Source organism: Ahaetulla prasina, chromosome 6, assembly GCF_028640845.1.
Source record: "Ahaetulla prasina isolate Xishuangbanna chromosome 6, ASM2864084v1, whole genome shotgun sequence".
In the NCBI taxonomy this organism is placed as follows: Eukaryota; Metazoa; Chordata; class Lepidosauria; order Squamata; family Colubridae; genus Ahaetulla; species Ahaetulla prasina.
Window position 1 is genome coordinate 49,665,673 of NC_080544.1, and position 141,368 is coordinate 49,807,040.

Here is a 141,368-nt window from a genome sequence, read left to right on the forward strand (position 1 = left end):
AAATGCATCATGAGTCCGGAGTCCCTACACCTCCGAAAAAGACCTTAAGTCCAGTCCTCTCCATTGACTCTGATCAATTTGCCTTGGCTGTTAGTAGATCAGATTCTTGTGTATAGGTTGCATGGGATAAACTCACAATCTTGAACTCTATTCTGGCTTCTGGTTTCTTGCACCTGACAATAAATGCTGCAAAAAAGATAATAACATTGGGTCAGTTACAGGACCAAAACAGTTTTATGACTGTCACGATTTACAATCACAATGAGCAGGCTCCATTACAGTCATAAGCCAAGTCAAGGACTACCTATATCGAATACCACAGGATCTTTGAAGTCAACCTCTTTCTCAGTGCTGTTCAGCCTCTATTTGAACACAACCAAATTTGTGAAGCTTTACACCATTTGGATAATTGGTCCTATTGCTGAAGTGCTCTAATTATCAGGATGTTTTTGCTAACATTCAATTGCAGTCTGTCATCCAATAACTTAAATCCATTATTTGGTATCCTGCACTGCTTAACAAGAGAAAATAAATCTTGATGATCTTTTTGATTGGTATCCTTTCAGATTTTCAGGAGGGCTGCCACTGAAAAGTGTTATTTAACCCTCCCTCCCTTTCCTACCAATCTTTTCTTCTGAAGACTAAAATTTTACATGTCTTTCAATCTCGTTTTGTAGGAATTTGTTTTTAGTTCCTAAACATCCTCTTTGGCTTTCTCTGAATCTGTTCTTGTTTCTCTGAATCCTCTTTAAAATGAAGTAAGCAGAACTCAGCATACAGTATTTCAAGTATTTTCTAAACCAGGCAGAACAAAGTGGTGCAATAACTTCCCTCAATCTGAACGCTCTGTACTTGTTGATGCATTTGTCTTTTTCTTATCACATTGCTCACTCATACTTATTTTGTGATAAATATCTGTTCCAAGAACTTTTTCACAAGTGCCATTTCAAGCCAGGTATTCCTCACTCCCCACCCCACACCACCTCATTTTAATGCCAAAGTTTATATTTGTCTCTCTTAAATTTTGATTAGCTACCTTCAATATATTTCTCTGACTTACAGAAATCATTCTGAATTCTATTTAAACCTTCTAAAATATTAACTATCCCATTTAATTCAAAAAAGATCCTGAGACTCTAGAAAGAGTGCAGAGAAGAGCAATAAAGATAAAAGGTCTGGAGATTAAACCTTATGATGAACTGTTAAGAGAACTAGGTATGTTTCGCCTAATGAAGAGAAGGATTAGGAGTGACATGATAGCTGTCTTCCAGTACTGGAGGGGCAGTCACGGGGAGTAGCAGTTGACAAAACATCTGAGGGCAAGACAAGAAGCAATAGGTGAAAGCTTGTTAAAGAGAAATCCTACCTGGAACTAAGGAGAAATTTTCTTTTTTTAAAAAAAAAAAGGTTTTTGTTTTTTATTTTTCAAAATATAAACATTCCATCTTTCCTGTATCATCTGGGTACAAATATCTCTGTACATATCTGTAAATATCTGTAATCTCTGTAAATATCTGGGTACAAATATCTCATATCTTGACTGGCAAAATCTATTCTCAACCTGTATCACTGCTGAAGACCACTACAGAGTTTTCCTACTTGAAATCAATAGAATTATCAAACAATACGTACCACAAATCACCACCAAAATAAAAAAAAACCAAATTACCCATATCAATAAAGAAGCTTCAATCCAAAAAAAAATCCCTCGGGAGAAGAAACAAAAAGGGCCATGTAGCAAACTTCAAAAACCGCTACAGAAATATATGCAACCAAATAAAAACTGAATGCACCATTTACCACACAAAGCAAGAAGAAGATCTTCTGCGCACAAATTCCAATCGTGCTTTCTATAATTTTGTGAACAATAAACTTAAAGAATCAAGATCCATTCCATCACTAAGAGAATCTAACGGCAAGGAATATAATGATGAAACAGTTAAAGCAAACCTCTTTAACACATTCTTTGGCTCAGTCTTTGTTAACAGTGATGGCTCATATCCGACATTCCCCAATCGTACTAACAATGATTACAACGACTTAACTCATATAGACTTCACAGAAGATTATGTTGAAAAAGCTCTTCGCAAACTGAAACCATCTTTATCTATTGGGCCTGATGGACTATGTGCATACTTCTTAAAAAAACTTTCCACTAATATAGCAGAACCCCTAAGCATAATCTTTGATAAAGCTTTCACGACTGGTTCCCTTCCCAAACTTTGGTCTCTAGCCACAGTCATCCCTATCTTCAAAAAAGGAGATCCCAGCCTAGTTGAAAATTACAGACCAATCTCTCTATGCTGCGTCACCTGCAAAGTAATGGAATCTATCATCAACCAATCCATTACCCTCCACCTAGAAACAAACAACCTACTCTCTAATAAACAATTTGGTTTCAGAAAAAAATTATCATGTAACTTACAACTTCTCCACTGCAAAAACATATGGACTACTAATCTTGATCAAGGCAAAGCAATAGATGCAATCTACATAGACTTCTGCAAAGCTTTTGACTCAGTAGTACACGATAAACTTCTCCTAAAACTAAAATCCTACGGCATTTCAGGACCTCTTCACAATTGGATAACTGCTTTCCTGTCAAACAGACAACAAGTGGTCAAAATTGGCAATGCTCTATCAAATCCTGTCCCTGTCAAAAGTGGCGTTCCTCAAGGTAGCGTTCTTGGACCAACGCTCTTCATACTATACATAAATGATCTCTGTGACCATATCTCAAGTTATTGTGTTCTCTTTGCTGACGATGTCAATCTATTTAACACCACCAACAATACTACTACCCTTCAAAATGACCTTGATTTTGTATCCGATTGGTCTAAAACTTGGCAACTCCAAATCTCAACCAGCAAATGCTCAGTCTTACATATTGGAAAAAAGAACCCAAACACGTACAAGCTTAATGGACATTATCTTACAGATGACCCCCACCCTGTTAAGGACCTTGGAGTTTTCATATCAAATGATCTAAGTGCCAAAGCCCACTGCAACTATATAGCAAAAAAGGCTCTAAGAGTTGTAAACCTAATTCTGCGTAGCTTCTTTTCCAAAAACTCTACACTACTAACCAGAGCATTCAAAACATTTGCCAGACCCATTCTTGAATACAGCTCATCTGTCTGGAACCCATACCACATCTCTGACATTAATACAATTGAACGAGTCCAAAAATATTTTACAAGAAGAGTTCTCCACTCCTCTGCAAACAACAAAATACTTTATTCCACCAGACTTGAAATCCTGGGATTAGAAAACTTAGAACTCCACCGACTCAGACATGACCTGTGTTTAACACACAGAATCATCTATTTCAATGTCCTTCCTGTTAAAGACTTCTTCAGCTTCAATAGCAATAATACAAGAGCAAACAACAGATTCAAACTTAATGTCAACCACTTCAATCTTGATTGCAGAAAATATGACTTCAGTAACAGAGTTGTTAATGCTTAGAATACACTACCTGACTCTCTGGTCTCCTCTCCAACTCCTAAATGCTTTAACCAAAAACTGTCTATCATTGACCTCACCCCATTCTTAAGAGGACTATAAGGGGCGTGCATAAGTGCACAAAAGTGCCTACCGTTCCTGTCCTATTGTTTCCTTTCAATATATGTTGAAATATATTATGACAAACTAAAAAAATAGAAAAAAATAAAAAAACAGGAGTGAAATGTAAAATTTGTTACTACCGGTTCTGTGGGCATGGCTTGGTGGGGGGTAATGTGACTGGGTGGGCGTGGCCAACTTTTTTTTTTACTTTTAAAAGCATTTTTTCTACAACCTCTTTGGCCGAAAAGGTTGTAAAAAAATGCTTTTAAAAGCCTGTGATGATCAGGCAATTCAGCTGGGATCGCCAGAGGAAAAAAGTTTTTAAAGGGTTCTGATGATCCCAGCTGAGTTGCCTGACGCCGGAACCCTTTAAAAGCATTTCTTTTACAACCTCTTTGGCCGAAGAGCTTGTAGAAAAAATGCTTTTAAAGGATTCTGACGATCCCAGCTGAGCCGCGCAGTCAGAGGCTTTTTTTTTTTTACTTTTAAAAGCATTTTTTCGGTCGAAGAAAAAATGCTTTTAAAAGTAAAAAAAAAACCCTCTGATGATCACGCAGCTCAGCTGGGTGGGTGGGGCAGGGATTTTTGCTACTGGTTCTCTGAACCACCCGCCGCCATCACTACCAGATCAGGTGATCCAGTCCGAACCGGGAGCATTTCACCCCTGCTGTGCAACATCTTCAACATTTACAACCTCATTCTCTAATCTTAAAGTTATAATATATTAAACAGTTAAATATTCTAAGCCTATTCATTTTCCTCTTAACATGTCTCCTAGTAAAAATATAATAATAGCATTAAACATAATTATCCTCATCATCAAAATACTAACAATTTTCATCTTATTTATACCTCTATCTTAACATATTTTCTATTCTTCTTTAGTCTTCTCCTTTTATTTCCAGTTTCCCTTTTTATCCTCTAACCATTGATAAAATATATCCCATATCATATAATATTAAGTTTGTTCTTTCTCCTTAATTGCTAATGTTAATCTATTCATTTCTGCACATTCTAATATTTTCCTAATCACCTTCTCCTCAATAGGAATCTCTTCACTTTTCCAGTGTTGTGCAAATACAATTCTAGCTGTAGCTAGAATATGGATAATTAAATAAGTATTCTCTTTATTATAACTTTCAGGTAAGATCCGCAGCAAAAATATTTCTGGTTTTAATTCAATACGTTGTTTTATCATCTTTTCCAACCATGTCTTTATTTTTATCCATTTTTTTTTTGTTTCTACACATGTCCAACACATGTGATAGTAAGATCCAGGTATCTGATGGCAGTTCCAACATTTAGCTGACTTATCTTTAAACATCTTTGCCAACCTCGTCGGAGCAAGGTGCCATTTATAAAACATCTTATACAAGTTCTCTTTATATGCAGTCGACATTGTTAATTTATAATTCCTATCCCACAATTTCTGCCACTTATTTAATTCTGTATCTAATTGACAGATACTCGAGGGGCAGTCATGGGGAGTAGGAGTTAACAAAACATCTGAGGGCAGGATGAGAAGCAACAGGTGAAAGCTTGTTAAAGAGAAATCCTACCTGGAACTAAGGAGAAATTTTCTGACAGACACAGCAATTAGCCAATGGAACAGCTTGCCTCCTGGAGTTGTCAGTGCTCCATCACTAGTGGTTTTCAAGAAAGACAGCCATTTCTCTGGGTTGGTATAAAGACTCCAGCCTTAGGAAGTGTTGTGACCTAGGCCCAAGTAGTTATTACCAGACATAATCAGTTGTTAGCAAATATATTTTATTAGAACAGCTGAGAATTACTTCATTTTCAGCTTAGTCCAAATTAAGTCCCAAACAAAGTCCTTCAGAAAAAGTCCTTCGGCCTTATCACAAACCTTTGTCTTCTTTGGCACCCTGCCAAAGGCTTTTCTTGGCAAGAACCCCACGAAGTTCAGAAACAGGAGACAAGAAACAAGTGTAGCAACGTTGCTTTCCTACAAAGAACCCAAGAGCCGTTGCTGTTCTTTTAAGCCTTATGGGAGGGGCCAATCATCTCCTGGCCTTACTCCCATGTCGGCCTTTTTTGCTTTAGCTGCTCTTGCCTTCTGGACCAAGTGCCCAAAGTGCACATAAATGCGTGTGAATGTGTGCACATGTGCCAGAACCCCCAAAATGCAATGCATGTGTGCATGTGCCCCATCCCCCATGCATGCAGCCTCCGCACGTGCCTGCCACCCACATGCACCCTCCCCCTACATATGTGCATGCCCCATGTACGCCCCCCATCCCCTGCGCATGCGTGGCAGAGACCCAAAGACCAGTTGGCCAGTGGGAGGCGTGTGTGCATGAGCGGTGGAGCTAAACTGGGGTGACGGCTCGTGTGTCCACAGAGAGGGCACTGTATGCCACCTCTGGCACATGTGCCATAGGTTCGCCATCATGGATCTATAGTATTCAGAACAAAGCAGCTTCATTATAGTAGAAGCCAAATAGACAATGAGAACCAATCATTCCCTATTTCTGCATCATAATCTATCTGCATGATTAATCTGTGAAATTTAAAGATCATTTATAATATAGTATAGTATCAAGTTTGTCCATTTTACCAGAATCACTTATGTACCTTCTTATATAAAGGTATTCCTATACTGTCATTGAGTGTCAGAGGATCAAAAAGAATTATCTTTTTGTATTTTTATTGGCATTGTTAGCTTGTGGTTGTTAATGTTATTGACATCGTAAGAGCAGGAAATTGTGTACTGGACCGATATCATCCTGTGGTTAAATTTGGAGGCACTTCGTAATGTCTTGGAGTATTTTTCCAGGATTACATGAAATCTGAAGACAAATTGTATCATAAAAATCAATGAAATATTTATTTTAAGAGTGGAGGAAATACTCCCTCAACCAGTCCTGGCGTAAAATGCATCTTTTATTATTCATCCATATATCTTTGTTTTCCTGGTAATCAATTCAGTATGTGTGAATACATTTTACAGTATATTTATTTTAGAACAATCTCTTTCCCACTCTTGTGTTAGCATGTGATGCCATTAATATACTTTCCCTCAATTTGTTGCCAAGTGAAGAAAAGAGCTTTTTGGCTTGATGCTTCTAAACCAGAGAAATGTGCTATAATATTTTACTTTATTATTAACTGCTTTTGGGCAGTTGACAATAATGTAAACAAATCCCAAATGTTATATTGAAAAATTAATGTTGGGTTATTTCTATACCTCAGTGAGGCCCATGAGTCATTTTCACTGCACAAATTGCTTTGCAGAGATAAATCAAAACTGCTTAATGTACACTGATGGCAATACAATTGTGAAAGAATAGATTGACATTTGATGTCCAGAAATATACTGTTGCTTTGTCCCAGAGGTGCTTTTCCAAAAGGCAACTGGACTTTCTTTGTTTTTCCTTGAAGATGTTTTGATTCTCATCCAAGAAGTTTCCTCCGTTCTGTTGTTCTGTTCAGTTGCTCTGTGTTGTTTATCAATCTGAGTTTGTACAACCACAAAATAGTATGAGAGCCTTAAGCAAAATGTGAATGAAATATATAAGACGAGAAAGAAGCTACAAATACTGTACCCGCTATATCTGGAAAATATCTGTATTATAACTATAAACTGTATTATAATTGTAAATATCTCTATTATAATAACAAGAGAATTTCCAGAGGATTCCACAGTCTGGTTCTTCAAGTGTGGCAATTGGAATTAATTCCAAGAATGTAAGTTATTCAACTGATAGCTTATTTTCAATCTCACTTTATGTTTAACAGAATCTATTCTGCCTGTATGCCTGTTCTGTTTAATGTTTATTAATGAATATGTTTTGATTGAAATGATTTAAATAGAGAAATAAGACTACTCAGCTCTGAGATCTTTCTGCATTTATTTTTGGACGCAATATAACAGTCAGTTACACCATTGTTACACTGGAGATAGGGGTGGGTTCTACTTACCTTTACTACCAGTTCACAATGGGATCGCCTATGATGACATCTGAGTCGGTGGGTGGAGCTTTTACTGGAGTTTTACTACCGGTTCTATAGAACCGGTCCGAACCAGGGGCAACCCACCACTGACTGGAAAGCTTATACACTTTATCTTAATTCCAAATGCTCTGAGGAAGAGTTCAGTTGAACTGTTGTTTCCCTGCTATCTACTAAGTGATGTGGAGAAAAGATGTCAGAAAGTAAAATAGAAAAAAGAGGATTTTCAGAAAAATAACACTGTGCAATCCCATGGGATTCCTAAGAGGAAAACTGCCTACTTCTCCATTAAAGATAACTTCTAATAGTGGCTCCACCATTCTAAAAATATCTGTGTTTTTAATCTTAAACAAGATTGACCTTATAGTCTGTTTGACACATTCAGAAAAGCTTATAAGCTAGAAGATTATGCTTCTAAGGGTTAGAAAGGGAAGGCAAGTTCAACTTATTCTTTCTTGGTGACCTAAATCTACTTCTTATTAATTGGACCCTAAACGAATGTACAACCGAACCCATACATGCAAACCTGTACAATTTGCTGTAACTAATCTGGGACTAGATCAACTAGTAACTAATAACACTAGACTCAACAATGCCTTGATCTCATCTTCTGCAACAATTTAAATTCAATATATGGACTACAAATAAAAGAACCCTTTTCCAACAGCCTATTCCATGGAATAGCATGGTAGACTTTTATCTCAATTTACGTCTTCACATAGGCAATCATAATGACGGAATCCCAAAGTATAACTTTAGAAAAGTCAACTATGATCTCATAACCAATGACCTTTCATCTCTTGATTGGCAAACTCTATTCACTGGCAGCATCTCTGCCGAAGACCATTATAACCTTTTTTTTTGCAAGAAGTCAAAAGAATCATCAAACTATACATACCACTAATAACTCCCAAAACCAGGAAAAATAAATTACCCATAAGAATAAGGAAGCTTCAGATCAAAAAAACCCTTCTTTGGTGCAAAACTAAAACTGGCTACATAGCTAACTTCAAAAGTCGCTACAAAACTGTATGCTGACAGATAAAGGCAGAAGGCATCAGTTATCACAGCAAACAAGAGGAAAACCTAAATCCATCCTTACCTAACTTATGGTCACTAGCCACAGTCATCCCTATCTTCAGAAAGAGTGACCCCAGCCTAGTTGATAATTATAGACCAAACTGATTATATTGTGTCACCTGCAAAGTCATGGAATCAATCATAAACCAATCCATTACCCTCTACTTAGAGACTAACAACCTACTCTCTAACAAGCAATTTGGTTTTAGAAAAAAATTGTCCTGCAATCTGCAACTAATTACATTGCAAAAACATATGGACTTCAAAACTCGACCAGGGTAAATCAATAGATGCAATTTATATAGACTTCTGTAAAGCCTTTGATTCAGTGGTACATGACAAGCTACTTCTAAAACTAAAATCTTATGGCATTTCTGGATTCCTCCATAAGTGGATAGCTGTGTTCCTATCAAACAGGCAGCAAGTAGTCAAAATAGGGAACACCTTATATAATCCTGCACCTGTTAACAGCAGTCTCCCCTAAGGCAGCGTTTTAGGACCCACACTCTTTATATTTTATATAAATGACCTTTGTGATATTATAAGCAACTGCGTTCTCTTTGAAGATGATATAAAACTGTTCAACACTACTGACAATGCTGCTACTCTACAAAAAAAACCTTGACTATGTGTCAGAATGGTCAAACAATTGACAACTCCAAATCTCAACCAACAAATGCTCTGTCTTATAATCAGCTTTCCCTTTCTTTTACTTCCCTTTCTTCCTTCCTTCCTTCCTTCCTCTCTCTCCCTCCCTCTCTCTCTCTCTCTCTCTCTCCCTCTCTCTCTCCCTCTCTTTCCTCTGTCAATCTTTTTCTCAATTCCCCTCTGATAGAAGTAAAGCGATCAGGAGATGATTGTGACATTAACGTTCAATTTTATACAAAACCGTTTCTCCTGCCATTCTCAGAGTTGTATTTGGAGAGCAGATGTGACTGCAGCTGTTGAGGGAACTACATCCCAGCATTACAACAGGAAATGCTCTACATACTGGGATGGTGAACATGGGATAAACAGACTAAATGTAGACTTCTCTGCCCCACTTTTGATTTCCTGAAAACACTCCAAGATTATCCTGCCAAAATTCATCCACAACAACAAATCCAGCCAAGTGTGGGCATTCTGGTTGATTCTTCTTAAAGAAAATGTTAAGGACAAAATGCTTAAATACACATATTAAGAAATTATATATAAACTATATATATATTTATATATATATAAGCTATATATATATTTCTACTTATTTATATTTATAGAAATTATATATATAAACTGAAAAAGGTAAAAAGAAAAAAAATACCATTTGAAGTGGATTTCTAATGGAATCTGTGCAAGTATTTTTTAAAAAGTGCCTACCCAATGTATCATTGGTTATTCAACTTACAGGTAGTCCTCAACTTATTTAACAACCATTCAAAGTTATGACAGTGGTGAAAAAGAGACTTATGATAAGTCCTTGCACTTAATTGTTGAATTAATTAATTAATTAATTAATTGAATTAATAAACAATTGTTGAATCATCCCTGTCACTCATCAAAATTCAGGCGCTTGGCAACCGGCGTGTACTTACAACAGTTGGGGGTACTCCAGGATCATGAGATCCCCATTTGCAACCTTCCCAGGGGTCTTCTGACAAGCAAAGTCAATGGGAGGAGCTGGATTCACTTAACAACCACATGATTTATTTCATGACCATGGTGATTTGCTTAATGATGATGGTAAAAAAGATCGTAAAATTGGGAGCAACTCACATAATGACTGCACTGCTTAGCAGCAGATGTCTCAGTCCCAAATGTGGTTGTAAATTGAGACTATCTGTATTCTGGGTTCTCACTTCATTTTAAAATATGTACTGTACTTACATTGCTTCCCTCTCCCAATATGAATATTTTTTTAAAAGGTTATGAAGAAATATAGAAATTGAGAAATAAGACCACAAAAGAAGAAAACATGCAGATGAGCATAATTTTCCCTTGCTCTATGTAAGGAGGTAGGTCTATATTTGCATTCTCATGGAATTTGAATGGTTTACAAATTACAAACACAAGAATATCTAACTAATTAAAATATCATGAATGAGCGGTGGCTCAGTGGCTAAGACACTGAGTTTGTCGACCAAAAGGTCGGCAGTTCAGTGGTTTGAATCCCTAGTGCCGCATAATGGGGTGAGCTCCCGTTGCTTGTCCCTGCTTCTGCCAACCTAGCAGTTCGAAAGAATGTAAAAAATGCAAGTAGAAAAAATAGGGACCACCTTTGGTGGGAAGGTAACAGTGTTCCATGCACCTATGGTGTTTAGTCATGCCGGCCACATGACCACGGAGATGTCTTCGAACAGCGCTGGCTCTTCGGCTTTGAAACGGAGATGAGCACAGCCCCCTAGAGTCGGGAATGACTAGCACATATGTGTAAGGGGAATCTTTACCTTTACTATCACCCTTGGGAGAATAGGGGGAGGGAATAGGCTAATCCTTCACATCCTTAAATGCTTCCTAAACAGCCAAACTTTACAAGCCTTTAGAAGGCCAATAAGGTGGAGGAGAGGACATCTGGGCATCAGGTAGAAGAAGACTGATATAATAGTATAAGACAATAGAATAAAATCTTGGTGGCCGCTGGTTTCCACTTCCACCTCCATAATGTTGCCTCTGGTTGGGTCTTAATATTTTACCTGTTCCAGCAATTCCCTAAACTGCAGTATGGAGGTTAATATCTTCTTTTTGGATGATATACGAGACTAGCTAAAGTTTTGGCATGCAATAGATAAAGAAATGATTTGAAAGACTGACAAGGAAAAACAGTTTATTGTTTGTTTTGTTTATTTTAAAATACATAATTGTCACTGGACTTGTGGAGCAGTAGAAATTTCTGGGATTATACATATTTTTAAATTTGAATCCCAAACATTGCTCCCTGTTGCTTTGGATCAGCAAATAAAATGAAAGGAAGTATTCCAGAAATATTTCTGCTTCTGACACATAATCCTTCTCTTTCACGATCTGTATCTAGCTTCACTGACTGTCGTTTAGTATACAGTAACTATACAATTTTATTCCACCTTTCTGCTAAAAACCCAAGAAAGTGAAGATCCCCATTTATTTAATCCTCCCAATAACTGGGTTGAGGAAGCAAATTTTGCTAGGTGAACTTCAGTTTGAATCTGAACGTCAACCTCACCAGTCCTGGCACAAAACGTTAAGCTTTACATCCTGTGGAATCTTAAGCAAGTTCCTCTTGAGTTAGTTTTGTACTGAGGTTTATGTGTGGAAATTTGCACAAAATTATTCAGCTACTTCTTGAAACAGCAGAAGGAACCTGCATAAGGAGTTTACTGGATTCTCTTGACATAGGTGCCTTAATGAAAAAGAAAGATTTTATTTATTATTTTATTTATTATTCGAATTTATATACCGCCCTATCTCCCAAAGGACTCAGGGCGGTTCACAGGCATATAAAACATCAATATCAATATACAAATTAAAATAATCCTTAAAAAACTTATTCTAGCGCCCGAATTATTAAAAATAGAAATATAAAATATAAATATTTAAAATCAATTTAAAACCCCTCTAAATTTAAAAATCTAAGCCAGTCCTGCACAGATGAATAAATGTGTCTTGAGCTCGCGACGGAAGGTTCGAAGGTCAGGAAGTTGACGGAGTCCTGGGGGGAGTTCGTTCCAGAGGGTGGGAGCCCCCACAGAGAAGGCCCTTCCCCTGGGCGTCGCCAAACGACACTGCCTAGCTGACGGCACCCTGAGGAGTCCCTCTCTGTGAGAGCGCACGGGTCGGTGAGAGGTATCTGGTCGCAGTAGGCGGTCCCGTAGATAACCCGGCCCTATGCCATGGAGCGCTTTAAAGGTGGTCACCAAAACCTTGAAGCGCACCCGGAAGGCCACAGGTAGCCAGTGCAGCCTGCGCAGGATGGGTGTTATCACGGGAGCCACGAGGCTCCTCTATCACCCGCGCAGCCGCATTCTGAACTAACTGCAGCCTCCGGATGCCCTTCAAGGAAGCCCCATGTAGAGGCGTTGCAGTAATCCAGGCGAGGCGTCACAAGGCGTGGTGACCGTGCATAGGGCCTCGCGGTCCAGAAAGGGGCGCACCTGGCGCACCAGGCGAACCTGGTAGAACGCTCTCCTGGAGACGGCCGACAAATGATCTTCTAGAGACAGCCGTTCATCCAGGAGGACGCCTAAGTTGCGCACCCTCTCCATCGGGGCCAATGACTCGCCACCGATGGTCAGCCGCGGATTTAGCTGACTGTACCGGGATGCCGGCATCCACAGCCACTCTGTCTTGGTGGATTGAGCTTGAGCCTGTTTCTCCCCATCCAGACCCGTCGGCCTCCAGGCACCGGGACAGCACTTGATAACCGTTGGGGTGGTCCGGTGTGGAAAAGTACAGCTGGGTGTCATCCGCGTACAGCTGGTACCTCACACCGAACCCACTGATGATCTCACCCAGCGGCTTCATGTAGATGTTGAACAGAAGGGGCGAGAGGATCGATCCCTGCGGTACCCCACAAGTGAGGCGCCTCGGGGCCGACCTCTGCCCCCCTGTCAACACCGACTGCGACCGGTCGGAGAGATAGGAGGAGAACCACCGATAAACGGTGCCTCCCACTCCCAATCCCTCCAACCGGCGCAGCAGGATACCATGGTCGATGGTATCGAAAGCCGCTGAGAGGTCTAATAGGACCAGGGCAGAGGAACAACCCCTATCCCTGGCCCTCCAGAGATCATCCACCAACGCGATCAAAGCCGTCTCCGTGCTGTAACCGGGCCGGAAACCGGACTGGAACGGGTCTAGATAGATGTTGCCCATTTCCGTGATGATATTTTAAATGCAGCTTTCCCATATAAAATATGAAAGGTGTTTAACAAAACAGATGAGCCCCCCTTTGTTCATTTAGTACTTTGTACTATTTGCTTATATAGAACTACCTTAACCACTTATAGAAATTTGATACAGAAAATACTTACGTGCATTAAAAAGCAATACTAAAGCTTGCACATTGATCCTTTATATGATATTATTCCATCAGTATAATGTCTAATCATTTGATCATCTGTTTACTAAAAATTCTTGTGGCAAGAATCAAGATGGGAGATGAGTTGTATCTATCGGAAAATAAGGCTTGGAGGTGATGATGACGATGGGGTAGCTATTGGCTAAAATTGCCACAATATTTATTGGTTAATCCTTGTGTTGGAAATTATACGGTGCCAAGATTTCATTCATTGGAAACCTAACCACATGTTCTTAGTAACGAAAATATAAATAGAGTTTGGCTTCTAGAAATCTGTGAAGTTTGCCTACTTAAAACCATGTTGTATTTCTTCAAAGGAAACTAGACTGGCTGCTTATGTGCTTTGAAGTCTAAGAACTTGAGCTTAAAGTAAGCAATCTAAGTTTAAACCACTCGTTTCTAAAGGAGTATCTCTTTGCCTAAGTTGTCATAGTGAGGAGCATCAATTATTCCTCTGTACCTTTAGGCAAAATCCTTGTTAGGCCTTAGAACTAGTTTATAGCAATCATATATTCTCTATTTTCTTGTTCGCTATCTGTGTAGTTACTTTCTATTTCCCATGCATGTTTTAAGACATAGTACAAGGCTATAGAGAAAAGAGGGATAGTGTGAGTGTGTATGGGGCTCGCACCAGATAAATACCTAGTATGACTCCTGACTGATAAACAAATGTAATTTGCAATTTGCAACTAGTACCACATGAGACAAATAAACTGCTGGTAGGACAACCATAATTAAGGAATTACAAAACAACAGAGCTGGAAGGGACCTTGGAGATCTTCTAGTGCAAACTCCTGCTTAAGCAAGAGACCCTGTATAATGGCTGTCCAATCTCTTCTTAAAAACCTCCAGTGATGGAACACTCACAATTTCTGGAGGCAAGCCGTTCCACTGTTGTGACTAACAGGAAATTTATCCTTAATTCTGAATTGAATCTCCTTTGATAACCTTCTATATATTACTTCTTGTCCTGCCCTCAGGAGCTTGGGAGAAAAGATGGATCTCTTCCTCAGTCCCTCAAATACTAGAAGACTGCTAACATATCATTTCTAGTTTTACTCATCATTATGCTACATACCCAGTTCTGCAAGCATTCATTGTACGCTTTAGCCTCCAGCCTCCTAATCATCTTTGTTGCTCTTCTCTGCACTTTCTAGAACATTCAGAATTGGTTCTGACTATATTAGCATATAAACCTTGTAAAAGATAGTTTCCATATCAGCAAACAATCCTTGCTAGTATAGAGTAACACCAATTTTAAAGTCACTGCCTTAATTGCCATTAGACTTCCAGGCCAAATTCAAATTGTTGGTAACTATTTTGCTGCCTTGGAGTACATGGAGCAATGCCTGCCAGAATTAAATCTGTTGTTCCAGTCATCTAGGGCAGGGGTCCCCAACCCCTGGTCCATGGACCAGCAATGGCCCGCAGCATGCCAGAAATCAGGCTGCACAAACAAGCATCATGCAGGCAGCACACAAAACCACCACCACCCCAATCTACAGAAAAACCTTCTCCATTGGGGGCTGCTGATCTAGGGAGACCCTCTTGAGAATCCTCCTTTTGTAAGAAGTGCATGTCTAGAGTAGACGAGATAACAACTTCTCGGCAGTAATTCCCACTCCCCCCAGAGGAATGTGTCCCATATCCCATTATCCTGTTCTGCAAACACGTAACATTTCAACAAGCTTTCATCTCCATTTTATGTGATTGAGTATGACTAGCATAAGTATTTTGACTGCTGGATTTTGTTATCATTCCTTAATTTTGTTCCTGCTGTTGTATGCTGCCTAGAATCATTTGGGGCTCATTTATTTGTTCAAGTGGGACTGGACTGATTTTTAAATTTTTAAATTTTAAATTTTAAATTTTAAATTTTTTAATCTTTTGTAATTTTATATGGGGTATTTTAGGTTGGTCAATCTGACGGTTTTAATTCGGCCACTATTGAATAGGTATTTTAAATTGATATTTTTAACTTTGTATATTTACTGTTTTTTATCCTGGCTGTACACCGCCCTGAGTCCTTCGGGAGAAGGGCGGTATAAAAATTTAAATAAATAAATAAATAAATAAATAAATAAATATTAGAAATACAGTTAAATAAATAACAACAAAGAAAAAAGCAACATCTACCTAGATTCTGGTAGATAAGTTTTCATTGATTGGAAAAGAGTTGGGAGTGATCATAAAAGGCAAAGAAAATACCAGCATGAGGAGATAGGAAATACCTATAAAACATATAAAATAGATGTAAAGCTCTTTGAAATGCACATTGGCCTTTAGCCTAGGTTTTACTAAGGTTGTAAATCTTTAAATGGCTTGTTTCACTTCTTTTAATAATGGGTGGAGAGTGTTACTCTCCTCATGATAAATAAAATGTCAAAATTAGATGCCATCCTGATTGTTCATTCCAATGTTTCTTAGCCTTTTTTGGACCATACATAACTGAGCAATATTTTTTACGCAACCTATTGTTGGATTCGGGCAATAACGAGGCAGGAGACCAGGATAGTGACAACAGCTCTTTACTATATGGTGAACCCAGCAACCAGTGCTGGGAAAAACCTCTTTATATACAGTTTAGCCGGAGGCTTCAACCAATCAGCAACGTGCTATTTTCCCGCCAAAACTTTTAAAGATACATTACACTCCTTCCCTCCCAGAAAACACTTTACCAATATTTACATGAAATTAACATCTTATTTGTCAACGTAATCACGCAAGTAGACTGGGCGTCTCCTGACTCTTTCGGACCTGCGCAATGCATTTTCTGGGAGTGAGTCGAGCTGACCGGAGGGACTGTTTGTTCCTCTCAGCTCCTCCTCTAGGCCATCCGGCCCTGGATTATTTGCAGAGTCGTCCCTGCTGTTTTCAGGAGGAACCGGTTGGCGTCGCTGGACCTCCTGGAACTCAGATAAGTCCCGCGTTTGCCCCGGGTTTGAGTCAGCTGTGGATTCAAACATTGGATAGTCAGGGCCTGTTTCGTCTGATTCTGATTTACCGGTTATGCGTTTCCTTATTTGGTCTATGTGGCGTTTCCATACCCGGCCATCCTCTATCTCTACTAGATATGATTTTGGTCCTGTTATTTCTAGGATTTTTCCTGCTAACCAGGTCGGGCCCTCGCTGTAGTTGTGTGCCCACACTAGGTCGCCTACTGCCATCTCTCTTGTTTTACCGTGTGCCCCTTTGTAACCGTCTGGTGTGTAGTTTGGGTTTAAACGGTCTAGTGGGCACCTAAGCTTCCGACCCATTAATAGCTCGGCCGGGCTGCGGCCAGTTGTACACAGGGGTTCTGTGTTGGACTGCTAGAATGTATCAATTTTGTTTGCCAATCGCCTGGCCTGATTCTGGACAATGCTTCCTTTGCGCTCGAACGAAACGTTCTGCAAGGCCGTTCGTCGCAGGGTGGAAAGGCGCCGAGAGGACATGTCGGATGCCCTCCTCTGCCAAGTACCCCTCAAACTGGGTTGCCGTGAATTGCGGGCCGTTATCGGAGACTAAAGTGTCGGGCAACCCGTGGGTTACAAATAGGTGCCGTAGGACTGAAATCACGGCATCGGCTGTCATGGATCTCATGAGAATGATTTCCAGCCATTTGGAGTAGGCATCGACTACTACCAGAAAGGTTTGGCCGTGGAAGGGGCCGGCAAAATCGATATGGATCCTAGACCAGGGGCCCTGGGGTCTCTCCCATTCCCGAATCGGGGCCGTTGGGGGTAGCGGTCTGGACTCCTGGCAGGCCTGGCATTTCCCTACCCTTTCAGCAATTTCCGAGTCCATTAAGGGCCACCACACATAGCTTCTCGCTAGACCCTTCATTCTCACGATCCCTGGGTGACCTTCGTGAAGGAGATCCAATACCTTTTTCCTCAATTTCTCCGGGATCACCACTCGATCCCCCCATAGCAGGCACCCCCCTTGAGCCGAGAGTTCCCCACGTTTTTTTACAAACTCTTTAAAACGCTCGCCCGGCGCAGCGGGCCAACCTCTTTGTACCCAACCAATTACAGTTCTTATTGTAATGTCCTTATACGAAGCCTGAGCCACCTCTTTGGATGTGACTGGGCCAGAGTCCAAAGAGTCAATTAGCAGAACTGGTATCCACGGAGTGGGGTCTTCGATAGTCTCTGGTAACGGGCATCTGCTCAGGCGTCTGCATGCCTAATTCCTTTCCTGGCCGGTGTAGTAATTTGTAAGAATACCCTGCCAGGAAGATAGTCCATCGGGTCAGTCATGGCGAAAGAGCCACGGGCGTTGGGCGGTGGCCTGCCAACAGACCTAGCAAGGTCTATGGTCCGTGATGATTTCAAAATCACGACCAAATACATATTCATGGAATTTCTTTACTCCGGAGACTATAGCCAAGGCTTCCTTATCAAGTTGGCTATAATTCCTTTCAGTTGGTGACATGGTTCGGGTGTAGTATGCAATAGGGGCTTGTGTGCCATTTGGTAACCTGTGGCTGAGCACAGCCCCACCCCATAGGGAGATGCATCGCAGCTTAACACTAATGGCAGCGTGCCATTGTATTGGATAAGGAGGCTATCACTCGATAGGAGATTCTTTACCTTGAATGCCCTAGCTTCCGCCTTTCCCCAAGACCATGCAGCCGTCTTTGCTAGTAATTTATGCAGCGGCTCGGCTACTGTTGCCTTATTCCTTAAGAATACCACGTAGAAGTTGACCAGACCTAAGAATGCCTGTAACTCCGTTTTGTTCTTTGGAACCGGGGCCTTCCTGATGGCCCGTACCTTGCTCTCAGTGGGGTGAATCCCTTCCTGTCTATCCAGTAGCCCAGGAATTCCACAGACTCAACCCCGATCTGGCATTTGTTCAGTTTAACCGTGAGACCGGCAGACCGGAAAATGCCCAAAACTTTTCGCAGCCTTACCCCTAATTCCTCTAGATTCTCAGCGGATACCAGTACATCGTCAAAGTATGGTACCACCCCTGGTAGGCCCTGCAATAGCCGCTCCATTAGGTTCTGAAATAACCCTGGAGCCACACTAACCCCAAACTGTAACCGGGTACACTTAAAAGCCCCTCTGTGAGTCACAATTGTCTGCGCTTCGGCTGTGCTGCTATCTACGGGCAGCTGTTGATAGGCTTGGGCCAAGTCTAGCTTGGCAAAAACTTGCCCTTGCCCCATTGAGTGCAGTAAGTGCTGTACCACCGGGACGGGGTAAGCACTCTTTTGCAACGCTTTGTTAAGCGTTGCCTTGTAGTCAGCGCAAATCCGGACCGACCCGTCCGGTTTGACTGGGGTGACTATAGGGGTCTCCCACTTAGCATGGTCAACTGGCACTAGAATTCCCTGGTTTACTAGCTTGTCCAGTTCCCGGTCAATCCTGGGCTTTAGGGCGAACGGGACCCTCCTAGCCTTTAGACGGATAGGGGCAACTTGGGGGTCTAAGTTAAAAGAGATAGGAGTCCCCGTGTACTTGCCCAGGCAGTCTCTGAAAACGTCCCCAAATTCCTTCACGAGTGCGTCTTTGAGGTCGACTTCGTTTCTGAAGATTCCAGTCACTCCCATGCCCAATGCTCGGAACCAGTCCAGTCCCAACAAGCTTGGCAGGGTCCCATCGACGATGGTGATGGGCAGAGTTTTCTTGTACTGTCCATACTCGACGTGGACGGACGTTACCCCTCGAACAGGGATGCGATTCCCTTGGTAGTCTTGTACCCTTAATTTCTGTGGTTGCAGCTTGCGCTTTGCGATGGCGGGTAAGGCTCTCACGAGATTGTCCCAGGACATGATCGTGATCGATGAGCCGGTGTCCACCTCCAATCGGCACGGCACCCCCTCAATCTTTGCCTTTGTAAAGATTTTTTTCTCTAGGCGTGTTGATGCGTGACCCACTCTCACGACAGTCTGATTCAACTTCGCGCCTTTTTTGAATTGACCAATCACGGGCCGCTTCGCCGTTCCCGCGCTCTGATTGGTCGGTTTGAATTTTTGGCGGGAAGGTTGGGGTGCTCGACAGACCTGTGCTAGGTGCCCCTTCCTTTCGCACCGCCGACACGTTGCATCCTTAAATCTGCATTGTTGTCGTTGGTGTTGCCCTCCGCAACTCGCGCAGTCACCCCGGTTTTCTTTCTCCGGCCTTCCGGTGTGGAAGACTCCTTCTTCCTCCTCGCCGTCCGATTCGGCCTGGACCTCTTCATTGTGGACTGGGGTTGATTTCGCACCAGCCGTTGGTGCGAGCGGCTTTTGTAGGGTTTCCGCCGCTTGGGTAGACATCTCGTGAGCCCTGGCTTCGTCCAAGGCGTTTGCCAGCGTTAGGTTGCTTTTAGACAGCAGCCGCCTCCGCAAACGGATGTCCCTGACCCCGCGGATGAGTTGCTCCAGCAATGCCTCATCCAAGTCTCGGTACTCGCAATGTTTTGAGGCTTTCCTCAGGGCGGCCATGTATGCGCTGATGGACTCGCCCTCTTGCTGTCTGCGCTCCCCGAATTCGAACCGTTGCACATACTTGGACGGCGTTGGTGCATAATGGGCTTTCAATAAAGTCTGCAGAGTTTGCCACGGTACCGACTGTACCGGCGTTGGCTCCGCCAGGGATTCTGCGGTGTCGAAGACTTCTGGACCGCAGTGGCTCAGGAAATATGCTCGTTTCCTGTTGTCTGAAACTCCTTGAAGTTCGTTCGCCTCGAGGAAACACTCGAAACGAGCCATGTATGACCCCCATTTTTCCTTAGCTGGGTCGAATGGCGCTGGCGGTGTGTAGCCGGACATCGCTGCTTTCCGCCCCTTGTTTGCTGGGTTCGCGTCTTCCTGGTGAGTTCAGCTCTTTTCCTGGCGCTCTTAGCCTCGAGATCCCACCTTCGTCGCCAGTGTTGTATTCGGGCAATAACGAGGCAGGAGACCAGGATAGTGACAACAGCTCTTTACTATATGGTGAACCCAGCAACCAGTGCTGGGAAAAACCTCTCTTTATATACAGTTTAGCCGGAGGCTTCAACCAATCAGCAACGTGCTATTTTCCCGCCAAAACTTTTAAAGATACATTACACCTATTACTGTTCATTTAAAAACATTTTAAAAATAAAAATATTGAAATGAAATATGCACTAATAAACATCTTTATTTTCCTTAATTAATGTTAATGTTAATGCATCAATTACAAATCTCAGTAGCATGTAGGATGGTATATTTCTTCAATGTATGGCATGCCTTTTCTTTTTTAAATGATTCTTGAAATGGCATAACATTTAACCTATTTCAATGTACCATCTTGGATGACAAAGGGAAGTTTACCTTGAAGGTGATATTCCCTCTGAACCTTCATCCGAAAGTCATCTAGTGATTTGCTTTTTTCCAACCAATTCAATGTGATGACTACAGAGAAATCTTGTCAACACCTTTCCTTTACTTACAGACAAGGTACTCATTTAGCAAGTACATTTGAATAGATCAAAAATCCACCTGAACTCTAATTTTCTTCTTGGGCCCAAGAAGCTGAGAGACACTGTTTTATTCCATCAACGTTTGCAATCAATGTTTGTGTGTGTGTGTTGTTTTTTTCTTAATGGAAGAACATAATACATAAGTATCCCATCATCCCCTCCTTCTTTCTGAAAAACAAAAAATAGTCTAGATGTCAATTTACCACAGCAATGAGAACTGGGCACAGTAAAACCTTTACAAGGCCTCCATAGCTCGTGACCATTGACGGTATCATTGACGGCTTATTCTTGATTTATATACATTATACCACAGCAAAAGACACTGTATAGTTTTAGGCACCGGTTCTTAATGTATTTTTGTCCCTGCTCTTTCGTATCCTTCCCCATTAGTCCCAGCCTTTTATTAAGCATGTTTATCTGCAAATCTCTCTTCCTTTGCCTTTAATCATCAGGCTTTCTCAAACTCTCCAGAGAACAACAGAGGGGTGTGTTTATTTATAAACTGAATAATAGATGAACACCATGATGCATTTATTCTGCTGCGTTCCCTACTAAAGTACATTATTTTTACATAGCACAATATCTCAACACCTATGTTTAAAGCCAATAAGCCATAAATTAACATCTCAGAAAGCTGATTAAGAGAATGTTCCCCTCTCTCATTAACTCGTATTTATATATTAATGGAGAGAAAAACATGGGTTCCTTCTGTAGTACACATATCAGCTGTGCTGCCGGGCAGTGTACAAACATAATTCATTTAAATGATTGTAAATATTAATATTGGTAAGTGTGGCAACTCTGAAACAAAAAAAAATGTAGATAAGTTCAAAACAACTTTATTCCACATGCTACCTTTCTGCTGATCACATATACTGAGGAATAAGAGTAATTTGTCGTGTATTTTGAGTTTAGTTCACAATATAACAATGCTGTGTAGAATTAAAGTTGCTAGTAGCCAAGTATATCCTATTAAAAGCAGAGAGAACAATAGCACACTAAAGATCATCAAATCTCCCTCCTTCTCTCCCTCTCCTTGCAGGATTATCTGACTGAATGGATCTATTCATATCCCTGAAGGTCAGTTTTGGTGCCATGTTCCATGAGGGCAATTGCATCCAGGTATGCCATACGACTTTGGAGGAATAACAGCTGCACCTGTCAGCACCATTAGATTTGCTCCCATGAAGTAATTAGGGAAAAAGAAGCACTGTCACAATCAGCTTCAGAAATAAAACACATAAAAGAATATACCTTATCAGATGCACAAGGTTGGATACTCTCTAGTGACACTTGCTAAAATAAAAAAGAATATGATTGCAGCAGTAACATATTATCATTTTATTTCAAACAACTTTCAGTTTTTCTATGAGATAAAAAGCAGGAAGACATCTCTATATAGAATGATACTATTAAAGAGTCTAACAGACTAATTTAGAAGGTAAGGAATCCTTTTGTCGTTATTGCCATATTAAATAATAAATCCAGAACCCTTTGATCATTTATTGCGAGTGATCAATCAGTAGAGCCTCCTTTACCTTTTATCATCAGGCTTTCTCAAACTCTCCAGAGAACAACAGAGGGGTGTGTTTATTTATAAACTGAATAATAGATGAACACCATGATGCATTTATTCTGCTGCGTTCTACTAAAGTACATTATTTTTACATAGCACAATATCTCAACACCTATGTTTAAAGCCAATAAGCCATAAATTAACATCTCAGAAAGCTGATTAAGAGAATGTTCCCCTCTCTCATTAACTCGTATTTATATATTAATGGAGAGAAAAACATGGGTTCCTTCTGTAGTACACATATCAGCTGTGCTGCCGGGCAGTGTACAAACATAATTCATTTAAATGATTGTAAATATTAATATTGTTAAGTGTGGCAACTCTGAAACAAAAAAAAATGTAGATAAGTTCAACCAACTTTATTCCACATGCTACCTTTCTGCTGATCACATATACTGAGGAATAAGAGTAATTTGTCGTGTATTTTGAGTTTAGTTCACAATATAACAATGCTGTGTAGAATTAAAGTTGCTAGTAGCCAAGTATATCCTATTAAAAGCAGAGAGAACAATAGCACACTAAAGATCATCAAATCTCCCTACTTCTCTCCCTCTCCTTGCAGGATTATCTGACTGAATGGATCTATTCATATCCCTGAAGGTCAGTTTTGGTGCCATGTTCCATGAGGGCAATTGCATCCAGGTATGCCATACGACTTTGGAGGAATAACAGCTGCACCTGTCAGCACCATTAGATTTGCTCTCATGAAGTAATTAGGGAAAAAGAAGCACTGTCACAATCAGCTTCAGAAATAAAACACATAAAAGAATATACCTTATCAGATGCACAAGGTTGGATACTCTCTAGTGACACTTGCTAAAATAAAAAAGAATATGATTGCAGCAGTAACATATTATCATTTTATTTCAAACAACTTTCAGTTTTTCTATGAGATAAAAAGCAGGAAGACATCTCTATATAGAATGATACTATTAAAGAGTCTAACAGACTAATTTAGAAGGTAAGGAATCCTTTTGTCGTTATTGCCATATTAAATAATAAATCCAGAACCCTTTGATCATTTATTGCGAGTGATCAATCAGTAGAGCCTCCTTTACCTTTTATTCACATCCAGCATGGCTTTGAAGTATTTTTAATTGGGGAAAAATATCTTCATGGGTAAACAAACAGCAAGCTCCTTGGGTTTTTTTTATAACACTACTGCACTTTTTAATTTTTTTCCCCAAGTGGATTACATAGGACTGGATTAAGCAATATCACTCAATCTTCTTTGCTGAAATCAGTTATTGGTATTACAAGCATTTTAAAGCATGGTCTATGTAACCTACCAAAATAATGTGTGATTAAGAATAGAATAGAATAGAATAGAATAGAATAGAATAGAATAGAATAGAATAGAATAGAATAGAATTTATTGGCCAAGTGTGATTGGACACACAAGGAATTTGTTTTGGTGCATATGTTCTCAGTGTACATAAAAGAAAAAGAAAAAAAATACCTTCATCAAGGTACAACATTTACAACACAAATGATGGTTATAGGGTACAATTTAACCCTTAATGATAGCAACAAAAAGTTACAGTCATACAGTCATAAGTGGAAAGAGATTGGTGATTGAAACGATGAGAAGATTAATAGTAGTGTAGTTTTAGTAAATAGTTTGACAGTGTTGAGGGAATTATTTGTTTAGCAGAGTGATGGCCTTCGGGAAAAAACTGTTCTTGTGTCTAGTTGTTCTGATGCGCAGTGCTCTATAGCATCGTTTTGATGGTAGGAGTTGAAACAGTTTATGTCCAGGATGTGAGGGATCTGCAAATATTTTCACGGCCCTCTTCTTGATTCGTGCAGTATACAGGTCCTCAATGGAAGACAGGTTGGTAGCAATTGTTTTTTCTGCAGTTCTAATTATCCTCTGAAGTCTGTGTCTGTCTTGTTGGGTTGCAGAACCGAACCAGACAGTTATAGAGGTGCAAATGAAAGACTCAATAATTCCTCTATAGAACTGGATCAGTAGCTCCTTGGGCAGTTTGAGCTTTCTGAGTAATAATAATAATATATATAATAATATATATGATAATAATATGCAAACTCTATTTTGGCTATTTAATCATGCTTGCCTAGAGACCAGGCTACTTTGCAGACATGGTGATTGTTAAAGGATAGGAACATAAAGATGAGCAAGTAATAATGGCACCAATGATAATGGGTTTTTGAATTGTTATTGAGGTTTTTTTAAAAAAAATAAGCACCAGCAGACAATGAAAACAAATGCACATACATACACAGGTTTTATATAACCCTTTCTTCTAGTTTTCAGAAAGCCTTGAAAACCAGGCTTGGGATTGATGTTTGTCATTGTTTATTGCCAAAAGACTGGTTGTCCAAACCTCCAATGATGAAGGACCCACAACTTCTGAAAGCAAGCTGTTCCACTGATTAATTGATCTGTCAGGAAATTTCTCCTTAATTCTAGGTTGGTTCTCTCCTTGATTCATTTCCATCCATTGCTTCTTGTCCTGCCTTCAGATACTTTGGAGAATAGCTTGAACCCTTTTCTTCTGGCAGCCCCTTAGATATTGGAACACTCTATCATGTTGCCCTGGCCCTAACCCTTCTTTTCATTAAACTAGACATACTCATTTAATGTTCCTTACTGTTTCCTTTTTTTTAGTTTCATATGCTTCCCAGAGTCCATTGGAGTTGAGCAGCTAACAAATTTAAATAAATAAATGTCACAGGATATGTTTTAAGGTCTGGAAGATCATCAGAAGGAGAGTCATCTTAGAAATTAGGAATTTCCTAACAATGAAAACTGTTAAGCAGTGGAATAGCTTGCCTACTGAAGTTGTGGGTGTACTATCACTGGAAGTTTTCAAGAAGAAGAACAGACAACCATTTGTCCATAACCATTTGTCCAGGATGGTATGATGATTCCTGCCTTGGGTGAGGAGTTGGACTAAATTTCCAAGTCCCTTCCAACCCTATATTTCTATGACTGAAAGAGACATGACAGCATTCCATCCTCCACTCCACCTTCAAACTATAAATAAAACACATAGCAATCATCTTTGCAAAGCTTAGCTGGAAATGGAAATGTTTTTGTTTCCAGCTAAGCTTTACAGATATGATTTATAGTGAACACTTGTTTCTCCCTTGCTTATGTGTTTCAAAAGTGAGAACATTTTTTCTGAACTACAATTTTCAGTTCTAGTAAATTCTAAGCATCTCTTTGTGCACAAATTATGATCTAAGGTTAAAATACATGTACACTATTCTAATTCTGTCTTCTCTAATTAGAATTCTGGATAGGATAGGATAGGATAGGATAGGATAGGATAGGATAGGATAGGATAGGATAGGATAGGATAGGGTAGGGTAGGCTTTATTGGCCAAGTGAAGGAATCTGTCTCCGCCACAGCAGTTCTCAGTGTACATGCAAAACATGTATCCTATCCTATCCTATCCTATCCTATCCTATCCTATCCACAGATAAAAGTAATGCAGCCATACTATATAAGTAAATATACTTAGACATAAGATAGTATCATGGGAATTAGGTATTCAGAAAAGTCCCAAAGGTGCTTTTTCCAGAAAGTCAGTTGCCTCTTGAAAAAGCACCTTTGGGATAACCATGATCTGGATGACCGAGAATCTCCCTAGACATTTATTCAGCACAGTGATTGCAGGAGGAAAAAACCTATTCTCTCTGGTTGTTTTGGCATGCAATGCCCTGTAGTGGTGCCCTGAGGGGCCTGGTGTTTTTCCACTCTTTTGTCTATGAAATAGACTTCACACATCTTTTTCTAGGATCACCAGAGGTGAGGGGCCCAGAGGGATGAAGACACAAATAGGAGATTTAGCTATTGTTGGTGTATCTGAGACAGGGAGGGTAGCGATAATTGATAATGATCTCCTCTCAAACCTATTGTAGAACACATTAAGGTCATCTGCCAGTTATCAATTCTCTTCAATAGAGGGAGATCTGCTGTAGCCAATAATATTTTTCAGACTTTTCCACACATTTGCTGGTTCATTCGTTGAGAATTGATTCTCAGTTTTTCAGAGTAACTTCTCTTTGCTGCCCTGATCTCCCTTGTTAATATATTCCTGGCCTGATTGTACAGCATCCTATCTCCATTCCTGTAGGCAAGAGGCCTCCAACTTTTTGGGCACTGGGGACCGATTCTGTGGAGACAGGTTTTTCCGTGGAGCAGAGGGGGCATAGTTTCACATGCTGCCTGCATTTGTTTGCATGGCCCAGTTTCTGGCATGCCATGGACCAGTGCTGGTTCACGAACCAGGGATTATGGACCCTGCCACCTCTTTGGTACGATGTAGCTGCTTGAGCTTAACTGTGAACCAAGGCTTATTATTACTGTATATGTGTAAGGTTTTGGTCAGCATACATATGTCCTCACAAAAACTAACATATGATATCACAGTATCAGTGAGTTCATCCAAGTCCGCTGAAGCTGCTTCAAAACCACTCCAGTCTGTACAACTGAGGCAAGCCTGTAATTTCAATTTTGCCTCTTCAGTGCAAGACTTCATTTTGTTCTAGAGCAGGGATCACCAACCTTTTGGACCTCAGGGACCACTAAATTCCTAATTTTAAATCCCATGGACCACTAATATGATTTTTTTAAAAAGATAAATAGTATTTAGTGCAATATAAAAAATGCAAATAATTTTTCTGCGGACCGCCAAAATTTTCTCATGGACCACTGGTTGGTGACCACTGTTCTAGAGTGAAATTCAAGATTTCTAGAATGAGGTTCAAGACTTCACTCTAGAATTCTTAACTAATTCTAGAGCTAAGGAAGGACTTTTGGTTATTAGTGGCAATATCTCTCTAGTTCAATCAGATGAACTGGCAACTGGCCTTGATTTAGTTTTGATAACTACCAAGATCCTTTAATTTTTATCTCTTCTGTTATTATCAAACCCACTAAGAGTCCTCTTTCACCCTAGTCCTGTTCATCTTCAGGACTCTTTTCCTGGCTTGTGCCCTTGCTTTTTGCTAATTACTAACAAGCTTTCCACAGTATAAACTGTTACTCAACTTTATCTTTAAAAAACTAACAGGCAGTCTTGTGTTTGTGTCCCCCTTTAAAGACAATTACTTAAAGCATTTCCCACTTGATCTGATCAACTATTCACATGTAACTGCTGTAATTGGGTATCATAGAAATGTCTACATTCTACTCTGGTAAAGCAGGGAATTTATTAAAAGAACATGCACACACATGCGCACAGAAGACTCAAGGGGATTGTTTCTCCTAATAGCATTCTCAGATTTCCATTAAGATGTAACCAGAATCTTTGCATATATCAAGCATACAGAGTTTAGGAACAATAAAGCTTTATTGACTTAGAATGTTAAATATCCACATGTTCACATCCTCACTTTTCTCTCTTTTTAATTCATTCTTATTCTCTCAGGGTTAACATCTGTCTAAAAGAACAGGAAAATAAGAATTCTCCACTGAGGCTTGGTTTTAATGACTATCGTATAATTTACTAATTGGCACACAAGAATTCACTGTACATAATGTTAATTAATTTATTGCCACTGTTTTGTTTATTTCTTCCACCAGTTTCCTCATTTCTCAGATTTTTCCCCCCTCCTCTTTCCTCTTTGGAATGCATACTAGATATGCTTGCCTCCAGATAATGGTATTTTTAGGGTTTTAATTCCCTTGGTTTTACTGCCACTAACTTTTTTAGGAAGATACTTTAAATTTTGTCAGAAAAACAGCTTAATTCATTTTCCCTAGCCACACTTTTCCTTGTCCTGAAACTCTTCAGCAGACAATAGATTCTTCTTTGTCGTATCAGCTGCTAGCAACAACTCAGTGGACTAACAGTAGGTACAAATAAACAGTCTTATGATATAGGAAAAGAGGAAGGACGTGTTCTGGTTTCTGATATCTACAGAAGTAATGCCTAAAGAATTCCTTCCTCTTTTCTCTTTGAAGAAGCAGCACGAAACAAACCTGTGCTGTGTTGATGTCACTACTCAGCTGAAAATGTGTGTGATATGAAGCTGTAATAATGAAAATTCAGGAAAGTAATGAAAAAAGTTGGACTAAAATCAATAAAAAAGTATTTTCCCCAATTTAGCTTAAAAATTGTAAATAAATTGCTTTATAATTCAGTTAATTTTCTGATCTATTTGAACACTTATGGTAACATCTAGCTATCTCCATTAATAAACCTATGAACAAAATATTTCTAAATCAGAATTAATACGATTCTGAATAAAAAGATATCAACTATTAATAATTCAATGCTTTACTTAATAATCCCACACACACACCGTGCTTTACTTCCAATTTTACTATATTGAGCTTAGATTAGTTACAATTCTAGAGGGGAAAATAGGAGATGGAAATAGAGGTTTTAAGGAAGCTATTGCAGCCTAGGTGAAATGTACAGGTAATCCTCAACTTATAACCAGTAATGTAGCAATAATTCAGAGTTATAACATTGTTGAAAAAAATGACTTATGACCAATGTTTGCACTTACAGCTGTCCCAGCATCCCCACAATCATATGACCTGAGCACTTGATTGTTTCAACGTCTAGCCTCAAAATGATACTATAGGGCACTACACATCCAAACAACTAGATACAAGGACGGTTTTTTCCCAAATGCCATCACTCTGCTTAACAACTAATTCCCGCAACACTGTCAAATAATTTATTAAGACTGTATTATTATTATTATTCTCTTCCTTACTAGTATCTCTCTCTTCCCACATTACTATAACCATGTTGCTTGTATCTTTCAATTTATATTGTTTTCGTTTCCTAGTACGATTTGATAGCTTATTAGTAACCTTGACTATCACTAAGTGTTGTATCTTTTTATTCTTGATGAATGTATTTTATTCTTATGTACACTGAGAGCATATACACCAGACAAATTCCTTGTGTGTCCAATCACACTTGACCAATAAAGAATTATATTCTATTTGTAACAATTGCAGTGTCTTAAGGTCATGTGATCGCAATTTGCAACCTTCCCAGACAGCTTCCAACAAGCAAAATCAATGGTGTAATGCCAGATTCATTTAACAACTCTAGTGATTCGCTTAACAACTGTGGCAAAAAAGTTGTGAAATTGGGCACAACTCAATTTAACAACAACATTGCTTACCAAAGGAAATTCTGGGCCCAATTGTGGTAATAAGTTGAGAGCAATCTGTATTATTCTTTGTAAATCTTGAGCCATGGCTGTAAATCCAACGTGATTGCATCAACGTGGGTGCACACACCAACCTTAGCCCCTGCCAGGTCATCTCCCTGATGTGCCTTTTTACATTTTAAAAATTTAATTCAAAAAGGGAGAAGCGAAAATGCTTAAAAGCTAAACCCCAGCCTCTAGTATTGCCTTTATTTCCAATAACTCATCTAGGCTCCAATAAATTAATTATTTCATTATTAAATTAATACCCAGAAATTGTTAAGAACCATCTGGGAGAAGGAGCATGAAGTGGTGGATGGTCTGAGTCACTTTCTTAGTCACTTTCTTAAAATGATTATATTATGTACAACTAGTTATGTGTGCCATTGGGCAAGCCCAATGAACCAAGCAATTTTAGGAAAATACCCGTATGTTCTCAAAACTCCAGCTCTTCCTCTTCCAAAAGATTGGCCCACTGTCTCTTTGATTTCTATTTCAACATCAGTATTTTCATTGGCAGTCCTTTCCAGGGAATGTGTTTATTCTACTTTGGGAAAGCAGCTCTACAAACAAATATTGTCATCATAATCTATAAATTCTCATTCTGTTTCTTTCTGCTGTTTATTTTACATAACCTGTAACTTTTCAATTTAGCTTTTTATATAGTTTAAGAATGGCTTTTATTCAATTGTTGTTGTTTAAATTATATTATTGTATTTGCATTTTTAATCAGAATGTTTTCTTGTGCTTGAACCACTTTTATCACTCTTCCCTAGTTAGAAACAGACTCTGCCCTATTTCTAAATATCGTGAGTATTTTGTCTCAAAAATTCCAAAAGGGGAGGAAATGGTTGGAGATGCAACTCGCTGCTGCTTAAAAGAAACAAGGCAGGTTATCATGCCTTCTTCGGAATCAGTATCAGTAGTCCTTGACTTACAAGAGTTCATTTAGTGACCGTTTGAAGTCACAACAGCACTGAGAAAAGTGACTTGTGACCGTTTTTCAGAATTGTAACCATTGCAGCATCCCCATGGTCATATGATCAAAATGCAGATACTTGGCCACTGATTCATACTTATGACGGCTGCAATGTTCCATGGTCATGTGATCCCCCTTTTGCAACCTTCTGACAATGGGGGAAGGCAGATTCACTTAACCATGTTACTAATTTAATAACTGCAGCAATTCACTTAACAACCGTAGCAAGAAAGGTGGTAAAACGGGGACAAAATTCACTTAGCAACGGAATTGTTGGGCTCAACTGTGGTCGTACGTCAAGGACCACCTATAGCCAAAGAGGACTATAAGGGGCGTGCATAAGAGCACAAAAGTGCCTACCGTTCCTGTCCTATTGTTCCCTTCATTATAGTATTATATGCATACTTATATACTTATAATTATACGTATATATACTTATATATACTTACTTATACTTTTACTTATATATACTTTTTCTCTCATGATGGGTTATTGTTTATGTTGATGATTGTATATACTGTTGTGACAAAATAAAATTAAAATTAAAAAAAACGGGCCATACAGTCATTAACCAAGCCGTCATTTTCACCCTTCTTTCTTATTTGACATTGAAAAGGGAATCCCTTATCCCGTGCAGGATGACGATCGGAGCGACAAAGACAAAGCTCATCTGATTTATTGGCCTGCAAGAAATGAGATCATTCTCTCTAACCCGCCCACGCTTCACATCGTCAACCAGCCGGAACGTTCTCCGCCGGCTTTGAAGCACCGCGCTAGGGAAGAGGACTGGCGGAGGGAAATGCGCACGCGCACATTCTACGTTGGGTGGGGGGTGGGGGGATTTTTTTTCCCTTCTTTTTTTTTTTTTTTTGGTTGTTGTTTCCTCCCTCCGCAGTATTATGAGGTCACCGCGAAGGAACGGCGTGCCCTATGACGTCACCCTCCGTACCTCCCCGCTTCCTCCAATCCAGACCTATGGAAGGAGCGGAGCAAAGGTAGAGAAGCAGCAGTTGGTTTCTTCTCTTACCATAGGGGGGAGGGGAGGGGTGGCGGCGGAAGGGAAGGAAGGAAGGAAAGACCCGGATGCTGCCGCCGCCGCCGCCGCCGCCGAGGGAAAGCGAGAGGCTAAGCGGGCCAGAGAAGGAGAGAGTTGTGCGCGCGCGCGGCGGCGGCGGCTTTTCGCCTCGCCGTCTGAGGGCGGAGCGGGGAGGGAAGACGGCGCCGAGTTTGGCATCCTGACTTGAGCGCGGGGGGCCCGGTGGTTTTCCGTAGGTCGTCGTCGTCAAGATGGAGGAGGCGGGGATGGCCTCGCCGCTGCCGGATACGGCGTAAAAAAGGTGGGCTGTCGGGGGAAAGCGGCGCGTTTGGTCGAGGCAGCGAAGGGCGCCCGAGGCGAGGCGATGCTGTCGGTCTATGGCATATTGCTGTCAGCTCTGCTGGGCTCCTTCCTCACGCTGCTCGCCCAGCTCCTGCTCTTTTACCGGAGGCAGCCCGAAGCCGTCACCGGGGTGTCCCGGCTTCGCAGCTCCCACTTCTTTGTTACCAGAGTAATGCCGGACTCGACCCTCAAGGAGTATTTAACCGGCTTCCTCGTCTTGGGGCAGGAAGTGTTTTTCCCCGGATCTTTTGTCAGCCAGTCTTCCAAAAGCGAGCAGAGCTTGAAGCCCCCCGGCCAGGAATCGCCCCCTTTGGTGGAGTGCACGGAGGAGACCCTCTACTGGCTCAATGCCATCTGCCTCTTTCTCTTCAGGGAACTCAAGGACACCTCCTTGATCCGCCACTGGGTCACCAGGAAAATCAAGGTGGAATTCGAGGAGCTTTTGCAGACCAAGGTGACCGGCAAAGTGTTGGAGGGGCTCAGCTTGCGGGATGTCTCCTTTGGCAACGTCATCCCCCTTTTTAAAAATATCAAGATATTGCGGCCGGTGACGTGTAACGACGAAGGCTGTCCGGAGGAGCTGGATTTCGAAGTTGACATGGAGTACGATGGGGGCTTCCACTTAGCCATTGATGCGGACCTGGTTTTTGGCAAGTCGGCCTATCTCTTTGCCAAAATCTCTAAAATTATGGGTCGGCTGAGGCTGGTCTTCACCCGTATACCCTTCACGCACTGGTCCTTTGCTTTTGTCGACGAGCCTGTGATCGACCTTGAGGTCAAGTCGCAGTTTGAAGGGAGACCCTTGCCCCAACTGACTTCCATCATTGTCAATCAGTTCAAGAAAGTGATCAGGCGCAAGCATACCTTACCTCACTATAAAATCAGGTAAATTTATTTTGGATTGAGATCGAGTTGACAGTTGTCATTCTTGGCTAAAATGGGTGGGAATGGAAGCAGAGTACTTCACGGTGGGCGAGGTTATACTTAAGAAGTTTGGTGAGGATAGTGTGAAGTGTAACAGAAATGTCTTCTGGAAGAATGATAAATGAGGAAATTATTCAACTTGGCTTTCAGGGTATAATTTGCCATAAGAAGCTATGCGCTTTTTCTGAAGAAAGCTCAAATCTCACATCAGTGTGGGCTTTGATAGTGAATAAGATGCTCAGTTTTTATACCCACATTACTCATTACCCTATTCCCTTTCTTGGAAACAGCATTAGGAAGAGATTATAAAAGGAGTAAGAAACAATAAACCAAAGGAATTAAAACATGAATTAAAAAAGAGGAGGAAATATACCTAAATCTAATTTTCACCATACTAATTTTCAGTACATCTCTGTTTGGCAAAGCCTTATTTTATCTGGTCCATCCTTGCATTTTGTTTTTTTTTTAATTATTACAGGTAGTCCTCAACATACAACAATTCAGACCAAAATTTATGTTGCTATTTGTTTAATGAGATTTGCCCCATTGTATGACCTTTCTTGTCACAATTAAGTGAATCACTGCAGTTGTTAAGTTCATAACACGGTTATTAAGTGAACTTGGCTTCCTCATTGACTTTGCTTGTGAGAAGGTTACAGATCACAGGACACTGCAACCGTCATAAATAGTAAATTGTCAAGCATCTGAATTTTGATCATGTGACCATAGGAATGGTGCAATGGTTGTAAATGTGAAAAACAATCATTTTTTTCAGTGCCATCATTCTAACTTCAGATGGTCACTGTAAATTAACTGTTGTAAGTCAAGGATTACCTGTAATTGTTTTTCAGAATTTCAGCAATTCCATACAAGTATAACCGTTATACTCTTTTTCTTCACCCTTTTACTCTTCCTTCATAGAATTGTTTTGAAATGTTATATTTATTCCTTCCCTTCACAACAACAAAGCACATCGAAGTTCACAATTTATATTGGTCACTGCTATCAGATTCCTGCCTTGAGCAGAGAATTGGACTAGAAGATATCTGAGGTAACTATATTCACCCCACATTTATGCATCATCCGCCCATGACAGCATTGATTTCACTTAATCTGTGATCTTTGGCAAAGCCAAGATGAGGCTTGTGTGACCATCTGGTTCTCCTTGGTATTGATTATGAAGTTCTTCTGGATTGCTAAAGGATTCAGGAATGGAAGGTGCAGTGTTGCAATGATTTTCCTTTTTTTTACATAGCTTTTTACATAGGCTCTGTCTTTGTGGGGTGCCTCAGCGCTTGACTCTCATGCCTCTAGTTTAACATTTACGTGAACCAACTGGTTGTAACAAGGTCAGTTACCTTCAGTATGATGATAGATAGCTTAGCCTTGGTTGAGTGAGTTATGAGGTTGAGGTTTTGTTCCTAAAGATTATTGGAATCTGTATAGGGTAGCTGTGGGTAGCTACCCAAGTAGCTATGGTTCATGGTTCTTCAAATGCCAAAATTTCTCCATTTATGGTTATAAATAATGTTGCACTTCCGTAGACAGAACTGATACACAATCCTGGACTCATAGCTTCTCAAAGAGCAGGTGACACTTGTGATCTGGAAGTTAAGCTGGTGCACCAATTTATTCTCTTTTATGGACTGAATCTCTTCTCACAGTTATTTATGTCTCAGTCATCTTATCTGGATTGTGAATTGTTCCAATGGGCCTCCTGGGAGACCATTCAGAAGTAAAACTGGTCCAGAATGTAGCAACACAAACAATTATGGACAAACTTCAATATAACCATGCAATATTGCTGGTAACTTGTGAGCATGCAGAAAAAAGTGTAAATGGGATAGGTTGTGGCTTTCTGAGGAACCATCTCTCTCCCATGCTCCTTGCCTTTCCTGTAACATCTGGCAGAATGATGGGCTTTATTTCCCATTCATTAATCGTTGTCCTCTAATGAGACTTAAGTGTGATTTCTCTGTTATGGTCTTTGGAATAGCATCCCCTGGAGGTTTGAACTAAACTAAGCCTTCAGTTTAAACAACTTTTGAAAAACCCTTTTTCCCCAAGCTCTGGATTAGTTCAGGAATCCAAGTATTTTTCTGTTTCAGTTAATGATGTATGCTTGTTTCTGTTAAGCTCATTATCTTTTGCTTGATTTTAGATCATGTGCTTGCTTTTTTTATCTGTACACCATCCACAGTCAGTGTTGAATTGGCTATAAATAAAGCAAATCAGTATATAAAATAGGCAACTCTCTCACATTATGGAGTTATGGATCTGAAGTATTATTTTAAAAATCGTACACTAATATTAAGAAAGTAAGGGTTCTACAGTAATTAGATGAGTCTTCAGTATAAAGTCAGACTCTCAGTGTCACAGTGGCTACCTTGAAAAGTGCTAGAAAAAGTTGATCCCTGTCATGTACCATATGTGACACTGAATTGTGGCATATTACTATTAGCAGCCTAAATCTTGCTACTCACAGTGCTGTTTTTTGGTTGCTATACTTATATTTTGGAATAACTTTCCCCCACAAATTTGATTTGCCCCCATTGCAGTTGGCTTTCCATAAACTTTCCAACATTGGCTGGGAAATAATTTTGATTCTGCAGATCCTTGAAAGGGTCTTGTGGGACTCCCGGGGTCCTATGACCACACGTAAAGAAAAACTGCTGTAAACTGTTAAAACAGCTTTTTCAGAAAGCCTTGTTTGTTCTTATTTTATTATTTTTTTATTAATAGATATAAACTAATAGTTTCTTTGAGTGAAGGTGGGAGGATACATCCAATAAATACATACATCTCTGAAAAAAACAAAACTCATGGGTTAACTGATATCCCTTTGACAAAATTGAAGCTTACTTTTCACTCATCTATGGTGGGAGTTCTTTTGTGCATGCAGTTACAGATTGCTAGACAAGTTAAAAAGAGTTTGTAATACTCTTGAGCAGGAAAAAGCTTTAGAATATTACATTTTAATTGGACTAGTGTAAAATTTTCTATTTTTGAATCAGAACTAACATAGCAAAGTTAGCATTGTATTCATGCTCTAATATCTTTGCACAGGTCTTGTGAATTATTTTCATAATGTTACAAGTATTTCTGCATTTTTTTCTTCTTTAACCTCCTTCTGGCTTTAACCCAGAATCAGATATTGTATATTCAAACATAATTCTTACTTGAATAGCATTTGTGGTGATTGCCCAATTTCAATAAATACAAGGAAATCCTCTTCTAATAATAGATATGTAGGATTTACAAATATCCTGTGTGTATGTAAAAGAAGAAAAAAACCAGCTTGATTAATTGTGGACAATTTTGTAGCCAGTCCCATTGGTTTTTAACCAAGTATTATCAAAAGCTGAAGCCTACTTTGCATATTCTAACTGGGAAGGAATTTATTATTTATTTCTAATACAAATCTATATGGTTGCCCAACTCATGGATGGGTGATTCTAGGTGACTAATATTAAAAATCCATTCCTTCCCCCAAGGCATGCTCCTAATTTCTTTCCCTTAGATAGAAGATCAGACAGACAGGCATAAAAGCAGGAAGGTTTTATGGCTGCCCTAATCATATGGAACAGATTCCCCCCAGATTAAAATGTCTCCCTTCTAATATCTTTCAGGAAGGAGATTAAGACCATGCACTAGGTATTTTGGTGCCTAGGGGATTGGTGATGAAGGCTATTATACTGTACATATTGTTGGTTTAAAGCTTTTATGATTCATTATTTGAGCTGCCAGGCATACAAATGTTCTTAAATAAGTAAATGGGGCTGGATAACATCTAGCTTTTCTGAGTAGAAGATTTTTACAGTATTTTTATAGCAATACAGTAGCAACTGAAAACTAGAATACATTAATGAATACACTAAAGTGGGGAAATTGTCATACTCCAGATGTTGAACACAATGTTCCAGAGCTCTTGCTAGCATGAGTGATGATGAGAGGAATGGTAGAAGTTATAATTTAGTAACATCTGGAGAACTACCTGTTCTGTATCTCTGGATTTAAGAACATTATTTGTAATAAATGCATGAGAAAGGGAATATAAATTAATAAAAGAAAATGGGGAGTTACTTCATTTTAATTAAAATATTTGTTTTAATAAATTTATTTTAGCAACTTAAATGCCACATCAGTCATCAGAGTAATTCTTGGTAGCTTATATATTGGGGCTAAAATAACAGCATAAAATAATAAGCATAGTGACCAACTAGCCTTAATAAGTACAGTGTGGTACTGGAGAAAAGTCCTCACAATCAAATACTAAAGTATGCTATCAGAGAGCAGATCAGCCCATAGTGCCTCAGGAGTAGGTTTTTGCTGTGTTGCAAAGGTTCAGCAGTCAGGTTTTAAAGACTTCAGGGAAAATGCTATATCTGCTATAGGGCAGATAAAGCTACAATGATGCTATGTCTGCAGGGTTCTTGGTGTTCTCGAAGCTTGGTAGTTTTCTTGCAAACATTCATTACCAAATGAGGTAACATCATAAGTGCTAGGGAGTAAGGTTTGCTCTCATTTTATATATTAAGAGATGGTGGGTCTCTCAGGTCTTGCAAGATGGCAATGCTTTACAGCTACTTTACAGACTTAGAGCATGCCACCTGTACTGTATCAAATCTTTCTGTTGGGGGGCGGGGAGATTAGAGGAAAGATGCTCCTGAAGTTAACTAGGTCCTAAAGATGTTGAAGATGACAATTGACACTTAGAATTGCATTTGGACATTACTATAACTTGTGCAGCTTGCAGAATAGAGATTTTACATAGGTGAAGTAGGAAATGGAACTGTGTTCTGGACCAGTTATAGCAAACTACCTGAGTAATTTTTGTTATACTGGATTTACAAAGAGGCTTGTTCAAGCTTTGAAGAATCTTATCAGAAGAGACAGAAAAGAAATAAAGTTCTAGAACCTTATTTGAATTGACTAAAGGCTAAGATCATTTTAAAAAGGTAGAAATATAAGGTTATCAAGGTTAAAATAAGATATGTTGTTAATAGACTTTCAGCTGACACCAAGACTGAAAAGATTATGCTTTATGCATTTGTTTATGCAGGTAGTCCTCAACTCCCCACAACTGACATTGGAACTTTCATCATTGAGCAATGTGGTTGTTGAATGAGTTGTGCCTGCTTTCTTTTTGCTGCAGTTGTTAAATAAATCACTGCAGTCATTAAGCAAATCCAGTTTCCTCCATTGACTTTGCTTCTCAGAAGCCACCCCCCCCCCGGAAAGATCATAACTGGGAAATATGAGACCCTGAGATGCTGCAATCGTTGTAAATACATGCCAGTTGCCAAGCTCCCAAATTGTGATCATGACACCGCAGGGCTGCTGTAACAGTCATATGTGCAAGGACCAGTCATAACTTGCTTTTTTCAGATCCATGTTAATTTGGAATGGTCCTTAAACGAATAGGCATAAATCAAGGACTACCAGTAGATAAGAGATGCGGTATGGATGAAGAGATCATTGGTTGCAAACTAAAAGGAGGTGAAGAGTTACTAAAATTATTTATCCTTGTTGTGGTAAACATAAGGCAAACTTTTTACCTTATTCATTCTTTTTTCTTTCTGTTTTCTACTCTTTTATTTTTGCCTGTACCTTTCTTTTTTTCATATTCTTTTAGTTTATATTAGATTTTGCTATTATAATTAAAATTCTTAATAAAATGAATTTGAAAAAGTTTGCATGTATATATCCTCAGTGTACCAAGTTATATATCCATTTTTCTATGCACTTTATACTATTAACCAAAAATAATTTTGTATATAATTATTCCTTTTTTTCTGTGTAACTTCATAAATGCTACTTCCTTATGGATGCTACTTTCCTAACATTAGTGACAGATGACAGTGGATTCTGTTACTATCTATTTATTTTACATTCTTAAAACTATGCAGCATTTGTGTGTGTGTGTGTCACAAAAAGGAAGGGTCACTCCATGGATTCAAAAACATTTATAATCATGATATGAGAATGAGATCTTGTAGACCTCTAATTACTTGCTCAGAAGAGTTTATTTTTAATTATCTGTTAGAGCAGGTGTTAATGTACCTGATAATCTGATGTGCACAATTGGCAAACCTATTTGTTATTTCAGATGACATTATTTGAATATGCATGTTCTTTGGTGGATACAGGATATTCTTAAGTTTTGTCTATAAAATTCTATTTTTATTTTCAGTGTACATGTGAATTTTCTGGAAAGGTCATGGAGAGTTCTGGAGTTGTGATGCTGAGTCTTTAAAACAAAACTTCATTCAAAAAACAAATAACTCTTTTGAGAATTAGTTGGAATTCTTACTATGGGCTAACAAATAGTAAGAATGCAAATCGGGAAGTTTCCTGTAGTAAAATAAACACATATAATATAAACGTCTATATACACTATTTAATGTGTAATATACCATATTTTTCGGAGTATAAGACGCACCGGAGTATAAGACACACCTTAGTTTTTAGGGAGGAAAATAGGAGGTGGGAGAAATCCTGCCTACCAGGTATTCATCTGGCTAGTCCCAGCGCATTAGTTTGTTCACTGGTTTTGAGGTTGGGGCTGGTTGGGGCTGTGCTTCTAAAGCACACCTGATTGTTGGAGGGAGCAGCAATTAGAAAAGCAGGTAAAGCACAGAAGATCGCTTCGCTCACATTGGGGCTAAAAACATCTTCAAAAGCACAGCTGATCCTCGGAGAGAGCTCCAGTGACTAAAGCAGACACTGCGGAAGGGGTAAAAGAAGGCAGCAGCTGTTCCAGGTAGCCATTTTGGGCATGTGCGGGGTTACATTCAGAGTATAAGTTGCACCCAAATTTTCAGCCTCTTTTCCCTCAGGAGGGAAAAAAATGTGTCTTATACTCCAAAATATAAAGTAATGCAAATATGTAATTTATTACCTTCTATCAGATTCTCAACACAATGTTAACTGTCATCATCTCTTTAAGACTTCAGTAAGCAAATTTAGCATGATTATCAGGATATTTTTGTATATTTTGCAAATTATTTTTCTTTTTTCTCTTTCATTTCCTATGATACATTTTACCCAGACAGAACAGAACCAAATTCTCATAAGGCTTTGGTTTTGATTGGATAAGAGTGATGGCCAGGGAATACTGGCACTTAGGCCTGCTCCTTATCCAATTTAGCATGCAGGAATTGCAAGGCTGTACTACTGTGGTTGACATCAGGCTAGTGAGTGAGCACAGAAAGGTAACTTCCCATTTTTGCTCTTGGCTTGGTGAGATGTTATGTAAAGCAGCACTGTAGTAAATATGTAATCTACATATTTTCTCATACATGAGAAAATACATGTCTTGGACTGCATGAAGTGTTGGCATTGTGTTACAAAGCAGTGGCAGTGTTTGACTTGATAGCATAGTGGCATGCAACTTTCTTATTATTAAGGAACCTAAGAACTCTGTTCACCACTGGACAGATTCTGTTTTCTAGATATGTAAAGTATAATGAATGATCAAATATTCCCTTATTAAGAAGAACATTTGCAAGGTAAATTAACATAGTTAGTTTGTCATCTTTGCAATTTGGAAAAATATCTTCATAATTTCTCTAAAAGGTAAAATGTGTTTTGTAATTACTAAGTCTACCTAGGACAAACTAGGCAATCCTTATGCAAAAGAATAATGGAATACAAAAACCAAAATGGAAATAATTTAACCCAATAGGGGAACATTTTTATTTTTCAGAACATTGCATAATAATAGATCATGCTTAAAGTGCTAAGATTACTGTTGTTGAGCAAAGCAGTCACATGATGTCTCATTTAATGACCATCTTACTCAGTGATTAAGATTCTTGTCCCAATTGTGGCTGTAAATCAAGGATTACTTGTACTGCTGATGTAAAAATCACTACTGAAAATGTGCCAAGAAAACTGCCGAGACTTGTCTAGGCAGTCACGAGAAGTCAAGATTTATTTGAAGACACACCTCTCTTTTAAAAAAACCATATAAAAACACCCAGCTACTGGCAGCATCTAACTATCATTGATTATCATAAAGAGCAAGGTTGGACTTGGGTAATACTTGGGTGGCATTGTGAATGATAAAAACAGTGTTTTGATAATAAAAAAAAGACAGTATTCTCATGACTTCTTTCTAGATAGTTACTTTTATGGCTTTATCTATACTGGCCTTGCTTCCTAGAATCTATGCTTATGTCCTAATATCTTATGCCAACAGGGTTTATTACTTCTCAAATCCCTGGGAAGATAATTTAGGGAGTGTGGTGTTAGCGTCTCCTAAAAACACCTTATTTTCTCCTACAATAGCACCAGGAACATCCTGGAAAAATGCATTGGGGAATCATGTTCGTGTCCATTAAGTCATCAGGAGTAACATTCAACTTAAAGGAGACTTTACTTTAACATGAAAATTGATATTGAACATAGAAATCAGGCACCCTCTAGCTTTCTTAAGTTAGTGAATAACCTGGAATAATTTGGCCTTCAGAAACCAGGGCATGAAACAAAATTCAATCAGTTATTTATATAATTCTTTTATAAATTACAGTATACTTCAATTCAGTAGTGTTGGCAAGATCTTGTTCCTTTCATCAGAATGAAGAAAATCTATTGTATCATAAAAGTAAACACATGGATATTTTTTCAAGTCTTTTGGGAAATAAAACCTTAAATGTGATCACAAATAGTATTACTGGGAAATTTAAAATAATTACAAGCATGTGAACTAGTTGCCACTTTTGGATGCAATAACAATTGCAATACATACTCCATACCTCGCCATGATGATAATGATTATTTAATTTCTGGGGCTATAGATAATTTCTGTCAGAATCTTATGACAACAGAATGAATTGCTAAAATCACAGTTCAAAAAAAATAATATGTGCTTTATCTTTTGATTAGGTTCAAACCATTTTTTCCATTTCAAGTTGTGCCACCTGAAGAATATAGAGACCGGAACCTCAGTATACAAGGTTTCTCACTAACGGAAGGAAGACTGAAAGTTTCTTTAATAGAATGCTCAAGGTATGTTCTTGGCACTTCTTGTAATATTGAGTGTGTTTGTGTCTTAAAGTCAAGTGACTGGGTAAGCAGGATTAAGAAAGAGTTAAGGTTAGAGTCACGGTTCTTCAAGTTAAGGATTTGTATTCCAGTTTATTTTACTGACAGAAAGTTTTCATTAGCAAACAGGACAGAGCTCCTGTGACAGCTATACTTTAGATAAGAGAGAACACTGAAGATTTAGATGGATTTGAGCACTGGGCAGAAATGAACAGAATAAAATTTCACAAGGAATAATATAAAGTTCAGCATCTGTGTAGAAAAAATATATAGCACAAATATTGAGTGGTGATACCTGGTTTGGCAGTACTGTAGTGTATGGAAAAAGAAACTGGGTGTCTTTGTCAGCAACTTGTTAAACACAAGCTAGCAGAAAGCGAAGAGGAACTAAAGAGTCTCTTGATGCGGGTGAAGGAGGAGAGTGCAAAAGTTGGCTTGAAACTCAACATTAAGAAAACTAAAATCATGGCATCCAGCCCTCTCAATACCTGGCAGGTAGATGGTGAAGAAATGGAGGTAGTGACAGATTTTATTTTCCTGGGCTCCAAGATCACCGCAGATGGGGACTGCAGCCAAGAAATTAAAAGATGCTTGCTCCTGGGGAGGAAAGCTATGGCTAATCTAGACAGCGTACTAAAAAGCAGAGACATCACCCTGCCAACAAAAGTGCCTATAGTCAAAGCTATGGTTTTCCCAGTTGCAATGTATGGCTGTGAAGGTTGGACCATAAGAAAGGTTGAGCGCCAAAGAATTGAGGCCTTTGAACTCTGGTGCTGGAGAAGACTCCTATGAGTCCCTTGGACTGCAAGGCGAACAAACAAGTCAGTTCTAGAGGAGATCAGCCCTGACTGCTCTTTAGAAGGCCAGATCCTGAAGATGAAACTGAAATACTTTGGCCACCTAATGAGAAAGAAGGACTCACTGGAGAAGAGCCTAATGCTGGGAAAGATTGAGGGCAAAAGAAGAAGGGGACGACAGAGAACGAGGTGGCTGGATGGAGTCACTGAAGCAGTAGGCATGAGTTTAGATGGACTCCAGAGGATGGTAGAGGACAGGAAGGCTTGGAGGAATGTTGTCCATGGGGTCGCGATGGGTCGGACACGACTTCGCAACTAACAACAACAACAACAAGCCGTGTATTGCAGCTCAAAAAAGACAGATGCTCTTTTGGGCATATTAACCTCAAAGCACAGAGCTCATTTAAGAGATCAGAATTGCTCCATATGTCCAGTTCTGGGCAAAACCGAACAAATTCAAGAAGAGCCACCAAGATAGTGAAAGCTTTGGAAACTATCTCTATGAGAATTTTTTAAAGGATATGCATATAAAATTCATGTGAGTGGAGCTATGATAACAGTATCAAATATCTGAATGGTTGTCATAGAAAAGGGTGCAGATGTATTATCTGTAGCCCAGAGGGCAAAGCAAAACCAGAAAGTTAAAAGTACAAGGAAGTTCACTATAGTCATCATGACTAATTTCCTGCTAGTACAAACTGTCAACCTGTAAAACACTTCCACATGATGTAATGAGTTTGAAGTCTAGAAACAGCTGAATGGTTATCTTTCAGGGATTCTATAGTGGATCAACTGTGGAACTGAGACACTCCATGGTGGGTATAATGCTATGTCTCGTGTTTTAGCTAAGGACTGATACTGATATGTATGAATCTCTCGGAAAAATGAGGGAATATTAATGTAGCAATAAATAAATATAACTAAAATAGGACACTTGTAATCTCTCCTTTAAGCCAGATAGATTCTCAGAGTGGCCTGCAAAGCAATAAGTCAAAGCTGAAAATCATGAAGGAGAGGAAGGAAAAGAAAACAAGAATGTTTGGGAAATAATATGCAATTTAGAATAGAATAGAATTCTTTATTGGCCAAGTGTGATTGGACACAAGAAATTTGTCTTGGTGCATATGCTCTGGGAGTACATAAAATAAAAGATACATTTGTCAAGAATCATAAGGTACAACACTTAATGATAGTCATAGGGAAACAGTCAATATAAATCTTAAGGATACCAGCAACAAGGTTACAGTCATAAGAAGGAGGAGATGGGTGATAGGAATGATAGTAATGCAGACTTAGTAATTAGTTTGACAGTTTTGAGGGAATTATTTGTTTAGCAGAGTGATGACATTCGGGGGAAAAAACTGTTCTTGTCTAGTTGTTCTGGTGTGCAGTACTCTATAGCGTCGTTTTGAGGGTAGGAGTTGAAACAGTTTATGTCCAGGATATGAGGGGTCTGTAAATATTTTCACAGCCCTGTTTTTGACACGTGCAGTATACAGATCCTCAATAGAAGGCAGGTTGGTAGCAATTGTTTTTTCTGCAGTTCTAATTATCCTCTGAAGTCTGTGTCTGTCTTGTTGGGTTGAAGAACCAAACCAGACAGTTATAGAGCTGCAGATGACAGACTCAATAATTCCTCTGTAGAGGAATTTATTGCTGCTATTACAATGACCAGCTGGAATGCAAAAATAATTCGGTAATAACTATAAAATAACCAGAAGCTACTGATCTTATCAAAACAAATTGGCACAGGAAATGGCTAAAAGAAGAAAATTTCACATTTCTGGTCTCTTTAGCTGAAGTAATGGTATAGTTCTGCTTCCTGTTTTTCCCTCTGGTATAACTTGGTGGAATGACTGCTGAGTCATCATTAGTGGGAAGGTAACAGTTGATAATGGTAGTAAACAGCCCTGTTTATGTAGGATATGAGGGTGATAGGCAAGACAGAGACTTTTCTCTCTCGTCTTTTTTGTCAAAAAACTGTATCTTGAGCTAATTTATCAGATGCAAGATAAAAAGCTCAGGAAACTAAAGAAAAACCACATGTATTTTGGATAGTGATAGCTAAGAGTGCAAATGATTTGCAAGCTCTAGTAATGAAAGTCATGGAGCACAATGAAAAAAATGGGAATTAGAGTAAACATAAAGAAGACCAAATAATGAAAGCAGGTGCAACAACCAACTTTGGAACTGTCAGTGAAGGTATTGAAATAGTGGATAATTTCTGCCTTTTAGAATCAGCTGTCAGCATTAAAAAGTACTTGGCAATTATTTTGATGTAGATTAACACTTGGTAAAGTAGCAGAGACTTGGAAGAGATACTCAGAAGCAGTGATGTGTCCACACCTACAAAGATCAAAATTACGCAGGCAGTAAGTGAAAGTGGAACTTTGAAGAAGCAGGATAAAGTTTTGACATTTTTGAACTTTGTTGTTTAAAATCCTGAGAATATTTTGGACAGCCCAGATAACAAACTAAGGGATCATCAAACAAATCAACTCAAAGTTCTTACCTGAGGCATCAATAACCAAATTATTCTACTTCGAAAATGAAGGTCTAATATGAAGACCTAGGTCTTCAGAGAAGTGTCCTACCACTGGAAAAGTGGAAGGAAAGAGAAGAAGAGAACAACCTCTCAGGTGATGGATGGTCAATTTACACTAGCCATAGGTGTTCCTTTGGAAGAAATGTAGAACCAGATTCGAGACAGATCTTCATGGAGAAAATCTTATCTTTGTAGTCACTCAGTCAATACTGACTTGATAGCATGTAAGTAATCAAACCTGTTGGTTAATACAGAAAAACTAGCCAACATAGACATGTTTTAAAATTTATTTCTTATATTATATAATTATATAATTCAGAAAACATATGATAGAGGAGACCAGTAAGATTTCCTTGAGCTTTAATCTATCCTGTTTTTCTTATTTTATTTGGCAGTTCAGCTATAAAATAACAGTTGAGTAGAACTACAAATATTCCTATAAAATGCAGAATCTTCACACAAGTTATACTGAATATATATTGGGTTAAATATGGGTAAAAATATGGGTTAAAAGGCTATTCCAATTAAGTGGCAGATACATTTCATAATGTACATAATTTCAGAAATATATAGTTATGGTGACAGATACCTGTTTGTCCTGTCAGAAAAGAAAAAGATTTCCCTTTAGAATGATTTCACAAATATATAATTAATTAAAATTAGTTTTCAGTCACAGTTTTTATCACTTTGCAATGATGCACAGTTTACACTTGTTACCTATTTTATTATTTATTATTATTATATTACCTACTGTATATGAAAAATGTTGAAATTGTGTCTTTGCTTTCATTTGCTACCTGTTTCCACTAGAGGGTGCAAATTCTTTTTTTAAACTTCTGATATCCTGAAATAGTGTACTATAAATAAATTGCTAAAGAAAATGTAGCAGCTTTAAGCAATTAATGGTAATTTAATAATTATATGTTTGAATTTCAGATTATTTATTTTTGGATCCTATGAGAGAGAAATAAATATTCACTGCACAATTGAATTGAGTGACAAATTTTGGGAAGACAAAGAAAGGACTTTCATCAAGACGGTAAGCCATATTTTCCACTATTTCAGTTTCATACAGCTGTGATATTTGGTATATTGTATGTAATACAATATACTATATAATATGTAACATATTATATTTGATACATAATCTTATAGTATGAATTTAAAATGTTTCCAGTGTAAATTTGGCTCATTATCTCTTGCACCAGGCACTTCCTAGAAAGAAGTACATTTAGGTACCTATTGCTTTATGTACCTATTCCCCTTGGGATCAGAGTCAAGTATTCTCTCTCAGCCCAACCTACCTCACAGGATTGTTGAGGGGAAAGTAGGAGGAGAGAACATTAGGTATGTTGCCTTGATGTAAAAAGAAAAATAAAGGTGGGGTATAAATTAAATTGCATTACTTGAACAATGGGCAGTATCCTAGGGTGGGGGTGGGGAAAGCAGTGGTTTTCTATTGTGTTAAAGGCTGTTCTAAACTTTCTTGGTTTTTTTTTAATATCAGTTTTATAAATCCTATAACTTATTTTTGTCTTTACTGTGATCCCAGTCTTTGAGAATGAGTCTTTCTTAGTTGCTGCCACTAATGGCATAAGATTGGCAATACTCACTCTGAGAGTAAGAAGGGTGGTACCTAAATCTTAGAAATAAATAAAGGCATGACACTCTTTTTGAGAACCATAACTTAATGTAGCATATTTTTTTTCTCAGCCCATGTAACAATTGCATTCTTTTAACAGTAGGTGGCAGTATTGCTATTTTTATGCATTAGTGAATTAAAGTGATAGGGAAGGGAAGGTACTTGAATTAAGATTTTAAACTTATTCTTAGTATATCTTCCACAACATCATTGCAGTTGGCAGAAAATGCCAATTGTATCCCCTATTTTATCCTGTTACTTAGCTGAGATTTCTATTCATATAAGCAAAATTAAATAATTTGCATTGGTACCTATTGTATGACAAACAAGATTTTTAGCAGAGGAAGTCTTAATGTTGCCATCCCTTTCACTGGGACAAGGAATATTGAATTGGTCATGAGTTGCAACCCCATTTATATTAAAAAAAGTCTGTTCTTGATTTTTCTCGCCTTTTTTGATTACATGAGTAAAGAACTTTTAGGTGATTCCCACTTAATCTCGGAAAGACCTGTTTGGAGCAAGGCTCTTCAACTATTCTCAGAACAAGAAAGGTTTTTTTCTTCTTGGTATACAGTATACTCCCCATATACTGTTAATATGTGATACTTTTGCAAATAAGCCTTCAAAGGAATAAAAGGGGAATTCTATTATGCTAAAGGGCATTCAGACATATTTCCTCCATGTCCCAAATTAAACTAGAATTCCTTTTTCAGAAATGTTTATTTGATTATTCTAAAGTGAGCAACTTCATCATGTTAAAAATAATACAAACATCAAATACAGCTTTTAGAATGTTAAACCTTGCCCAAAGCATTTATTTCTCTTTCCAAAGTACATAGTCTTATAATCACATTTCTTCAATTAGAAAATTGTGCAATGAATCATGTAGAGGTCATAATGACTGCCACCTGGAATCTATTTTAAAACACCATTTTATACTGCTGCCAAAGCTTATATTACTTTCTTCATCCTTGTAAGATGTCATCTTAGAGTCCAACAATACAACTTCCAAAAAGTGTTCAGTGGAAATCATTTCTTGCATAGGGCTTTGATGGTCAATTCAGGATTCAGCTGATATTATACAGTAGGACTGAAAGTGTTGAGACTTCAAAGTATTTAAGGTCCAAATTTTGGAAAAGATAAATTTTGTTTCTATACTTTCAGGCTTCACTGGGTATTTATCCTTGCTTTGGCCAGTAACTAGATTAAAAAATTTCAGAAATCATTTTTTCTTTGCACTGAACTTGATAGTTACTATTAAACACATTGAAATTATAGTAGGAAGTACTTCCTTAAAAGAGATTCATTAAACCGGACATCAGGACATATTACGTTGAAAAATTGCTTTGACACCAAGATCAGCTTAAAGAAGGGAAGAGTTACAGTCTCCTTTTGTAGACTTTACGGATAATAGAATGCATGTGATTGGCTAGAGCAGTCAAGCATTTCATTGGATGTAAATACATCATGTGCCTGATGAGGTCACTGAGATCATTAGGGTATGAGGTAATGGGGCAGGACTAAGACAATGGAATTTTGAAAAAACAACAAAGCAATTGTTCCATGAATTGAGTCTCTTTCTAAGGCAATACTTCCTTTTGCTTTGCCAGAGCTCTGCTCCCTCCTCTGGAACTTTTCCCAGGTTTTCAGCATTCCTTTTACTTCTGGAAATCTTACATTATAGCATAATACATTTAGTTAAAATTCTGGGTAAATCTATTTATTGGGTAAACTGAGCCTTTCATAATATTACTTTGGATCAACTTAGTCTTGAGATTTTTTTAAAAAACACTTTGTAAAATTAAAAATGAATTCTGTTTATTTCCAGAATGATTCTTAGAAGTTTATTTAATACAAATATTTCTGATTACTTCTATTTTTTCATATCCCCTTGCTATTTCTTCTATCATGACTAGAAGTTATAGAGCATGTGCGTCAAACTCGATCGTGTCACATGACATATCGTGACATTATTTGCCTTTGCTGAGCTGGGGTGGGCATGGCCTGCACATGACGCATCCATCCCGCAGGCCGCCAGTTTGACAGGCCTGTTATAGAGGAACAAACTGTGGCTTCTGTGCAAGTAATTTTTTGTTAAAGAAATTGAAGGATATTAATTCTGTTTTTTTATTTTATCTCTGGAGTAATGAGTTTGAATGTCCTATCCTGATAAAGGAATGGAAAGGTGCTTTAAATAACATGAAATTAATTTCCTATGGTCTGAAAATGAGATTAAACAAAAACATGTTCCATGTACTTTGGGTACTTTTGTGAATGTTTAATAATATTGGTTGTTATCACCAAGATACAGCTTTAAAATTAGCTCATGGTTTGGATATGTTCTATTATTGCCACATATGGGGGTGATATCAGTAAGATTGTTAATAAGACAGTGCATGAATATGGTCCTCTTGGCTATGTCTCTAATATTTGGAATCTGTCAAGAATTGGAATTTTCAAATACAGAGTTATATAATTTAGAACTCCCCACTTAATTAGCGATGGGTTGTTAATGTGTACCATTGTTTGAATTAATTTTGTATGTTTTTTTTTTATTTTTCTGTTTATAATAAATTTTTCTTCTCTTTTCTTCTCCCCTTATGCTTATTTTAAGAATACTTATATTGTTAACATTTTATAATTTGAAATATATTGATTTTTTAAAAAAATGAAAATTAAGGGTGGAAATTCCAAGAAAGAAAAGGATAGATGATAATAATTCTGGAAGTTACGTTAGAATTTACTCTTCAAAAAATATCTTGTATAAAGTTGTTTCTTTCAGCAGAACAGTTTTTATGTTTCATCTAGAAAGTCCTCTCCAGAGTCAAGGAACCATCCTCCACCTTTAGACAAATTCACAAGCTTGCCAAAGCATAATCTCCACATTTTCTGGCAATTCTTTCACAACATCCTTTTACAGCCTCTGCTGTAAGTAAATGAATTCTTGAAATAATGGAGAAAACCATAGTAAAATGTCACTTCCTACATCTCTTTAACAAAAATTAAAGACCCAGTTTGAGCATTTGACTGTAGTGAAAGCCACCGATTACTTAGTTCTGGTTCAATTTACTGAAAAAAACCCAATGAAGAGACATCATATTTTTGCTCTATGTATTTCCCTGTTTATTTGACCCTGTATTATTGACTTTTAGCATATGGTACTGAAAAAAATTGAAGTACAGCATTTGAGAGAGAACAAAAGTTAAAGTCTGTAGTATGGGAACATCTGATGAGTATCATATTGAGGGGGAGAAACCCTGTCTTCCCCATATTGGTAAAATCTGATCTAATGATGACAAGTCTTTCAGGAATGCTAAACTTTAAGCTGTGTATCTAAAATATTCACATATTGTTTAATTAACTGAAATCAATAACTTGTAGTCAAGGTAATATTAATGGCATTAATATTAGAAGTAGAAATACCTTTTGTCAGATATCAATTGTTTAAAAATGTCTGGATCTGTTCAGTAATTTTGTGTAAAGATTTAAATATATTTAGAGATATAAAGAATAACAAATTTTGTCTTGTGCATCCAAGCTCTTTGAGAAAAATACTAGCCCACATTGGGTTGGCATTTTCATTTTTTATTTTATTAGTGAAGACAAGTTAGACAGCTTAGTCACAGCAATGAACAATGGTGACACTTTAATCTTATCACATCACCTACAGTATATTGGTACATAATTGATTGTAAAAGGAGATTCAGTTGTCAACTGACAAATGTCAGTTGTCAATACGGCATATCTGTTTCAAGCACATTTGTAATTTTCTGTTTATGGTTCAGTATGATAAAACTGGTGATATTTTTGCATATACAGTTACATGCTTGCTATATAATTTAAGTATGCTTCTCCCTCCCCACCCTTTCATGGCTATTTTTTGTCTAGACATCCGGGGTGTCAAACTGAAGCCTGCAGGCCAGATCCAGCCTGTGGGGTGTTTAGAGCTGGCCCATGGGACTGACTGGAAACAACAAAGGACCGGCCCACAAGGCCCTCCTGAGCTCCGTTTTCACTGACAGTGGGTTGCAGGAGGCCCTCACAGCCAAAAATGGAGCTTGGGAGCCCGTTTTCACTGATAGAGCACTCGGGCCACCTCAGACGCCCCTGACATAAGTGATGTCAAGCTGGCCACACCCACCCTGCCCCCCCCCCCCGAGGTCAAACACAACCCTGATGCGGCTATCAATTAAATCAAGTTTGACACGTTTGACATTATACACTATCCCATTTTTACAAGGATTCTGCATTTCTTTCCCTCTAATACTGTTGTTCAATGTATCAGTCATGTAACTACTATTAGTAACAAAGTCACTGGAAATGAGGACAAAGCCTGTTTTGCTTCTCTCTCCTGACAGAAAGTAGATGGGTCTTTTAGTGAATCCTTAAGACTCTCAATTGTAAACATAAAATGAGAGGACTTCCCATGACCACTATGTTAGGGAACTTAATCTACACTGATTGGCAATGATTTTCCAGATTTCAGACTAGTGTATTTCCCAAATCACCTTCTTGATTATGATGATGTTCTCCGTTCAGTTGTGTCCAACTGTTGGTGATTCTGTAGGCCAGATCTCTTCACATCTTCCGATCCTACGATACTTCTTTGAGTTTTTCTATGGTCTGGCTGGTGTCAGCTTTGGTGAACAGCCTGACTCCCTCTTCTTTGTGGCAGCCCCTGAGATATTGGAACACAGCTATCATGTCTCCCCTAGTCCTTCTTTTTGTTAAACTAGACATACCCAGTTCCTGCAACCGTTCTTCATATGTTTTATCCTCCAGTCCCCTAATCATCTTTGTTGCTCTTCTCTGCACTCTTTCTAGAGTCTCAACATCTTTTTTACATCGTGGCGACCAAAACTGGATGCAATATTCCAAGTGTGGCCTTACCAAGGCATTATAAAGTGGTACTAACACTTCACGTGATCTTGATTCTATCCCTCTGTTTATGCAGCCCAGAACTGTGTTGGCTTTTTTAACAGCTGCTGCACACTGCTGGCTCATATCTAAATGGTTATCCACTAGGACTCCAAGATCCCTCTCACAGGTACTACTATTGAGCAAGGTACCACATATACGGTACTGGTGCATTTTGTTTTTTTGGCCTAAATGTAGAACCTTACTTTTTTCACTGTTGAATTTCATTTTGTTAGATAGCGCCCAATGTTCAAGTCTGTCAAGATCTTTCTGTAACTTGAGCCTATCTTCTGGAGTGTTGGCTATTCCTGCCAGCTTGGTGTCATCTGCAAATTTGATGAGTTCCCCATCTATCCCCTCGTCCAAGTCATTGATGAAGATGTTGAAGAGTACTGGGCCTAAAACAGAGCCTTGGGGTACTCCACTGCATACTTCCCTCCATGTGGATGTAGTTCCGTTGAGGACTACACGTTGAGTGCGGTTGGTCAGCCAATTACGAATCCATCTGGTGGTGGTGCTGTCTAACCCACATTTTCTACTTTATCTAGTAGTAGGTTATGGTCTACTTTATCAAATGCTTTACTGAAGTCCAAGTAAATTATATCGACAGCATTCCTCTGGTCTACTAATTTTGTCATTTTGTCAAAGAATGCGATAAGATTAGTCTGGCATGATCTGTTTTTGACAAACCCATGTTGGCTTTTGGTTATTACTTTGTTTGCTTCTAGGTGTTCGGTGATTCGTTGCTTGATTATCTTTTCCAGAATCTTCCCGGTATTGAGGTCAGACTGATAGGTCTGTAGTTTCCTGGATCTGTTTTTTCCTTTTTGAAGATGGGAACTACATCAGCTCTTTTCCAGTCCTCTGGCAGCTCCCTGTGCTCCAGGATCTTTGAAAGATATAGTTCAGTGGTTCTGAGATCACGTCTGCCAGTTCCTTCAGAACCTTGGGGTGTAATCCATCCGGTCCTGGTGATTTGAACTCGTCTAGGGTAGACAGGTGTTCACTTACCATTTTCTTCCCTATTTTAACTTGTGTTTCTAATCTGTTTTTTGTAGTGCTGTTTTGATAGGTTGGATTGTTTTTCCTTTTGTGTAAAGACAGATGCAAAATATGAGTTAAGTAGATCTGCTTTCTCCCTGTTGCTTGTCATCTTCTTGCCACTTTCTCCCAGCAATGGGCCAATTGTTTCCTTGACTTTTTTCTTGTTTTTAACATGTTGGAAGAAGCTTTTTTTGTTATTTTTTACTTTTGTCGCTAGCCTTTGTTCATTGTGAGCCTTAGCTTTCCTCACTTCATCTTTACAGGCTCGGGCTATTTGCTGATATTCTGCCTTAGTTATTTGCCCCTCTTTCCACTTCCTACATCTCTTTAACAAAAATTAAAGACCCAGTTTGAGCATTTGACTGTAGTGAAAGCCACCGATTACTTAGTTCTGGTTCAATTTACTGAAAAAAACCCAATGAAGAGACATCATATTTTTGCTCTATGTATTTCCCTGTTTATTTGACCCTGTATTATTGACTTTTAGCGTATGGTACTGAAAAAAATTGAAGTACAGTATTTGAGAGAGAACAAAAGTTAAAGTCTGTAGTATGGGAACATCTGATGAGTATCATAGTGAGGGGGGGAAACCCTGTCTTCCCCATATTGGTAAAATCTCATCTAATGATGACAAGTCTTTCAGGAATGCTAAACTTTAAGCTGTGTATCTAAAATATCCACATATTGTTTAATTAACTAAAATCAATAACTTGTAGTCAAGGTAATATTAATGGCATTAATATTAGAAGTAGAAATACCTTTTGTCAGATATCAATTGTTTAAAAATGTCTGGATCTGTTCAGTAATTTTGTGTAAAGATTTAAATATGTTTAGAGATATAAAGAATAACAAATTTTATCTTGTGCATCCAAGCTCTTTGAGAAAAATACTAGCCCACATTGGGTTGGCATTTTCATTTTTTATTTTATTAGTGAAGATAAGTTAGACAGCTTAGTCACAGCAATGAACAGTGGTGACACTTTAATCTTATCACATCACCTACAGTATATTGGTACATAATTGATTGTAAAAGGAGATTCAGGATTATTAAACCTATCCGATATATTGCTTCAAATGTCAGTTGTCAATACGGCATATCTGTTTCAAGCACATTTGTAATTTTCTGTTTATGGTTCAGTATGATAAAACTGGTGATATTTTTGCATATACAGTTACATGCTTGCTATATAATTTAAGTATGCTTCTCCCGCCCCACCCCTTCATGGCTATTTTTTGTCTAGACATCGGGGGTGTCAAACTGAAGCCTGCAGGCAAGATCCAGCCTGTGGGGTGTTTAGAGCTGGCCCATGGGACTGACTGGAAATAACAAAGGACCGGCCCACAAGGCCCTCCTGAGCTCCGTTTTCACTGACAGTGGGTTGCAGGAGGCCCTCCCAGCCAAAAATGGAGCTTGGGAGCCCGTTTTCACTGATAGAGCACTCGGGCCACCTCAGACACCCCTGACATAAGTGATGTCAAGCTGGCCACACCCATCCTGCCCCCCCCCCGAGGTCAAACACAACCCTGATGCGGCTATCAATGAAATCGAGTTTGACACGTTTGACATTATACACTATCCCATTTTTACAAGGATTCTGCATTTCTTTCCCTCTAATACTGTTGTTCAATGTATCAGTCATGTAACTACTATTAGTAACAAAGTCACTGGAATGAGGACAAAGCCTGTTTTGCTTCTCTCTCCTGACAGAAAGTAGATGGGTCTTCTAGTGAGTCTTAAGACTCTCAATTGTAAACATAAAATCAGAGAACTTCCCATGACCACTATGTTAGGGAACTTAATCTACACTGATTGGCAATGATTTTCCAGATTTCAGACTAGTGTATTTCCCAAATCACCTCCTTGATTATGATGATGTTCTCCGTTCAGTTGTGTCCAACTGTTGGTGATTCTGTAGGCCAGATCTCTTCACATCTTCCGATCCTACGATACTTCTTTGAGTTTTTCTATGGTCTGGCTGGTGTCAGCTTTGGTGGTGTCCAGCCATCATGTTCTTTGGTGGCCTGGTTTCCTTTTACTGCTAACTCATGGAAAATATAATTGCTTTCTCAAGTGATCTTCTATATACAAAGCAAATAAAGGGGGAACTTAGCAGGAAAGTATTGTAGATGCTCCCTACCTTTGTTACAGATATTCCATTTCTATTTTGCATTTGTATTTTTATATAGTAATTGGTTGAGAAGTAAAACATAAACTTAATAAACTAGGATTATTAAACTGCAAATAAATCTAGTATCTTCATGCTATCATTTACCTTTATTTCATATTGGATTTGAAGACTTAAGGGATTGTACCCAAATATGGAAATCCCCAAATATACAAATTGCACCCAGTCATTTTTAATAATTAAAGCTAGAGCCTGTACAGTTGTGATTAAGGTGTTAGATTAAGATGCTGGACAAGTGGAGATTCATTTTCCATTGTTTACTTGGAAACAATGTATTTACTTAACAGATTTCACAAATTTATTTTGAAAATAAAATGAAGAAGAACCTTGTGAGAAGGCAGGCTGCCAAAAAATGGCCAGCAAATATGTAGCAGTTGTCCTGCTTCTTTAAATACTTTCCCCAGCCAGCACAGCAATGTTAGCTATAAAAGTTGTGCTGAGAGACAGTATAGAGAGAAGTAAATGTAGGTGGAAATAAAATAGCCTGAAGCAGCTAGAAAGACATACTTTTTTCCAGTAGTAGAACTCACAAAGAGAAGTAGGTGGAGGAGCAAGGGAAGAGTGGAGAAGTGGTGAACAGTGAGTAGTTACGTGTATGTTGCCTAAGGACATCTGTTGTTGGGAGAACCGTCTCATGTTTTGGAGCCCACTGACTTGGGTATATTTAAAAACAAACTGACAAAACTCTACAGGGGCTGAATAATAATACTAACACCTCAGACTTAACAATTGTTGATAAGAAAGACAAAGAAGTCTGGATAGTGAACATGCAGTACCTGGAGACAGCAGAAGAGAAAGAACAGGAGAAGATAACAAAATACAAAGGTCTGCAAATATAAATAGAATGCCTGTGGCAAAAGCAAGCAAAGATAGTACCTATTATAATAGAATAGAATAGAATAGAATAGAATTTTTTTATTGGCCAAGTGTGATTGGACACACAAGGAATTTGTCTTGGTGCATATGCTCTCAGTGTACATAAAAGAAAAGATACGTTCATCAAGGTACAACATTTACAACACAATTGATGATCAATATATCAATATAAATCATAAGGATTGCCAGCAACAAGTTATAGTCATACAGTCATAAGTGGAAAGAGATTGGTGATGGGAACTATGAAACGATTAATAGTAGTGCAGATTCAGTAAATAGTCTGACAGTGTTGAGGGAATTATTTGTTTAGCAGAGTGATGGCCTTCGGGAAAAAACTGTTCTTGTGTCTAGTTGCCTTGAGTGCAATCCCAAAACATCTCTAGCATTTCCTGGCATTGACAAATTCACCATCAGTCAGTTGCAAAAGGCATTTTTACTCAGAATAGCTTTCATCCTGTGACGATATCCATAACATCATCAAACATCCAGATCTGCCTATAACAGGTCCTTGGAAAGGACCCAATAGGTAGACAAAAACTCCAAATCCTGTTTGAAAATCACGAAATATCACGACCTGTCCATCGAAACTACCCGGCAATGGATGAAACCAGTGATGAAATCCTACCGGTTTGCACCGGTTCAGGCAAGCCAGTAGTGATAAAAGCTACCAGTTCAGCAAACCGGTAGTAAAAAAAAGCTACTGGTTGGTCTGAACTGGTATTTCTGACAATCAGCTGTGCCGCACGATTTAAAATCGCTAGAAAGCAGAAAATCGTGCGGCACAGCTGTTTCTACTTACCTTCCCAAGCCTCCTTTTTCCGCACACAGAGTGCGTTTGATGCGTATTGCGCATGACGTGCACAGTGTATATTTGGCACGCACTGCACATGCACGCAGCATGCACCGCACATGCACAGGCAGCAGACCGGTGGCAAACCGGGGAAGGTTTCACCACTGGATGAAACATGTAACAGTGATAACCATTGTCATCGGGGCACTTGGTACCATGTCCAAGAATTTTACAAAACACATCAAGAAATTTAACTTCCTGCAATAACACCAGCAGAACTGCAAAAAATTGTGCTGTTCGGAACATCATATATTTTAAGATACTAGGATGCTGGCAGCAACCTGTATCAACCATTAGCACCAGTCAATTGTATTTGTGACACATTTTTAAATGTTCAGTTGACTGAGTTTCATGTTTATTGAATAAAAGAGATAATAATAGTAATAGTAAAAATAATATACCAGGTGATGCACAAATTGAGGAGAAACAGCTAGAAAAAAATATTGTGATTTGCAAATTGAAGTTGAATGATTATGAAGGAAGAAATCAATGGTTGTACCAACAGTAATAGGAGCCCTTGGAGCAATACCCAAAGGGTTACCTAGATATGTGGAAATTTTGAACTTATTAGACCTAAATATCCTGACTTTGGAGGGGGGGAACCCACCCTAACCGGAATTGCCTATATACTCAGATGCTACCTTAACAGCTCTTAGGGCCTTGCTTGGAACTTGAACTTAGGGCCTTGCTTAGGGCCTTTGGTGGCTCAACAGACTAAGCAGTCTGTTATTAACACAGCTGCTTGCAATTACTGCAAGTTCAAGTCCCACCAGGCCCAAGGTTGACTCAGCCTTCCATCCTTTATAAGGTAGGTAAAATTAGGACCCAGATTGTTGGGGGCAATAAAAGTTGACTTTGTATATAATATACAAATGTAAGCCGCCCTGAGTTTTCGGAGAAGGGCGGGATATAAATTCAAATTTTAAAAAAACTGTTTTACCACTCCTAGACTGTGAATCAGATTGAAGATTAACCCTAACAATAATAATATATAAAATATTGAACATATTTGTAGGAAAAAGTATAAGGGTTTGAACTACACAGTTAAAATCTTGTACTTTGCTGCTTCATGCCTCATGAGAAGAAAATGCACAGTTTCCTGGATTGTTTCTGGAGTTTAACCACTAATTTATAAAAATTCTGATGAAATGTCATTTTTTCAAAAGACATTAATTTCATTCTTAAAAGACCTTAAATCTTCATATGTGATACTAATGTTAAATTTTTCCAGGTCTTAGAAACAAATACATGATATCTTATTTTAAGAACTTGTGTCTCATTTGAAGTAATGGTGAACTAATAACGTGTGAGCCTTTGTTAAATGCCTCATATGGTTAGCAATTTGCAGAATTTACTAAAGTCTGCTATTTCACTTGTTAATCCTGTCAAACGAGAACTGAGATTAAGAGGGAGAAACTGCCTTTTTAAAAATGTCACTTTTTACAAAAACATCTTACAAAAGTCAATATTTGTAAATAGTCTTGGGGATAGTTTTGAGACTTGGGGTTATGTAACATTATATAATCCTTTATATAAATTCAAAGTTGATCTGTTTTTTCAGTCTGTATTAAATGTTTAACTTGTTTTGTCATCTTGTCTCCAATGATTGTAGTAGTTGTGTTCTGTTATATATATATTTTCTGCCACAACAACAGTATATACTAGACAGTCGATGCCCCATTGGATCATCTTTTCAGAGATATTTCTTTACCTAACAGGGAAAGAAAATGACAATTGGTAGGGGAAAAAGCACTTGGAGCAGGAGGAATTTCTAACTTCCTGCTGGATTCCCCATTAAGTTTCCTTGTGGGAACTGATGGGGAACATCAACAATCTCTTCCTTTCCTCCCTCATTCCCTCCCTCCATTAATATGCATTGTCCTCCTGCTTAACATCTACATGAAATCTCTGGGTGATGTCATCTGCGAGTGTGGGGTCAGTGCCATAAGTACGCTGATGATACACAGTTATAGCTTTTGACCTCAGGCTGGCCAAGTGAGGATATCAAGGTTCTCTCCCAGGGCCTGGAGGCTTTGTGGGACTAATTGGGGAGAAATCAACTCTTAAGTCAATCCTACCAAGACTTAATGGCTGTGCAGTTAAGACCATCCAGATCCAGGAATTATTTTTACTTCTCTAAATGAGTTACTTCTTCAGTCAGGTAAGTATGCAACTTGAGGATTCTCTTGGACTTGCAGCTGTTGCTTGAAGGAAAGGTAGCAGCTTTGGCCAAGAAGATTTTTACAGAGTTTCTCATGGAGTACCAGTTATCGTCTTTCCTGCTTCAGTTGACACTCACTCTAAACAGTTGCTTGTTCTCTTGTCACTTTCTGACTCGATTATTGCAATGTGCTTTACATGAGGTTGTCCTTGAAGACTACTTGGAAGCTTCCACTGTTCCAGAATGCAGCAACTTGAGCAGTAATGAGCATGCTTCTGAATACCCATATGACTCCTCTACTTAGTGAGTGGCATTGATTGACAGTCTGCTTCTGGGTGTGTTTCAAGGTGCTGGTTATTACCTATAAACTCCTATCTAGCATAGAATACAACTATTTGATGGAGACCTGTCTTCTACTGTTTTTGCCTTTCCAGGATGATCTAACTGAATAAATGCACTTTCCTTCCCCTTGATTAAGCAGTGTTACATTTCAAGATCCAGGAAGTATGCCTTCTCTGTAGCAGTGCTTGCCTCTAGAACGAGGTCCCATTGAGATCCATACAGCTTCCTCTCATGATGATCTGGAAGGCCTTGAAAATGTTAGTGTAGGATGGATTTATGCTTGTTTGGCTTTGCTGGAACTTATGTGATCACTGGGCTATAATCTTTTCCTATAAATATTTTGTGTACATTTTTTTTAATCTAGACAACTTTTATTTATTTAAAGTGGGAATGTAAAACATTGAATAATTTGTTAGATAAAAGTTTTGTCAAGGTAAGAATATCATCTGGTCTGCAGATGACTCTTACTTAAAAAGATGTATGCATGTCTCAGAGCTGAGCAGAATAAAAGTTGATTAACTATGAACCTAGTTGTTCAATTAGACAATAATTGAATTAGGCTTGATCTATAATCCTAATGTAATTGATGATTCATTTTGCATGATATAATTGACAGCCGTAAAAGTCAGAAGCTGCAATGTGTTTGGGGGCAGAGATGTTGCTATAACTGCTGCTTGAGATAATTATAGATACAAATTTAGCTTTAAAAGGATCGTCTATATTTGGTATAAAACAGAAATATTCATTCTCACCTGAGAATAGGAATTTATTTATTTATCATTTTGGGGATACAGAAAAGAGTAGAGCTTAATCTTTAAGAATTATAAAGTAGCATGTGCAAAGCCAATCCACCTCATATTTTTGTCTTAAAAATATTGAGTGTGAGAGAGTCTGGTGACAGTTTAATTTAAAATCCTACCTAATACATAAGCCTGCACGTGCGCACTTCCCTGTTTTTGCCCACAATCCTGGGCAAAACCTTTCTCTCTTTGTGCCTTTATATCCTTGTATATCATCCATGTTTCTGCCATGTTCACATATACAAAATAATTATTAGATAAAATGAATTGCCCTCTGAAATGATGGTGTATTTCAAAAAGTAATTGATTCTCATCTCTGTAATGCTACTTATTCTCTCTCTTATACATGTCACTCTCACCGGCATAAATACATAAGTCAACTTCTTCATTCGTCCTATTATATATTCTTGTATATTGTAAGCCTGCCAGATGATTTGGGACAGTGAGATGGGTGGCATATAAATTTAAGAAACAAGCAAGCAAATATTTCTGCAAGATAGGAAAAGGAAAAGATATGGGTTGAAAAGAGAGAAAAAGAAAAGGTGGAAATGAGAGGAAATGCAGTAGCTGGGAAACAAAAGTGAAGCCCTGCAGAGATTAAGATACAGAAGGGTAAATTTACTAGGTAAACAGCCTCTCCCAGCAACAGCTCGTCTTTGCAGTTTTCAGCATCCCTGCTCTACAGAACCAGCGTCAATATCCATTTATGCCTATTGACCACTCCAAGAGCTTTTTCAAATAAGCCCTAACAAATAACAAAGGTTTGTCTTTTGCCGGGAGGTGTGGGGTTTTTTTTTTGTTTTGTTTTTTGATGATGATAAGAATTTGAGCACATTTAATTTTATATGTTTCTAGAGGTGAGTAGCTACATCACCTCCTACTTATTATCAACTTCCAATTTCCTCAGCTAATTGAAGGAACAGGTTATCAATTCAGGACAGGAGGTAAAAGCTGAATAAAGCCTGAAGCTAAGATTAGAAAAGAGAAAAGAGGCATGAAGATATTTGGGGAGAGAAGTCTATACTCAAAACTTAAATATAAAATACCTACCTAGATCAGTACAGTAGTTCCCAACTTACAACAGTTCATTTAGCGATTGCTGAAAGTTACAAATGCACTGAAAAAAGTAACATGACCATTTTTCACACAACCATTGCAACATCCCCATGGTCATGTGATTAAGCTTCAGACACTTGGCAACCGACTCATATTTATGACAGTTGCAGTGTTCTGGGGTCAAGTGATTGCCTTTTGCGATCTTCTGACATGCAAAGTCAATGGGGAAGCCAGATTCACTTAACAACCATGTTACTAATGTAACAACTGCAGTGATTCATTTAACAATAGTGGCAAGAAAGTTCATAAAATGGGGCAAAATTCATTTAATAACTTTCATGTAGCAATAGAAATTTTGGGCTGAATTGTGGTTGTGAGTTTAGGACTATCTGTAATTCATTATTTAATTCCTCATAAGCCATAAAATGTGAACTTGCAGTTTATACATTGAGGGGTACTTCGCCCTCATATTGGTTTGTATTAGTTTAAGCAAAAACAAATCACTTTATGGATTTTTTACAATGTGTAAAGGCCAAAGAACTTTTTATATTGTTTTCTATGCAAAGGGTTTTGAAGCATCTAGCAGACCAATTCAGTGTGCTTAGAAAAAGAAGTAATGGGGAGAGTTGTTTTGTTCCTGGCAAATGGCAAGCTATCAAGTAGCAGGATTAATGCAATTTTAAAATCCCCAGTTCTTTAACACAGTCTAATCATTTCCAATTCTCTACTATAATATATAGCCATCCTTGAAGAGAATTTATCATATAAACAAATTCATAAATTAAAGTTCTTTTGAAAAATAAGTCTCTAATCCACATTGCCTGATCTTAACAGCTCAGAAACCTAATTCAATCTCTTTTTGTTTGTCAAATAATTTAAATGCCAACACATTGTAGAATCTTTTCACTTTTAATTATTTTACCACTCTGCTGTTTAGAGGATATTAAAAAAATATAGGTCACAGGATATGAACAGCAAGAGTTCAGTGATGAAAAAAGAGGTTTATTTTTCATGATTTTCTGCTGACATTTGAAGATTAACAAATTTCTTCAGTAGGAAATAGGTTTCTTATACATACAGTGTAACTGACCCAAGTGAGTGATCTTGAAATGATAAAGTAGTACAGAACTCTTTCAGTTTGCAAGCAAGAACTAAAATAGGCCCATGTTTCCAAATGCTAACAATGCCTTAACCCTTGCAGCTTTTTCTGTGACTTGGGGAAAGCTCACATGAAAGATAAATTTCTGTAAAAGCAAAAGCAAATGTTTCCTATCGTATTTAAAAGTCACATTTTTTGCATATCTAAATGCCATTTTTTTTATCTATATTTTAGGTATAGGTAAAGAGTTTTTTACCAAACTCCTTAACTTCTATTAGTGAAATGTCCGCAACAGATTGTACTCTGTATCCTTGAACTGAGCAGAATCTGTCCCAGAACATTATAAAATATTCCATACATGAAATGCTTCTCTAAAAACTAGAATCTTGATGTGAGGCGTGGGGAGGGACTGTTTCTAGCATCAGAGTTCCCCCTCCAAGCGTTGATCCTTCCTCTGTTGGAAGAAAGTGCCTAAACATCCTGTCATTCTTAAAGTACTCTCAAATCAGCTATAGTAGTACATCCTTAATGGTTCTGTTTGTTTCTAACATTTGGAAGGAATTATCAAAACCATCTTCCAGATCACTGCAGACATTCAAATCAAAACATCTTCAGCAGATGGTGTCCTAGAGCAAGGATTCCCAACTCCTGGTCTGCAGCCCAGTACTGGGCTGTAGCCCATTCACAACTGGGCTGCAGAAGTGGTAGGCAAGTGTGTGCGCTCATGAAGCGGCATTTGTGAAAGTGGCTCAGCCATGAGAAACAATCCCTGCTGCCATCCCCTCCACCGGTCCACTAAGCTGAAAAGGTTCTAATGTTCCAAATGTTCTTGCGAAACACACAAACACTCAATTGCAACCTTCCTTTCCATAACTTGATTCCAGTATTCCATGACATCATCGTTCTGTATGGGAAGAAGTATTTCAAGAATGATGTTCTTCTTTCCTGCCCCTGTCTTCTTTTTTTAAGGTTAAATAACAGCATCTTCTTAAGCTACTATTCAGAGGATTTATAAACTCTAATCGTTTTTAACTACCAATTGTGTTTACTGAACTTCTGTTGTTGTTTCTTACAGTCTAAAAATGTGCCTTGAGAAAGGCTGTGATTCAGACATGGTAAAGTAGAAATTCCATTATTCAACCAAGAGAGCCAAACTTGCAGATAAAAACAGTTTTTTGAGAAAAGAAAAATGCAGGAAAGACAAGGGGAAGCAGAGACTTCCAATAGCCTAGCTAAATTATTTGCTTATTACCACCTTATATGAGCTCCTAGGATTCAAGGTGTGTTCAGAGTTCATTAGAGAAAGTGTGTTTGGAGAGAAATTGTCCCAGTAAATGCCAATCAGCATACAAACTTCCCAAATATGTATCATCTGCATCATAGATCAGCCTGTGTCTCTCTTTTTTCTATCATACGTTGTTCAAGGGCATCAGTAAAAGAAATACTTTGTGCTTCCTTATAATTCCCTATGTCATTTCATTGAATTGTTGTAGTACAGGTAGCCCTTGTTATTGAAAGCCTCATTATCAGTGGTTTTGTTTATCCCAGTGGGAATAGATTAGACTTGTTGTCCAAGTAAATGGTAAATGGATTTTTGCTCATGTATAAAATAAATTTTCTCATGGTCTTGTTAATTACAACTGTTTACCTGGAACAGAATCCCCACAAAGAATGTGGAATAGCTGACCTTCCTGTGGTACAAATAGATGTAATGAGATATATGGATGCAGTTTTAAAAACACAGCTTTGCTTTTACATCAACTACAGTGAAAATTGCTTTAGTAATTCTCCTTGGTAGCAAGGTGTATATCCTTACCGTGCATGAACTTAGTTCCCAAAATAGCCATACTGTTAAGGAAACACTGATGGTAGATGAAAGAGAAATAATTCCCACCCATAACAATTGCAATCCAGTCTGGGTTTGTGATGAAAATGTCATGTTAATCTGTTATTCTATTCCATCTTTGCTCTAGTGTAATAACAAGCCTCTTCTTTTTTTGAACTTGTAGTACTCTCATCTGAAGGGATCTTCCTTTTGTCCATTTTGCACACACAAAGTACTGCATCACTCACTTGACCCGGGACTGAGATATATAGTTGGATAACAACTATATATTGATGATACCTCGTCTAATGATGACGAACGTTCTCACTGAGTGGTTTCATGTAAATGTTAAAAATATGTGGAAAGAGCAACAAGCCCTGTGACTCCACAAAGAAGGGGTCACCTCTCACTCCTTATTCACCAATTAGAACCGTCCTTGGAGGAAGGAGGTGAACTCGAAGAAAACTGTGTCCCCTGTCAATGTCCACCCGTATTTCAACTATTTGAAATCTGAATAACAATGATCTAGTTGTAGTAAATTAAATTTTTAAATACATCTCATAACAAAAGAGGTTCTTTGAGCAATATTATAAAATAACTAAATTTTAATAAACAATTTGTTTTTGCTTAAAAGCTATATTTAATTAATATGTACTATCTGAGAAATTAGTTGGTTTAGTTTTCAGAATTTTCTGTGCTCAAATGCCAAATTAGAGGATTTTTTTTTTCTGTCAGTGTATATAAAAAGGATGAAAATTGTAAAAATAATTTTCTTCCAGGTCTGAGATAGCATCCCAGCTATAATTAGCAAAGATTAAAAGTCAGAGAATAAGACATATTCAGCAGGAATCACACTGGCTAAATTGTTCTCTTTGATGAAACAGCTGCAGAATTGTATAAAAAGCTTGTGCTCTTTTTAAAAAGCCAACCTAATACACACAACTCCTTAAATTGCTTTTGCAGTTTGTTCTTCTCTTTTCTGGTTTGGTAATTGCAGCTTACTTGGAATACCTGGACAATTTGTGCTAATTGCTGATAGATTTACTTGGTAGCCACAGGAATTGATTATTTCTGCATTTTTATTTATTTATATTTCATGATTCTAGATCACCCATCTCAGGGCAGTTCAGGTATATGTTATTACAAGTATGCTGAAATAATTAGGAGAAAATCAGGGCCATTTGTTAAAATTTAAATCAGATTCTGATACTGGGATTTTACATAAATGTTTCTAAAATGTTAAAAAATATATAACGTTCATATAGAACATGTGTTTTCCAACTGGAAAAGATTCTAGAAATTCTCAGAGAAAAGATTTTTCTAGCTCTGCTGTCTACATAATCATTCATTGAGATTCCAGTATTGAATTTTAGATCACTTATATAGAATACACGTGTTTTCTCTTTCAAGACAATTATGAAAACTTAGAATCTTTTATATTTGACAAGGTAATTGCTAATCAAAAGAGATGATTTTACAAGCAGTACTGATCCCCATATTATACAATATCAGTTGATTGATAGCACTTCTGATTTCTGTTATTGTGTATTTTAGCTGCTATTAGTCAGGTTAATAATCTATGTTCTATATTTATTTTAACTTTTTATTCATTGTTGACCTGAATCAACGGCTGTGATTTGTTTAAATTTAACAGAATTAATTATTAAGTTTGTCTTAGACATCCCTATGTAGCAGTACTTACCATTATCAGAATATTTCCAAAGATTTGAGAATTCTAAAACTATCATTACATTGTATATTTCTTATAATTACTGAAACATGGCTTGCAGCTTCACAAGGTTGTTTCCAAAGTAGAGTTTCTTGTTTGCATAGAATATGTTTGGGATCACTGGCCATAATGTTCCAGAACTGACCACTACTATATTTATTGTTAATAGCAAAGTAGTATCTTTGACATGGATACAGCTATGATTGATAAGTTAGTCTGTTTCTATCTTGCTAAAAAACATTGTTTGAAACCCTCAATTTTCCCCAAAACCATGATGGGGAGCAGAAATATATTTTTCCAGGGCCATCTGGTATCAATCATAGTATGTAGAAAATTAGAACTTGGAATGTAAGTGAAGTAAATGCTAGAGCATATATTAATACAGAAAAGAATGAGAATTGATATGCTTTAGGCCTGTGGAACTTAGAGAAAAGGAAAAGATGTAATAGATATGAATAAAGAAACAAATAAATAATATAACACACAATTATCCTATAGGCCAGTTATTTACGTAACTGTATTCATGTTTCCCAATTTCAGGTTGCATTTATAAAGCATACTGACATATTAAAAATGTTTACTTTTATATCAGAGAAAGTGAATAATTTTAGATACTTTGAATAGAAAATATAAAGATTACAGAATTTTCTTAATTCTGGTTTCTTTTATTATGAATTAGTTTAGTTGATGTCATGAATTACATATCTTCTTGCTAAGTTGGAGTAATGCTATAAATTATAGAGATTCTTCAAATAACTTTTGAAAAAATATTGTATTAATAGTTTACGATTTGGGTAGAAAAGATCATTTTAAGTACTAGTTGGATAATAAGATATAACATAATAAATATTCTCTTTAAAATAATTAGTAATGACCTGGGAAATGTACTATGTTTTATAAACCTAGTAATTATATCTCTCTCAAGTACAATTTTGCACAAAATACTAGCAGAAAAACATTTAATTTTATGAATTATAGACCCTAATATTAACAGTGAAAATTATTTTTCATGTTTTCCCCGCACAGGCAGAACTCATAAAAGGAAATTCACCAAGTATTGGTCTCACTCTGCGTCAAATACAGGCAAAGGAAGGAGAAACAGGTCACGTTGTTATTGAAACCGTTACACCAAATTCTGCTGCTGCTGCTGCTGACCTTCAGAGGGGCGACAGGCTATTATCTATTGGAGGTATGCAGTGAAACTACATAGACTAAGCTTAGTAAAATTTGTTAAGCTGTATGTAATTAGGAAGTGCTCAGAAGGTATAAAAATTAAGTGACATTATGGGGAATGTATTAAAAAAGGTTTCATCCATGCTTTATCAGTCACAACCAAGCAGGATCATAAAAAGTTTTATTATATTGAGGGCAAAAGTGCCCTAATGAAACAATATCATAACTTGTTTTCAGTTACATGCCATAATTACATTTTAGTGTTGTTTTTAGAATAAAAATACTTACATTTTAGATATATTTTTCTCAACACTGAAGGGGCATTATGTTTGGAGAATAAAAAACACATAAATATTTTAGAAAAGCTCACATCAATATTTGGTATCAACCTTGGCAGCTGTTGAGGAAATGGTTGAAACAATTGAGTGCCTAGGTAACTCTTTATGTAAGATAGTTCTTGGTACAGAAAGGTTCACTATATGTGATGTTTGTGTAGAGAATAGTAAGTATGAAGTTTTAATTCTCTAAACCTTTATTATCTGTTGAACAGTGTTGTTTTGTGTTAATATTGTGTGTATTTTCTTAAAGAGTGATACATTTTATGTATGTGTTGCAATTTAACCTGTCCTTTTTCTCTTTATCGCCTTGGGAGATAAAATTGGATAAGGGAGAGTGACAGTCCCAGAGTCAGCCTGTGAGTTCTGGGGTTGGAGGGAAGATCTCCCTGCTTCTTCCTTTCCTAGTACATTGCACCTGTTGTAACCTTGGGACTATGATGATGATTATTATCATTATTATTTACCCCTTCCTCAGCTGATTGGTTTGCTTGGTGCTTTCCAGTCAGAATTCCTGGCAACTGCCTGAACAAATTCCTGCAGTTTTCTTGGCAACATTTTTGGAAACAGTTTGCCATTGCCTCCTTACTAAGGCTGAGAATGAGTGACTGGCCCAAAGTTGCTCATTTGGCTGTGTGCCTGAGGTAACTAGAATTCATATCTCCCAATTTCTAGCCTGGTGCCTTAACCACTACACCAAAACCGGCTCTCCCTCCATCAACAGTCTTAGTGTAAATAGGGTTTCTTTTTTGTTATAATGCAAATGGTAATTGCTTTTACATTACTACCTATATTAATAACATTGATGAGGAATTAATTGGCAAGACAGTCCCAATTTGTGCATGGAAGGGAAAGTGACTGCATGGCTTCTCCTTGACTGGTTAGCATTCTCAGTTTAGGTATTTATCAGTTACTTCAGCAAATATTAATCATTATTGTTTTCCTCTCTGTTTTTTAATAGGAGTCAGGATTACATCAACAGCACAAGTGTTAAAACTTATAAAACAGGCCGGTGAAAGAGTCACCATATATTATGAGAGACCAGTTGGCTATAGTCAGCAGACTTCATTAGCTCAAGATAATCTTTCTCAGTTGGAAGAGTCAACATTTTCAGATGAATATTTGCTGAATGAAATGGATAATAAAGAATTAGATATAGAATTTGAAGACTTGGCAAATGCACTAAAGTCAAATGAATTCAAAGATGATTCTTCAACCAGTCCCAAGCACATACCAGTTTCACTTGCTGGTAAACCACCTGGAACACTATCGCCAGTATTAAATCGTAAGTTACATCTAGGAAGTTATCAGGCATCTTCAAGGGTACTTTTCAAAGAGACATCCAGACCAGCAATACACAAAACTCCTGAGAACTTGGATATAAGTCAACAGACAAACAAACAGCCACAGTTAAATGTAACCAAACCACCTGTACCACCCAGACCACATATTAAAGTGCCAGCAGTTCCTAGTGAAGTTCAGAATAAATTAGAAACTGGCGACTTATCTTCTGAGAAAGTGGACAAGCTCCCTCTGCCTGCCAATAATGGAGACAAGGGTTCGGAAAAGGTAATCAGAATTATTGATGTAGGAGAAGAATCTACAGGATCCAAACCAATTGCTAAGGAGCCTTCAGAAATTTCACAGAGCTTTAAAACCATTACAAATAAATCGGAAGCATTAAAAGAAATTACAGAATCTCAACAGAATATTAAAGTACCTGTCAATAAATCTGTTACAAGCAAATCAGAACTACATAAAGACGTATCAGAGTATTCACATTGTTCACTGAATGCTAAGGCAGTAGAAAACCATAATTCATGGGAATCACCAGAAATTCCTTACCGTAATCGATCAGGTAAATGGGCAAGGACAAAAGGCTCTTCCTACATATTTGAAGTAGGAAAGGAACACACTTACCTAAATATTGGTGTTTGGTGTAGAGACCCTTTCAAAGTAGGTGGGCTGGTTTGTTTGGGATATGAAAGTGTAAAACTTGAAGATGTAGCTTTAGATTGTATAGCTACATCCTCCATGGAATTCATTAGGCCGTTTCGACTAAATCCTCCTGCACCTAAAGCTGCAGTAACTAGAACAGCATTGCGTAGTTTGATCTCACATAAAGGTTTCAATGAAAAGTTTTGTTACGGTGATGTCACTTTACATTTTAAATATTTAAAAGAGGGTGAGCCTGAAGACTCAAGTTTTCTGTTGGAAAAAGAGAAAGAAAATATTTCAGAAGAAGCAGTAGCTCCTGTTCTTTCAAAAGATGATCCTTACTTCGGACAAATTACTTATACTGAAAATAGGCATAATTTCCAAGATACTCAGTTTCAAAATCCAACTTGGTGTGACTACTGCAAAAAGAAAGTTTGGACAAAAGCAGCCTCACAGTGTGTGGTTTGTGCGTATGTTTGCCACAAAAAATGTCAAGAAAAGTGTCTGACAGATGCTCCCTTCTGTTTAGGAGCCACAAGACGACTTGAACGAGTTTTACACCCTTTTAAATTTGAAAACCAAGATTCTCAGTCCATACCAGGACCTCGTGTAGATTCAGAATTGAAAACTGCAAATAAAGCAACGGGTCTAACAAGACACCTCCTTAATACAAGCAGCCGATTCTTAAACCTCCGTCAAGTTCCTAAAGTTCGTATTAATGAGCAAGGACCTGAAGTGGTAGAACCTTCACCAAAGCAGACGCCACATCCTTCTGATAATGAAGGTAGTGATACAGATACCGGTGGCCCTAGTAGTCCTTCTAAGCAAGTAACCACTCCGGGAATTAAATTAGCAAGGAAGGAAGGAGGACTTGATGACAGTGTTTTCATTGCAGTGAAAGAAATTGGCCGAGACCTTTATAGAAGTTTACCTACAGAAGAAAGAATCCAGAAATTAGAGATTATGTTAGAAAAACTTCAATATGAAATAGATCAGGAACTGGAGAGCAACAATTCCTTAATTAGAGAAAAGAAAGAAGCAACGGATGCAAGGAAAAAAAGGCTATTAGCTGCTGCTCTGGCTAAATCAGGCGAAAGGTTGCAAGCCCTGACACTCCTTATGATCCATTATAAAGCGGGCATTGAGGATATAGAAGCTTTAGAAAATACTGCTTTAGAACTTGGATCTAGAAAAGAGGATAAAGATGAAGAGGACAACAACTTAGCGGAAGAAACAGATAATGAAGATGAGGCTGCTTTAGTAATGGCACCAGTACTTGAAACCCTACTCAAAGAAGAGGAGAGACTTGAATCCCAGCATGCATCTGTAGACTGATATTGCACAGTTGGTCTTGCAAATGAAAAACTGGGAAACACTTTGCACTTAATCAAACTACATCGGATTTCAAAATTGTAATTAAACACTGAGATAATATATACAAGCTGCTTCTCCATTATTTTCAAACCCATGTAAGGAAATGGCTTTTATTTCCAGGTACAATATGGTTTTATTTTGTTGAACCATGTTATGTTTAAATAACATTTTGGGACTTTATACTAGATGATTTTTAATTTATTTGAACTTTTTTCTAAAATGTATTTCTAAAATATATCAGGGTAAATTGCAAAAAAAAACAAAAAACCCCACATTCAGACTGATGTTTTGTTGGAATGAGTGATGCAGCCACTTCCTCTATGAGACCTAATGCCTCTTTTGAGGGCTTTCTCCAGTCATCTCCACAGACATGTTCACACATAGCTTGCTTTCTGGCAACCTCAACGGAAATGTTGTCTACTGAAGGGCACGGCTGCCTCTCTGTTTCAAGAAAGAGCCCTATGCTCACATCAACACACTTCCTGAATTGCCCTTGAAATGCTTTGCACAGTTTCTGTTCTCATTTTTGTTCCTTTCATTGTTCAGTTTCAAAACTTCACATTTTTATTTTGTGCTCAAATTAGAACTACTGTAGCAGCTGCTGAGGGGCCAGTTTTGAAATTTTTTGTTATACTTTGCTATTTGCTTATTCAGTATATTTTGAAAGGGGATTGTGATTTTCAGGTTTGTTTGTTGTTGTTTTGCCAATGATGCATTAAATAACATGCCTTTATTTTCAATTATTTGGTAACATTAGTATTCCAATGTCTGATTTCTCTGATTTTCTTTCACAGAGAAGTCTGGTTTTTTTTGAAAAGGCAATTTACATTTTACTCTTTCATTCTGTGAATTTATTAAAGTCTTTAGCTGGAAAAACCTTTAAAGCACATATCACTGAAACAACGGTCATCAGGTTCTAATTTCCCTGCTCAGAAACACCATAGGCATTCCTTTTTGCCTATACACATGCTATACCAATGTTTTGTAGAAATGTATTGAGAATGTGCCACAAGTTTTTCATTGTTCCTGTAACTAGATGGAAGCTTCATAAAACAGACGCTTCTATGATGTAATAATGTTAAGTGCCCACAAGAAAATTTAATGGTAACCTTATGAGTTTTATTTTTGGAAAGAATCTAAATATTAAGAATTAATATGTAAAAGTGTTTTAAAAATTAACGCTTATTTGATTTATTCTTTAGTGGTTCTGGTGACAAAATAATAAATAAATGACATACTCAGCAACTTAAGACTTCCCGTGTAGCCCTTACCCACCCATTGAATCCTGATTCCAGCAATACTAAAATAAACTTTGGCCTCATTTCCGGAAAAAAAATATCAATTGATCTGAGATGAGGATTGTTAGTTAAAGTTATCTTGGTATTTCACACCCATATTTCTTAGTGTTTTGTTTTTATGTGCTTAATTATCATTTTTGATATTGTGTTATAAAATAATTTTGTAAAACTAAATAAAAAGATAGCATTCTGCATTACTCCTATTTGACGAACAAGCAACCACTTATGCTACTGCATAGAATTTTTTTGCTGTTATAATGGGAGTGAACAACATTTCTAACATTTCTAACATTTTTAACTTTACAACTTGCCCTTACAATAAAAAAAATAAATGATTCAACTGTACAGTTACCAAATTAACATAATCCATATTTTTTGAAAAGGTAAAACAATTCTAAGTATTTTCCCAAATGAACCAATAATATTCAATCAATACTATATTTAAAGAATATTATCTTTCAAAAATCATCAGCATAACAAAAGTTTGCATAAACTAGGACATTTTTCCCTTTCTGTCCAGATACTAACTTGCAAATGAGAATACAATGACAGAAATACTACAGATACTAGGTTTACTAAGCTAACATCATATAATAGTTACCTGTTTATGAAAGAGGCATGAAAAGTTGGGTATCAGTACTCCACTATGATGATTGTATAATGTAAGATAAATATAGTGCAATATTCTAACTGTTGCGTGAGAATGGCAGCAAAATAATAGTATGGTAGCATCAAGGAAAACGTATAAAGCATAGAATTATAATAAATACTGTTTTTAAGAAGAAATATTGATACATTCCTTTTATATCTTTTGCTTCTCTGCTTTACTATACACAGCTGAAAATAATAAATACCACTGGATGCAAGAGTATCTTGATGTGGTGGTATGTTATTACTTGACACTAGCGTATATTTATGGAAATCTGCCTGAGATGATTGTCAGATGATTTTATCATGAAAACAAGCTTTAATAAAAGTTTTTAAATAAATTCTGTTTCTTTGTTATAAGCGGTTAAATATTTAAAGAATATTTTAGCACATAACTAAAGGTTTCTTTTTTTAATTTATTCCATGCTGTGCTCTTTTCTAAAACAGTGTTTTCAGTGTTTCTGTATTCAGTAAAAGTATGGTGGAAAGGTTATAGATAAAAGCCTGTGCATCTGTAATGATGCTACCAGTCATTCTTTCATAGGCCTAGGTAGAGTTAGGAACCCTTCACAATGGAAACTTTTATGGACCCTTTCCAATCCTGATTCCTGCCCAATGTTTTTGATTTCAATTCTCAGCAGAGTCAACTAGCGTCTGTAATCAGGGAATTGCATTGGTAAAGGCTAAACAGAGAAGGAGATTGCCCAGTTACATACAAGAGGTACTTGACCTTTCTACCGTAATAACACATTTTCTAAGGAGTTTCTCTACATTTGTCATACTTTCTGCTACAGAAGTACTTATTCTTTGATTGAGAAATTCTTGATAAATCAGAAGAATTTAAAATCATAAATTAAAACTTCTTGGGAATATTAAATTCATTTACAAAGTATTTGGGGTAGGGTTTTATGTATTTTCATAATCATTTTCATATTAAACTGCTAATAACAGAATTCTTAAAACATACAGCAATCTAAGACTAAATATCATATTACTAGGGATTATATTCAATATCATCACAAACTCATAAAAGCAGTTCTGAATGCTTGTATTATTCTCTAAGATTATCACTATGACTTTTCCCACATAAGCATCTGAAAACATATTACCTAACATACCTATTAGAGTGAAAAAATATATTTTAAAAAATGTATTATGAAAAAGAGATCAGAAAAATCAATTATCTGTTTTGAAAAATGAACAAGAAAAACCAGAATATCAGTAAGTAGATTAATATAAATAAAAACTAATTTTGTAGAGGAATTGGTAAATTCAGCACAATACATTTAGATATGCAAGTTAACTTTTGAAATAATATGCTGCATTGAAGCCAAATACAGATTGAAGTAAATACTTGTCTCTGTAATAAAGGTATCACTAAAATAAATGTGGTACAATTTGTTGAGTTGAGTTGATTTGATTTGGTTCTTACAGTCGTGCCAAAAGTAAAATGGATTAGAATAAATTAATTGCAATAGCACCTCAGCCTATTAGTTTATTATCCAGTAGCAATGTTTATAGTAAGAGGAAGAAAACTGAGTACTTCAAATCTGTCTCAGAATGTTCTGATCCAGAAATCTCCAACAGCGCTTATTGTCTATTGTGCTGCCATAAGGACAACCGTGAGGGAAGAATAATGCCTGACACTCTCCTATCTTTCACAGTGGGGTTTTGTTGTTTAAAACTTCCTACCCATAATTTAGGGAATCTGTTGAAGAGTTGTGGATACAGAGCATTTCTTTATCTGCCCAATATTTTGAGTTTAAAGGGAGGATTCTGCAAATCAGTGAGAGATTAGAGGAATCGTCAAGTGCCTCTCTTTTCATACACTTTTTTCCCTTGCATATATGTACATACCTGTATATAGACACAGAGATACCTGTTTGTCATTTAAGATAAGATTTTTGAATCCTTATATGAGGACAGCTGTTTACTCATCAATGTATAGAACAATTTTAAAAGACTATGTTTTCTTTACGCCATAGTTCATTCACAGGAGCCAACAACTGGATTTAAAGCATTTTCTCTGAAATTCAGAAAGTCATTTTGAGAACTGTCAGCAGTGGAGAAAGGAGATGAAGACTTGGTTTCTTACTTTTCTGGACTAATTGGCACATTAACGGTAGTGAAATACCACATTGTTGCCTTTTATTTCTTTCACAAAATAACATTCCATTCTTATTTTCTGTATAACAGAACGGTAGCAATTCATCTAAAGCATTTCCAAAACTTGACCAAAATATATGTTTTATACATGGAAATGACACATAAACACACATTTTACAAAACTATAGAAAGTGTCTGTTTTAAATACAAACCATCTGCTGATACATTAGAAAAGGCACAGAGATCAAGTTTACAAACAGGTTGTTATGTGTACCATACTACATAAATGTTTGATACTTACATGGTCTAACATTTGTTGGTTTTTTATTTTCACAACTAAGGCCATAACCCGTGGGCTCATTTCAACACTGAGAGAACACTGTTACAGGAGTTGATAGGTTGCAATATAGACCATTATATATTAAGAACCAGAATGTTACCTGCCTCCCATTTGTCAAGCTAGTCAATCTTGAAATCTCTAATCCTGCTTTGCATATTCTTCAAAAGCACAATATGTTGCAGACTCTCACTCAAGGAAAGGTGTCAATCCATTTCCAACTGCTGATGTCCAAAGAATAGTTACAAGCAAAATCCGTGAATAGACTTGGTATGAATTTCATTTTGTCCAGACACCTAAAAGTCTGACATTAAAAGCAGGTGTGTCCTATAATTTTGTAATTTGCAAAAACAAAACCAACTAGAAAAATAAAACTTAACATGAAGTGTCTGCCAGATAATTTATTTACTCTAGTACAAGTCTACTAGGGAATATACCTGACTGGTCTTCCTTTTTAATAACCGAATAGCATTTTTACAAAGCAAGTCTCATGGGAGTTGAAGTGCTCATAGCTTTGTTTCTAGTTTAAATAGGCACATATTAGAACAGATTTATCCAGAAGTATGCAGAGCTTAATAATGCAACATGAAAATTCATCTTGATTTCAGAAACAGGCTGATCTACTATAGCCATTCCATTTTTATCTTTGGATCTGAAGCAAGATTTGGGATAAAAAACAACTCTAGATTAACATGGGAAAAACTGGATTAGTTATCAGTCTTGTTTCTTCATTAAATGGTAAATCATTAACAGAAAAACTAAACACTTCATGAAAAGATAAAGCATGCCAAACTTTACAAAAATTGGTATAAAGATTTTGGGGCTATGTTCTTTGAAAATTTAATTTCTTTATTTTTTTTAATGTCCCAGTACTGGATATTGTTTTGTGACATGTTCAAATTTATAGCATCAGAAGCTTCGTTGGAAAGAATCATCCAAATTGAATAGGTAGGGAATATAAATCAAAGAACTTGTAAATAATTTTATTTTTATATGGAGAGGTTCTTTTCTTGGAAATTGGCCAGGTCAGGTACTTGACATGAAGAAAATATTAAACCATAAACCATGCAGCAGCCTAGGATGAAAGACTGAATAACAATGAGGCACAGCTCATAGAGTATCTGCTATAACTAAAAATACTTCTTCAGACTTCCTGAAGCTATAATTGAGTCCTACAGTCCAGGATCATGGAAACAACAATTCCTTTCATGTAAATGACAAAAAAGCTTCCTGCATCATCATTGTTTGCAGCATGTTGAAGCTCCAAATCAAGGCTTGACTCTCCGTCCCACGGAAATAACAAATCTGTTCTGAATTATGACATTTCAGCTGGGGATCTGGGGCTTGTCTCAACCTCATACACACTCTACTTCAAACTTCAAGCAGGAATCATATAGCTTAACTTTTTCTTTCTATACAATTTTGAATGTGATGAATGGTCATTTGAAGCTATTGCAAAGCTATTTGAAGTTTACATATTTAGATAATGCAGTAGACAATGTTTATATGAGGATAAGACACCAGATTTGGGCAAGTTAGATGAGATTAAAATGTTCAGTGGAATGTTGTTACTAGCAATGTAAAATTAAGAGGAACCTATTAAATGCTGTATATCAAACTTCTCTTTCCCAAATGCCACATAGATTTACAATGAAATTGATTCTCTATTAGCCATATAAAGTTTTGTTCACTCTACATCATTCTGAATTAGGTTAAGTGTAAGAATAGTTTGAAGTAAAATTAATTTGAAAAGTGCAAAGTATTATATAAATATCTTTAAATAGACAATCTGGTAATTTATAATTGCTAGTTTCAGGCACTCATTGCTGCAATGAATTAAATGAAAATGTATAATAAGGGAAACGTTTGAATTAATATTGGATCTAGATGGAGATGTATACATTTACAAAATGCATAATGTTAAATACCAAGTTTTAACAACAGAATCTTCTAATTTTTTTTTTCATAAGGCAATGGGTAATCTTGATCAAGGGCAATAAATAACTATACCTTTGGTTTCATTTTGTTTTACAAGTTCACAATTAAAAGAGCAGTACAATTAAAACTTTTTGATGAGATGGATCATTGAAGTACCAATACCAGTTTTTAAATATTATTCATCACTCTCACATTCTTCGCCATCATCATCTAATGGATCTGGTTGGATGCTGTTCTGGGTATACATTTTGGTTTTAAAATGACAGTTTTGATCCATAAGTATTGCCTACAAAAGAACATAGGTATTATTATATTACCAAAGTATTGCATTGTTTTGTGTAACAACAGAAGACTTCAAAATTAGTTATCACTTAAATATATAGCACATAAGATTAATTTTCAAAAGTTTAATCTATTTGCCTGTTTCATACTAGCCTAACTAGTGTTTAGCTTTAAATATAAAACACCTAAGGTAGCTGTCCTGCTCACTAAGTAATATAATATAAAACAGATTGATCCAATGGTTTTTGAATTAATCCAAACTAAAGCGGGAATTAAAAAGTAGTTTTATCTATAATTTTTTTAAAAATGTATCAGATACTATTGTATCAGATACTAAATGTATTAGATACTTAAGATACTATTTCAGCTATCTGGATAACATCCAAAATATGGGGAGTTTAGTCAACTACCAGGGAACAGCAGCTGAAAATACAGAAGACAGCTATCTCTAGTGTGGAATTATCCAGATAACTCACAAAATAACATTATTCTTTAGCAAGTTAGTTAGGTTAGTTAATTAGTTAGTATTAGCTTTTTATCCTGCTTTATTCAAATAACTTAATGTGACAGACATACTTAAGACTCCTTCTCCCTCCCATTTTTCCCACAGCAACAACCCTATGAGGTGGATTGGGCTGAGAATGACCTGTCCAGAGTAATCCAGCCAGCTTTCATGCCTAGGCAGGACTAGAACTCAACAGTCTCCTAATTAAAAATATATTTTAAAGAAAATTAAAGGACAGAACAACTTTGTTAATATATTTAAAAGCAGTCGTGATTGTTTTGTTGCAGAAAATGTAGGCATGGAAGACATGGTACAAAATTGTTCTATAGTGACTCTGAAGAAGAACAAGAAACAGCTCTGTGCTTACCATTTTTTCTTCCTTGGCAGGTGGACTGCGTAGAAAGAAACACAGGGGAGCAAAGAGGATATCAATAATTCCTATAATTGTCATGAGCCATGGAAATCCAATTGACTTTGCAATAGCACCACCAACAGATGGACCTTTGGAAATACAAATTGTGTAACCAAAAGAAAAAGCTGAGCACCATCAAGAAGGGGGGGGAAAAGACATGTTCTAAAACATTGGGCCACTTCATGTCTAACCCTAAGTCAAAGAGTAAACAAGTAGGGCAATTCAAACTTCCTGCCTGGTCTCAGTTGGCTCCTCCTACAAAAATGATAAGGCAGTTACCTATATTTCTATTTAATTGACATTTATATACAAACCTGGATGACAGGTTTCATTTATCATGCTGCAAACTGAAGCGAGGCTTGTTTGGGAATGCCACGAGATCCCAGTTGGCATATAAAGATAAACAAGCCATAGATTGGTTCCAGACTCTGAACAGAAAGAGGACCTGTATAGGAATGATTGACAATGTGCACCAACACATTTGTTCATAAGGTGTATTGATAGGCAGGATACTCTGAAAGCATGATTAGATATTTAAAATGTGAACATTATACTAAATGTTCTAATTGCTGCCTATTGAAATGTTTAGTATAATGTCCTTGTTTCATTGCCGCAGTTCTCATTCTTTCAACAAATTTAAAAGTGAAAAGGAGAAATCAGCTTGTTCTTGCCCTAACCAATTATTTTTGTTATCAGGCTATTTTTCTGTAGCTTTCTTTCAGAAAGTTTAAACAGTATAAATGGAGATCTGAAGGCCCCAGAGTGTCCCTCTTGACTTTCATGCAGGCCTTGGGACTTCTCCCAAAGACTAGAAATAGATAGCATGGTTCCCTAGCATTCTGCAGTAGGAAAGGCAAAAAGAAGAACAGCTTGGGTTTGCCCTAGAACAGGGGTGTCAAACTCACATCATCAAGGCGGCATCATGTGATGTATCACAACTTTTCCCCTCCACAAAACTGAGTGTGGGCCTGGCTAGTGTGTGACGCATCCACCCAGCGGGTCATGAGTTTGACACCTGTGCCCTAGAATAACCTTTAAGCATCTATTCAGCTGGAAGTAAAATAGCTTTCAATTGCAAACCCTTCCCCCCCAATCCTGGGAGCTGGATTTATGGAGGTAAAGGCGGGTTAATACAAAATAGTACAAGGATCTTCTGCAACAGTGTTTTAATGTTAAGTGCATTTCAAATAAACAGATTAAGTCCTTACCTAAAGCAAAACCCATACAAAAGGCAACATCTGCAATTGCATAAACACTCCCATAGACAGAAACATGGCGCAGATCAACAAGGTAACCCATAATAGGCATCAGTGAAGAATCCACCATCCCTGATTATAACACACAAAAAAGTATTTTAATCATGATGTCCAATTTCTCTCCAAATATCTACATACAAAATGGCTGGAAATAATTTCTGAAGGAAGTATGTATGTGAACAAGTGCCCAGTTTTACTGAATTTACTACAGAATATTTAAACCGAGAGGCATTTCAACAATAACAAAAACATATTCCTTTCAACACAATGCAATCAAAATTTTAAATAGGTTGTGCTTTGTTTGCCAGAGCTGGAACAATGACATTAAAAAATGTAAGATCTTAATAAGAAATTTTGCTTCAAATGTCACGTTTGATTTATTATGTATGTGTTTGCCCTTCTAAATTGGGATTACTTTTCACAGAGAGGAACAGCCCAGTTCTGCCTCATCTATAAAAGCATCATATCACCCTTACAAACTTTTTTATGGTATCAGGTATAAGATCAATGGGTTATGATAATCAATTGTGATATTTCAGATCTGGAATTAGGAAAACTTTTTAATAATCATGAATCCACCATCTACCTTATTATTCCAATATCGAAGTTCAACAGTGTATATTTGAGCACTAAACAAACAAGTTTTGATTTCATATAATTATTTATCCTGCTACGAAGCAAAATTTAAATTGTCTTAATACAAGTTGTCTTAATACAAGTATACAAGTATATGATTTTATTCAGCATCTTAATGTATTCTACTAATGTGCGATTTTATCTTGCCATAAACTTTCCTTAAATCTCCTTATAGATTTGACTGGGCAGGCAGGCAGACACATCAAGCCACTAGAAGAGATATTCCACTCTACAGCTATTACAGCTGGGCTGCTAGAAATTAATCAAACTTTTTGCCATAATATATAAATAAAAGCATTTCAAAACAAGAACTCTCCTACTGCTGATAAAGATAGTGCTAATATAAAGAAACATTCACCTTCATCTGCAAAAGTCTGTATATGAAAGGCAAGGGCAATTTTCTGTGAAAGATTCATCCAAAATGTTTAGCCCTTTATATGTTTATTGGCAAAATGTTCACAAAATACATTCTGCTGCCTTGTGGTAGTGTGTAAAAAATGGGACTTTGGACTAAATTTAAAACTGATAAATTATATGCTTAAATTAATTATTCATGATAAACTAAAGGTAATTTATTAGAACATAATCAATCCAGTGGTATTTACTGTCAAAATATTGTACATGTTCTCTATCCCATAAAGACTCTTTATATTCTACAGAATGACATATGTATATCTAATTATTGTACCATCTGTTATATCTGTTATGATACAATAAAATATGTTTAATTTTCTTGCTTGCAGCATAGTCTACCAACATTGCATTGAGACAGAATAGGTTTTCTTATTTGTCTTACGTACTGATGATCACTGCTGACTGTACTTCTTTTGTAGATTGTAAAATATTTGCTTTTTGAAAGGAAGCAGCAGTAAAGCATTATCTTTTCCTACTATGAACACTAATTAACTCTATTGGTTGTTTTTTTTAATATGTATATTTGCAAAAACAATAGCCAAGCCACAAATTTCCATGTATTTACAATGGCTAATGTATATTGCTATATACAATCTTTTTAGAATGTTAGACCAGGGGTGAAATGCTTCAGTTCGGACCAAATTGCCTGCTCCGGTAGCGATGGCGGTGGGTGGTTCGGAGAACTGGTAGCAAAAATCCATGCCCAGGTGAGCCATGCAATCATCAGGTTTTTGGGTTTTTTTACTTTTAAAAGCATTTTTTCTTCAGCCAAAAAAATGCTTTTAAAAGTAAAAAAAAAAGCCTCTGATTATTGCGCGGCTCAGCTAGGAACATCAGAGGCTTTTAAAACCTCTTCAGCCGAACAGGTTATAGAAAAAAATATTTTAAAAGGCTCCTCTGATGATCCGAGCTGAGTTGCCTGATCGTCAGAGGCTTTTTTTTTCTTTTAAAGGCAAAAAAAATGCTTTTAAAAGAAAAGAAAAGCCTCTGATGATCAGGCAACTCATCTGGAATCGTCAGAGGAGCCTTTTAAAAGCATCTTTCTACAACCTCTTCTGCCGAAGAGGTTGTAAAAAAAATGCTTTTAAAAGTTAAAAAAAAAGTTGGCCACGCCCACTCAGTCACATTACCCCCCCACCAAGCCACGCCCACAGAACCGGTAGTAACAAATTTTACATTTCACTCCTCTTGCACAGAGATATTTGTACCCAGATGATATAGGAAAGATGGAATGTTTATATTTTGAAAAATAAAAAACAAAAATTTCTCCTTAGTTCCAGGTAGGATTTCTCTTTAACAAGCTTTCACCTGTTGCTTCTTGTCTTGCCCTCAGAACGCCTGCAGAACTGATAGTAACAAATTTTACATTTTACCCCTGTGTTAGACTCTTAACTGTTACTAAATGTTGTTAGTAATGAAAATGTGATAAAGTTCTTTATGTTAAAGCCATCATATTTCAAAAATATACATGAATTCAGAGTCCAGACAGGCAGGATATCTAAATTACTAATTGATGCCACAAGTTGCAACTTAATTAAAATCTGAGATATAAAGTAGTCTATCTGGGATCATGAACCAATTCCATAAATCCATGTGAGCTACCGTATTTTTCACACTATAAGACGCACTTCCCTCCCCCGCCAAAAGTGGGTAGAAATGTCTGTGCGTCTTATAGAGCAAATATTGTGGCGGATGGAGGGCATTGGCCTCTGCTGCCATTCGCCAATGCTGGAGAACCTCTGGGGAACACTGGAGCCTTCACTGCCAAGCAGCTGATCGGCGGTTGGATCAGCTTTCCGGAATACCGCCAATCTGTTTTTCTAGGCGGCGGGGATTGCCGCCGCCTATCGCCGCCACCTATCCGCCACCTATTGCTGCCGATTGCCATTACCCATCGCAACCAGCGGCAATGGGCAGTGATAGGTGGCAGCAATAGGCAACGTTATGCAGTGGCGATAGGTAGCGATAAGTGGTGATAGGCAGCAGCAGCAATAGGCAGTGGTGATTCCCCCCGCTTAGAATAGCTGATCGGTGGTATTCTGGGAGGTCTATCCAACCACCAAACAGCTGCTTGGCAGCGAAAGCTCCAATGCTCCATGGCGCCGGCAGCAGCTCAGAGCAGTTGACCAGTTTTGGGCGCAACAGAGCAGAGCCCTAATGAGGTATGTGCTGGGGCTGCGATAACGTGCTGAAGCTGACCAAGGCTGTTTGCTTTTTGCTGCAATGATGCTTGCCAGATGAATACAGGATGGATGCTGGGAGACAGAGGCAGATTTTCTTTCTTGTTTTCCTCCCCTAAAGCTAATGTGTGTCTTATGGTCCGATGCGTCTTATAGTGCAAAAAATACAGATTTTCTATGTTACCACTTCTATCACTGTCCAACTGAAACATAAAATGTATCTCAAGTACCTATTCTTCTTTCACAGAATTGTGCATATGAACAGTTGTATGCATCTCTTCACAGGAAATATTGTCCCCTTTCAAATTCATTGAAGGTAATTGTGATAGAAATCAGAATCTACAACATATAACTTATATTGCTCTACTGATTGTTATCTAAAAGAGAAGATTCTATGTAACATATCAAATAAAAGAATGTAACAATGCAATATCCTCTAAACCAGTGTTTATCAACCTTGGGTGCTTGAAGCTGTGTGGACTTCAACTCCCAGAATTCCCCAGCCAAGCATGCTGGTTGGTGAATCCTGGAAGTTGGTCCACACAGCTTCAAGTACCCAAGGTTGAGAAACACTTCTCTAAACCAAATGCTCAGCCATTTTTTTTGCTTACCAATGGCAAAGCCAACTCCAAAATTTGGTACTATAAGTCCATATATGTTTTTAGCAAATGGTACCTGGAAGTAAAAGAAAGAAAATTAAGTATAAAAGTTTTTCATTAGATGAGCAGACAATTTCCAACAGCTTGAGGGCTATCCTAGTTTTGTGTGGCACATGCCTCTTAACATTTCCAAACACAACTTTTTGGCACCAACTACTTGGTAGAGCCCCAAAAAGCAAAGTGGTGAGACATACTACCTAGACCCCTGCATTAAATTTATTAAGATTAAATTTACACCTATGCTTGATATATCAAATAGTATGTGGATAATGTTTTAGTTTTAAAGACAGTGCACAGATTTTAGTGATGCCAGTTACATATATAAAATGTTCAGTTATGAGAATTGGAGCATGAATAAATGGAATTTATTCAATAGAATTCAAGTCTAACTGGTTGTGTTTATACATGAGAAAGCAACATCATTTTAAAAATTGGTAGCATTACATTTAAAGATAGGGAAACACTAAGGCTCAGAAAAATATAAACTAAAAATGTTAATGAAGGCAAGATTTCTAAGTGGTGCTGACCCAAATTAAAAGAATAATAGAATCAAGAGGGCATAGCTCATTTTTTATAATTATTTTTCTCCTGAATGAGGGTAACAGAACGAAATGGCTACAATTTGAGATGTAAAAGAATATTTCACTGGAAATGCTGTAATCATTTGTTTGCCTAGATAAAAAATGCATGACAAAAAGATATAGTAATGAATATTACATGCAAATAGCAGTATTTATATATTTTAAAGATTATATCTTTCAATGGGTTTACAGCAAGGAATATGCATTTTAAAAATATGCACTAGGAAAATATACACAGGAAAAATGAGTTCTACAGAATCTACATTGGAAAAATATTGGACAATTTATTCAAGTGTATAATTGTTGTGTATATTAGGGGGAATATTCCAGTTTGTTTAAAAAAAACCATAACAAGAATTTTTAAACCACAATTTTACAGCTTATAAAATGTGTGAACCAAGCTGCTACAGTTTGTTTAATAATACATCATTAAAACAAATCACAGTTGAAAGTAAGAAGCTAAGTTAAACTCAAATTTTCAAGCTGCCCCCCAATTTTAATGAGCTACAGGTAGTCCTCAACTTACAGCAGTTCATTTAGTGACCATTTGAAGTTACAATGGCATTGAAAAAAGTGACTTATGACCATTTTTCACATTTGTGACTGGTGCAGTATCTCCATGGTCACGTGATTAAAATTCAACTGACTCATATTTATGAAGGTTGCAGTGTCCCAGGGTCATGTGATTGCCTTTTGTGACCTTCTGACAAGCAAAGTCAAGGGGGAAGCCAGATTCGCTTAACAAATGTGTTATTAAATGAACAACAAAACTCACTTAACAACAGTCTCACTTAGAATGGAATGGCTCAGAAGTGATCATAAGTCAAGGACTATCTGTATTTACAGTAGATCTGACTAAATACAGGATGTTGCTTCCTACTTCGCTGTTACACACAACAAAAGAACAAAACAGAACAAAATTGAATTTTTTGCAGTAACAACTTTTACTCACACACAAAATGCTTATTCCCACTATTATCATCCCAATTAGGGCACAAAACCACCTATGAAAGGAGAAACAGTATATTTTAGCCATCCAGAAACACAGAAACCGAACATATTTTCCTGAAGTAATACATGGTAGCTAACAACATTATAAGACTTTAAAATAAAATTACTTATTATTATGACTGCATCAGGATATTTTCACTAAGAGTTAAGAAACACCAATCATTTAGAAAATGTTGTCCTTGAATTCAGCGTTTAAATTTTGCCTACCTTCCCATTTTGTGTGCAAGGCTCCCAAAAAGATTTGTTCCAATCAGATAAGAGATACTGGCTGGAATGAAAGCAACGCCTGAAAAATATGAACAAGTGTCTTATCAACATTGCTTTCAGTGAAGCATAGGAAAAACTAATACCTTCAGACACAGCCAATTTTATTAGAACATAGCTAATGAAGGTCCACAGTCTGAACCAAATAAAATAAAATGCCCTTTAATATCCGGGTTACCTCAAGCCTTTTATAATCTCAAACAAGACAATCTATCAGATTTAAACTATAATTATATTTTCAAAAGCGTTCTCATAAATTCATGTTTCTCTGTAGGTGAAAGAATATATGCAGCTCTAGAACAAAGAAATAAGACATATTAAGAACTGTCAATAAATATTGTTAAAAGGTGAATTAAATTGAAAAGTAACAAATACTAATATATTTTTTTCTAGAATTAGGTCATAAATTACATTTAGAAATCTAAGTTTATAAAATACAAAATAATTAATGGAGAATATGGATACCAGTCCATTGTTGCTATATAATGCAACTGAATACTTGTTACTGGCAACAAGAAAGAATGTTATTCTATTGGTCACATCCTGTTTATAGGATTCACTATTCATTTATTGTAAACAGAATATTGGACTTGACAGGTCTTTGGTCTGAATCAACAGGATTTTCTTTAGTAACCCTGTTAGATCAGGTCAAGTTTCATTTTATTAAACGGGTACCTTTTGGGACGTACCCAGGCAATATATCTTTCTCCTGTTCTTGTTGCCCTCTAACAGACATTGGTATTCCCCAACTTAGCGATAACATGCATTTAATGCTTGATAGATCTGCCACCAGACGTCTTTTTAAAGCCATGCAAGTCAGTGACTGTCATTTTGCCTTATGGTAACAAATCCCACATGTTAATTATGCTTTCTATTAAAAGGTAACTTCTTATTCTTATTCTAAATCTCATCCCAAATAGCTGTTCCCTGGTCTTAATGTTTTGAGAGAGGGGAAAAAATATTTCTGTTCTCTGTTGATTTCATACATGTCATTCATATCCTTTCTCTGTTGCCTCAAAAGACTCCTAAAAGTTTTAGCCTTTTTTCATAGGGAAGGTGTTCTGAGCAGTTTGGTTACCCTCTTTTACACTTTTTTCTTTTATTTTTTTTCTTTTCTGAAATGGTGACCAACACACAGGGTTCCATTTGCAAAAGTTTTTTTTCTTTTATTTGTCTGTTTTTTTAAATACCAAGATATACAACTATAATAAATTTAAACTGAACAATCTATACAAATAAAAATGATTTTAAAAAAACAAAAAAGGGGGAAAAAGAGGTAGAAGAAACTAAACATATTCTACTTTATATATTACAGTTAGTCACTGGTTTGCAAAAATACCATGTGGTGTTATAATCAGATACAAAATATTGTATCTATACCAAAAAAAGAACACCTTGTTTCATCTTACTTACTTCCGGGCCCGCCTGCTGCTACCGAATACCTCTCACCGACCCGTGCGCTCTCACAGAGAGGGACTCCTCAGGGTGCCGTCAGCGCGACAGTGTCATCTGGCGACACCCAGGGGAAGGGCCTTCTCTGTGGGGGCTCCCGCCCTCTGGAACGAGCTCCCCCCAGGACTTCGTCAACTTCCGGACCTCCGAACCTTTCGCCGCGAGCTCAAAACGTACTTATTTATCTGCGCTGGACTGGGTTAGTTTTTTAAGTTATGGGTTTTTAATGGTGATTTTATAGTTTAGGGTTTTATATCGGTCGTCTGACCGTTTTTAGTTTTAAATTGGCCGGTTAAATATTTCATTTTAAAGGTATTTTAAATTTATTGTGTACCTATGTGTTTTAATAAGGCTGTACACCGCCCTGAGTCCTTCGGGAGAAGGGCGGTCTAGAAATCTAATTAATAAATAAATAAATAAATAAAATCTTTAGTTTAGGATAACCAATATTGCCTTTTCAAGAATGGATATGATGCAAACTGGATCTGTAGCTGGAATATTAGCACTTTTTCAATTTTTCAATATTATTCTTTTAGTCACTTTATCATACATAGTCATAGAATTCCTCACATCAAGAATTCACTGGACCATATCATATGGTCAATTACTCAATTAAGATATAGATTGTGCGCAGTGGCTTTGAAAAAGTCAAATCCTTTTTATAATGATGCCTAGTATAGAATTGCTTTTTGTTGCATGCAGTCAACATCTTAATTGAGTGATTAATTAAGGAGAGACCTGTGAACCTACAAACTATTTCTATTAAAGATATCTACACTTAAATTGAGTCAGATTTGTTTTTTGCATTCCTCATATTTCTGAAATTGGACAGAGCATTTTAACATCTGATCTATTGTCAACTGCCAGATCTGTCCTTAAGGATAATTGTTCCAAATATCTGAAATTCCTATTTTGGAAAAGCCAAATTGTGAATCTGTTAGTTTTGGGCAAGGGATAGATTGAAAGACTTTGGTTTTAATTCTGAGTTGGCCTTTTTATTAAGCTATCTTCTGTGACCTTGAGAACTACAGCCAATTCATATTCTATCTGTGTAGCTAAGGGTTTTGGAGTCCCAAGGTGCATCATTTCATATATGTCTATGAAGACTCTCAATCATCCAGGTCTTGGTTGTCCAAAAGTGCTTTTCCAAAAATTCAGCTGGACTAGTTGTGGATAGTTTACAAATTGTCAGCATATTGCCCCCAAGAATTGGAGTCCTCATTTTACTGACTTTAGAAGGCTGGTAGGCTAAGTCAACTTTGAGTCAATCAGGATCGAACTCCAGGCTATGGGCAGAGTTAGCCTGCAATACTGTATTCTAACCACTACACTACCAAATGGACTATGGTCTCTATTTGTCTGTATAACCTTTTGAACATTGAACAAACTAGAACCATGTAAGTTAAATAAGAATCCAGAAATAAAAAAGGTTGAGGCTAGTTCAGGTGAGAGGAAAAAAGTCCAAAGAAAATTCATCCAGTTCTTTCCTATGGGAGAAGCACTTAGGCAACACTTGGAATGTTCCTGACCTATTCTAAACCATTTTAGTCACATGGCCCAGAATAGAGCTATTATTCAAAAGTTGGGATATATTGGTGTACATAATTTGGCAAATATAATTAAATGTTATCTATTTCTAATGGGACATTCCAATACTCAGAAAACCTTTACTGAGTAAAGCTTTTATGCAGTTGTAGCATACATTATGTAACATCTCTACTGTTCTCTTTATAAGGAATGTGTGCAGTACATCATGGACAATTGGCCATAGTTAGGCTCTTGCCTCAGCGAAACATGTTGCATGTATAGGGAAGGCTTTCATTTCCATGGATCATAAACAGCAGCTCAGTCATCAAAATGAAGCAGCGTGACCAGTCCCCTCTCCTAAGCATGGAATTGCAAAGCACTGTAAAAGGCATTGCTTTTACTCACAAATTTATCCACAAATATATGCTTTCATTAGGCATCTGATGAACCAAGGCAATCCTTTGATATTCTGCACAGCCTCATGCTTTCCAATGCATAATGTATAAGGTACTATATGTGGGATAATCATTCTATTAGCTAAATACAGATTTCAAAAATAAAAACTGAGCATCGATGATTAACAGTTCTGAGAAGGCAATCACATACACTTAGGATCAAAAATAAAATAGTTAAGATTTTGTTGCAATTTACCCAGTTGCCATTTGCTTGAACACATTGTCTCCATCATCCAAATAGGTAAAGCTGGTTCCAGCATAGCAATTGCCATATTTGCAAAACATATTGCTCCTTGAAAAGAAATGAAAAATAGATTTCTGGAATTATTTCACTTAAATTCTAATCAATAGGTAGAAAGGGTTATGCTGACATGAACAAATACAGTTTGAAGAGTTGGTTGTCAAATGTACAATAATGATTATATTTCAATTGCTAGGATGGGGGGGGGAAAATAGTTAATCCTGTAATTTCATAAAAGCTCCACTTTTCCAAAAATGAGACAATAAGCAGTACACTATGTCAAAGACATGGAGTGCAATGTGTTATGACGTTTAGAAAACGTTTAAATCTAGCACAGACAATGCACAGCTTTTAATACAAATATTTTTGCTATTATTGACTCAGTGATAAAATGCACATTTTGTTTTAACAAAATGTGTATTTCTATGTAATATTTTCAGTTTTCAGATTGAAATTTTATGTGATACAACACTTGAGAATGAGCACAAGAAGGAAACCAAAAAAATCATGTCTTGTGGATTACTTATCACAAAATAAAACAGTGGCCATATTCCCTACAAGTAAATTCAAATATACTGTACCAAGTGTGCTGCTATTTCTGATAGAATTTCTCTTACAGCACATTATGGAATAATATGGAGTAATTATGGAGTTTTTACATGAAAATCTTCAGATTCTGTAACTCGGTCTTATGCCACTCATGCACTGAATGACTTTTAAAGCAGTTTAAATCATTTTGATAAAAATAAAAACTTAACTGCAAACTCATCTTGCGATGACTTTTAAACCTTTATACTTTGTCTAGTATTTCTTACCTATACAGAAATTATTTTGCCCAAGAAAAGGCTCTCTTATCACACAGTTCAGCAATAAAATGACCACTGCTGTCATTCTTTGTTCAAATATGCCACATTGTATTAGGCTGTCTATTTAAGGTATCTAAAACCTTGATGTGCTTTCACCTATATGCCTAAGGGCAAAGAACAAGAATCCAATTCGTTTCTTGCAAAGATGATGATGTTGTACCGAAGATATTAGAACTTGTGGGAAAAAAACATCTTTGCTTTTTCAAGTTCTGATATCTTCTTGCAGAAAAATAGCACTGTCCTATAAGACTGCAAAACTCTTCCAAGATTTTATAATGTAAGATTTCAGCCATTTTTATAAATTTGTTTAAAACAATGTTAATGTAAAATGATGTGCATTACAAGTTCTCTGGCATCGTGTTATACCATAAGGCAAGGATGGCCAGTGACCGTTGCCACATTTAAGAGTCCTCAATTTTCTCTTTTTTTTTGTACTTTTATTTGTTTTTATAACTTATAGAGATCAACATAAACAATGGTAATATAAATATGTAAGAAGCTATTGTATCATTTACTCCATCACAGGAACATTAACTGAGAACCAATTCTAAGCAAAAATATTTGACATAAACACAGCTGCAAACATCCAAAGCTCTGCAAATGTAATTTAAAATGCTATACATTAAATGCTATACATGGACATACTAAGCACATTTTTGTGGAAGGGAAATGAAGCATCATCTGTGATACCATAGTCTCTCCAATTAATTTAATTCAATGTCTGACAAAGTTCTGTTCATATATATATTTGCAAGCTCAATCAGAATGCATTTGACTCATTAATGTTGAATGATTATAAGCAACTTGATAAATAGATGATATAGCTAGAATTAATCTTTCTTGTTCACTCAGATAATAAATTTAATCCCTGAGTACATAGCTGAAGAATTTTCATTTCATAATGTTTTGTTATCTCTGAATATATGCTCATACATCTATCTGAGCTATCCTATTCTCTCACATTGTGCTATTTCTATAAAGATAAAGCTATTCAACAGAAAATAACACTAAGGCTCAGTCTAAATTAGACGAAAATTGAAAATTAAACTTTATGATTAATGTACAAACATGAATCCACTTGGAAAAACAGTTGGTTTCATTCTAGTCTCAAACACCTCATTTCTTCCCACAGAACAGGAGAATCAGTATTCTAGTTTTCCCTAGAATAAATATGGTTTAAGAGGAAGGTAGTTTGCTAAACAAACCCGAAAACAATCCACAAGTGGATGTTTGTTTGATTTAGCAAACTTTGAAGAAAAATGCTTCAAACATAATCAAAGTATAAAGCTACTAAAAAGAGAACCAAATACCAGGAAGAGAGAATTGTGGCAATGCCATATTGCCTTCATGCTTCAATGATTTACAACTTAGTGCTAAATAGTTATGGTTTTTTTGACAAGTGTTTATTTAAAATAACTCTAAGACTAATTATTACCATGCAATATAATTTCCCTCCTAGGGATTACCACCCAAAAGTGCAGGAAAGAATCAATTGGTCCTGGACAAACAAGGTAGAACTGGTTCTTCAAGGTTTGTTTGTTTTTTATTTCTTTTTGTCACAACAGTATACACAAACAAATGTCATAGATAAAACAGCATATCTTGAAGAAAATATATATAAATATAATTAAAAATATGCATCAACTATATTAATTGGATATAATGAAGGGAACAATAGGACAGGAACGGTAGGCACTTTTGTGCTCTTATGCACGCCCCTTATAGTCCTCTTAGGAATGGGGTGAGGTCAATAGTAGACAGCTTTTGGTTGAAGATTTTGGGATTTTGAGTAGAGACTATGGAGTCAGGTAATGAGTTCCAAGCATTAACAACTCTGTTACAGAAGTCATATTTTCTGCAGTCAAGTTTGAAGCGGTTGACATTTAGCTTGAATCTATTTTTTGCTCTTGTAATATTGCGATTGAAGCTGAAGTAGTCTTTTATAGGAAGGATATTGCAATAGATTTTGTGTGTTAAACACAGGTCATGTCAAAGTCGACGGAGTTGTAAGTTTTCTAATCCCAGAATTTCAAGTCTGTCAGTATAAGGTATTTTGTTGTTTTTGGAGGAGTGAAGAACTCTTCTAGTAAAATATTTCTGGACTCGTTCTATTGTGTTTATGTCAGAGATGTGGTATGGGTTCCAGATGGATGAACTGTATTCAAGAATAGGTCTGGCAAATGTTTTGTATGCTCTAGTTAGTAGTGTAGAGTTTTTTGAAAAGAAGCTGCGGAAAATTAGGCTTACAACTCTTAGGGCATTTTTTGCTATGTAGTTGCAGTGGGCTTTGGCATTAAGGTCATTTGATATGAGAACTCCAAGATCTTTGACAGGGTGGGGGTCGTCAGTTAGGTAATGTCCATCAAGTTTGTACTTGATGTTAGGGTTCTTTTTTCCAATATATAAGACTGAGTATTTGCTGGTTGAGATTTGGAGTTGCCAAGTTTTAGACCAATCGGAAATTAAGTCGAGGTCTTCTTGAAGGGTAGAAGTATTATTAGTGGTATTAAATAGTTTGACATCATCAGCAAAGAGAACACAATAACTTGAGATTAGATCACAGAGATCATTTATGTATAGTATGAAGAGTGTTGGTCCAAGAACACTACCTTGGGGAACGCCACTTTTGACAGGAAAAGGATTTGATATAGCGTTGCCAATTTTGACCACTTGTTGTCTGTTTGACAGGAAGGCATTTATCCAATTGTGAAGAGGTCCCGAAATGCCATAGGATTATAGTTTAAGGAGTAGTTTATCATGTACTACTGAATCAAAAGCTTAATTAGTTAATGATCAGCAAACAGAAACTCACATACTTCAGTTGTGTAGATGAAGCTAGTATTTGTGTGACAAGGTTGAACAAAAGAAAAAGGGAAGGCAATAGAAAATATAGTCAAAATAGAAGGAAATCACTGGAACGTTCTTGGAAGAGCTATGAATGATTACTGAGGTCATATTCATATACTCAACAAGAGGTTTAACCCATCCCAGTTGTGCATATCTAATTAAATTCCACATAAGAAATATGCTAAAATAAGGTATATTTTTAAGTTTAATACAATGGGAAAATAAGAACACTTTAGGTTACAATTAAAATTAGAATTAATGAATATTACTTCCAAAAGAAACATGTTCCTTTAATTTCAATGATATTTAAGTATGTCTAATCATCTCTCCAATTTTTTTTTTAAGTTCTCCAGTTTTGTAATTTTCCAGCCTAGTTTTTCTAAGACTTGTCAAGAGGCCAGCTGAATGTAAATCAACACTCAGAAGCATTAATTCAACAACTTTTCAATAGTATTTGACAAACACAATGATATACAATTTCAGTTTAGTATACATTGAAAAGACACACTTGTGTATTGTATCATGACTGTAGTTGTGAGACCTTTTCTAATTATTTAGTAAGTGATACAATAGTTTTGGATAGCCTATTGCTCAAGTGGCCTAGCAATTTAGATGCAAATTTTGTGCAGCAAGGTAATGTTATTTTCATTCATTCCACTTAAAACGTACACATGTACTGTACAGCTGCAAAAAAAAATTCCAGAAAAAAAGCTAAGGACAGATAATTGGGACAAGTGACCAATCACTTCTTCAGATTACCTAGAAGAAAACTGCACAATAGCAATAACAACGTGAAAACAAAAAGCATAGACCAAAAAGATAATTGTGAAAAAAGAATGGCTTCTGGGGATAACAAACTGAAGAGACCCAAAGATAGTATAGATATGGGGCAAAGGAGGACTTAAAAATTGGAAATGCAAAAAGAATTTAACCAGGGCTTGCTACTGTAAGAGAAAAAAAATCAGAAACCAGGTAGTTAAGGTAATACAGTATCCTTACTGTACTTTAGTACTACAGTACTAAACTTCTTATTAAGAAACCCATAAGAAATACCAGAGAAAAAATAATGCTATACTGAATCTGACAACCATGTACAGAAATTCCTAAATGGTTCTATAAAGCTTTGTTGCATACATTTTGCTACCTGGGATGAGGAATTTCTTTTGTGATTCCTAATTATGATGAATAATTCTCTTGCTACTTACTAAATGTCCTGAACCCAATTCCACTTAAGTTTACCAAAGAAAATTTTACTTTTTTAAGCAAAAAAAGCAGGAGTGAAATCCTACCAGTTCGGACTGGTTCAGGTGAACTGCTAGAGATTATGGGCATCAGTTCACCAAAGCGGTAGTAATTACCCCTCCTTGGCCCTATCCACGCCCAGCCAGTCACCACTCACCTCTTCCGGACGCTTGATATTCCACAGAATTCAATGTTAAATGCAGCAGAGAGAATGCTAACTTTTCTCCCTCCATTCAGAACGGAGCTGCTGCAGCCTGTCTCTTTAAGGTAGACCCCAGGAGGAATGCGGCTGGGAGGGAACTATAAAGGGAGCAGCAGCTCCGTTCTGAATGGAGAAAGAAAAGTTAGCATTCTCTCTGTCACAGAATTCAATGTTAAATGCAGCAGAGAGAATGCTAACTTTTCTCCCACCATTCACAACAGAGCTGCTGCAGCCTGTCCCTTTAAGGTAGTCCCCAGGAGGGATGGGAGGGAGGGAGCAGCTAGAATGGATAAGTTCTGGATTACAGCTAATCAGAAGTAAAAATAGTGATTAGGTGTAACCCAGAACTTATCCATGGAGGAGAAGGAAGAGGAGAAGAGGAAGGGGGAGGAGGAGAATGAGAAGGAGGAAGAAAAGAATAGCGCTGAAGGTAATAGAGGGTATCTGGTTTTGAATGCTGAAATATTTTTTAATTTCATTTTTCAAATGACTTGTCAAACTCAGAAAACAGCCACATATTTTAAAAATGGAACTAGGTAAAATCCAAAAATACCTGCAGCAATAAGAATGTAGGGGTCTCTCAAGAGGGTCAGTAATGATGCTCCTTTTTGACTCTGTTAAAATAATAATTAAAAATAAACAGTTTTATAAAGGGTATAAGAAATAAAAATAAAAGAAATAAACATTCTTTTAAAAAGTTATCCAAAGTACTTACTTCTGGCTGTATCTTAGATGGCTGTAAAACTAGCAATTGTATTGCTGCAAACAAAACAAAGAAGGGTCCTTTTACTCTATAGGTTGTAATTAAATTATGACACTATAGTTTAGTTATACATATGTATGAAATCATAAGCATTACAGGTAGTCCTAAACTTACAACTTACATGTAGTGATCATTCAAAGTTACAATGGCCCTGAAAAAAGTGACTTATGACCGCTTTTCACATTTATGACCCCTGTAGCATCCCCATGGTCACGTGATCAAAATTCAGATGCTTTGAAATTGACTCATATTTATGATGGTTGCAAGTGTCCCGGATCATATGATCACCTTTTGCAACACTCTGACAACCAAAGACCAGATTCACTTAACAACCATGTCGCTAACTTAACAATTATGACAATTCACTTAACAACTGTGGCAAGAAAAGTCATAAAACTTACTTAACTTGCTTAGCAACAAAAATGTTGAGTTCAGTTGTGGTCCTAAGTCGAGGACTATCTGTTCTTTGACTTACCTCCATCAAAAAGAGTCAATGCTGCTAACACCAGGAATGGGGCTGCCTTCCCAACAAATTCATACAATACACTTCCAAAAGGTGGACCCACTAGGAAAAAACAGACCAAAGTCACTTTTCTTAGTAAATATTTAGATTCAAGTAAGATATATTGCCAAATATCAACAATGATAAAAGGCAATTCTGTAAGTAGATAAATATTGTGCCTGCCATTTAGATTAAAGCCTCATTTTTTAATGGGCAAAGTTTTAACCTCAAACAAAGCAGAGAAAGCATGCAAGACCATGGCATCAGGAATTCTTCCCAACATCTTAAAATAGCTGTGTTCTGGCTCATGTGATGATGGAACAGGGGAAGCGGCTTGAATGGAAAAGCCAGCTGTGTTCAGAGCCACTGCCCCACTGGCTCTCTCATAAAGGGATTCAAAGGGGAATATTCTTGATTTTTTCCCCCCACACCCATCAGCCCAATTTTGTCCATTTTCGAATTTGACTGTTATGTCCCCCTCCCCACTTCACAGAGCAAACGCAAAGACGCGTGTTTCCCAGTCTTTTTATTTGCTACAGACCTGATTTTCTTCAGTTGAGGAAATACTTGGCTGTTACCGTGCAAAGGCCTGCCAAGTTCTGAGTCCGTTATCTCGTGTCCAAGATCCATTGCCAAAACTCACTGACAAAGTCCTTTAACCCTCCAACAACCGAGCTGCAATGCACCCTTGGTAGCTTTTTTGTCTGTCACAAGGGCGACATGGCAGCTCCACCCACTTTTATACCCTGTGGGGTGTGGCTCAGTGACTCAGCAATCTCTGAGCCTGCCACACCTCTTCCTCTGCTTAACACGCTTATCTCTTCGTCGCTGCCTTGGATCAATCCAGGATTGATCGTCAGCAGCTGGGACTTGAGGCGTTGCCAGGGAGGAGGAGGGTGCAGGAGAGGGAGGCCTTGTCAGCTCCTCCTCCTGGCCTGCAGCTGGAACTTGGGGCAGTGCCAGCAAGGAGGGTCCTGGCGAGGAAGGCCTTGCTGGCTCCTCTCCCTCACTTACCGAGTCACTGTCCTCCATGGGAACAGGCTCGAGGGCCGGAGTCACAACATTGACTTTTCTTCTATCTGCTTCTCCCCAACACCCAATTTGGTCCATTCCATTCTATTTTTAGATAATTATCCCGCCATTGGATAGTTCTTAATGCATAATTTCTTTTCAACATTCAATTGATTGAAAGGAATAAAAAAAGATCATTCTACTGAATCATTTGGAATATGTAGCTGTTCACAGAAACACTTGCCCACTCCATACATTTTTCAATTATATATCAAATACAGCAGAATATGATAAAAATTCAAATTGTCTAGGCAACTATTGCTTTGCTAATCGTTAAGTATCTAAAGTTATAAAGTGGAAGGGAGGCACAATTATATATTCAGTGTGTTGACAACCCAGAGTCAGTCTGGTGTAATAATTAAGGCCCCAGGCTAGAAACTGGGAGACTGTGAGTTCTAATCCCACCTTAGGCACAAAGTTAGTTAGGCGATTTTGGGCCAGTCACTCCATCTCTGCCTGTGAAAAAGGCAATGGCAAACCATTTCTGAAAATGTTCCAAGAAACAGTGACTTGTCAAGGCACTTGCCAGGAGTCAAAACTTCCTTCACAGTACTCTGTATGGGTTTAAGAGCCGTGGTGGTACAGTGATTGGAATGCGGTATTACAGGGCTAACTCACTGGTCACTCCAGGAGTTCGATTCTGAGGAGCTCAAGGTTGACTCAGCCTTCTTTCCTTCCGAGGTCGGTAAAATGAGGACCCAGATTGTTGGGGGCAATATGCTGACTCTATGAACTGCTTAGTTCTCTATGCAGTTCTATGAGAGCTGCAAAGCACTGTGAAGCAGTATATAAGTCTAAGTGCTATTGCTATTGCTATCTTCTCTCTTTGTGTGTATACAGTATGTACAATTCTTTGACAAGTCAACAAAATAATTCTGAGTCAAATAATTTATTTAATAGTATATTCCTGTGTAGTTTTACTCAGATGTTACTATTTATGTGTTCAACGGCACTGACTGTAACCTAATTGTGAAAAAATTCATAGCCTGAGGGACTAATTACATATGCATTTAGTTGGGAGTAAGAAGGACTGGCTTTAAAGTAACACTGTTGATTGAAAAAGCAGCACATGAAATTTCTAAAATTGCATACAGGTAGTCCTCAACTTACAACAGTTCATTTAGTGACCATTCAAAGGGACAAGAGCACTAAAAAAAGTGAGTTATGATGGCTTTTCACACTTACAACCATTGCAATATCCCCATGGTGACATGATCAAAATTCAGATGCTTGGCAAGTGGTTCATATTTATGACGGTTGCAGTGTCCCAGGGTCATGTGATCACCTTTTGTGACCTTCTGACAAGCAAAGTCAATGGGGAAATCCAGATTCACTTAACAACCATGTTACTAATTTAACAAATGCAATGATTCACTTAACAACTGTGGCAAGAAGAGTTGTAAAATGGGGCAAACCCACTTGACATATGTTTCACTCAGTACTCAATTGTGGTCGTAACTCGAGGACTACCTATATTCAGATCCAGGGAACATTGTCATACTGACCTAATACCCCCAAGGCCAAGCCTCCCAAGGCAATCCCCATTGCATTGCCTCTTTCTTCATCATCGGTGTAGACACTGGCTAGCATACCCATCCCTGCATAAAAAGAAAAGCGAAGTAAAAAATACTAGGCTTGACTTCGGTAGACAGGAAATTACACTAAGATATGAGCAATCATCTGTGAAACATTTATCTTCACACATCCAATAAACTGTCCTTTGGAAAATCTCTTAAGATCAGGGAGGGAGGGGTGAGAAATCTCTCCAACTATGCCCCTTTAAGGCAATGGGGCCATTAGTACAAAGGAAATAGATGCCTTTTTCCCCCCTTTAACTTACTATTTTCTTTGCAACCCTTTACCAGAAAGTGGTATACAGGAAAGGAGAATGGATATAACCTGGAATTCTCAAGAATATGAAGAATTCTAGGAATCTAAAATGACTGCAACGAACTACACGTTCTAAATTACACAGAACATATTAAACCTACTCGATTTGAAATAATAATAATAATTTTTTAATTTGTATACCGCCCTTCTCCCGAAGGACTCAGGGCAGTGAACAGCCAGAATAAAATACAAAAGGAACAATACATACAACACTAAGAACAACCCTTAAAAAACTTATTCAAATGGCCAAATTTAAAATACAATAACACCCTACAAAATTGACAAAAAATTTAAAACCCATAAAATCAGATTAAAATTTTAAAAATCAAGCCATTCCAGCAAGGCGGAATAAATAGGTTTTAAGGCGAAAGGTCCTAAGGTCAGATAATTGTCGAAGTCCAGGAGGAAGTTCGTTCCACAGGGTAGGAGCCCCCACAGAGAAGGCCCTCCCCCTGGGGGCTGCCAATCAACATTGTTTGGTTGACGGCACCCTAAGGAGTCCCTCTCTGTGAGAACGCACTGGTCGTTGTGAAATGATTTAAAATTTTTAAAAGTAGAAGAAAATATTGTAAACGTTCTTAAGAAATTCAAAGTTGTTTATATAAAGATAATAACACTAAAATGGTTTGCAATTTGATCAAATCCTTAGTCAAGAAAAGAATAAACAGCTGTAGCCCTCTGGTTGATGTACATGTTAGAAACCTACCAGCTACAGAAGAACAAGATGAACCAACACCTTGGAGAGCTCTTGCAATTACAAGCAATTTATAGCTTTCTGAAAAGGCAAACACTGGGGGGGAAAGCAGGAGAAAACGTTAAAAAACACAAAGGATTCCACTCTATCTAAATTTAAAAGTTAAAGCCTTTTATATTACCCTATTATTAACATTCATTTAATCTGAATTATCTGCAACTATCATTTCAATCTGCATTATTTTCTCTTATTTCATTTAGAGTTATTATTGCTGAAATGATTAGCCTCCTGGTGACACAACATAAAAGAAAAAAATGTAGGAAGCTTCTCATCAAAACAATATTTCTTCCCATATTTCACAATACCTTCCCATAGCCAAGATATAATTTAACTGGTTTAGGATGGTTTTTTTTTCCCCACCCCTGAAAATGGACAAGCAATTTCCAAGCCTCTGTGGGGAATACACATTGCTATATAATAAATAGAATAATTCAATTGAAGGAGCCACTCTTAATGAATGAGAGACATTCAAGGGCATTCCTCTTTCCATTGGGCTATGGTTGCTTTTCATCTGGCAAGTAAGAAAAGGCAAGATTGAAGTGCCTTATTTTTCTATCCACCATGTCCCTTCTGGTTCAATGGTATGGACTGTATAAGAAAACATTTCAACTCAAAGCATACCCTAAGCAACAGTGGTAAAGGGAATGGTTATGTGAATACTACATTATTATGGCACAGTTAGAATCAATGGAACAAAGTCTCGTCTTCATTGATGTTTTACCCAACAATTTTCTAGTGAAAGCTTCATATATTCTTAGCACCAAAAGATATCCAGATTTGACAATGCAAAAACAGTCTTTTGTTCCCATTTCTCCTTCTCTTCTATAGTACTTGGGGATATAGGAGAAAAACAACACTTACTTATTGTTGAAATAAACATGATGCAGAAACCAGCAAACATGGGGACCTGATAGCCTATCCTGGAAAACAAAATCAATAGCAATTTTTGACTCATTACACATGTTTTTCTATATCTACAACAGAGGTTTCATTTTTTTAGGAAGCTGAAAATAATATTTTATAACAGAGCTAGGCAACTTTTTGAAGGTCAGAGAAGAATTTTGAGGGGGCAAGCATCGGTGAGGAGATATTGCTCAGGTAAAATGAGTGGAACCACAAAAGAATTTCAGATTTTTGCCAGACTACAAGCTTTGTTTCAGCAAGAGTGAAATAAATCCTGGTACTTACCTTAAATTAACTCTGTCTGTAAAACACTACAAATAAATAATTACATTCAAGAAATTGCTTCGGTGAGAAAACACAACATACAGCAGTGCAAACTTTTAATACTGAAACAAAGCTTCATAATACTGTAGCCAATGGTGGGGGTTTCCCCAAAGCCAGCAAGATGATTGACATTTGTAAGAGCATTGTGATGCAAACCCATGACTTCTGCAAAGGCCCAAATGATATCAGAAATCTCTTTACAGATCTCTGCGGATTATAAATCATTTATTTCAAAACTCACAATTAATTTTATTAACTTAGCATACAGAACCACATATCAATAATGTATTAGTACCATTAGAGAAATACAGAAATAGAAGGAGTACAGAGATCTACACACAAATTCTCTGGTGTCCCAAGAGATGTTTCTGCATGAGATGCTAAAACAAGAAAGGCTCTAAGCCATTCTCTGTTAATTCTTCATCAAAACATCAGATTAGCACCAGATGATATAAATACAATTTACTATGATTTTGCAACCAATGAAAATAAAAGAGGAAAATTTACAGAAAGCTTGCGCAACAATGGTTTTTCCACTACAATTGCCCTACCTTTTTCTAATCTGCTTCAATCACATCATTATTGGCTCTGCTAGAAACCATTAAAAAAAGGGGGGGGGAAGGGAATAAGAGAAACCATTCTGGTAATAAATCCTGTCATAATGTTCCCTTTGATTGTATTCAATTTCATATAGATATTACATACTTATGATTATATTTATGCTTATATATCATATAGTTATTTCATGCTTATGCTTATATATACTGTTGTGACAAATAAATAAATAATTAAAAAAAAACCTGTTAAGGAAACTACATAGCCTACAATTATTAAGAATTGTAGTTAAACTAAGGAGGGAACTATGCTTACTTTTATAAAAGCCTGGAAAGCCTTTATGATTTTTATTTTTTTTTTGCTGAAAATGAAAAAACATGAACTAGTGATTTCAGTATTCATTGATTAAAAAGGTTTGTATAAGAGAAGAAGCAAACCATGATATGTAATTTGGAAGGGAGGGGGGAGAGATGCCAATTATTATGTTTATAATTGCTGAAAAGAAAACCAGAAGTGCTTCTTTATATTTCTTTTTCTTTTGTTATCTTTAACTTTTTTTACTCTTTTTTTTACTCTTACTACTTTTTCTTTTATGTTTCTGTAGTTTCTTAAGCTGTTCTAATAAAAACCCTTTTTTAAAAAGGAGTAGAGCTAAAATGAAGGGAATCTCACATTTTTACTAGAAATTCAAATGAACACGCAATTGCATCTAAAATACCTACATAAATTAGACCTAACCATTCCAGGATCTGTATGTTTATATCAGGCTGTTCCATCCATATATTGTGAGCCCATTCAGCATGTGAGCCAGGCTTCCTATATTACTCTAAATAAAAATTATTCCTGCTTTCTAAAAGTAACACAACAGTAATACTTAGCAGATTTTAATATTCAAAGTGCAATGTAAATATTATCCTCCACTTCAGTTATTTCATCTAAAACTATTATTTTATTTATTTTATATTAAATATCAGAAAGGCATAGGTTCAGGATTCAATCTACCATTGCACTTTTGATATTCTAGTATCAGATCAGACCACACTTTTCAGATCAGAATTTGGCTGATAAAATTGCTATTGCTTTTGGTATTATCTTACCATTCTATGCGCTTTGGTTTTATTTCTTGTAGACAGTATGGTGGGATATCATATATAACATATACTATATAAACATAATTAATAAAATAACCACCATAATGCCTTTTTTTAAAAAAAAAAACCTGTGTTACATTACATAAAATAGATCATCTTGTGTGGGGTGTCTTATGGGTAAACACAAATTTGCACTTATTTGTTTGCTGTGCTATGCCTGTCCAATCCAGAGAGATTCTGAATGGCTTCTACTATATTCTTTCAATAAGATTAAAATAACCAAAAACAAAACAAAACACCACAATCCGATAACTAAGAGTAACAAAGAAAATTAGAAAGAAAACTATGGTCTCCAAAGTAACATTCAGACACAACCCAGAATGTGAGCTCTACTTCAGGCCAGAATCATCTTCTGGGGCTTTATAAAACAGTTTTACAGCTTTACCAAAACCTAGTAAATTGGAGATTAGTCTGATGATCTCTAAAAATGCAAGTGCTTCAAAGAAGAGGGACTGTAACTGAGAAAGCTTTTGGCTTGTATAGACAGAATGACCCTTGAAAAGTATGCCTCACTTGATCTGAATGGACAGGTAAAACCATTTGGAGAAGGCAGTGCTGTAGACATTCAACTTGTGAACCACAAGGTCTTTAAAGATAATACATGATAATTCAAGAATTGCACCTGAAAGTAAACTGGCATCCAGTTCAGCTGTCAAACTAGAGGTGTTATGTGGGAAGAATGTAGCAGAAAACTATTTGTTTTCTGTAAAATAAATTACAATAATCCCATGGGAGATGACTAAATCAAGAGTGATTGTACGATTTTTCAGTTCAGAAATATTCATAATTTCCGCAATGGATATAATATAACTGCACAAAAGTCCTCTTGACCATATCTGTAATCTTCTCTTTAAACAGGAACCATGAGTCCAAAATAATTTTGAAATTATGAATCAGTTCTCCACAATGAAGTATAAACCCATCCAGAAGTCAAGATAGCATCCCTGGAATCAGAAGGTTTATGTGCCCATAATCACTGTCTCATGCTATTATAATGTGGCAACTGTTTGCTGTTTTATAGCTGCTTTTCAGTCATGCTTTAATAGGAACATATTTATGTTTATCAATAAGATTATACTAACTTTTTTCCTACAGCTTTATTGTATGTGCTATTGCTGGAAAAGTATAAAATTGTTATGATATGTATTAAAACCATGGTGCCACTCTAATTTGTTTGTTTGTTTGTTGAATTTATTGAATTTATATTGCCGTCCATGATGATTCAAGGCGACTTACAGAATATAATACCATATTTAAAACAATAAAACTAATAAAAAGAAACCAATAATATAGTATATTACTATAGTATAATGCTTCTAATCATAGCCTATCACAGAATAATATGAGCCTGCCTGAATTGTTATCTTTTCAGGAGGAATGGAAATCATATTTGATCAACAAACTGAACAACAAACCCATCATACAGTCTTTTCTGTCTCTGGTTTCATCAGTTTTTACTTGCAGGCATTTATAGTATCAATAGCAATAGCATTTAGATTTATATACTATTCCATATGCTTTACAGCAGGGTATCAAACTCAAAACTCATGGGCCAAATCTTAGATGCTTAGATCTAGCTTGTGGGGCCGCCCTGGAAACAGCGAAGGACTGGCTCGTGGTGTCTCTGCCAGCGAAAATGGAGCTCGGGAGGGCCACACACAACCCTCCCAAGCTCTGTTTTCACTTGTAGAGGGTTGCCAGGAAGCCATCCTAGCCGAAAACAGAGTTCGCAAGCCCGTTTTCTCTGGCAGAGCACTTGGACCATCACATGCGCCCCCAACATGAGTGATGTCAAGCTGGCCACACCGATCCTGGCCATGCCCACTCCAGCCCCCCGAGGTCAAACACAACCCTGATGCAGCCCTCAATGAAATTGAGTTTGACACCCCTGCTTTACAGCATTCTCTGAGTGATTTACAAAGTCAGCATATTGTCCCCAACAATCTGGGTCCTCATTTTACTGACCTCAGAAGGATGGAAGGCTGAGTCAACTTTCAGCCCTGTTGGGGTCGAACTCCTGGCTATGGGCAGAATTGGCTGCAGTACTGCATTCTAACCATGTGCACAACAAGCTCCCTTAGGAGGATGTTCTTTGAAAAGTAACATAAAAATAAATATGTTTATAATAAAAAAAATGTATTTGAAAGCTTGGTCAGAGGGAAGTCCATAATTTTCACTCACCACTCCCATATTATTACTGAAGAGATTGCAACAGTTTTACTAACATGAGCTATTTCATTTCTAGTTCTCATTATCTGATATCTGTATTAGCTAAAAAAAGTTCACTCATTCTACAAGGTTCCAGTCAAAAAGCAGAAAAGGAACAAAATTGAAAATTATTTAAAATAAAATAGACGGTAAATAGAAGGCTGATTTATTTAAGGATGATATAGTCCAGGTTTATTAGCAATTCATTTTAATAATATGTATCAGTGAAAGCAACCACTAAACAAAATAAGAAATAAGACACATAGAAAGTAAAGCAAATATTTCTCTGAAAAATAAATACACAGGTGAATAGAACAAATGGAATATATTTTATTACATAAGGAAAAAAAAGAAAACATACCTGTTTGTCATTGGTCCTATAAAAGGGTTAGTAAGGAATTGGACAGTTGCTTTGGAAGCAAAAAGCAAACCAACTTCTACATTTTCATTCACCAATTCTTTGTCTTTCTTTGGACAGTCTGAGGAAGATGGAGTTGTCTTAGTCATATTGACCACCATTTGCTCTGTCTGAGCATAATAATCTTCTTGCCTTGTTCTTTCAGAATTATTTCCAGTAACTATAGTTGAATTGTCGTAATAAGAAAAGATGCTTTGCAATCTGTTCGAGTTGACAGTCTCTGGTCTAATGGTTTGGACATCCGTTACATTTTTGGGGTGTCTAATGCTATACAAATAACTTGGTATTATTGGCACTGAAAAAGCAAAAAGAGCAATTGTCACATCAGGGCATACTGTATACACATGTCATAATAAACACAACAAAAATAAGCACAAGGCTACACATTTTCTTTCATAAATACATGGATGAAAAAATAGCTAGTTTTCAGAACTTTTCATCATGGAAAAATTACTGTTTGAATTTATCAAAATAACTTTATTTCATCAGAAGAGCTCATAAAAGCAGTTTAAATCTGATCAAATTTTGTACTCTCTGATACATGTGTCCAGGCTTTTCATTTTTCTTCATATTCGATCTTATGTGAACTATTTTATCATTTCAACTTAATTTAACTCATAACATCTTTTAATATTTGCATACTACTTGAAAATTCATTTCATATTTGTAATGTAAACAGCATTATTATTCGTTTATTTATTACTAATAAAGCCCCAAAACAAGCTGCATCATAATCTAGGCTATTTAATTTATAAGTTACTTCTAAAAAATTTGAAAACATAGCTATTCTACCAGTTTGTTTCCATTTATACAAGAATCCTGATGAAGAAAGACAAGCCCATAAGTTTATTCATAAAATGATTGGAATTCAAGTAGTCACTCATTCTTTTCTACATGGAATGAAAAAAAACGTGATAAGACTTATCAATAATCAGTCCAACATCAAAGAATTGAGGAAAAATATATTCAAGTCTTCCTCAATTTCCTCAGAATTCTGCAAAAGTATTCCCCATATGGTTGAAATAGGGAGTTGAATTTAAAAATGCAAAAGCATCTAGAAAATTGATATTGAAAATTATGCATAAGCTGATTTTTGCGTACCCCAGGCATTAATATAACTATGATTCGAATAAAATACTTCCAATCCTTTAAAAGCTAAAGATTAAAATCCTATGCTTGTTACGCCCTTATTCATTTATATGTCCTTTACCCACAGCAGTAGTTTGCAGCGCACAGTATAAACATCAAATAAGCATCCTAATTAGAACAAACACAATAAACATCAAACATAGAAGCAAAAAGGCTACAATGACAAATCAGCCTCTGTAAAGTTCATCCGGAAACAAAATATATAAAAAATAACAATAACCTGGTATGTAAATGAATGCAATATTGATACCAATTAGCTGTCCAGGAAACGCCGCAGAAAAAGGACACATTTCCCTCTTCATAACGGAGTTCAAGGAACTACTATTGTATCTTTTATATTTTTATTATTTCAGTAAAAGAAGTTTCTTCTTTTTTCTTTTTCTTTTTTTTGGCAAAACTGATAAATAAAATATAAATAAGGAAATAAATAACAATGATACTTTTAGTCTTGGCTTTCATAACTGGAACATAATGAAATAATGATCTACAACTGGTTGCATTTGATATTTCTTCAAGAATTTTGAAAGTAAAATTATTCTTGTATTCATTCTATGAAATAATCTACTTGATCTCTGTAGAACAGGAATCAAGAATACTTATTTGGGGTTGGATTTAGACTGTTAACCATTACCCTGAAGAGATTTTAGATTAAGTAGTATTCCACATTAACTTCAGTTAATGTGCACTTCTGTTTTTTATTAATAACTTGCTAATTAGCTTCCTATTTTTGTCATGAACATCCAAGATTCTAAGTAGTCTGGAAAAGATTCAGATCTCATATTCTGAACAGTTGTTGCAATTAATAAAGACAATATTAAGGTAGATAATCTCTCCTTCATACATTCTTTACAAATGTACATAACAGGTCTTTTCCAGGTAAAGAAATTTGATACAGTTTAATAAGTTACACGCAGGTTAATGGTCCTGTGGAAATCCTGTTCAATTTCAAGTCAACGTATTTTAGATGATATAGTAATTATTTTAGGAAATTAAGGAAACAGAAAGAAAATGAGTAAATATGGCAATCTGTATATGGTTGAAATTCCTAATAGTATCCTAATTAGATAAATGTGTGAGAAAGAAAATAAGGACTTTTAAAACAAGGAGGTAGGAAAAACTACCTGGCAAGGAATATTAATGACAAAATTATCAATCATTTAGATGAATCATGTTTTGCAAATGTCTGAATCTAATTACTGTGTAAACAATCCTATTTATTCAGGAAACCTTTCAGTTGAGATAAGTGAATGGCCTTCGGCAAATACGTAACTGAAAAACTAGTGATATGGAAATAATTTACAAAGAGATATTTCCATACTTTAAAAGTAAAAGATAATTTTGACATGAATGTAACATCAACAGATAAAAATGTTAATATGTCAGAGCATAACCAATTTTCTCAGGATATTGTTGCTGTTACAGGCAACCTAGTGGGTAAGAGAGCCATAAATGGCTATTATTTATATAGCTGTTCAAATATCCATGCTTGCTGAGGGCGGGGGGAACTATGCAGAAAAAGGCATATTCCACCAGGAAGAGCAAGTGAGAACACTTGATAAGAAAAATAGGGAAAGAGTGAGGATGCTAAGTTGCAAAACTTAAAATCATTTGGAAAATCTCTTGTCAAGGGAAAATTGTAATTTACTTCTCTATAAGTGCAGGAGAAACAGGAACAAGAAGACTACTTATTCCAATTTATGGATCTCAAATTTAATTTTGCAAACTACATTGCAAAAACAACATCTAGTGAAGATTTACTTACTTGATATCAGAGCAAATTTAAATTGCCATAATAAAGTCCAATTTCAACAAGTGGTTTAAAATATGTTATGAAAATATTGTAATATAGTTTCTGAATAAACACATTTTACAGCTACAAACAATTTCATATGTGAATAGTTTTTCCCCATATGTCTCCTCAGAGTCAGCTTCATTTAAATCAATGGACATATTTCCTGGTACATTGGTACAGGATTGCTAAATTATATTGAACCAAACAATAACAACGCTGAAATAGGCATCTTTTTTATGGAAATGGAGTTGTTTATGCGTATACATAGTTCAACAGACTTCAGAGATAATTGACAATCTACATTTAGGATATTAGTCACCTGAAGAGTCTATTGAACTATAAGCATGTGGGGAATATTAAAATCTGAAAAGCCCCTGATGAATAACACTTATTATTATTTTGGAGTCTGTAGTTGGAATTCTATGTTGTTTTTAATTTTGTCTTGATAATTGCATAGAAAGTCTCATAAAGGAATAGAAATAAAATAGTGAAACTTATGGAAAGATTAAAAAACAAGTACAGAATTCTAAAAGATGGTTGGGTTGGAAAGTCAAACTAGTTAGGGCAAACATAATTATACACTACGAATCCACTCAATTAATTTCAAAGAGAGATTATCAGAAATGACATATAAAAGTTTAAAAGGATGGTTTTATTTTAATGTAAGATGCATTTTCATGAAAAATTAATGCTACAGTATATACAAAATTATAATTTACATTATAGAAATGCATAAGTACTAATACAACTTGACATGTATTTAAATTTCTATATACAAAGCAGATTTCAAAATTATTCAATTGTACTCATTCTGATTTAAATACATATTCGAATTGTCAAATCTGGGGCGTCAAATGGAGTACATTTCTGTGATAAAGGTTTTTGTTGTGTGTTTGCTAATTCTGTGGATGCTTTTTCATCTTCATAATTCTTTTATTGAGAAAATGTCCCCTGTGCAATGATACGTGGGAATGACTTTGAGACTCAGGGCAAAGAAATGCTCCACTGAGAATGTACCAGAAGTGCTTTTTTTCTGAGAGGCAACTGGACTTTCTGGTTTTTCTTTGTAGACATTTTGCTTCGCTAAGAGCTGAAGAATCTTTTTGGATGAGAAGTGAAATGTCATCAAAGAAAAACCAGGAAGTCCAGTTGCCTCTTGAAAAAAGCACTTTTGGGACAACCATGACCTGGATGACTGAGAATCTCCATAGACATGCCCAGAGAATGGGCAGATAACAAAAGACATACTCTACAGCTGCATAATGAGAGGAGAAATAGGCTCAGGAGGGACTGTCCCTTGTTTCTCAGGCTGAAAAGGAAATGATTGGTGATTTGTATTTTCAGACTTGCAAGAATTTGTTAATGTAACCTTGCAGTAAAAGTAGAATTAGCTCCTCTGGTTGTGTTTCCTGTCTGATTTACCTGAAAAATCTGGTACTTGTTTTGTAAGTATTACTGTCTTGCCAATTGCTATATGAGCAATAAACAACAACAGTTCATCACCACTGAATAAAAACAGAAGTTTTGTGTCACCTGAAAACAAATCTTGCTTCAAACTTCTTTTATTGCTTATAGCAATAAAAGAAGATACCAAATTTAAGATTTGCCTACAGTAGATGAGAAGCTAATCCTTTACAGTAGTCCTTTTAGAATAAAATATTTCTTCCTTTGATAAGAACGCAATGTTTAATTATCTGATCAATGTTCATACATACAAGCCATCATGCAAGCTAATTCAATTTCCTGCTGTTTCCATAATGGCTAATTGTTGTGACACAAACGTGCCTACCGTTCCTGTCCTATTGTTTCTTCCCCTATATATATGTGTTTATAGTACCTTGTTTCTCCTCATATATATGTTTATATTATATAATCCTTTATGTTATACTTGTATATATTGTTACGACGAATGAATAAATAAATAAAAATAAATAAATAAACCATAATAAAATGTAATGGTAAAAGAGCCAAAGTCTCTTTCATCAGACATGACATGCCAATGTTTTATCTTTCCTGCCATTTTGTTTTACAAAAGCCACAAAGGAAGGAAATGAATGTAGCAAACACACATACGCACACAGACACATGTATACACACTTCATGCAGGAGTTTAAGGCTACTCGGAAGCAAAGCAGTTACAATATTTATAGTATCAGGAACTTTTTACATACCAACTACAGTCAGCAGCATGTTGTCCAAGAGCAGAGCAATGAAGACAATCAACAAGATTAATTTCCGGGACTGCCGACTCTCCCGGAGCCAATTCAGCACACTAAATTCATGCCAAGCCATGGTTTAGTTCTTCCAAATTATGGCTTATAAAATAAACATAAAAAACAATATTTTAATACAATCTAGAATTTAAACCTCCCCCCTTTCCTGGCACTCTTTTTTTTAAAGAAGAACATTATTCCATAATCTTCCACCACTATGGCTACATCCAGTGGTGGGATTCAGCCAGTTCGCACCACTTCGGTAGAACCGGTTGTTAACTTTCTGAGCAGTTTGGCAAACTGGTTGTTGGAAGAAATCATTAGGGCAGAGAACCAGTTGTTAAATTACTTGAATCCCACCACTGGCTACAACTCTTTCTCTTCATTTTCATGGGTGTCTGTCATTGCTGCTTCTGCTTGACTCTTTCCTTATGTTATCTAGCTAAGAAAGGTTTTTTTTCTTATCAAGAATAAAACCATAAATGATGACTAACACTGTGTCAATATTTCAACGCCAAGTTATTATACAGAAGTCATTAGCCTTTTGTTAGAGCTGGGTACCCACATGTAAGAATAGCCTGTGCAAAATCTAATTAACAGTGGTTTATAGAGAACAAAAATAAAGATAGACTAGTCCAGTTACATATGAAAAGATATAAAGTTGTTCACTGAACCAACAGAAATACTTGATATCTTAAACTAGTTTCATTTACTGCCCATATTTTTGTTAATTAATCTACCTGGCTTCACTCTAGAAAAAGAGCATCAGGCACTTATAACTTTATTTAAAATAATCTACATAAAAAATTAGTTGACATGAAGTAAATATGTTTATTTTCCACAATCTCAAATTGACTTTTGAAGACTGAATTACATTTTAGATAAAATTATTCAGAACACCAGTGCAATATAGACATATGTCCAAAAAATTCCTCCTGATTATAGTTTGTTTTCACCCAATACCCATTTCTAAAAATCTCTAGTTTTAATTTCTCATTGTTTAACATAATGTGGCAATTTTGCCTAAATAACAAACAACAAAGATTAACAATAAATGTAAAAAAGGTTATTACTAATATCTGAGATCTCAGAACCTTGCTTGTTTTGATACTCCAGATGCATGCATCCACCATGGATCCAAAATCCAATTCTACAATTTGGGTTTCATTTCAAGAAAGAGTAAATGGGAAGCTGACTCAAATATTCCTTTTCTTATAGGGAGGTCCCAGGAAGAAACAAGACTAATGGGTTCCTACAAACCCACACACAGAAATAAACCCTAAAACAAATTCACCTTAACCAATATTTATATTCTTCACTAACTGACATACAGCATCATCACAATTATTATTTTTTCAATATCCCTGCAAAGATTCATAAGTTGATTATAAGAGGTGGTACCAGTAACATTGCATGAGTTTTGATCATTATCCCAAATCACAATATAATATAAAATTACATGTATACAAATTGAATTTCATACATAGTTTAAAGACTTCACTATATTTGCATTCCTACTTTTTCACTACCAGTATTAATCAATTGTTAAATTGTTAAAACTGATATATCAAGAATCAGATGAGAAAATGTCTCTTCTGGGTCTGTATTTCAATACTGAAAACAGGTATCAAGGATGAACCCCAATATACATCTCTACATTGTTTCTGCCATTCTTTCCGAACTGTGTCCAAAAGCACATCCACAGTGCTCTGTCTCCAGATTAATCCCTTGTTCCTGGATTGACAGATTTCATTAATTCCAAAATTCAGATATACAGAGGAGGGAGGGAGGGAGGGAGGGGGAGGGGAGGGAGAGAGAGAGAGATTGTAGAAGTGGCACAATTTTTATCACATCAGCTTTGATGAAGTATTGTCCCCTTTATGAGATGCACTGGATAAGACAGGAATGCCATCCCTGGGTACATCTCCAGGTATTCCTCTATGCAGGTGATGAAATCTTATCCACAAAATTTAATCCACTAGTTTGTAAAGTGCCATTAAGATACCTCATCGGTTTGGCTGCAGTCAAAAACCGATAAAGTTTGGGGGAGAGGGGAGAGCCGAAGGGTAGTAACCAAAGTGACTGGGATGCGCGGGGACTTCGGATTTTTTTTTTTTTTTAACGCTTCGTCCGGCTCCGAAAATCCATCTTTGTACCGGTCTCTCCCGCCATTTCGTCCCCGCCCCACTCCTCCAGGGCGCTCCAGCATCGCTCCTCGTCTCATTTCCACCAGTTGCCTCCCCACCCAGCCATCCACCCTCCCGCACTTCGCCACCGTTTCTCTTCCCGCCCCGACCGCTCTTTTGACCCACTGCCTCACTCAGCCCGAGCGTCTCCCGGCGGCGCCTCTCCCGCTCTCGCTCCCGAAGCCAGGTTCCCTTCACTCACCCCACACACTCCCGAATTCCCGCGTCCCTCGTCCGCTCTTTTCCTTCGTCGCGCGCAAAAGCCTCCACGCACCCTGATCAGACGACCAGGCTCCCCAGACGCAGCCCAGAGCTTCGCTTTGCTTCGCACCGCTCGCTTGCTCGCTCGCTGCCGGAGCGCCAACGCCGCGCCAAAGAGCCTCAGAGAAGCTCCGCTTACCAAGCTCCTCCTTGACGTCACGCCAGATCCTTATCTCTCCCTTCACGACTCCCTTCGATGTCGCTGGCTGATGGATGCCAGCCCGGCAACCAAAGCGTTGCCTGGTCCCCCACCCCCACCCCCCAAAAGAAATTATAGGTAGTGCTCCCTGCTTGGGGGCATCTTGTTTCCTCCTCCCCCCTCACTTCTCCTCTCTCAGTCTCAAAAGTAAGCGGGTCCCCCATGCCTGGAAGAAGGAAGGAAGAAGTTGCCCTTGTGGGAAACCGCTGCAGAGCCCGAGGCGCTTTTTTGCAAAGCATCTGGCTTAGAAGCCAGAGAAGAAATAACCAGGGCTCGCAGGGCAGATGGCTTCTCCGCTACGCTCCTCGGGCAGCTGCTGCACGAGCGGTAAATACTAGGAAGACAGTGTGCCCAGAGCTCATTTAAGCCAGCTGGCTTTACTGGCGTCTCCATATTCGGACGCTGCGCATAGGAGGCTGATCTGCTTTGTCTAATGTTAAAAGGACTGAAATGTACTTGAATAAAAAGCATTGCTTGCCTTTAGGGCTTTTTCTTCACTTGCACTTTCCATCAGCACCAGATTGCCCTAGCAATGTTCAAGATGCCCCCTTCGGCCACAGGCACAGGCCTTGTCTTTTTCCTGGCAGAGAATTTAATTAATTTATACCTTTCTCCTTGATCTCCAGGGTAGCCGACACAATATCCTTTTAAAGAAAAACATGTCCTGCTACATCAAGAAAGGAAGGTGAGGTGTTACAAAGTGCAACCAGAAGTGTGTTTTGGCTGAACAAGAAAGTGTGTCCCGGTCACCTTGCCTTAAGCTACTAGTCAGCAAGTTCTGCCATCCATGGAATTGACCAGAAATTGACCCACCATTGGTATGAAAGTACTGGTAGCCAACTTATGAGAAGGCATCTGATTAACAAGGCTAACAAACGAGCTTTGAAGACTTCTGGACAGAGAGCTCTGATGTCATTTTTGGGATTTATTACTCTCCTCGATTAGATGTCACAGTTCCCCATTTTGACTTTTTCATATGTTGTCTAGTAGTTCCTCCTTCAGGTCCTGGAACTTCTTCAGCTTCTCATACTCCTTCTTTCTGATGTTGCTGTCATTGGGCACTGCTACATGTATCACCATTGCTGTCTTGTGTTCTGGATCTGCTACCATGATGTTCAGTTGAATTGTTAGTACCTATCAGTATGTCTGGTTCTGAAAGTCCCACCATACCTTAGTCCTCTTATTCTCCATGACTTTCTGTGGAATCTCCCATCTGGCCTATATATTGCGTGGATGCTCTTGTAAACAAGGCCAGCTATTTGATTGAGTCATTTAGTGTATACTGTCCCTACCTGCATCTTCATCCTGCCACTATGTCTTCGACTGTCTCAGGTCTCTGCATAGCCTGCACCTTGGGTCCTGTCTAATTATCAAAACCATAAATCACAAGTTCATTTTTTTCTGTTGTACACAGTCTGTAAGTGGCTTTCACTCAGCAATAATCATAGATATTGTCTTTTCTCAGAACAAATCAAGTCAGTATAGCCATCTTAACAAGTTTCATCAACTTTATCAACTGGATAATGCCAGTCTTTATAGATAATGCAGTCTGATAATGCAATCATCTTGCTGCAGTTATCATTTACAAAAACAAAGTTTCATGACAGTTTTGCAATTGTTTGTCCGTCAATCCTCCTTCCGAACCCCTTTGTTTAAAACTGTATATTAATCTTTAAAATCTTTTAAGTCAGTGTGTGCAATTGAATCCAAATTTTTCTGTTTTTACATACCAAACATAATTAGTCTTTTCTTGTTCATATTTCCAAAACAAATTTGAAGTGCCCTTATGCAATGCGTTCTAGATAATTTCTCCTGTTCTTGTGCTGAGAGATTTTAATTAGAGAATTTTCATAAGGGAAATCAGTTAGTGCCTCCATAAGTCTTTTATAGAACCATACTTTATCCTCATTTGGGGCATACATTTCCAATACCAAGTCTTAGATCCATGCAGATTAATTTCCCCTCCCCCCTCCCCCCAAAAAAGTCTGCTATGCTTATCAGTCAGTACAAATTTTGGGTTTAGTTGGGGTTTTATATATAAAACATTTCTATTTCTTTTTTTAGTGAAATAAATTCCACACCCAAAATTTTATAAATCAATTTTTGTCCTGTTTTCTAATACATGTTTTTGTCAGCAAATTATATCTTGCTTTAATTTTTTCAAATAATGAAAGTTTTTTCTCTTTTGATGAGCATTTATATTCCACATTAAGCATTTGTAATCCATAATTAAGCCATTCTTTTTTCTAGAAAAATTGATACTTGTGCTTTCTAGGTTCAGTATCATCCCTTTCAGATTCCTGTCATGGCTGCTGAAGCCTTTGTGCAATTTTCTCTTACAGCTCCATTGAATCTTCCCCAATTCTTCTTCAGTTTTTCTAGAAATTCTCTTGCCTTCTGGCAAGAATTCAGTTGAAACTCCTACTTTTTAAAAATAAAAATCACACCTTCCAATCTGTCCCATTGAAATGGAATCTTTTTTTGTTTTAATCTCTCAGTCAAAAAAGAATATTTTCTTCTCTTATGCAAGATTCTAAAAGGAATTTCTTTGCATCTGTATTGTCAATCTTCAGTCTTATATTAAAATGCAGCTGCAAAATTTGTTGCTTTGCCTTCTTTCAACAAAGTGCACCAAAACATCCTTTGGAACATTCTTATTCTTGCAAATCTGGAATTTATTCTATATACTTTATCAATTTCTGCCTCTGTATCCTCCATATCTCAATCCAAATGTTTTAAACATCTTTTTCTGTAATATTTTCACCGGAAACCTCTGAAATTGCTTTAAAAAAATTATTCTCTCCCAATTCCAGACTACAAAAAGAAATAGGTTTACAAACACACATATATCACTCTGTTGCATTTTTTAAACATCCAGACTTGAAAAGGAAGTTGTGAGAATTCAGTGACTACACCTTAGTAGTATTGTCTGTGGACAACCTACATCAATATCTATTTCTCCAATTTTTTTAAAAAAAAGTTCTTCTAATCGGTTCTGAGAACTAGTTGTTTCTAGAATGATCAGAGCAAGGGGAACATTCTTGACATATTGCTCCACTATCTATCCCATACATTTCTCTATTATCAATTTATAGCACCTTCATGACATCATTCAGATATCCCTGAATCTTGCCCTCATAAGCTGTTTTCACACAATGGATGGATGGCTCTGGAACAGTGTTTCTCAACCTCAGCCAATTTAAGGTGCATGGCCTTTAATTCCCAGAATACTTCAGTCAGCACATGCTGATTGGGAAATTCTGGGAATTGAAATCTACACATTTTAAAGTTACTGAGGTTAAGAACTCTTCTGTACAACATATTATAGATCCTGCTGTTCTGATTTGTTCTGATAATGAGTGCCAAAACTTTTGGCAATAAAATAGGAGACTGTTTCACCCATGCAACGTTCACAGTTGTCTAGTGAACCATGAAGCATGGACTCCTCTGCCACTGTTCACCCCTTTCTTAAAGAATCATCTCTGCTATCCCTAAATACAGATTTGCTAACCACATCATGACAAATCTTCTCCTCCATCTATATTTTGCTTCACCTTTTTAACCAGGTAGAAAAATTGAAAGCTTGCTTATTTATTTATTTATTTATTTTATTATTTCAATTTCTATACTGCCCTTCTCCCGAAGGACTCAGGGCGGTTTACAGCCAACTTAGAACAACAAATATAAAAATTAAAAACAAATTTAAAAGATTAATTTAAATAGGCTGAAAATTCTAAAAACTATTAAAAACCCCCATTAAAAAACTATTAGGCCAGTCCTGCACGATGAAATAAAAAAGTCTTCAACTCACGCCGGAAGGCCCGGAGGTCAAGGAGTTGGCGTATCCCTGGGGGTAGCTTGTTCCAGAGGGCTGGAGCCCCCACAGAGAAGGCCCTCCCCCTGGGGATCGCCAGTCAACATTGTCTAGCTGACGGCACCCTGAGGAGACCCTCTCTGTGGGAGCGCACTGGTCGATGGGAGGCCACCGGTAACAGCAGGCGGTCCCGTAAGTAACCCGGTCCTAAGCCATGGAGCGCTTTAAAGGTGATAACCAACACCTTGAATTGCACCAGGAAGGCAACCGGAAGCCAGTGCAGCCTGCGCAGGATAGGTGTTATATGGGAGCTTCGAGCTGCTCCCTCAATCACCCGCGCGGCTGCATTCTGGACCAGTTGAAGCCTCCGGGTACTCTTCAAGGGGAGCCCCATGTAGAGAGCGTTGCAGTAATCCAGGCAGGAAGTGACGAGGGCGTGAGTGACTGTGCATAGGGAATCCCGGTCTAAGAAGGGACGTAACTGGCGTATCAGGCGAACATGATAAAAAGCTCCTCTGGCGACTATTGCTTGCTATTTTACAACATTTGGATTGGTCCTAATAAAACTATTTCTTATATTTTATGAAGAAATAAAAAATATTGTAAATCAATATATAATCTCTTTCTCTCCCTTTCTCCATTTTTTCTGCCATCCTCTTTATACACACATCTTTCAATTTTCCAATAGGAAGCCAAAGCCCTATGTGCTGTGATTGTAAACAGATATTTACTGCAATTTGAATTGGAATCCAATGCAACGGCCGGGGGGGGGGACCTTATTTAGTCAAAGCTACATTAATGTCCTTCTTTAAAACATCAATAACAATATTGCATTATGGTGAAAAGGAATAATTGACACATTAGCAATACTTCAAAGAGAAAAAAATAAGTTGTTAGCCGTAATGCAGTCAGTATTTCAAAGTGAATTCCACATATGTTGTGCATTATTTATTTATTTATTTTTTATTGTTTATATTTATATACCGCCCTATCTCCCAAAGGACTCAGGGCGGTTTACAGGCATTTAAAAAACAAAAAATACAATAAATACAATTCTAAAAACAATTAAAAAACTTATTCAAAAGCCTTAATTAAAAATATAAAAATTAAAATTAAAACCCAAGATAAAAACCACAAACTAAAATCTAACTCAGTCCTGCGCAGTTAAATAGATATGTTTTAAGCTCGCGGCGGAAGGTTGAGGCATTAGGAGAGAAGAAAGAGTTTTCCTTATGACAAGATATATTGTAAACATCTTGCCATGAAAGATTTCCTCTCTAGACTGTAACTGTTTATTTTGTTCCTTCTATGGCCTTTTCCTTAGTGCAGTGCATGGTGATGATGGCTGTTTAGTACTGCTCAAGTTTGAATCATTGGTTTTCCTAGTCTCTCAAGCTCTTTCTGCCTCCAAGGAGCTGACATTCTCACTGCCAGATACAAAAGCCGATATATATTAAAAGGGATCTTGCCAGCACCTTTAGAACAAGTGGCTGAAATTGTTTCTGAGAGTACTTATTTGTGCACAGATATATTATTAATACTCACATGGTGGTAACATCTAAAAGGTCATTGTGCTGGATTTCCACTGTATGTTCAATGGGAACTCAGTTATATTAGTCAGTTTATTTTTCCATGGATGTGATTGCAAAAATTGATGCCCTTGTTAATTTGATTATTGTATGGTTTGCATCATGTTCACAAGTTCACTCGGTGAATGAAAACTGGTTTGAATCTTACGTCTCCTGTGCAAAGCTACATTTTGCACTCAAGAATTTGCAAAGCAGTTGGCGGATTTCTAGTAATTTAGACATAAGTGAATATTTTTATATATGCAAGTCACTGCAATTATTGCCTTGCAATGACTTAGCATGTTTCCAGGATGGATCGATGATATCAGCAAATATTATAGGCCCAGCTGGCAAAAGAAAGCTCAGGTACCGTATTGGTTGGAAATATGCAGGAGAGACCTTCATCCTGCAATGAATAGACAATGGCTAGAATGAAAGTGCAGGCAATCAAATGACATTCCCGTGAAATATTATTGTGATTTTTAAGTTTTGATTAATTGATTAAGATCTAGCTTGTAGCTAACATTGCTACAATAAATAGTATTGTTGTGATCGAAGTCCAAACACATGTTAATTGAAAACACATCATATACCTTTTACACGCTAAGTCGTTAACACTATTTTGCACAGTCATTCCAATGTAGAAAAGTACTCCTGCTCACAGTTGTTCATTCCTTAGTCACCTCCTGAGTAGACTATTGCAATGCACTCTACATGGGGCTGTCCCTGAAAATCCTCCAGAAGGTACAGCTGGTAATGAATCCAATAATGATAGAAGTGATGAACACATCTCAGTGTCCACTGGTTACATTGTGAGTCGCATTGGTGTCTAGTGTACTTCAAGATGCAATTCAAGACACACGTATCATCTATAATCCTTATGATTTATATTGATATATTGATCATCAATTGTGTTGTAAATGTTGTACCTTGATGAACGTATCTTTTCTTTTATGTACACTGAGAGCACATGCACCAAGACAAATTCCTTGTGTGTCCAATCACACTTGGCCAATAAATTCTATTCTATTCTATTCTATTCTATTCTATTCTATAAAGCCGTTCATGTTCTAGGGATCAGGTAATTTGCAGGACCAACTCTTCTCTGATGTTTCATAACATCCTATTAGGTCTAGCAGGAGAGACATGCAAGGAATTCTGTTGCCAGGATAGAAATACAGATAACACATATAAATACGGTGATCTAAATTTTTTTTTAAAAATCAAAATTTCACAGCATGGCATAGAAAGTTCTTTAACAGGAACAGACGTTTCATATTCCATGTTGTCACATTCTGATATCTATCCAGAATATTATAACTGAGTTCTTCAATAACAGGTGAATTTGCACAATCCTTGTGTGTCCAATCACACAAGGCCAATCACACTTGGCCAATAAAGAATTCTATTCTATTCTATTCTATTCTATTCTATTCTATTCTATTCTATTCTATTCTATCTCATATATGAGAGGCAATTTGGTCTAGTGGTTAAGGCACCAGGCTAGAAGGCAGGAATGGGAATTCAAATCTGCTTTAGCCACGAAAGCCAGCTCAGTCATTCTCTCTCAACCCAACCCACTTCACAGGATTGTTGTTGTGGGGGAAATAAGAAAAGGAAGATGTATTGGATACATTCGTCACCTTGTGTTATTTGTAAAAACAATAAAGGTGGGATACAAATAAATAAGTATCATTTGTTATATATAACCTCCATCACAGTTGCAAATCAAAATATAGGTAGTACTCAGGTTATGGCCACCCATTAAGATACCATAGGTTTCATACCCCGTAGTGCCCACCCACAGCTCTCACCCACTGGTATGCTTGCCTGGGATGTGGTTTCAGCATCTGTTCCTAGATCATGGTCATGTGAGGTCCACACTTAGGAACCCACAAAGTCATCACTTAACAATCACACCAGGATTGGCTCTCATATATGAGATTTATTTTTTTTTATTTACATTTATATCCCGCTCTTCTCCAAAGACTCAGGGCGGCTTACAATGTATAAGGCAATAGTCTCATTCTATTTGTATATTTTACAAAATCAACTTATTGCCCCCCCAACAATCTGGGTCCTCATTTTACCTACCTTATAAAGGATGGAAGGCTGAGTTAACCTCGGGCCGGGCTTGAACCTGCAGTAATTGCAGGCTACTGTGTTCTAATAACAGGCTTCTTACCAGCCTGAGCTATTACGGCTATTACAGATTTGCAAACATTATGCATGTATGAGAATCACAGTGCTATTGTTTTTACTGATTATTGGTCATTTTAATGGTCATTTTATTTCTCCTCTCCAAAAAAAAAAAAGGTTTAGCCTATGAGCACATTTTCTTCGATTATATGATGAAATGTATAATGGATGCCATGAAGTTGCTCCTGTATTTTCCTGTCTCCTCATATCACCAGAACATCCTGGCACTAACATTAAATGCCATGGCCCGCAGCCATTTCATGTGCCTTCAACTAACACTGTAGTCCTTTGAACGTTATTTACAGAATGGGAAACGACCGGCAGTAGAGAGAAGATTTGTGAGCTCCCCTCCCACTTTGACCATTAATCAGCATAAAACTCCCTCTTTTTGAAGTGACACACCTGTGATTCGGTTTACTGATAACAATCTCAAATAATTATTTGGCTGAAAAAGTCCAAATAAACTCAACATAATAGCCTGTCAATGGTTTCAAGACAGTTTCATAGAAGAGCCAGGTTTTGGTTTGTCTACAAGGAAAGCATGGTACGCATTATATGTTAGATCTAAACCAGTTGTGCTTCCCTCTTCTGTCCTGGATTGGCTAAGCATTGTATCAGTCAAATGCCCCACTTTCCCATGGATTGGTGTTTAGCCATCATGATCCTGATTCATAAAAATATAGTGTATTCAAGCAACGTACAATATAGTATTCCTTAGGAAATTCTATCACAATGGTCATCATCTAGTCTGTTATATTGCTTTCAGGTCAATTCTTACCAGAGATGTACATGAAACAATGATAAAAACATCACTGAATCCCATAAGTTTTTGCCAAACCATTTTGGATCCACCACAACTACAGAAACAAAATGTGAAGTTTTTTCATTGCTTTTGGTTTGGTCAAAATGAAATTCAAAAGGTTCCCACTGTATTTTACAGATAATGTAGGCAAGGCTGATATATGTTGTCCCCTCTCTTCCTCCCCCCCTCCCATGGCCTGCAAGGTAGCCCACCTATTTCCTGTTTTCCCAAATGTGGGGAACCTTTGTGGAAAATTTTCCTCACCAATTTTTCCAATACCTCCCCACCTCCATTCTCTGAGATGCCAAAGTCCCAACATCATATCTCACCGATTTTGTGTTGTTTTTAGAACAGATCACCAAATCATCATTCAGAATCTGATCCAGTGATAAGCAAATTGGGCCACTTGTTTTACTTGGCAACGGAAAACATATGATATTATTTCTGCTTTATTTCATATACATTCCATCATGCTTTTTTTTCTGTACTGTACTATACTGGTTATAAAGATGATCGATTGATTTCCTCTTAGGCTCAGCTGTAGCCAAGTCTACTTCTAATTGCTATCATTTGAAATATTTGAAATTATCCTTCTCTAGAATAATATCAAGAACACACACAACTACACTGGGATTAAAATGTTTTTTTTCAGGTAGAACATTAGATGGTAAGTGTTAATTATTGACGTTTTCAGTGACAGCTATCATTTGAAATAATTATTTTGTACCAGACAGAAAAGAGAAAAGATCATATTGCTTTAACCTGGTATTTTAACAAGGACAGAACTGCTGTCAAGAAAAATAAAAGCTGATTAATAACCAGGTTAAATCACAGGTTGTTTTATCTGTCTTTCCCAGCTAAGTGTTCTCTTAACACTTGACACAGCCTTGCAGGCAAACTTTGCCTTAGCTTCCTAATCAATAAGAAGAGACACTGAATGCCGTGTTACAAACCTAATTATTTTTTTTCCTGGACATTTGTCTCTAACTAAAAGGCATCTGACAAATAATCTTCCCCGTCCCTTGAGGTTAAAGGAATCCAGTCATTACATGCAAATTGTGTTTATATTGACTGTTTATGCTGCTCTTTGAAACCTTTTGGCATTTAAGCGACTAAACACCCAGCTGTAAATACCATCTTCCAGGCACTGCGGAAGTTCAGAATGATGTTCAGCAGAGATCTCAGTTTCAAATGTGATTACACTCTGCTTTGCATGTTGACCCACGTTTAAGTATAAATAAATAGCAGTGAACTGTATTGGTTACATCCGTGGGCCCTCATCTGGGTTCACTTGTCAGACATGTAGCTTAACAAGGTATAGGCCAAGGTAAGGCAAGGAAACAAGCACTTGTTCCCCTCTGGGCCCCGCACTCTGAAGAGAAAATATCACATCTTCCCTTTGGCGCAATACTCAGCAGGAGCATGGAAGGTAGAAAACAAAGACTTTCTAAAAAAATGCACAGAAAGTGCAATGGAAGCTTAAAGTTGAATTGATTTATTATGACATGAACTTTCACACAGAAGGAACAACTTAGTCATAGGACCAGAATGGTTGAGAAATTAATGCATGATATAGGTTCATGTAGATTTAAGGAATAGAGATGGATAAACAAAGACCCCCAAAGTTTAAAGCCAAAGATCACTGGAAGCAGCAGAATGCTCAAGAAAGAAGCGGCTTGGATCTCTGAGCTGGGATTTGCAAAGTCTGGGTCCAACAACAAAAAGGCACCTACTCCCTGAGCCAGTCAACCACGATTTTGGAAGACAAGTATGGCCTCTATTCATGATCTTAAATACTCAAGTAAGCTCATACTGGAGAAAGTAATCTATCAATGGTTTCTTTCTTGGACAAAATATTGGTTTTCCTTTTCATCCCCAATGAGAATAAATCAGCCTATAGCAAAATCCCCAACTCAGCTTGCCCAGAATCGAGTATTGATTGTTTCCCAGTCATCTTTGTGAAGATTGATTGGAATGTTGATTAGGGCTGTGCAGAATATTGGACTGGATTAAAACAAGTGTTTTATAATGTATAGAGCAGTGATGAAATCCAATTTTTTTTACTACCAGTTCTGTGGGTGCGGCTTGATGGGCGTGGCTTGGTGGGCGTAGCATGGGAAGGATACTGCAAAATCTCCATTCCCTCCTCACTCCAGGGGAAGGATATTGCAAAATCTCCATTACCACCCCACTCCTGGGGGAAGGATATTGCAAAATCTCCATTACCACCCCACTCTGGGGCCAGCCAGAAGTGGCATTTGCTGGTTCTCTGAACTACTCAAAATTTTTGCTACCAGTTCTCCAGAACCTGTCAGAACTTGCTGGATTTCATCCCTGGTATAGAGGCACAAATGTAACACTTGTCTGTAATACTTTAAATTGCCTGTGTTTTGCCGTGGGGTCCTGTGGCTACTCTGTATAATTATCTCATGATTCGGATGCGGCTGCTCTGAAAAGCTCCATAAAGATGCTATATTCATGCCTATAGGAACAGGAAGCATTGTACAGCCATATACTTATCATATTAAATCATTTCTTTGGTTATTCAAAAGCTAATATAATTCTATAATCTCGGAAAAATGCATGCATTTGTTCTGCACTGCAGAACAGTAATGTCTGGCTTACTGTTGTGGGAGTCCACAGGGAGGGCCAATGACGAAAGGAGCATCAGAACAACTGAACACAAGTCCTATCTTTTTGAATATGATATCACCTATTCATATATAAGGGACGGAATGTGCATCACAATTTTTCCACCTGATCATCAGCATTTTGACAAAGCTATTGGATCCTGCAGGTGTATCTATCTCCAGTTGTGGGTGGCAACTCCCATCATCCCTCATTGCTCCTATTGGCTAGGGCTGATGTGAATTAGAATACAGTAACATCTGGGGAGACCGCATATTCCCTATCTTTGTGGTACTGTAAGCACTGAAATCAAGAAAAACTCCATGTGTTTTCTCCTTCTGGGTTGCGTGTACATGCGTATTCATCACGGCAATCTGTTTTGACATGGCACTTTGACCCTTTCACTTCAAATACCTCCTATACATTTTGAATAGAAATAAAAATTTTGTTCTGGGAGTAAAAGGAACTGAAAGATGCTGATTCGTGAACAGACACGTGTGAGATGATATTCTAATAAAGCAGGCATGTCTGTGTTCTGTTGTATTCATCAATGCTTCTGCAATGCCATGAAGGACAATAAATTAGTGCTCATGGAACATTGTCCTCAGCATGTACTAGTAATTTTCCCTGTCCAGACAGTTTTAGATTATGTTTAAATTGGTTTTAGGAAATCCTAAACACGTTTCCCAAAAGTGAAAGAGAAGCTGTTTAGGACGAGCAGCAACTGTTTAGAGAGGTAGACAAGGAGAAGATGGGCCACAGTTTTCCATTTATTTATACATCCTTTACAAAGAGTCTGAATAGTGATCAATCCTATGATCCAGTTTTTGAAAGGCTAGTAGATATTTATTGCCAAAAACAAGAATTAGAAAATGGGGAGGGTGGGAGTAGAACCATTAATAATAGGTTAAACCAGTAGAGTGCAGCATTATTTAAATTTTAAATTTAAAATTATTAATAATAGTCCTCTGAATTCAGTGAGACTTTGTAATTCTTCATTGGACTGAAAGAATATGATAAAACTTCATATCTGCCATCATAACTTCTTCCTGAAACACAAATGGTAACTGTTTCTTTGTGTGGGTGATCTGAGTCTGGTGAATTTTGATAAAACAATATCTTTTACATCACAGATGCACAGCAGTGGTCTCACTAGTGCAGCTGAATAAAGCCTAATGTGGTTTGCCATTTTAAATTCTTAAGTATTTCTGAGAGCAAATAGCATTTTAGCTTTGGCTGCAATGTATTGCTAATGAAGAAAGAATCCAAGACATTAAAAAATGAGGTTTAATTTGGATCAGGGATGAGCTCTAGAACCAGTTTTTATCGTGTGAATATAAATAAAAAGAGACTTTAAGTACATCAATGATTTCTCTCACTGTTAAGAAAGTATAGTACTTAACACAGCCAAGTGGTGAGGCTGAGGGTTGAGCAAAGAAAAAAAAGAGATGTTTCCTCAGAAGCTTTTGCTTCTCCAGTTCCAGGAAACTGAATCCATTTAGCTGTTGGGAAGATTCATTTGACATTTTAATGTAATAAACATGTAGTACCTCTACTTCCCATCCTCTATGAAGATAAAAGAGGGCCCAGGAGTTCAGAAAACCTCACTTAACAATGTCTCACTGAGCAACCTAAATTTTGGGCTCAATGCTGGTCATAAGTCGAAGATAACCTGTATAAAGAGACATAACACTTTACTATAAATTGGATACTTTAATCAGGGGTCACCAATCTTTTGGATCCCAGGGACCATTAAATTCATAATTTTAAATCCTGCGGACCACTAATATGATCTGCCTAATGAATGGCTGGGTGGTCGTGGCAAGATGGTCATGTGACTGGTGGGTGTGGCCAACTCAATGTCACTCACATCAAGGGGTGCCTTGCCAGCCTCTATTCGCCACTCCTTGCCTGCCCGCCCAGGCTCCTTAGGGGCCCCAACAGGAAACAGTTGCTGGAGCTAAGCAGCCACCATGAGAAAGAGTTGGCAAATCAGCTGACTCAGTTCAAGTTGGATCTGACCAAGAAGAAGGCTCAGCAGAAGCACCTCACTGAGGACTACAAGCATAGGCTTTTCAAGCAAATGAAACACCTGTGGGAGTGCAAGGCCAGGTACAGGCGCCAGGAGGCACAGCGGGCTGAGATGGTCAGCCAGTTCCAGGCCATGATACAATCCCACTGGAACAAGGCCTTCTGGCTCTTCGTCCCCAGTGGCACTTCCCTCTAGCCTTCGCCCAAAGCCCCACACCAGGAGGCTGAAGCAGACCTCAAGTCAGAATTTCTGCCCCCCTCCAACCCACACAAAAAGACCCCGAAGGGGGAGACTCTCTGCAGCAACACAAACATTCATTGCAGGGGCGTAGTTTGAGGACCCCTGATTTAATGCAACATAAAAAATGCAAATCATTGTTCTGTGGACCACCAAAAAATTTTCACAGACCACCAGTGGTCCATGGACCACCAGTTGGTGACCGCTGCTTTAAATCATGCAAACCAACAGGTAATGTCCTTCCATTTAAAAGAAGACATTACAGAAGAGTATGACTCATTAATTTGCTCACACATCCCCAAAAGGCAGAGAGCTTTCTCAAACAGAACATTCTGCTATCTGCCCATCATGAATGCTGAGGGTAGAGCGTTAAATCAAGCTAACATAAAAACTGTCTAATATGTCAGCATAGATAGTTGGGATAGGTAGACTGTAGAGACAAAGTTATTATTAGCCAACCCTCCATGTATATGACTAGAAACTGTACTCCTATCCCCTTGTAAATCCATATTGGAGGGATGTTATCTGAGGAGCCTATACAGCTGGTGTTCTTCCTCCACATTCTCTTTCTCCATTGTTCTCTTTGTAATTGTTCTTCTAGAATTTCTAGAAAAAAACAGCATTGCAAAGAAGACTTTTAGCCGAAGACTGAGGAAGAACCAAATTTCTCCTTCAATGTAAACTAGACTTATCTCCAAGTTAAATTCAGCCACAGACCACTATGGCTTGTGTAACAAATGATGTTTAAAATGAGGCACAATTCATAATGTGTAAGGCACCCTTAATAGGAGAGAATATCTGTAGTTCAGGGTTGAACTGTGAGGTACTTGGTATTGTCTGAAGTTGTCTGTTTCCTTGCAGACATTCCTTACCCAAGCTAGGTAACATCTTCAATGTGAAGGGGAAAATCACTTTCTTGCATAAAATACACCTGCTTTGCCTCAGATTTCATTCAACTACTATAGCAGGGGTCCCCAACCCAGGCCCCAGACCAGCTAGAGGTGAGAGGTGGGCGAGTGAGCGAAACTGAAACCATCCCCCTCCTCAATCAATGGAAAAATGGCCTTCCACAAAACTGGTCCCTGGTGCCAAAAATGTTGGGGGGGGGGCGTCATTGCAGTATAACTATCACCTCTGAGCATTCTAAAGGTAGCTTCAAATGGCTGATAGTTGCTTAATTTTTGCTATCCTGCCTTTACCATATCTGAATGACAAGATGGCAGCAAAGAGACATAGAAAAAAACCCTCATCTCATTGCTGCCATCTATTTGCTTGGTAATCCATAATAGAATTCACAATTACAATCCTTAAGAAAGGAAAACATGACAGTAGTATGGGAAACAGAAATATTTCTGTTATAGAGGACAGAAAGAACAGACAGATGTGGGAGATAAAGTCCAATGGAAAAGGGTGAGTGTGTGGCAAGAAGAGGAAAGTGATACGTGCAATGCCAGGAATGGGCATAGATTCACTTCTGAAGGAAAAGTTGCCCAATATTTCTCACTTCTAGCAACGTTGCTGATATTTAGTTTCCACAAGTCACTTTTAAAAGTCTAATTTACAGTTGGACATTGTTATTATTTTTCTATTACACATGAAAAGAGGGAAAGACTTTTAGTATATGTTCAATATCCTTCTCTAATCAAAGAACTCTTCTGACAAATCACAGATACAGAAGCTGTTTGGGTCAGTTTTGAGATCTCTCTTGAAAAATAAAGATATTTTTTTTCATACACATGTAATTTATGTAGGGTATCTAAGACCATAATTTCCATGTATCTTTCAAATTCCTTGATTCTGTGTATGATAACAAATAATGACCTTTTTAAATATACCAGATTTAGCTTTCTCGGACTAGGGATAAAAGCTTGAAAAGGAATAGGGAAAGCTTAAAAGCTGCTTTCATTGTCTACATATTAAATTTGTATTAGCATAAAGTTTCTGCTTGTAAGGGACAAAGGCCAATTCACAAAGGCTAAATTAGAGATAAAAGAAATAATTTGCAAACCTTATATCAAGCCATTTCTTTGTTCCTCTAACAAAATTCGCTTTAAAGTTTGAATCAGAACACAGAATCATTTCAACATCTGTAGCAGCCATTAAATTGTACGTCCCTAGAGCCATTTCAAAGCACAAGTTTTCAAAGAGGGGCAGATGCATCTCTTAATGATGTTAATGACCCAGTTTGTGTTCTCTTCTATCCTACATAAAGATAGAATGGCATATTCTTTAGGAAGATACACGATGAAAAACACCATTTAATTCTTGCTGTTCACTTTCATTCATGGATTATGATAACTATAGTTTCATGCCAGATTATGGGATGAGGAATTTTAGAATAAAATCAGACGTATCAGAACTTGCCAAAAGATGTTAAAAATTGCCTCTCCATGAAGACTTCCAATATTTCTTTCTCCCAATCTCCATTCTCACCAATTGCTTAGCCTTTTTTTTTTTGTTAAAGAAAAAAAAATATTTTCATCTGGGAATCAAGGAGCTGAAAAGATTGTTTCCTACTAGACCAGGAGTAGGAAACTATATGGTCCTTTTATGACTTGTGGACTTCAACTCCCAGAATTCCTGAGCCAGCCATGGCTTAGGAATTCTGGGAGTTGAAGTCAAGTCATAAAGGGGCCATAGTTCCCCACCTCTTTCTAGACAGTATACATTTACCCCAAATTCTGAGCTGATTTTCTGTAATTGCCTTCATAATGTCCCTCTCTAATAAAGCAAAATGGGAGACTAAATGAAAGTAAGAGTCTCTCTCTACCATAATTCTGGCTGTAGAATGTTTTTCTTATCGACATCTATTTTACTGGGTTTTCAGCACAATAGTAGATACAATTTTGTACTTTGCAAACATTTAAGAATTAGGTTATTTTTATTCTCTGCCTGTTGTATTTTCCTGCTTTTATTCTTTGATATTGTGTGTTCTCTATTTCTGGCTTTAGTTTAGGCTGCTTTGTTATCATTTTATTCTGCTTTTATATTTTTTTAAACACTGGGCTAAAATCTATCCCCTGATTTCCTGAATATAAGGAGAGGCTTCAACATTTGAATCAATGTGCAGGCTGATTTGTATTTCTGTTCACAGTGGATTTGAGCTTATTTAATTACTGGATATTGGTCACTGACTCTGATGTCATAATTGTTTCTGTTACACATCTCTTCCTTGTTTGTCAACTAGACCTGTGAAAAGGCTCAAATGGGCATATAGCTTCAATTAAGACTTCAGGGAAGTGTTCCTTAGACCAGGGGTCTTCAACCTTGGCAACTTGAAGACTTGTGGACTTCAACTCCCAGAATCCTCAGCAAAGCTGGCTGAGGAATTCTGGGAGTTGAAGTCCACAAGTCTTTAAGTTGCCAAGGTTGGAGACCTCTGCCTTAGATGATGCTGGTGTGCAGGTACAGAAAACAAATTCTACCTAAGTAATACAGGTAATACAGTCAAGCAAACAGTCTTCCCTGACACTCATGCTTAGAGTACATCACAATAGAGTTTCACTTTTTTCATGTGAAGAAGACTGTTTCAGAGAGTGTAATTAAAGTTTCTCCATGAACAATAGAGTAGAGCTTCAAATACCCATATTGGAAATCTTCTTGGAGGGTTTGCATTCCTGGGCCAAAAGAGTTCCTAAAAATGGATCCCTTGGGATACAGTGGAAATAAGGTAATCTGGAAAAGTTGCTGATTAGTAAAGAAGTGATTGTGAGAGATAATATTCCTACATCAACAAAGCATCCAGAAGCTGAATATGGCTGGCATTTCTGTTTCAGGGAGGGGCAACCTGTGGCTAGAGAGGCTTAACTATGTATTATATTTTTAGCCTTGATTCTAGAAAAGCTGGAAGTTGTAATTCAGCGTATCTGTCAGCATATTCAGTTCTGGCTTTATATAATCTTGGAAGGGTTGACTATAGGCTACATTGGATAATTTTCTTCTTTCCCTGCTTCTTGCATTCTGGTTAAGGTGTCAACAATAGCCTGTACATACTATGTTTTCCCGAAAATACGACATGTCCCGAAAATAAGGCCAAGCCCAAGATTTTTTGGGGATGGGCATAAATATATGCCCTCCCCTGAAAATAAGCCCTATGAAGGGGTGGGTGTGGCCTGCACAGGAGGCAGCCCTTCCCTTCCCTGGTCACCTCCTGGAAGTTCAGCCCCTTAATTGCTGCCCGTTGATCAGCTGAGCCAGCGAGGGCTGTGCAAATTGGTTCAGATCTCCAGAGCACCTCTTGAGCTACTGGCCCCCTCCCCCTTTTCCAGCTGATCTTTGGGATTGCAGCCCAGACACACATCCACAGTCTTCAGCTGTGCAATCCTGGCAGTGGCATCTGTGCTGCAATCCCAAGTAAAGAACGATAGGCAGGAAAAAAAAGGGGGGTTCCTGCAGCTTGTACTTTCTTTGGGATCACAGCACAGATGGCCCTTCAAGGATTGCAAGGCTGAAGGCTTCGGATGGAGCATTTTGAGGATGTGTCTCTGTGCTGCGATCCCAAAGAAAGGACAGGCTGCAGGAAAATCCCCCCCTCTTTTTTTTCCCTGCCAATCGTTCTTTACTTGAGATCGCAAGGAAGAACGGTGGTGTGTGTGTGTGTGTGTGTGTAAGAGAGAGAGAGAGAGTGAGAGAGAGAGAGAGAACTCCGATCGAACCTCTGAGAGTTATCCAGGGCCGGCAGCAATGTTCTCTCCATCCGTCCCTCCTCTCTCTCTCTCTCTCTCTCACACACACACACACAGAGGTCCTGTTGTGTCCCACTCCTCCTCTGACGGCCGGGTCGAGGAAGTCCGTATCAAGCGTGCCTCTGCAGCTCTGCCAAAGTCCTATCAGAGTCCTCAGGGCAGGCAAAAATCCAAGGTGTGACTTCAGCAATCCAGATTAGACTAGGAGAATTGCCTAACTCAGAGAATGCCAGAAAGCAGATCCTTTATATAGGCCATGGGGTGTGGCTCCATGACTCAGCACTTATCCAGGCCTGCCCCTCCCTTCCTTTTGCTGATGTCGCCTCTCCATTCTCCAGAAGCGTGGATCTATCCATTGCATCGTTTCATCTCCAGCTGTTGGTAATCCCAGCTCGTGGCTAGCTTCAGGTACACATGCTATCAGAGGGAGGTTTGTTTGTTCGGTTTGTCTGGGCATGGTGCCAGGGCTGGGGGCTGGAGGCATGCCAGGACATTCTTCAGCACTATCAGCATCCGGCAGGAGATAAGAGGGGCCCGGCTGCGGCGGGGGGGGGGGGGTGAGCGAGGCACAACAGGTCCCTCAACCCCCCAACCCTCCCAAGACAGCGACATCCCTTCACTAATCTGCTTTCCAGCTCCATTCTCCACCATCACATGCAGGGCAAGAAAAGTAGTTTGTGGGATCATGGTAAAAACACCTTCCGATTTAATGAGTTTTTTTTTTCTTCATGTGAATTTGGAAGGTCTGAACTACTGGTACTTTTTAAAAAAACTACTTTTCTTGTCCTGAATGCACAGCGGAGAAAGGAGCTGGAAAGCAGTTAACGAAGGGATGTGGCTGCCATTGGGAGGAGAGGGAGGGTTTGGCATGGGTGGCCTGGCTGAAGGGCCTTCAAGTAAACCACTGAAGTAAGCCAATGCGGGGCCTTGGGGCCGCTCCACAGACCCTGCCTTGCTTTGTCCTTCACCCCTCCACCGCCTTGCTTTGTTCTTCTTTGCAATGTGCAGCCTCTCACAGTAAGGAGAATTGCAGGCAATTCTCATTACTGTGAAAGGCTGCACATTGCTTCTGGGTAAGGGAGGCTTGGTGCTCTTACCCAGTTCCCCTCCACCGTTTCTCTTTTTCCTTTCTCTCTGTCACTCACACACACAAAGAGAGATATTTGATCTCTTGAACTGCCTTGCACTTTTCACCCAGAGGGAGACAAAGTGGGTGAAGTGTTTGGGCGCCCAATAGGCACCGGCCTGCATTGTCAAATGTTTGGGCTGCTGAGCACCAGCCTGTACACCTGTTCGGTGCTGCAGGGGCCGGGCTACAGCTACACAGAGCCAGGCACTTTTCAGGCCACTGCAACTCTCGTGCCAGCTCTGAAGGCAAGCAAGCAAGGGGTTGCCCCAGTTGCCTGCAGCAGTTCTGCAACCATCTTGCCTTCCACCCAGTGCAGCCCACCACCAAGCCCCAGTTGCTACCCAGCAGCCTCCACTACCTCTGCTGGAACTACAGTACCTCACACACAGCTGGCCTGAGAGCTTCAGTACCCACCAGACCCAGGATTGTAACCTGGCACCTGCAGCATCAAGTAGGCATGTAGGCTGGTGCTCAATAGCCCAAAGGAGACCCCTTCCTGCTGGAGTTCCATGTCCAACCAGGGAGCAGTTCCTAGGACTGTCCGATTCTCAACCAGCCGGCTGCATGGTAGGAGGGGGCTTCCTCTCCACCTGAAAGAGAGGCTGGGTTGCATAAAGGGGCTTTCCCCCCCAAGACCCTCTCAAGCGCTGGGTTGCAGGCTCCACCCCAGGGAGCCTCAATCTGGGCCAAGCTCTTGGCACCTGATTGAGGTAACACTGTTCTTGAAGGGGGCTGCAAAACCAGCTGCAATTCTTGCTGTCTCTTCTCCCCTCACTCGCAGAGTATGGCAGGGCTTCCTGCCCCTCATTTCTCCCTTATTTTGAGGTTCAAAAAATATAAGACAGGGTCTTATTTTCGGGGAAACACGGTAGAATCTTCCATTTATTATCATGTATTATTTCAAGGACATCATACAGGTGCTGCCACCTGCTGTGAGATAAACACATACAAACACACACACAAACACATTTCAGGATTTCAGAAGAAAAATAAGCAGCATGAGCTTTTCACACATGCAAAATCGCAGATGTTTTCACCCATTCTTGGTTTTCTTGAGCATTTACAGCAGGAAGAGTTTAATGATCACAGTAGTATTTAAAGGGGAGGGAAGGCTATTGTCATGCAGTAATTAGGTGTAGCAGCTGACATTTTGCATGTTTACATCTCAGATTGTCTGGTGCTGCTAAAATCAGCCACCCGATCTGGACAATGCAATATGTGTCACTGGCTTAGGCAAAGTACAAACTAATAAAAATCTTCACAGGGCTTCAACTTGGCAGCCAATAAATCAGGAGATTCACTATTGATTGACAAAGCTTTTTTATCAGAAGAACAAACATTGCGTCAATCCTATCACTTGTTGACAACACGTAGGGTGACAGACTTGATTTGAATCCTGGGTTATGATAGGACCACAAAAGGGGGAAAATATTTTGGAGTAACGCTTGCATCTAAGATCATTTTCTTGTGAAACTAGAAGGCATTGCTAGGTTATTCTCTCTGCTTCTTGAATTTGTCTTAACAAGATCCCAGTTATTGGCTAAAGGGCATGTATGTCCTCTGAGAAGAAAATTTAATTAAAGAGCTAAAAAGACATAGTTACGGTATTTTTAAACTAGGCTACAATTTTATGCATATTTACTTGAGCTGAAATTAGTGGAGATTGTTTCCCAGTTATACATGTAGGATTGGATGTTAACAATTGCAAATAGAAATACCTCAAAGATTCAGATCAAAGCAATAACTTTCTAATTTAAACAAGTAGTCTTTAAGTCAGTGAGATTTACCTCTGAGTAGAAATTAATTTTAATGTACATCATACCAACTATTACATTAGACAGATGAGTTGGATAAATATATCTAAGCTATGATTGATTGATGAGTTGGCTGGTTGATTAAATATGTATGGCTGCTCATTTTTTTTTTAAAAAAAAACTGATATGGTGCTATAAATCCAGTGACAGAATATAATTTCTCTTGACATCTATTCAGAATGTCATCTTGCCTCTATCTTGTAGTATTTTCCAAATTTCCCAATCTTTTCCTTATTTTTATTGTTATAACTTGAACATATTCTAAACTAAACCAGTATATTCATAATTTCCATTACATATTTTCCATAATGCATGAACATCAACCCCGTACGTAGATAAGTTTACAAATGTTAGGAGCAATGTAGCAAAAGCTATCATTACCGTCTTTGGCAATGTTTGAAAATGAGGGAACTAGCTTTGCTTTCTTGTTTCCCTGGACTGCCATGACCAATCATTGTGTGTGTGTGTGTGTGTGTGTGTGTGTGCACGCGCGTGTGTGCGCGTGTGCATCTCAGTATCTTCAGTAATGAAAGTGCCTTTGAAAATTAAAATGTAAATTTTGTATTCTAAAGAGAACAACTGTTTTATCATAAAAATGATAAAATAAGAATTCTGAAACCAAAGGATATAAAACAATAGTTTTCTACTATAGAAATCCACCTGGATGTTCTGTTTTTTCTTTTTTAATTGAAGTGGGATTTAAATGTGGAAAGAAAGAATATATGTTTGATTGTTGCCATCTGCTGGCTGATGTTGCTGCAAAACTAAAGTTGGCTGTGCCATCTAGTGGTTTCTTTGGAGATTTTTGGTGGGTTCATTTACTGAATCAATTGACACCATAGATCAAGCCCATCTTCCAGGCAAACAATCTAAAGAAGTCTTATGTTGACCACAGGTATGGCAGGATTTTTCAGCTTTTTGTTCCAAAAAGGAAATAGAATCAGATTTATAATGTCATGGTTTGTGAATACAGCAGCTCCATTCTCACAACCTCCCCAATTAAACAGGCATTCACAATATTACTATTCAACTGTGGAATTTTCAGATCATTTACCCAGAATTTATCCCTACAGATCTAATAAAACAGAAAATGAAGGACTGTCCAAATCCCAGATATGTGAACACATACAAACACACAAGCAAACTTGTCCCAATCCTAAAACACAAGAATAGCTATGTCTAATACATGGGAAAGGTTTTAAAGAGAGTTGTGTGTGTGTGTGTGTGTGTGTAAAATCAATTAAATTAAATACATGGTCCATGCCAGGTTTCTTCTAGGACAGGGGTATCCAAACTTGGCAACTTTAAGACTTGTGGGCTTCAACTCCCAGAACTCCTCAGCCAGCAAAGCTGTCTTTAAAGTCTTAAAGTTGCCAAGTTTGGACATCCCTGTTCTAGAACACTCAGTGGAGAAGTCAGCAAGAAGTCAGAACTTACTTCCACTCTCACTGCTTCTTTGCCCAGCCTTGACCATTCTGTTTCTCATTTTAGGTGAGCAAATATATCCGAAACGATGACCCAGTTGTGTAGTTCCAAATAAAAACTTATTTGAGTTAAATGTGCTGCTTATTACCTTGTTGAGAAAGATTTTGGAATCACAGACAGGTATTGGAGAAAGATCTTTTGGCCCCTGCGCTGGTATATTACTCTTCCTTCTCTTGAAAATCTATATTCATTTTTTCCAAACGTAAAGGGGCACATGAAAGCTAGCCTATTTTTGGAGGCAGAGAGCACATGCACATTATATCCTTAAGCCTTTCTTCTCTTTTGCTGATGCCAGCTTAATCTCTAAGCCTGTCCAGACTTAGAATCTTTCTCCGTGACTTGCCTAGGGTTCATTCTGGACTATAGGCTACCATGGCCTCCGTAGACCACTCCCCTGTTGCTCTGCCCCTCCTAACCTACCATTCCAGAAAAGCAATTGCTAATTGCTCTCATTTCTACAGACATTTCATATTTGAGATACTTAATTTTATATGTATGCATGTTTATGAAAGCTTTTGCAACCAATTGCAAAAGTAAGAAAACAATAAATACAACACTACAGTGCTTACATTTAAAAAGTAGGTAACTCTAGAAAAAGAAAACAGCAATTTAAAACATAGCAAATCTGCCATGATTTCCCCATATTTCAAGCCAGTATTCTACATGTCACTCAAGAGTTATAACTACAGTACTATTGAGATTCCTATGTGACAACAGTTTCTGCAACAGAAATTAGAAAGTTAAATGTTTCTAATAATTAAGTTGCTGCTGTTGATTCAAGTGAAGGCATGTTCTTTCCTCTATGCAGAAGCAAAAAAGACTGTAAGGAGCTGCCTAGAAGAAAGTAAAGTATTGTTGGAAGAAAAATCCGGTTCCAAGTCAGGTTCCAAGCCAGGGGAAAAAACGCTGGAAATAAAATGGAGGCTGGCTACAAGGAAAGAAGTTTTCTGTTTATTTGGATGCCAGAAACTTCAGTGACAACAACATGTTTCAGGGGTCGCTGACCAATTGGCAGGATAAGTGAGTGGATTTTTATAGGATTCTGGGTTTTTGTGATTGAGATGCTCCAGGGGGTTGTGCAATGTAGTGAGACTTGTGTCTTTTGCTTTTCTAATGGTCAGGGGGTAAGCCCCCTCCCCATGCCCCATTTTGGGCAGCAAAGTGCTGCAGGAGGCCATCCAGGCCAAAAATGGGGCACAGGGGCCTTGTGCGGTCCCCCTGTGCCCCGTTTTGGCCAGCAGGGTTGGAGTGTGGAGGCTTGGTGCTCTCTGAGCTTGGTTGTAAGCTTGCAGACATTTCATTACCCTTCTATCTATCAATCTTATTATGTTCTTTAGGAGTATATTGTTTAACTCAGTCTGCATAGTAGCAGCATGTAACACAGCAGAGTATCCAGCTCACACACTTATTTAAAATGAGTAGTTCATTTCATAAGGCACCTGTTTAAAAGTCCCAAAGAGATAAGCAATAGTAAATAGATAAGTAAGTAAATAGAATGCAAAGACCTAAGACAATATGGTCAAGATAAATGGGCAACTATCACTAACATTGCTCAGAATTGTTCTTGGAATAGATAACTTCATCTGGCAAAATCAGGAAAAATGAGGATTTCATATTGATAAAATGAAAATGATTATGTTATGAATAGAGAATGTCCAAACAAGGCTGAGCATGTGCGACATATTTTATAGCAGCCTTTCCAAACTTTGTGCCTTATAAATGTAGTAGGATTGTGGCTCCCAAAATTTTTCTTAATGTAATTAGTTAGACTGAGATTTTGAGAGTTGCAGTCCCTGTATAGCTGGAGGCCATCTAATTGAGGATGGCTGCATTATGGGCAATACCATCATTTTTATGAATCTGGACTACAGGGCCTTACCTCTAAAAATCTGACTTGAAGTCTTCCTGAGATTGCCATGTTCCACTTGCTCTTGGCTTTGTTTCCTTCTGGTGTACTAATAAGTTTTGTGGTCACAGTCTTAATAGTGCTATTAGATTTGGATTGCAAAAAATGTTATGTCTTGTGTTTTGGCAACATCAGTTTGGCAAACTCATATTATAAAACCAGAGAAATCCATTATGTAAACTGTAAAAAAGCCAGTAAAATCTATTATTTTATTTATGAATTACAAAAGCCAGATAAAAACAAAAACATACCTGAGCTTTCTCTATCTCTATTGCCAATTGGATATTGCTGAGGATAAAACTGCACTGATAAAAAATCAGTCCACAGAACCATATCATGTTTAATAAATGTGCACCGGTGCTTGGTGTTTATTGAATTTAATAAACCAAAATGATACATAAGGAAAGGTAAAAGTAAAAAGGCGCATTTAATCCATTAAGAAACTAAAGTACTACTGGCCCAAGGGAAGAGAGATAATAAGATGATATAGATTTGGATTCTTTCCTGGAGGAATTAAAGATTGTATAAAAATACACAACAGTATGAAGCCAACTGACTAGATAATCATTGGGTGCTGCTTTGAACATGATCCAAATAAATTTATCCCATTAGCCCTAAAATATATTTAATTAAAGTCTAAAACTGCTAAAAAAATAACTGCAATCTTTTGTCTTCTACAAAGACTGCAGAATGCATTAAACTCAAGATGTTGAATCCAAAGTATGTTACTTTGCTAAGAGTCAATATAGGATAGCACTGAAAGTCTTTGGTATGAATTAAGGAATTCAAGTACCTACCTAACCACTGATTGACTTTGACCTATCTCAAACATGTCTATCACTTGTTTCAATCAATGCACCGTCTCAACTGGAGATGCCTCCCAGTCACACCATTCCAGGGACAGGCCGAATGTCCTTGACTCTCAGAGAAAGGAATGTTATTTTGGCTAGTTATCCCTACAACTCCATGCAATCCCCTCTCCCAGTTTCCCACAGCACTAAATGTAGCAGCCCTGAAGATCCAAAGAAAAAGTTGGCCTCCAGAGCTGACACTAAAGTTCTCCATCTCCTGAGGATATCATATTCTGAGGATAGAATATCAATGAGTGAGTGAGTGAATGAATAAATGAAACAATAAATTTATGCAAAAGTTTGTCTATCACCTACCACCTACCATTTAAGGAAGTTTACAATATCAATAAAGGAATAAAAGTACCAAATAGTAAAATTTACCTATATAGCAGCTCATTCACTATTACTGCCTGACTGTCCTGCAAAATCCTTTTGAAGCTGCCTTAAAGACCAGCTAACTGGGAAAGGTGCTTTTGATCCCGTTGGTTTCTCTGAGATCCAAGTACAAGTAACTTATAGTATAATCCTATGGTGATCCATTCAGAAATAATTTCTATTAAATTCTCTATAATAGAGAATCTAAGCTTATAAAACACAAACACTTTCTGACTTAACATGGAGGCAGTCTTTAGAAATTACATCCTCTATTTTTTTCTTTAAAGAAGTTATTATTTAATAGGGATATGCAGTGCCTGCTATTCAATAGTCTAGATAAAACAACACAGTGAACTTCCAGAAAGCTATCAGGCTACCCATATAATAACTACATTGGTATAGTTCAAAGGAACCTCTCAGGATTTTCTTGAAACAGAAGATTTTATATACTGTAAAGCTTTTACTCAGGATTATATAAGGATTGATTTAGAGTTTCATTTTGAAGTTGATTCAATTATATCTCCAATTCAATATTGGCCGGGATAGCTCAGGCAGTAGAGAAGCCTGTTATTAGAACACAGAGCCTGCAATTACTGCAGGTTCGAGCCCGGCCCAAGGTTGACTCAGCCTTCCACCCTTTATAAGGTAGGTAAAATGAGGACCCAGATTGTTGGGGGGGCAATAAGTTGACTTTGTAAAAAAATATACAAATAGAATGAGACTATTGCCTTATACATTGTAAGCCGCCCTGAGTCTTCGGAGAAGGGCGGGGTATAAATGTAAACAAAATATATATATATATATATATCCTTCCTAACTGAAGTGGCAATTCAAATTTAAACCTGAATCAATTTGATGAGCCACCGTTTTATACTGAATCTGGTTTCAAATTCAATTAACAGTTCAAATCAGAACTGTTTGCAAATCAGGATTGAATTGAAGATATGAATCTGGTTGGTGCCCATGTATTGTTATTGTTGTCATTTTGCTTAGCAAGTGGAATACTTGTCTAATCTTGTCTATCAGTCAGACCTGATTCGTACTTGGTTAAGAGGCTATCACTTAATACCAGAACTGGGAAGTTAACTCCCCCCAAACTGCACAGACATGCCCTGAAATCACCAGAGTTGAGCTGGACTCAATGGAGATATTTTTTATTATGGTACTCAAGAGTGTAAATGGATGTCAGAATTACCTGATGGATTTCCCAACATTTCCCCACATTTACAGAATTCCCATTTTTTTCAACCTCTTGGAATATTTTGAGGAATATTTCGTATAATCTATAATGATTCCCAAATTCCACTCAATAAATTTACTCTCAGATTATTTTAGATTTGCAAACTGCTGGTGGTCGTGTGGATAGTTCTAATATAACAAGTTCACTTGTTATGACTCATGAATATAGGAAAAGCTTTTTGGGTACTAACTGGTTCCTAAAACGAAAAGTAACTGAAATTAATTGAATTTATATTTCAATAGACATGAACAAGATTGCTTTCTTAATGGACTAACTCAGAATAACTGAGAAGTTAGCCATATCTGGCATGTAATCTTTCCTGAGAATCTAGAGGATCAGAAAATTCAGAAAGACTGCAGTTTGGTTTGGGTTCTTTCTGCATTACCTTTTCAAGCCACAGATAGGGTCAGCAGGTTCTGACCAGTTCTGGAGAAATTTTGAGTAGTTCGGAGAACTGGTAGTAAAAATTCTGACTGGCCCCGCCCCCATCTATTCTCTGCCTCCCAATTCCCAGCTGATCGGGAGGAAATGGGGATTTTTGCAGTAACTTTCCCCTGGAGTGGGGAGGGAATGGAGATTTTACAGTATCCTTCCCCTGGAGTGGGGAGGGAATGGAGATTTTACAGTATCCTTCCCTTGCCATGCTCTCCAAGTCATACCCACCAAGTCGTGCCACACTCACCAAGCCGTGCCCAGAGAACTGGTAGTAAAAAAATTTGAAATCCACCACTGGTCCAAAGCTGCCTGGTTCTGACTAGAGTTTAAAATTCAATCCAACTCAGTTATACCTCTTCAATTTATGCTATATCTGCCACTATGAGCAAATGAAAAGAACAAGATGATTTTTTAAATAAAAATCCTTAGAATATAATATTTTGGAATCCAAATTCACTGTGGGATCGTTTCTTATTCCCCAGAAATCCCACATTAATTTATCTTAGAATGAAAAATGTTTCTCTAAGTGTCTGATATTAAGGGGTTTTCTTAAGTTTTAGCAGAGTCCTTCCTTTAGCGACATTTAATATTGAATGTCTTATGAGATAATTTGTCATCACATTTAGATATTTTAAATAAGTGCCATTTAAGGGTTGTTTTTTTAAAACAAAAATTAAATGTGTGTGATTACTTGATTTATCAAATGTTATGCTCTTGCAAGAACAAGAGACAGAAAAAAATAGCAAATGTGAAATTTGGCCAAAACTCTTGGCTTTCCTTACCTTTCATCTCTAAAGTACTTGACACATTATTGAAGATGAATAGCAAGGTGAGCTTCCAAGCAAGTACCATCTCATCTGGATATCTAGTCATATTTGTTTTTTAATGTTTCCCATGGACAAGTAATCAATTGAATCAACTCTCACTTGTTTCCCTTGTTGGTAGGTTTTTCTTTCTGTACTTCAACAGAGAGACATCGCAGTGTAAAAGTCAAGCAGTTCTGTCAGAGCAGAAGATCAATTGTGCCATTTTTTGTCAAAGATGGCACAAGTGCTAAAGAGAGGAGTTTTTTTCAAGACCATATTACAGAATTGTTTTTAAGAGTGCTTTGCTTCTTTCCATATCACAGATTTGATCATAGAACATACTCAGCCTCCCTATTTCTGAGCTGAAGCCTTTTAAGTGTAGATCACTGCAGAAAAGTCCTTCTTCACAGGTTGTTTCTAGGGGAAGAAAGCCCCACAAATGAAGCCTTCATCAAACAACAGTTCCCTATTCAAATTACATAGATAAATACTTTATCTTCAAAGCAGAGTTTCCAGTCCAAATTCTAAATATAATCCCAATGTTTGTTTTGTGTTTTGAGATTCTGTCCACACTAGTATTTACTGGGCTTCTGATTTCAATGGGGGGAAAAACTACTGAGAGAATAAAAAATGGATAGACATAGAATGCAGTGAGAATAAAAGTGCTCAATTTTTACCTTCTATTTATCCTGATCAGATATCTCACAGTCTTAAAAATGCCTACTAAACTGTGGCTGTTGCATTCTCAGTTTAAAAGGCTTGTGTGGTATGCAATGCAATAGTAAGCACACTTCCAACAAATATGTGGGAGAGGTCTTTGTGTGTGCTCCAGGGGTGAAATTCAGCAGGTTCTGACAGGTTC

General features: G+C 37.5%; 2 protein-coding genes across 5 annotated transcripts; one reads left to right on the plus strand and one right to left on the minus strand.

Moving 5' to 3' along the window:
• Nucleotides 1-31,678: 31,678 nt before the first annotated feature.
• PDZD8 (PDZ domain containing 8) lies at nt 31,679-71,074 on the plus strand. Of its 2 annotated transcripts, XM_058188445.1 has the most exons (6): nt 31,679-31,758; nt 32,514-33,026; nt 41,955-42,077; nt 46,392-46,494; nt 67,009-67,171; nt 68,452-71,074. In XM_058188445.1, the coding sequence occupies exons 1-6, from the start codon at nt 31,694-31,696 to the stop codon at nt 70,761-70,763; spliced, it is 3,279 nt and encodes a 1,092-aa protein (XP_058044428.1). In that variant the 5' UTR covers nt 31,679-31,693; the 3' UTR covers nt 70,764-71,074. The 2 variants fall into 2 exon arrangements, with proteins under 2 accessions (XP_058044428.1, XP_058044427.1); XM_058188444.1 differs by lacking the exon at nt 31,679-31,758 and having other exon boundaries at nt 31,833-33,026.
• Nucleotides 71,075-74,894: 3,820 nt separating this feature from the next.
• SLC18A2 (solute carrier family 18 member A2) lies at nt 74,895-112,396 on the minus strand. Of its 3 annotated transcripts, XM_058189209.1 has the most exons (16): nt 112,243-112,396; nt 109,813-109,956; nt 104,644-104,995; nt 100,003-100,061; nt 99,094-99,177; nt 98,003-98,095; nt 95,400-95,489; nt 94,877-94,920; nt 94,715-94,775; nt 88,960-89,055; nt 85,273-85,351; nt 85,007-85,058; nt 83,426-83,489; nt 79,537-79,656; nt 78,284-78,417; nt 74,895-77,415 (listed from the first exon to the last, which is right to left on the minus strand). In XM_058189209.1, exons 2-16 carry the CDS (start codon nt 109,931-109,933, stop codon nt 77,305-77,307), a joined length of 1,560 nt encoding a protein of 519 aa, XP_058045192.1. In that variant the 5' UTR covers nt 109,934-109,956; nt 112,243-112,396; the 3' UTR covers nt 74,895-77,304. The 3 variants fall into 3 exon arrangements, with proteins under 3 accessions (XP_058045192.1, XP_058045193.1, XP_058045194.1); XM_058189210.1 differs by lacking the exon at nt 99,094-99,177; XM_058189211.1 differs by lacking the exon at nt 74,895-77,415 and having other exon boundaries at nt 78,302-78,773.
• Nucleotides 112,397-141,368: the final 28,972 nt, after the last annotated feature.

Bases quoted from the DNA above. Each gene is read 5' to 3' on its own strand.
- SLC18A2 (XM_058189209.1), bottom strand. From the start codon at position 109,933: ATGGCTTGGCATGAATTTAGTGTGCTGAATTGGCTCCGGGAGAGTCGG. The intron at 100,062-104,643 runs GTATGTTTTCTT...TTTGTTTTCCAG, and splicing joins ATAGGACCAATGACAAACAG to GATAGGCTATCAGGTCCCCA. The intron at 95,490-98,002 runs GTCAGTATGACA...GTTTTTTCCTAG, and splicing joins CTTGGCCTTGGGGGTATTAG to TGGGTCCACCTTTTGGAAGT.
- PDZD8 (XM_058188444.1), top strand. From the start codon at position 32,164: ATGCTGTCGGTCTATGGCATATTGCTGTCAGCTCTGCTGGGCTCCTTC. The intron at 33,027-41,954 runs GTAAATTTATTT...TCTTTTGATTAG, and splicing joins TTACCTCACTATAAAATCAG to GTTCAAACCATTTTTTCCAT. The intron at 67,172-68,451 runs GTATGCAGTGAA...GTTTTTTAATAG, and splicing joins CAGGCTATTATCTATTGGAG to GAGTCAGGATTACATCAACA.